At 47.3% G+C, this 136,330-nt stretch overlaps 2 protein-coding genes across 2 annotated transcripts; one reads left to right on the top strand and one right to left on the bottom strand.

The window, feature by feature from the left end:
* The first annotated feature begins 4,655 nt into the window (after positions 1-4,655).
* On the top strand, positions 4,656-27,657 carry LOC140719270 (peroxisomal membrane protein PMP34-like). Its single transcript, XM_073033778.1, has 9 exons — positions 4,656-4,822; positions 12,936-12,996; positions 17,658-17,724; positions 19,393-19,544; positions 20,776-20,892; positions 23,216-23,361; positions 24,152-24,247; positions 24,926-25,008; positions 27,290-27,657. The coding sequence occupies exons 1-9, from the start codon at positions 4,733-4,735 to the stop codon at positions 27,435-27,437; spliced, it is 960 nt and encodes a 319-aa protein (XP_072889879.1). The 5' UTR covers positions 4,656-4,732; the 3' UTR covers positions 27,438-27,657.
* A 40,529-nt stretch (positions 27,658-68,186) lies between these two features.
* Positions 68,187-135,262, bottom strand: LOC140719399 (matrix metalloproteinase-25-like). The gene is made up of 10 exons (XM_073034026.1): positions 134,728-135,262; positions 122,054-122,186; positions 118,663-118,810; positions 111,598-111,875; positions 106,347-106,523; positions 78,247-78,331; positions 77,688-77,770; positions 75,097-75,249; positions 72,481-72,738; positions 68,187-69,801 (listed from the first exon to the last, which is right to left on the bottom strand). The coding sequence occupies exons 1-10, from the start codon at positions 134,842-134,844 to the stop codon at positions 69,542-69,544; spliced, it is 1,692 nt and encodes a 563-aa protein (XP_072890127.1). The 5' UTR covers positions 134,845-135,262; the 3' UTR covers positions 68,187-69,541.
* Positions 135,263-136,330: the final 1,068 nt, after the last annotated feature.

Raw genomic sequence — 136,330 nt, 5'->3', positions numbered from 1 at the left:
AGACTGTTCTCTCGAGATAATTGAAGCCTGTCCCGACCGAGATACATCCTAACTTGTCAGGAGCACATCACTGACCAGGATGAGAAATGACCCTATTGACATTTAAAAGTTTCCTATAGGACTTGAAAGACTGGGAGGGTCTTTCCCTTCAACGGGTGAGGCCTGAACTTGCAGGTACAGTTTTAAAGTGTATTTCAAAGTAACTCAAGAAAGCACTGATCTGCTGTCTCCACTGAGGTTTCTTCAGGTTTGTAAGGGTGGTTAGGGAATAGTGAGGGAGTTAAGGGTCGGGTTAGGGTTTAAGGAAATTAGAGGACTGCCTGGAGTCCAAGCCATTTCTCCATGTTCAAAGGCTAGTGGTGAGGGTATGGTTGGATGTCAGCAAGCAGTGAAAATGGCCTTCAAGGCCTGGAGTTCGGGCCCTCATCCAGAATCCTCACTCATCGTCTTCTGCAATTCCTGGGTTGATCAGAAGTCCAGATCGAGGCCCGAAATCCGACCGCAGGTCCGGCTGGAGACCCAAAAGCCAACCAGAAGTCGAGACCCAGTGACCGGAGACTGAGCCTAAAAGGCTTTGGAAATTGCCGGGGGAAGTTGGGGCCTAGTGTCTGCTGGAGGCTGGAAGCTGAAGACAGCCTGTCCCGTGCTAGAGGACTGTGTAGGTGCGTTGGGAGTGAGAGGAGAACGGAGCTTGTTTCGCTCTGGTCGCTCGGTATGTTCTGCTTTATTTTGGTGCTCCATGCCCTTTAGCCAAGCACTGTGGGCACAGTTGGCACCAGAACGTGTGGCGACACTTGTGGGCTGCCCCAGCACCTCCTTGACTGTGTTGGTTGTTAACACAAATGACACATTTCACTGTTCGTTTCGATGTACTATACATAGAATAAATCTGAATCAGAAAGTGAAGCGTTCCCCATTTAAGAGTGATTTGCGAAGGCACTGCTCCTCTCATGAAATTATGAATAATTGTAATTCTAGAGTCATGCAGCAGGAAAACAGGCCATTCAGCCCACCAAGTCTCTGCTATCAATCGCCCACCTACACTGATCCCAATTTATTCTCCCCACATTTCCACCAACTCCCCCACCCCCGGAAGCAACTCACATAATCACAGAGAGAACATGCAAACTCCACACGGACAGCGCACGAGGTCAGGATTGAACCCGATTCCCTGAAACTGTGAGGCAGCAGCTCTACACGCCACATTTCCCCAGCCCTCAAGTTTTTTCTCGTGGTCACCCACCTTCTTCTGCCAAGTTTTAATTGGTAGATGTCACAGTTCATTTTAGCCAGTTTCATCGGAGGATCAGAGGTAGAGAGGGTCAGCAACTTTAAATTCCTTGGCGTTATCATCTCAGAGAACCTGTCCTGGGCCCAGCACGTAAGTACAATTTCAAAGAAAGCACTGCAGTTCCTCCACTTCCTTAGGAGTTTGCGAAGATTCAACATGACATCTAAAACTTTGTCAAACTTCTATAGATGTGTAGAGGCGAGTATAGTGACTGGAAGCATTGAAATACCAATGCCCTTGAATGGAAATTCCTACAAACAGTAGAGATATGGCCTGCTGAAGGGTTCCGGCCCGAAACGTCAACAGTACTCTTTTCCTGGGTGCTGCCTGGTCTGTTGAGTTCCTCCAGCATTTTGTGTGTGTTGTTTTGGATTTCCAGCATCTGCAGGTTTTCTCTTGTTAGAGATACGGCCCAGTCCCTCATGGGTAAAGCCCTCCCCACTACTGAGCACATCTACACAGAACGTTGTCGCAGGAAAGCAGCATCCATCATCAGGGACCCCCACCACCCAGGTCACGTTTGCTGCCATCAGGAAGAAGGCATGGGAGCCTCAGGACTTGCATCACCAGGTTCAGGAACAGTTATTACCCCTCAACCATCAGGGTCTTGAAGCAAAGGAGATAACTTCACTTGTCCCATCACTGACCTGTGCCCACAACCAATGGGCTCACTTTCAAGGACTCTTCATCTCATGGTCTTGATATTTTGGCTTATTTATTTATTATTATTTATTTCTTTGTGTATTTGCACAGTTTGTTGTCTTTTGCCCACCGGTCGAATGTCCAAGTTAGTGCAGTCTTTCACTGATTGTGTCATGGTTAATGTTTCTGTTATTGAGTATGCCCACAAGAAAATTAATCTCAGCGTTGTAATATGTACTTTGATACTAAATTTCTTTGAACTTTAAACTACTTTGAAGTTATTTCTGACAACTTGATGCATTTAAATTTTGCAGCAGGGAGAGAAAAAGTTGAAATTATTCCTGTGTTGTTATTCTTTTGTGTTTTTCTTGAATGCAACACAGTGTCCCTGTTCCCACAGCTCAGCTGGATAAAGGGAATGTCGAGTTCAGCTTGGAGTTACAGTGGAGCCTTTATTCTAGCTGTTCCCGTCCCCAAGTATAACACTGTTAATTGTGTTTCAGAAATTCGTCTTCCCCTTGCCTCTTAATCAAAGAGAAATTCGATCTGACTTGTAATGTGGCTAAATAATGTTAATTTTATAGAACTGTTTTTATTTCTTCAGTTCTATATGAAGCTGCTGACGGCAAAGTACCCCAATGACCTCCTCCTCCTAGGGATGTGGGGGGTGACTGGAGTATCCACAGCAAACCCACTGGAGCAGGAGCAGCAGACAGAATGGATCAGGCCGACTCCGAGAAAGGGTTTTATTTCTTGATATCACGGAGAGCCCAGACTCCGAAAGCGGAGCTCCACAGCTCTGCTCAACAATGGATTTCGCTCTTATTTATACCCCAGGCGTATGTGACAAGAAGCCCTTAAATCTGAAAAAGGAGGGAACTTCAACTACAACCGGTCAGAACAGCGAAGTTGCGCTGTATGTCCTTGAGCGGTTATACATTCTCTTACTTGTTAGTTCTCAGGACAGTATGTCAGGCTTTTCCAAGTGCAGACGTGATGATTCTTAGAACAAGGAAGCACAGACATAGCGATATCCCCATCCCGTCTACAAAGCACATTTCAGTCACACAGTGTACATTATTCAAAGACTAGAATCCTCTAACGTTCGTCACACGTTTTACTATTTTTCTTCCCGATAGAGTCGATGTGGAGAGGACGTTTCCTATGCCGGGGGGGAAGTCTAGGCCCAGAGGGCACTGCCTCAGAACAGAGGGATATCCATTTAGAACAGAGATGAGGGAGAATTTCTTTAGCCAGAAATCTGTGGAATCCGTTGCCACAGGCGGCTGTGGAAGCCAAGTCAGTGGGTCTATTTAAGGTTGATAGGTTAGCCGGGGCATGAAGGGATACGGGGAGAAGGCAGGAGACGGGCTGAGGGGGAAATGGATCAGCCGTGACGAAATGGCGGGGCAGACTCGATGGGCCTAATTCTGCTGCTATAGCTCATCTCACAGGGAGAATATGGAGACTGCTTGCAGGTGAAGATTGAAGCTGGAGCTCTAGAACTGTGAGACGGTAGCACTATCCGCTGTGACACTGCTGGCTCCTTGTAAGAGCTGCCCATTTAGCCCCGGCGTCTTGCACTTTCCCCTGAGATTGGAAATCACTTGCCCGCAGCAACGAATCTATCCAGTGGAGTTCTGCAGGTTACCCTCCCCACCCCTATGTCCAGCCTCCCTGCTGTTCTGACCACGGAACAGGACCAAACCTCATGACTACACGTTCCCTCTCACTCAAAGGCGATGACTCTCCATTCATACTACCGTACCTTCACCCCTCCAGCTGAGCCGATCTAACCGGCCGCTATCCACCTGCATCGGGTTACCTTTCACCGGCTAAACACACCTAAACGGATGCCCTGCCTCCCTCCTCAAGCGTGCTGCTGTCGCCGAGGACAGCGGGATTTGTGGCCCTCACCGCCTTCTAAAACGCTGACAACACCCGAGATCGCAGATGGTGTAACCATACGGCTCTTGAAGCTGTGGGATAACTACACTTGACCCATCACTGAACTGTAACCACAACATATGCACTCGCATTCAAGGACTCATGGTCTCGATATTTACTTACTCCTTTCTTTCCTAATGTACTTGCAGAATGCATTGTCTTTTGCACAATGGCTGTTTGTCCATCCTGTTGGGCGTCACCTTCCACTGATTTGATTTATGGCTCTTAGATTTGATGAATACGACCTAAAGCAAACGAATCTCAGGATAATATATGGCGGCATATACGTCCTTTGATAATAAATTAACTTTGAACTTTGGAATCTGCAGGAATAAAACGAGATGCTGGAGGAACTCAGCTGGTCAGGCGATCTCCAGCTCTTTTCTTGCACAGGAGGTAGAGCCGCTGCCGGTTTGATCCCGACCTCCGGTGCCGTCCGTGTGGAGTTTGCGCGTTCACCTCTAACCTGTGTATATATATGTGTGTGTATGAGGAGCTGTTGGGACTACGGGAGAGGTTACAGGAGAATCGGACTGATGGGATTGTTCTGAAAGCTGGCACAGACTCAATGGGCCGAATGTGCTCCAGTAGGATGCAGTCAGAATGGAGATGATTGAACTCTCCCCTCTCACCTCTCCCGCCGGACCATTGAGTGACGTTTAGTTGACCAATTAGAGGCACTCGGAAATAGAATTCGCTGAATGTTCCACAGTCAGGGGCGTGGCTTTGTTCCTTAGCCAATTGGGAGCGAAGGCTTGTGTTGCAATTTCGGGGCGCGGCCAATTAGGCGTTTGTTGATGACAGTGTCGAGTTGGGTGCGGGCGGAGAGGTTCTGGGGAGCGATACCGGGTGATGAGCGAGAAGATGCGAGAGGGTACCGGGCCACCGGTGGCCCACGTGCTAAATTACGAGAGCTTAGTGCACGCCGTGGCCGGGGCTGCGGTAAGTTCGCCGGGTCCCCGGAACATATGCCCGCCTCTTCCCCCTTTAACCCGTCCCGATCTCCTTCGCCACCAGCTTGGCGTGAGTTAGACGGGGGCTGAATGTTTTGTTAACGTAAGCGACAGATTCCTGGGGAAAGGCAGTAATGTGTTGAAGTGGTGCAGAGCGTAGAACAGTACGGCAGGGTACGGGTGTTTCGTTGTGCCGACCTTGTAATCTACGAGCAATCTAAACTCTTTCCTCCTACGCAACCCATAACCCTCATTATGTCTTCTGAGAATCTCCTGTCTCTAATGTATTAAACTCTGCCACCGCCCCGGTAGTGCGTTCCAGGAACTTGCCACTCTCTGTGTAACAACAAAAAACTACCTCTGACATCCGCCCTAAACTTTGTCCTACTCACTTAGAAAGGATGTCCTGTAGTATTAGCCGTTGCTGCCCTGCGGAATATTCATTGGGAAGGCATGGGTTGTCCACTCTGTCTCCCATAAACTATACTCTATCAAAAGTCCTCCCATTCTCTGTCGCCCCAGCTCGCTCAATCTTTCCTCATAAAATGTATTCTGTAATCCAGGTAAATCTCTGCACCTTCTCTGAAGCGGCCACCTCCTTCCCATAATGAGGTGACCAGAAATGAACCCAGTACTCCAAGTGTGTTCTACCCAGAGTTTTATGGAGCTGCAACATCAGCTCCTGTTCTTGACTAATGGAGGTCAACTCATCACAACACCACTAGCTGTCTGCAACCTGATTATCCCTCCTTCCCCTTCCACTGCCTCAGCTAAAGTCGTGGGGCCCCAGAGCAGATCCTCAGAGAACACCGCTGGTCACTGACCTCTAGGCAGATTACATCCATTATCACCTTCCTTCTGTGGGCAAGACAATTCCAAATCATGGGGTTCCCCCGTGCCTCATGACTCGGACTCACTGTATGAGCTTTTCATAGGGAGCCTTGTCAAAGGCCTTACTAAAATCCATGAATGCTGATCACAGAACACTACAGCACAGAAACAGGCCTTTTGGCCCTTCTTGGCTGTGCCAAACCATTTTCCTGCCTAGTCCCACTGACCTGCACCTGGACCATATCCCTCCAAACCCCTCTCATCCATGTACCTGTCCAAGTTTTTCTTAAGTGTCAAAAGTGAGCCTGCATTCACCACTTCATCTGGCAGCTCATTCCACACTCCCACCACTCTGTGTGAAGAAGCACCCCCACCCCCCATGTTCCCTTTAAACTTTTCCCCCTTCACCCTTAACCCATGACCTCTGGGGGGTTTTTTCTCCCTGGCCTCAGTGGGGGAAAAAGTCCTTCAAGTTGTTTTGTCAGTTCCTGGGGAAAAGGTCCATCAGGCCCGTGAGGCACAACCTGCCCCTCAGAGGGGGCACCCCTAAGCAGGCATTCTTCTCCAAATGCTCATAAATCCTGTCCTGAAGAATCATCTCCGTCCGTTTACCCATGACTGATGTATAATTCCAGAGATTATCCCTGTTACTTCAACAAAGGGACAATATTTGCCATCCTCCGATCCTCTGGTACCAGCAACCTCTTCTCTTGCTTTCCGTAGTCCAGCCCCAGGGACTCGTCTAGTCTGATGTTTTTCAGAAGCTCCAGTGCTGCCTCTTTCTGAACCTCAACGTGCACCAGTAAGGGCTGACCTCAGAGCCGTGTACAGCCAATGGGGCAGGTAGTGAGGACCTCCTCCCCATTATTAGGGGTCTAAGGGAGCGCAGAGGGGCTGAATAACTTTATCAAAGAGGGTGGAAGTTGTCTGACCTCGCTGCCCTGACGAGTGATGAAGGCAAGGACTGGCAACATCTATGGGGGGGGAGTGGCATTTAAGGTGAGAGGGGGCAAGTTCACAGGAGATATGGTTGGCAAATGTTTTGCTCAGAGAGCGGTGGTATTGAGCATGTACTGCCTGGAGCGGTGGAAGAGGACGATACATTAGGAACTTTAGAGAGATGTTTAGAAAGGCACGTGGAGGTGATAAAAATGGAAGGATGTGGACACAGCACTGTGTAGGCAGCAGGGTAGTTTAGTTGGCCATTTGATTACTAATTTAATTGGGCGGCACAGAATTTGTGGGCCGAAGGACCTGCTCTTGTGCAGCTCTGTTCTAAGTTCTATCTGAGCATTTGCAAAGCACCTGAAGCATTCTTGGACTGCAGGAGGCTTGTTTCTGGGCAGGCTGCTGGATAATGGGATTTCTGTAGGTGAGGTGGCTGGCATGGATTTGGTGGGCCGAAGGGCCTCTGTCCCAGCTGTATGGTTACAAAGTGGACGGTTATTTTGTAGAACGTGCACAGCTGTCCGGTTATTGGCTGCTGTTATTTTGGTTCAGTTATTGGTCTGTAATTCACAGACAAAGCAGATCCTGCTGGTCTAGTTGCCATATTATCTGGTCCTACCCTATCACAGATATTCCCTTTGTCCCACTCATCACCCTATCTTCCCCCCACCATCTTCTCTATCAGCTTGTTTTCTCTCTTTCCAGGCCTGAAGGAGCTTCTTGGATCTGAAACGTTAGTTTTATCTCTGTCTCCGCAGATGCTGCCCGACCTGCTGAGCATTTTCTGGTTTGGCTCAGGTTTCCAGCATCTGCGTCTTTTTTTTTGTTGTTATTTTTATTTTTGGGGGCTGTTTAGGAGTGAGTTGAGTAGTTCCTTGTCTCGGAGGATGGTGTGCCTGTGGAATTTTTCTACCCTGCAGGACTCGGTCAGTGACCCAGCAGAGACGGGTGGATATTTGGGGATTAAAGGACCTGAGTGATGTGGAGCCGTCATTTCCAGTTATCCTGAACAGTGAGGGAGGCCACGGTGTTGTACTCCAGGTATCGTCGGAGCTGTGGGTCCGTCAGCCTCGGGATCAGGCTGACGAAAGAATATTCAACACAGAACAAACCAACCTTGGCCGGAAGCTGCCCAGTCCCCAGCCTGGGTGGTGTATTGTGCTGGTTAACTCTAGCGTAGGGCTCTGGAAATGCTGCTGTAGGCATCAGGGCAATCGATTCTACCCAGTGCTTTCCCACAGGGAGCAAACTCCCACTGTGTCCGTGTGTGTGTATACATACATGCACGAGACGTAAGATAGCAGTTAGCCAGTTCACTGTAGAGAGGTCCCCTTCCTTTTAAAACGGTGAGGAAACCTAAGAGGGAGGCGGCCTTGGCTTAAGACTCTGATACAGAAATATGAAAGAATAGAAGGAGAGGAAAACCATTTGGCCCTTCAAACCCACTCCACTTTCCAGCACAGTTATGGCTGCCTCACGTTGTTGGCAGTTAGAGTTATGACTGGACTGAGTTACAGAACTGAACTCTGTACTCGATGTTCTCTGGACTCTACTGTTCCAGTGAGGTGGAAGGATAAGGCTTGGATGATGAAGGAAGTTGGTTGATTTGGTTAAGAAGCAACGGGAAGGTTTAGAAAGCAAAAAAAAAAAATCAAGAAGCCTTTTGAAGATTATAAAGAAGCCAGAGGGAAAACTCAAGGGAATTGGGTGAGCCAGGAGGGGCCGGGAAGGGTCCTAGTAGGATTAAAGAGAATCCCAGGGCGTAACTCAAGAGGAGGAGGATAACTACGGAGAAGGTAGGGCCGCTCACAGATAAAGGAGAGGCGTGTGTGCTTGGAGGGAAGTGGAAGAGGGCCCTGAATGAGTACTTTGCATTAGTATTTATCAAGGAGAGGGATGTGGAGGAAGGTGCGATCAGTGTGGAGTGTACTAATTTTGAGATAAAGAGGGAGTGTAGCGTCTCTTAAGAACATTGAGGTGGACAAAACCCCAGGGCCTGATGGGATATACCTGAGGTTAGAAACACAGAAAACCTATAGCACAATACCGGCCCTTCGGCCCACAATGCTGTGCTGACCATGTCCTCACCTTAGAAATTACCTAGGGTTACCCATAGCTCTCTATTTTTCTGAGCTCCATGTACCTGTCCAGGAGTTTCTTAAAAGACCCTATCGTATCCGCCTCCACCACCGTTGCCGGCAGCCCATTCCATGCACTCACCACTCTCTGCGTAAGAAACCTAACCCTGACATCTCCTCTGTATCTACTTCCAAGCATCTTAAAACTATGCCCTCTCGTGCTAGTCATTTCAGCCCTGGGAAAAAGCCTCTGGCTATCCACACGATCAATGCCTCTCATCATCTTATACACCTCTATCAGGTCACCTCTCATCCTCTGACGCTCCAAGGAGAAAAGGCCAAGTTCACTCAACCTATTCTCATAAGGTATGCTTCCCAATCCAGGCAACATCCTTGTAAATCTCCTCTGCACCCTCTCTATGGTTTCCACATCCTTCCTGTAGCGAGGCGACCAGAACTGAGCACAGTACTCCAAGTGGGGTCTGACCAGGGTCCTATATAGCTGCAACATTACCTCTCGGTTATTGAGAGAGGCCAGAGATGAGATTGCTGGGGCCTTGACCAAGATCTTTGTGTCCTCTGCAGCCACGTGTGAGGTCCCAGAGGACTAGTGAGTAGCCGTTGTTCCATTGTTTAAGAGGGGGAATAGGGGCAATCCTGGAAATGATTGTTCAGTGAATCGCACACATCTGTGGTAAGAAAGTTACTGGAAATGGGCTTTATGGGCATTTGGGAAACAGTCAACATGGCTTTGTGCAGGGCAAGTTGTGTCTTACTAGCTGAGTGTTTCAAGGAGCTGCCAACGGTGATTGATGAAGGTAGAGCTGTGGATGTTGTCTACATGGATTTCAGTAAGGTATTTAACAAGGTCCATCATGGGAGGCTCATCCAGGACATGAAGTTTAATTGTCATTCAACCATACACATGAATACAGCCGAGCAAAATGGTGACCCTCTGGGGTCAAGGTGCAAAATGCATTGCCAACAGTCACACGCAGCACCTATAGTTGCCACAGCAGAAAGACATACACAGTCAGCGAAGAATAAACACGACCCTGAGAATCATGGCCTGTAGATTGATGGTGCATGGAATGTTGACCTGGAGCCATGTTTCTGCAAGTTCAAGCACGCAGCAGTTCCCCATCTCAGGTTGGTAGATCCGCAGATACTCCCTATCCTCGTTATATGCGGGGGTACGTTCCTTGCGGTCTACGCATAATGTGAATAATTATTTAAATGGAGAAAATAGGGATGTGTTCCAGAGGGCTTCCTAAATATGTCTTACCTGTAATTTATTCACATCTTCATACCAATACGACACAAAAGAAGTACCACAAGGCAACATTCGTATTATATTTAATCAATTTAAGGTAATATTCAACGTAATAAATCATAGAAAGTTAACATACTAGGGTGTGCAGTACTCACCAGCAGTGGCAGGTTGTGTTCGCTCCGAGAGATGAGTGGTTGTTGTGGTGTCGGGATCACAGCAAGGGGTGAAGGAAGTCTCACAGAACCCTTAGATCTGCCTGTGGCAGGAGACGACACCGGTTTGAATAAAGTGGTGAGGGTTGTTTGCTTGGCAGCATTTTGTTTTTCAGCATAAATTTGCTTGCAGGGAAGAAGGGTTGACGGCAGGGAACGACGGAAATGCCGACTCCGTTCTAAACTTGGGTCCGTGTCCGTCGCCATTTGTGCCAAGTGTTCCGACTTCCACCATTCCCTCACCGTTGGGGAAACTCCCGGGATTTTCAAAATCGTCTGTTGCTTGCAGCATCTGAGAGATAGTTCACCGTAAAATAAATACGTCTTGAATGTGGCTCACACCTTGGTCGAGTGGCTGAATCAGCGACGTTGTGTTAGGCGGCAGGAAACGCACTGTTATGGTAGGATGAATGCTGTCCAAACGTTTAGGATGGGCTGGCGCATTGTCAAGCAACAAAAGAACTTCAAAGGAAAGATTCTGTTCCCAGCAGTAGCGTCCCAGAGCTGTGTTACCTTTACCTGATGCCGCGCTGTTGATAATTTCCAACTTTTTTTTCCAGTGTTAAAGCAGTTCTCTGCCGCTCGGCTTATGGCCCAGGACATGAGATCAGACGCTCTGGAGGCATAGTTAAATATTTCAAGCACAAAATCACTGCACCAACAAAAGTTGCACATCCACAGCTTGCGAAAACCAATGCGAGATTGGCGGGAGTGAGATGGTGAGGCGCGTGCACCTGACTTGTACTGGCAGGAAAGCGGTGCATCCCATCCCAACAGTGAGACTGTGAGGCGTGCGCTCGTGATTTATATTGGCGGGACAGCAGAGATCCTCACATAACTGAGAGTTTTGGACGCATATAAGGAGACGTTGGTAGAAATAGGTTCCTCGCATAACTGTGAATCCACATTGTCTGAAGACGCATGTAACGAGGAGAGGGTGTAAACGTAACCCAGCTTGGTCTTCCACCAAGTGGACACTAGAGGGCAGCGCAGACAGGCGGGTCCAGTCCCCGACCCAGCATGGAATCTAGCTCTCTCCCACAGTCTCCGCCATCTCCTCCATTGAGCGGCTGCTGCAAGCAACCCCGCGGCACAAGATCCTGGCCTGCGCGGCTCCCCTGCCGTCGGTCTCGGTTATCAAAGTCCAACGTGATCTAGCAATCACAAGAACAGCGTGGAAGACAATCATCTGCACCGATTGTGTGGACTGCGCACCGCCCCTGACGTTTTCCTCCTTGGGATCCACACTCTGATCACTTGGAGTCACAATTGGCCTGGCCATGAAGACAGCGGGTAGTGGTCGAAGGGGTTTATTCGGGCCGGAGGTCTGTGACTAGTGGTGTTCTGTCGGGATCACACCAGGACCTGTTGTTTGTGTTGTACGTATAAATGGTGTGGATGAGACTGCAGGTTAGCGAGTTCGCTGATCCAAAGATTGGTGGCATTGATAGTGTAAAAGCCTACAAAAGGATACAGTGGGCTGGAGAAAAGTTGCAGATGAGAGTGGAGAAATCTCAGACGGTGTTTAACCAAACTAACTGTGAGATGTGGTGCTTTGGGAGAACAAATGTAAAGTGACAGGGTACGATTAATGGGAGGAACAGTGACGATGTCAAGAGGGATCTTGGGGTCCAAGCCCACACTTCCCTGAAAGTGACTACACAGGTTGATAGGCTGGTGAAGAAGGTACATGTGGCCTTGCCTGTATCAGTTTGGGAAGTTGTGTCGAAGTTTAGTTAGGCTGCAACTGGCGTATTGCATACAGTTCTGGTCCCACCCCTTCATAGGAAGGATGGTGGAGGCTTTGGAGAGGGTGCAGAAGAAACTTGCCAGGATGCCGCCTGGTTTAGAGGCCACGTGCTGTAGGGGTAAAGACAAACTTGAGTTCTTTTCTCTGGAGTGGCGGAGGCCGCAGGAAGACCTGATGGAAGTTTACAAGATCGAGAGGCAGTCAGTGCCTTCAACTTTCAAAGTAAAAATTATCAGCATGTCACCGGATACACCCTGAGATTCTTTTTCTGTGGGCATACCTAGCCAATCTATAGAACAGTAACTGTAAACAGGATCTGTAAACTGTAAGCATCAGGTAAACGAACTGTACAACAACAGATAATAAATAAATAGCAATAAAAATGAGTGATAAATTGGCTCTATAAGTATATCTTATCCCCAGTGTCGAAATGTCTAATACATGAGTTGAAGGTGAGAGGAATTAAACTCACAGGAGATGTGTGGGGTGAGTTATTTTTAACGCAGTGGTGGGTGTCTGGAATGCATTGGTGGGGGAATGGTGGAGGAAAATACAATGGAGACTCTTGGACAAGAGTCTTGCACAAGAATGTTCAGATAATGGAGGGATATGGACTGGGTGGTTAGAAAGGATTAGTTTAGTTGGGCATTTAATTACTAGTTTGGCACAACATGGTGGGCCAGGGGGCCTGTTCCTGTGATGTACCGTTCTATGTTCTCTGTCCCACAGCCATTTTCCTGCTCTCTCCCCGGACCCCTCCATGCCTTTAGTGTTGTGTTGTAGGTCCAGGTCCCCAATGTGACCCTTGAACCCAGTGATTCAAGCTAAATCTGCATTCTAGAGGCTGTTTGACCCCACGCCCGTAGTAAAAATTCACACAAAGCAAGAGGAGCTGAGGCACTGTGCCTCAGTATCAGCACGTGAATATTTGCCCCCTTCATAGATAGTGCTCCTGGCTGTGCACCCCCAGTGCTGGCCCCCCACACTCACTGTCCCTCTCTTCTCTCTAGGGGGGTTTGACCGCGATGACCGTATTTTACCCGCTGGACACCGCGCGCTTGAGGCTTCAAGGTAAGATTTGGCTTTGGGTTTTCCTCCACGCATGCCCTGTGCTCCCCCTTCAGGTGCTCGGAGGGACTGCAACACGGACCGAAGTCTAACCCTGTCCACACACACAATTGCTGAAAAAACTCCGGCCGCCGGTCGGGCAGCGTCCATGGGAATGAATAATCAGCTGACGTTTTGGGCCTGAAATCAGAACTGGCTTAGCTTCAGTCCTGAAGAAGGGTCTCGGCCCAAATCGTCGATTGTTTCTTCACTTCCATAGGAACCTGCGGAGTTCCTCGAGTATTTTGTGTGTGTGTGTGTGTGTTACTCTGGGTCTTCAGCATCTGCAGACTTCCTCGTGTTTATGATTTCCTCTCTGCACAGTTGCTGCTGAACGTTTCTAGCATTTTCTATTTTGATTTAAGCAAATGCAGATTTTTGCTTCACATCATGACCGGTATTCTACTCACAAGGAAACATTGAACAGACGGCATGGCTCGGGAGAAGAGACTAAGGATTTGCATATTGCAATTAGGGACAGGTATGCTACCGTTTTTAAAAAAAAAAGGTATGCATTTGAGTAATGTCTTGAACAAACTCAGAAGAAACAGGCCCTTCGGCCCCACACCACCATACTACTCCATCTACACTTCTCGCTGCCTCAGTAAAGCAGCCAACATAATTTTTTAATTTGGTTATACATCACGGTTACAGACCCTATGCTCCAACAAGCCTGTGCTGTCCAACTTCACCCATGTGACCCACGGTGGTGAGCTGGGGGAAGTGTCCCTACCAAAGGAGGTGCAAGGCGTTCCTTCCCTCCGCTAGCCTGGAGGTCACCCTTGGGCGAGGTGTAGCACCTGCTTAGCCCCAGATCAGGGTCACGTGAAGCCATCGGAGAAGGTGGTGGACGGTCGTATGAGCAGCCGGTGCAGATCACAAGTTCTGGTTATGCGACCACTGACGCCAGACGGACAATCTCTGAAGAGTATTGATAATGGCTGGGGTCACCTGTCTTGTGAAGAAGGCGATGGCAAACCATTTCTGTAGGTAAATTTGTCAAGAACAATCCTGGTTAAAGACTGTGATCGCCCACGTTAATGGACACAGCACATAATGAGGATGATATCCAATTAATCGGCGTGTTGTTGGAATGTGGGAGGTAACGGAGCACCCGGGAGAAACGTGGGCACCGGGAGAACATAACAAACTCCTTGCGGACAGTGGCGGTTTTGAACCTGAGTCGCGGTCACTGTTGGTATAACTGTGCTCCCACGCCACCTCATAATCAACGACATATAACCGCTCTGCATGTGACCACAAGAAACCGCAGAGGGTTATGGACGCAGCTCGGCACATCGTGGAAACCAGCCTCCCCTCCGTGGACCCGGTCTGCACTTCTCGCTACCCCAGTAAAACGGCCAGCATCATCCAAGACCCCGCCCACCCTGGACATATTCTCTTCTCCCTTCGCCCGTCGGGCAGAAGATACAAAAGCCTGAAAGTGCGTATCGTCAGGCTCAGGGACCGTGTCAACCCACTGCTGTAATTCAGGTTGAATTGTCAGTCAGCCATACATGAGTACAGCCGGATGAGACAGCGTTATTCCGGGGTTGAGGTGCAAAACACAGCGCTGGCCCAGTCCTTGTGCGTATCAAATGTAACGCTTACACAAAACACACCACCGGCAGTCACACACGGAGCAGAGCACACGTGGTAACACAATCACACAATAAGAGTCTCAAAACTCACCCCCCACCCCCACACCCACCGCAGGCGACTCCGCGGCTTGAGGCCCAGTCCTTGTGCGCATCAAATGTAACGCTTACGCGACCGGCTGGTGTCTGTCTAGGGGAAAATTCGTCCACCTGCCAAACCGTGCCTCCCGTATACATGGATGCTGTGAAATACACGCTGATACAAACCCGCACACACATATCAAGCTCACACCGGGTACGGTTACAGAATACACTTTATAAATCTTACTCGAACTAAGTGATTAATAACGATACAATATATATGAAGGGAAAGAAAATAGATAGATAGATACTTTATTCATCCCCATGGGGAAATTCAACTTTTTTCCAATGTCCCATACACTTGTTGTAGCAAAACTAATTACATACAATACTTAACTCAGTAAAAAAATATGATATGCATCTAAATCACTATCTCAAAAAGTATTAATAATAGCTTTTAAAAAGTTCTTAAGTCCTGGCGGTTGAATTGTAAAGCCTAATGGCATTGGGGAGTATTGACCTCTTCATCCTGTCTGAGGAGCATTGCATCGATAGTAACCTGTCGCTGAAACTGCTTCTCTGTCTCCGGATGGTGCTATGTAGAGGATGTTCAGAGTTTTCCATAATTGACCGTAGCCTACTCAGCGCCCTTCGCTCAGCTACCGATGTTAAACTCTCCAGTACTTTGCCCACGACAGAGCCCGCCTTCCTTACCAGCTTATTAAGACGTGAGGCGTCCCTCTTCTTAATGCTTCCTCCCCAACAGGCCACCACAAAGAAGAGGGCGCTCTCCACAACTGACCTATAGAACATCTTCAGCATCTCACTACAGACATTGAATGACGCCAACCTTCTAAGGAAGTACAGTCGACTCTGTGCCTTCCTGCACAAGGCATCTGTGTTGGCAGTCCAGTCTAGCTTCTCGTCTAACTGTACTCCCAGATACTTGTAGGTCTTAACCTGCTCCACACATTCTCCATTAATGATCACTGGCTCCATATGAGGCCTAGATCTCCTAAAGTCCACCACCATCTCCTTGGTCTTGGTGATATTGAGACGCAGGTAGTTTGAGTTGCACCATATCACAAAGTCCTGTATCAGTTTCCTATACTCCTCCTCCTGTCCATTCCTGACACACCCCACTATGGCCGTGTCATCAGCGAACTTCTGCACATGGCAGGACTCCGAGTTATATTGTTATATTGGAGTTATATTGGAAATAAAGAAAAGGCACCAAAACTTATCAGAGTTCAGTCAATTAGTGCACATTATTGGAGCTCAATCATCGACCCTCCGACCACTCTTCGCTCTTCTCCGACCTCCACGACCCGCGCACCTGGGACCACCCTCGGTGATCGACCAGCCGTGCCACCCCCGTCCGGCTTCCTCCCGACTCCCAGAAAGACGGCGCGCAAACCCAGCTCCCAGACCCACAAGAGAAAGTAACATCCAACCCGGTTGGTGAGCAAATGAATGCAATCCCAGTTATCAGCAACTTTAACCCAGAGAAGCTTCGAGAGTGCTCTGCAAGAAGAGCAGTTTTACTTTTGACAAACGAGGAAGCCATTTTGATTAACGTACGCAGTACATGAACAACAAGCACGTGTAGAGTATCGATAAAGTACAATGAGCTCAAGCTAATGAATGATCCCCAGCACGATAAGAGAGACTCTTAGCCTCACAATCTACCTTGTCACAGCCCTTCGCCTTCTGCGCTTCAACAGTAACACTTCATTTTGCATTCTGTTATTGCTTTCCTTGTGATGTCTCGACGTGCTGATGTTTGGAATGGTCTATGTTGATGCAGTGCACGGCAGTACAATTAGAACCAAATTCATTTTAGCGCAGGGTGATTAAAGTGGTTGTAGTGTTGCTAGACTGTAGTAATCAGGGTTGTGCTGGTTAGTTCAGGAGCTGGATAGTGGGAGGGGAGTAGCTGGGACTGAACCTGGTGGTGGGGGGCTTGACAGTGTGCCCGCTGTAAGAGCAGACAAGCTCCACCGCAGGCTCCCACAAATTTTGGTGTGACGATAATCGGTTAATGTGTCTGCGGTGCTGGTGAGGTGGATGGGAGACGGGGGCGAGCTGCTCTCCCGATATACTGCCCAGGAATCGTTCCTGGTCTCCGGAGAGAGCACTGCGACCTCCCCCTCACCCGGCAACTCCTCGACACCGTTCAGCGGGCCTGCCGGGTTATCGTGCCCCTGCCTGTGCAGGGACCTGTGATGCCTTTTCAGCACCGGACGGTGTGACACAAGTCCGTCTCGGGGGAAGCGAGGATCTGGGAGGCACCGTCGGAGGCTGTAAGGGGAAGTTAGATGTGCAGGAGAAAGGGGTTCTGGGAGCAGGAGCAGGCCAGCCACAGCGGCTTCTCCGCCCCCACGCTGGCTCATCGGCTGCGCCAACTCTGTCAGCGCTATACAGGGACCCTTAAACGCAGGAGGTTCTGTAGGTGCTGGAAATCTTGAGCAATATGCGCTCAGAATGCTGGTGGAGGTAGGATGGGAGTAGTCATAAACGTAGGCCCAACTGGTGGGGCAGAATGGCCTGTTGCTAGGTGACTTGCCCCATACTGGGATTAGGTGGTGGAGAGGAGAATGTGGGTGGGTCATCTCCCTCCGCCCTGCCGAGGGAATGTGGGTAGGGTACCAGTGTGGGTCATCTCCCTCCGCCCTGCCGAGGGAATGTGGGTAGGGTACCAGTGTGGGTCATCTCCCTCCGCCCTGCCAAGGGAATGTGGGTAGGGTACCAGTGTGAGTCATCTCCCTCTGCCCTGCCGAGGGAATGTGGGTAGGGTACCAGTGTGGGTTATCTCCTTCCACCCTGCCGAGGGAATGTGGGTAGGGTACCAGTGTGGGTCATCTCCCTCCGCCCTGCCGAGGGAATGTGGGTAGGGTACCAGTGTGGGATTCTACCCGTCCCTGACACTGCTGCTCTTCATTACAGTGGACGAGAAGATGAAAGCGAAATCGACTCCCTTCGTCTTGGGCGAGATCATCAAGGAGGAAGGACTGTGAGTAGGGTCGCGTGCGCGCGCACTCTGAGTGGCCTCCTACCCGACGGGCAGGCAGAGGTAGACGCTGGGCGTGCTGCCCGTTCATCGGGGGGGTGGGGGGAGGGGGATTGGATTCTCCCCGAGAGGGAGTGGGCAGGGGTTCCCATTCCCCGCCCGTGTCTCACCAGGAAGGGTAGAGGAGAATGAAGATTTGCCTTGTAGCGCTGTCTTTGACCAGGGCACGTTGCACACAAAGGGGTGCAGAGGTACATTGTGGAATTTGTCGAGAGTCTGCCGCTGGGGGTCTCTGCACTAGTGCCGGAAAGCAGATACAGCAGCTCGCGGGGTGACCAGTGCGTCGGTCTTCACTGCGGGAGGTCGTGGATCTCCAATATACTGGGCTTTGTGAGCTCAGACTGAGAGAACGGTACAACTCTGGCCTCCTTGTGAAAGGAGCAATGAGTTTCCCCGGAGGGTGAGTGGGAGGTCAGCGACTGGGATGACGGGAAGGCTGCTGTCTGGGGAGAGGCTGGGTCGACACGGCTAGTCTAGTAATCGCCAGGGCAGAGGAACGAGCGGATATCTCACTGAAGCCCAGTGGCAGGCGGGAATCTTTCCGAGTGGGAGGGGGGAGTCCCAAGAAGAGGGTGGGGTGTCACCGTCCTGAACGATGATCATGGTGCTGAGTGGACAGAACCCTCTCCCGGGGGCTGGGAGTTCGGATATTCTTGTTCACCCGCCCACCCCCGACTGTGTAGGTTGCCTCCCACATTTCAAGGGATGTGAGGGTTAGTGGGGGTAACGTGCCGGTTCTTGCAGGCTGCCCCCTCAGCACATCCTCAGACTGTGCTGCTGTGGAAACCGGTTCCACAGTGTTATTTATTAGCGAGAACTAATCGGGGCAGATCAGCCATGATTTATTATCGGCTGACCGGCCTTGGGGCCTACTCCCACAGGTCCTGCTTTGTGCCTCGTTCCTCCTTTCCCATCCGGGGCTGACGGCCGGTCCCTGCCTCTCTGGGGGGGCGGGGGGGGGAGAGTGTCAGCACGTACCCTCCTTGAGCGGGGCTCGAACCTGCAAACCTCCCAGCTCTCGAGTTGGGAGCACTGGTTGTCGAAGCCTCGTAGGTGCTGGGGCCGGTTGGGGTGAGTGGGGGAGGAATTGCCGGCTTCAGGTTGAAGCCCTGCGTCAGGGCCGATGGCCGGCGTAAAGAGGAGAAAGAGAGTGAGGAGACTGGTGGGATGAAAGGTCCCGGGGAGGACTGTTGTACATTTAATATTTCAGTATAATTTGAGTAATCTCGTATATTGGTTGATTAACAATTCTTAATTTAAATAATTACAGGTTTTATGTAAAATGTCATTAATTGCGTGCGTCACCACACTACCAGGTGATGTGTGCGCCTGGCTTCAAGTAAAGATGAAGCCAGACCCGCATTCCCGGACCTCTGAAGGTACAGAGAGGGGGTGGATTTGGGAGACAGTGGCAGGTGGACGATAGATTCAGGCAGACAGAGGCAGGACGCGTGACGCAGGAGCGCAGAGGGCTCCCAGTGCGGACTCGGAAGTAAAGGAGACACGAGGGTGATTCGGTGAAGGAAGACCCCGCTGAGGGTCGGGGGGGGGGGGTCTCGCTCTCTCGCCACCAGCCTCTGAAGCGACTGACCTCCGCCTCTGCCCCCGCAGGTCGGCAGTGTACCGCGGCTGGTTCTCCGTCATCTCCAGCCTCTGCTGTTCCAACTTCGTCTACTTCTACACCTTCAACACCCTGAAGGAGACCTGGGCGAGAGGCCAGCCCCCTTCCAACAGCAAGGACCTCGTCATGGGCTTTATCTCTGGTGGGTAGGTGGTCCCGTTCAGTGTCGGTGCATCAGAATGGAACCCGCCCTCTGAAACCAAACCTCACCGTCGCCCACTCTATCGTACCAGAAACCCTCTACCCAAATTCAACATTTACTTGGGTGTCTTTAGTATGGCTGCAACGAAGGAAGAGTGAAAGTTGTATGTAATTCAAAGGATATGTTGTAGTCCTTTGATCTTTAGCATATAAAATTCATGTAATATTGGGTCGAGAAGGCCTCTTCCTCCAAGAGGGCCTCAAAGCCCAGACCAGCTGTGATAAAGCTGTTCCATCTTCCCACAGACCGTTCCCAGATGTCGCTCGTCTCAAACTGTCAGGAAGCCGTTAGCCCCCCCACCGAGCCTGTTCCACCATTCCCTTCTGTTTGTAATGTGAAGAGAGTCACCGCAGAGAGTAGGTGGTGGATGTGAAGTAGTCTTTTATCCGACGAAACAAGACCCAGCAGCATCACGTTGAGAGCCTCCCGGAGGAAGGCGCCTGCTCGACCCAATATCGCGTGACATTTTATTTGCTAAAGATCAAAGGACTACAGTGCGCCCTTTGAACTGCATATAAATTTCATACCTCCTTTGCAGCCATTCTACAGACAGCCAAATGAACGTTAAATCAACATTGCCTGGTTTTCTCATTAACTGCAGTTCACGGCTGTTCGGAACCATTGTCCAGAGCTGCATTTTGTACTTAGTCTACAATCCTTATTCAGATCTGTAAATTGGTAGCTGATGTTAGTTGCTGAGATAAATATTTTGCTGTATGTCCCAACCCCCATGACCCCCTAACAACTTAGATAATTGACTGTCTAACCTGTCTCCCACCTGTGAGGCAGGTACTTTGTGTCCCTGGAAAGGTTGCCATTGCTACCACTGCAGTGCGGGGTTCAGTCCCAACTCTGGCGCTGTCTGTGTGGAGTTCGCAAGTTCCCCTGTGACCATGTGGGTTTCCACCCATGGACTGTAGGTTGGTGAGTTCATTGGACCTTGCAAGTTGTCCCCAGCATGCGGGTGAGTGATGGGAATCTGGGAGGAGTTGATGGGGGATTAGTGTGGATGGTCAGCACAGACTCAGTGGGCTGAAGGGCCTGTTCTGCCCTGTATGATCACTCCAGCCACCCTCTCCCCTCGGACCTACCTTTGTCTTTTGGGATGTGGGGAGGTGGTCGCACTGACTTAGCCTCGGTGGACAGCTCACGGGTTCACCTTCTGTTCTAGGGGTGGTCAACGTGCTGGCCACCACTCCGCTCTGGGTGGTCAATACCCGGCTCAAGATGCAGGGAGCGGCGTTCCGCAACGAGGACATCCAGCAGACCAACTACAAAGGCATGCTGGGTACGTATCTGGGAGCGCGGCGCAGTTTCTAACGACGCCCGGGACTGGTCCGCGCCTGCCTAGGTGCGCAGTGAGTTAACTCCCTCTGTCCCTCCCTCTGGTTTTCTCCGTTTCGTGGCTGAACCTCAGGGCGGTAACTACTTCGATAATGAATGCTCTTTGAAGATCAGCAGAAAGCAGGCCGCTGCTGGAGCTCCGTGTGGCCACTAGGTGGAGGCTGTGAGCCAGCATTGCTGGGAGCCTGGTTCCTGGTGTTTCGGGCAAAGTCTTGCTGAATCCATTCCTTAATTAATTACCTTTGCAGGGATCATGCAGACACTATCATTTACCACATCCCTAACACCCCAAAGGTGTTTCAGAGGTCATCCTGGTAGGGGGATTCAGGACGTCCCTTTAGAACAGAGGAAATTTCTTTAGCCTGGTGGTCGTGAATCTGTGGAATTTATGGCCACAGAAGGCTGTGTGGGTTAAGTCGATGGGTAGGCAGAGGTTGATGGGTTCTTGGTTAATTAGGGTGGTCAAAGGTTATGGGGAGAAGGCAGGAGAATAGGGTTGAGAGGGATAATAACTTCCCCCATGATGGGATGCCAGAGCAAACTCAATGGGCCGAATGGTCTAATTCTGTACTTGTGCCTTCTGGTCATTTTCCAACAGTCCAATATCCACCCTGCTTTTCTCGTACTGTAGATACTTGTGAAAAACAAACTTTTTAATAAATTTTTACAGACATCCCACCTCGCAAAAACTCATTTCAGGGAGTAAGCACCATCAGTTTGCGGGAGAGGTGGGATGCCTGCAATAGAGTAGCTCCTTAGCAGCTGGCCAGCTAGTTTAAATAACGTTAGCTGTGCTAATGAACGACCTGTTAAACTCACCTCAACATGTCTTTTACAGTTATTTAACCCCCCCCCCCCCCCCGTGGGCAATAGAAAAGTCACTGTTGCAAACAGTGCAGCGAGCAACACTGTCATTATTTTTGACCCCTATTAGGCAGGGGTGCACTTTAGTGTAGTCTGGGGTGAAGAACATTTTATATTTTCTTTTTATTTGGAACACTCTGCCATGGTGTGTCTCCCCCCTCCCCTCCCCCTCTCTCCTATCTCCTCCCCCTTCTCCCTATTTCGAAACTTATCATTTCACTTTTGTGGAAAGCATCGTCACTTTACAGAATTTTTTTCACATGTGCCTCGAACTTTGGCACAGTCCTGTAGATGGGCTGAAGGGCGTGTTTCTCCGCTGTAGCACTCTGTGACACTTCCTGCCAGCTGGCGGAAGCGGAGGGTTTGATGGGGGGTGTCCAAGGATTCTTGGTGAAATGCCAACTAGGCCAAGTAGCCCGCGAGTTGAATATTCTGAGTATTCGTACACTTCCTGACGTACGATAAATGTCTCGGTTAAAATACTTGGGCAGCTTTTGCTTCCTCAGAAACATTGTTCTGAGAAATCGTACAGAAGATGAAAATGAAGATGAAAGTTATTTTCAATCAGGAAGAATTGAACTTCTGCTGGGAAACAGTAACCGGGGTGTGAGGCTGACTGGTGTGTGCACAGCCTAGGGGTCACTGTTCCAGGTGTCTGGACCTCACTGCCAGGCCCACTCACATCAACCGCATGCTTCTGTTCAGGGTCCCTTCCTTAATCCGTCAAAGCCAAGGTTTAGGAGACAAGCAAGGCGGCAGATGCTGGGATCTGGAGCAGCAATTTCTTTCTTTTTCTCTCTCTCTCCCCCCCTCTCGATTTCTGGGATATTGTATATAATTTGTGGGCGTCAGGGAGCCGCTGTCAATATGCGGGAGACTCCTGGGAGAGGTGGGGTGTCTGTTTTTATATTATATCCAGCTCTGACTAGACTGCCAGCTGGTGGCTTCTCTGCGACTCGGGTCAGAGGTCAGTTCCCTCCCCGAGGGTCGCAGCACTGAAGAGGGAGGGGGGATGGTGGGCGTCTTTCAGCAGTCGAGGGCTGGTCCCAAGACCCCACCCGCTCCGGGGGTAAAGGGTCCCGACCACCAGCTTCAGAGTTCAGGGAGGCACCTGTGACCCCAGCCCACGGCTGTCCTTGACTCAAAAGCTGTAACTACAGGAAGGCTACAGAAAGTTGTAAAATTAGTCAGCTCCAATTTGTGCACAAGGCTCCATAGTACCCAAGACATCTTCAAGGAGCAGTTCCTCGGGAAGACAGCGTCCATCATTAAGAACCCCCACCACCCAGGAAGGAGGTACAGAAGCCTGATTGACTCATTTATTGTTTCTATATTATCGGGTATTGCGTTGTACTGCTTGTCGCTAAGGTAACTCGTTTCATGACGTACGGGCTGTGTTACAGATGCGGTGACGCAGATCGTGCAGACGGAGGGGGTGCCAGCACTGTGGAGTAGCACTTTCCCCTCCCTCCTGCTCGTCTTCAACCCCGCCATCCAGTTCATGTTCTACGAGGGCCTGAAGCGGCAGCTGATGAAGGGGCGGACTGAGGTAGGGGGAGGCGGGGGCTGGTGGTTGGATGGGAAAAGAGGGGAGGCTGGACTAGACTGTGGAAGAGGAATGGGGAGGGGTTGGTCTTGGGTGGTGGGGCTTGGACCTGAGGTGAGGGAGGGGGCAGGTCCTGCGGGAGGGAATGGAGGGTTGTTGGTCACGGGAGAGGAGGGGAGAGGGAGAATGTGATTGGTTATGGGAGAAGGGGGGTAAGATTGAGTAGAGTCCTGCTAGGGGGAAGGGGTTAGTCCTGAGGAAGGGAATGGAGAAGTTGTTGGGCATGGGAGAAGGGGAGAGAGGGTTGGGGAGGGAGGAGGTGGTTGGTTTTGGGAGAAGGGGCTGGGGGTGAAGATTGAACCGATGGTGGAAGAGGGTAGAGTCCTGCTAGGGGGAAGGAGTCCGGGGAAGGGTTTGTCCCAGTTGCTGTTGTCTGTGGTTCATGTACTCCCAGGATATGGAATTCCAGAGGACCCGTGCGAAGGTGGTTGGGGGTGAAATTGGTCTTGACTCCCATTGGACCCTCTCAGGGTGCCTGGTTTAAGCAGAGACTGTTGGATCGGAGCTCAGAACCCAGCTACAACCTGGGGTCCGTGAGAGCCCTGGGATTGGGGGGGGGGGGTGGAATCAGGGCCCCAGAGGTCAAGGGTTGGGGGTCAAGTGTTAGAGCCTAGATGTCAGAGAGTCCTGGGTATAGGGGGCGGAGTTTGGGGTTCCAGAGATTTGAGAGAGCCCTGGGACACAGTAGATGGTTTGGGCCGTGTTTTCCAGAAGCTTCTCTTGTTTCCCCCAGCTCCTGTCTCTCGAGGTCTTCGTTATCGGAGCCATTGCCAAGGCAATTGCCACCACGTTAACGTACCCACTGCAGACTGTGCAGTCCTTACTTCGGGTAAGTTGGTCGAGGTTCGGTGGGGACGGCTGGGGTTCACTTCACGCCTCCAACTCCCTGCGCGACGCACCCCGCGGCCTCTGGTCTGCAGGATTCCCAGCCCCCAGCTGAGACGCTGGCCCCCTTCCCAGGAAGATTATCGGCAGTCACAGAATACTGGGTGTGGGCTCAGGCAACAGCCAGCTAAACTATCGCCACCGAGCACGCCAAACCTGATCAGTGACCCTTTTGTGTTGGGATTCTCTGAATCTTGTGGACTGCTCCGTTACTGCAGCGGAAGCTCCGGTGGGGCGGGGGTTGTGATGCTGCAGGGTGGGCACTCAGTCAGCCGGCGGACGGGGGCCCTGGCCTAGCTCTGTGTTAATGGGCCTGTTCTCTCTGCTCAGTCAGCCAGCAGACGGGGGCCCTGGCCTAGCTCTGTGTTAATGGGCCTGTTCTCTCTGCTCAGTCAGCCGGCGGAGGGATTGACCTGGGGGGGCGGACGGAGGCCCCGGCCTAGCTCTGTGTTAATGGGCCTGTTCTCTCTGCTCAGTCAGCCGACGGACAGGGGCCCCGGCCTAGCTCTGTGTTAATGGGCCTGTTCTCTCTGCTCAGTCAGCCGGTGGAGGGATTAACCTGGGGGGGCGGACGGAGGCCCCGGCCTAGCTCTGTGTTAATGGGCCTGTTCTCTCTGCTCAGTTCAGCCAGCGGAAGATGGAGCGAGGGAGAGGGATTCTGGGAAGCCTCCGAAGCATCATCTACCTCTTGAGTCAGAGAGTGAAGTGAGTATTGCCCCTGGTTTGGTGAGCGACTTGGCCAGGCCTCGTGATGGAAGCTACTCGGTCCATCTGCAAATGCTGGCCGGTTTAATCCGCCCCGGTAGCTCAGCACACCTGCCCCTCCCACCCCAGTTCTTCCTCTGTTAAAGCCACATATCCCCTCGGGAGTGTGCAATAGGATAAGGGTGGGTCATTTGGCCCCTCGTAATCTCCCTGCCCTTCAGTGTGTTCATGGCGGTCTGCCCAGCCCTGGGTAATTGTCTTCCTCTCCCTGTTGTCCGGGCAGGGGCTGAGGGGAATGATCTGCCCCTTTTTGGGGAGCAGCGGGGGACTGGGCCATCCGGAGTAATTTTGCACGTAGCTAGGCTGGACTCAATGGGCCGAACGGCTTCCTTGCTGGCAGCAGATACTGTGCCGTCAAGCTCACTGGGGTGAAAACAAAGTCAGTGCGGTCTTTGGAGAGGGAAACGGAGGGGTCTCGGAGAGAGGGTGGTGTAGCAGGGGCTGGAATGGATTTGGAGGGCCGAGTAGCCTCCTTTGTTGCAGTAATGACCCCATAGTTCTGGAGGTGACATCTCCCTTGCACATGAAAAACTGACCAGCTAATGGGAGAAGGGGGCTCCTAGAACACCCCCAAAATTGGGTGGGTGGGGAGGTGGGCTGGGACATTCATACCCGTGTTGACCCAGGCGTGGTGAGTGGGAGACCCCTCTCCTCTCCTCCCTCCCCCTCCTCCTGACATCCCACCTTCGCACAGGCAGTCTCCAGCCGAACGGATTCACTCTGTGCGACCAGGGTCTGCAGAGAGATCCGGGTCCAACACCCCAGCTGCTGTTCCGAAAAGCTCCCTGAGAACTGGCTGCACTTCTCGGCAATCTGTCGGTGAGCGAACAGTGCCGGCAGCTACCTCACGGTGCGGGGAAAGCCCGAAGTGATTCCAGTGCGTGGAAAACAGGGGCATCTATCGACTGGCCAACTGTCCGCCCTCGATTCCTCAGCGGAGTGTCAGGCTGTGTCGCGGACAATGCCAGCCGGCAGCAGTTACTCTGCAGTGAGCTGCCACACCCCATTACCCGTGTTCTGGAGTCCACAACGGGACAGGAGTAGGCCATTCGGCCCCTCCGCCCCAAACTTGGTCCAAAGGACCGAGAGGAGAAGGGCGTCGGGGGCGGCAGTTGTAATCCCGCCCAGAGGAGAAGAAAGACGGATGTGATGGTCGGTCGATCATCTCAGCCTCAGGGTGATCCTCGGCTCCCTCACCGATGGCCCGTCTTCTGTCACGGCAGAGAGTTCAGACCCGCTCACAACCCCTGGGCAAGAGGAGCAGCCCTGGACGGTGTTCGGGCATCGGCTGAGGAGGTGGAAGGTAATGTGGCTCCCGTCCCCAACGAGAGAGAGTCTGCCACTGCCCTGTGCCCAGCGATAATACCACTGCCACGCTCCCCACCACCTACACTCTGGGGCAGCGGGCATCTAAAAACTCAACAGACACTGCCACACAAATGCTGTGACCCCACCCTCTCCAAGGCCCTTCAACCAGCTGGTAGTGTGAATAGGTAGCACACATTCCTCTTGCCCCACTAACTGCCCATGTGTGTCAGTGTGGGTATCGGGGGAGAGTGCGGAGAATGGTAGTCACATGGACTCGGTGGTCCAATGCAGCCACTACTCTGCCGCACGACTCTGTAGGAGGAGGCAATTTGGCCCCTCAAGTCTATCCTGTGGGGGGGAAATAATTCACCAATCCCACCCGCCCAGACATTCCCCTTTCCCGTTCTCTTGTGCCTGACTCTCTCCCGTGCTTCCCTTCCTGCCCACCCTCGCCACCCCCGTTCCCTCGCACTACCAGCTGGTTGAAGGGCCTGGGGAATTGAGGTGGTGGGGTAACTGAGACCCCAGTCCGCCTGGGGTGGGTTCCAGCTCCGAGTTTTACCGGTTTCTGCTCCCACGGAGGGGAGCTGGTAAAACTCAGGCCTGGAACTGCACTCCTAACTCGCCCCTGCACTGTTGAAGGGCTGCCCTTTGAACCGGATGAGTTCAGAGGGCTGATCGGATGAAGGGGTGGAGATTAATGCTCTTGAGGATCAGGAGCAAGGATATTGCAGTGTGCGAAGGGAAGGGAATTGTCAGTGAGCTTGGGTAAAGGTAGCAGCACCCAGTAGAAATGCTCGGCCCCCGGTTCCCATTCTCCGAAACCGCCTGGCCTTTACCTCTCTACTCAGGGTTTGTGTTGCGAGCGCTGTGACTTTCCAACCACCGAGACCTGTCTCTTCCCTCTCCGCAGGAGGCAGGGTTTCCGGGGTCTCTACAAGGGCCTGGAGGCCAAGCTCCTGCAGACAGTCCTGACCTCTGCCCTGATGTTCCTCGTCTACGAGAAGATGGCGGTCTTCATTTTCCAAATCATGGGAGTGGCCCCTCGTGTGAAAAACTAGCGAGTGAACGAGCTACCTCAGGGACGCTGTCGCCTCACCACCCGTCTCCCCCCCTCGCCCTCGCCAGGAACTAGGCCGGGTGTCACATGAGAGGAAGATCAAAGGGTAAACCCGTCGGGTTCACGGACGACCCGCTTTGACAGGGAGTTGCCTTCGGTTGAGGTCAAACATGTTGGCATTTATTAAAATGAACGTTCGGCTCTGCTGCCTCGCCAGATTCCTCGCTGCCTGGACTGTGTGTGAGTTCCTTTGTGGTGAATGAAATTACTGGTCCTCTGCACTGGGAATGTCAGCTTCCTTGCTTCGGGTAATTTGGGAGATGGCTGCCCGCTGCCCAAGAGATTGGCAAGAAGGTCAACACCAGGAGATGGGCGTCTTGCCCCTCAGCAACGACGAGAGATGCTGCTGATGCCTGAAATTCCAAAACAACACGTACAAACTGTTCAGGAGCTCAGCAGGTCAGGGAGAAGGATAAACAGTTGACGTTTCGGGCCGAGACCCCATGTCTTCGTGAAGGGTCTCGGCCCGAAACGTCAACTGTTTATTCTTCTCCGTAGGTGCTCCCTAACCCGCTGAAGACCCTCCAGCGTTTTGTGTGTATTGATCTGGCCTTGCAGGCCTGCTCCCCACCAGAGGCGCAGAGCTCCAGCACAGATACATACAGGCCCTTCGGCCCATTTGTGATCTACAGCCTCCAAGTGAGCTGCCGGCGTAAACTTCCTGTGATTCAAGTCAGCCTGGCTTTTGTTCAAAATGGAGATGTAGAAGCATCATTAGTGTAACATAGCAATAAAGTGGGGTTGTGAATCTCCCTAACAGAGTCATACGGCACAGAAACAGGCCCATTGACCCAAGTGATTTAAGTCTATCTCGTTTGGCCCATATCTACCTAACACGGGGTTCCCAATCTGTGATCGGCAGAACCCCTGATTAATGGTATTGGTCCGTGGCATAAAAAGTTCTTCTACATCCTCGTTTTCCTCCTCCTCCTCCTCCACTGCCACCACCCCCCACCCCAGCTTAATGGTGCAGTACCGCCACCTTCTGCTCCGGAGTGTGCAATAGACTGGCATTCTAAATCCCTTCACCCAATCACACACACAGATATACCCTAACCTACACTTTATCCTCCCATTGTTGGCCATCCTAGCACCCTATTCCTGCTTATCCGTCATATCCTTAAAAAAAAACCTGTACCCCTTAAGAAAGCTAAAAGTACCCTGACCTGTGCCCTCGCACCCATGCCCAGTAACCCTTAGAATGTGAATTCCTGCACCCCCAATTCCATTAGATTAATTCTCATCATCTCTCTGTATCCCATACTTCCTGCAACTCAGAATTACATATTCTATTGACTGCTCTCCCTGACAATCCTCACACGATCCTGTCTGGTGTTTCCCTATCATTTTTAAAAGTTTTGAACCCCCTGCTCTGAAGGAATCTCTATCTGTTCCACCTGCCCAATTAAATATCGGCCACGGACCTGCCTCATCCGCTTCCACTGGCTGATACAGACTGATGAGTGTGAAGCAATAAAGGTCTTCACCCGAAATGTAAGCTGGCTGTTTCCCCTCGGCCCACTGAGTTCCTCAGCCAGGATTTCCCAACCTTTATTATACCACGGGGTCCGTGGACCCCAGCTTGGCAACCTCCGCTAGCGCCTCTTGTGTTGCTCCAGGTTCCACCATCTGCAGCGTCTTGTATCTCTGAAAATGAGTAAAGTTCCTCTCTAGTTTGTACCGAATCGGCCACCTCTCACCTGAACCCCGTGCCCCCTAGTGTGTGAATCGCAGACTGAGGGTGACAGGAGTGCGTGACTGCGTCTCAGTCTAACAGGGTCCTGTTGATGTGCAGACACCGGCCTCCGTAGTAACCTTGCAAGTTCTCACAGTCAGACCGGAGCCCGGAGCTCCAGCATCCTGGGCCCAGTAACGCTCACACCACTTTACACAGAGCTCGGACCGCCGTCGTTAACCGTGGACTGCACCCTCCGGGGCTGGCCACGTACTGGAACGACACCTCACTCTGGCAACCCTCAGTAAAACGCCGGAGCTGCGATCGGCACAGGGCGCACTCTTCCAGCCACAGAGCGGGCTGGTGCTCGCTGGTCTGGACCACCGCGTGTTGCTTAGAAACGTGCAAACACAGTACTGTGCAAAAATCTTAGATACATATCCAGAGCTCAGGCACCCGAGACACTTGCACAGCGCTGTGTTAATGTGGAGCGGAGAGGGAGTTTGTAAAGCTGGCGGGAGTAAAGGATGTTGGGACTGGCAAGAGTGAGCAGCGCGGGAGGGGTCCGGGACAGGTGGCAGAGAAGGAATGCCAGGGGTGGTGGGTGACATAGGTGCAGACACACCCAGCCCTGAGATACCAGGCAAAGTCATCTGATTTCAAGCAATTGGTCTATTGATCATTACAGAATGTCTCTGGTGCTTCCTGCTCCCTCCCCTCTCCCCTTTTTTCCAGCCATGATACCCCTCTCCCTACCCCCTTCCCACTCTCAGTCCACGATAGAGATCTGTATCAGAATCAGGTTTATCATCACTCACATATGATTTTTTTTTTGGGCAGCTATACAGTGCAAAGGATACAATTACTACAGTACTGTGTAAGAGTCTTGGGTACCCTATATATGTGCCTAAGGCTTTTGCACAGTACTGTGTAATCAAAGCACAGGTACTGGAAATGCTCAGCGGGTTAGAGAGAGGTGGGGAACAGGAGAGGCCGTCTCATTGAGATTACTGTTCAAGCCAACATATCTTCATCAGTACGTTCCAGTCAGAGGTGCCCCAGTCACAGGACAGCAGGAGGAGGCCGCTCAGCCCCTCAGGTTTACCCCACCAGTCAATGTGATCTGTGCTGGCTTCACCCTCAGGGCCAGAGAACTCCCAGAGAACTCCGGAGATGCACCCACCCCCAAGGAATTTATCCATTTCTCTGTTTTAATGTCCAGCCCCTTTGTCCCATGGCTCTGGACTCTCCCACTGGTGGGAACGCCCCAGCATCAGCCTCCTGCAGATCTTGCATCTTTTAATATGTTACCCCTTGCTTTCCTAAACTCCGGGGAAATCCGACCCAAACAGTCAGCAGCCAGCTTGATCTCCCCTCCACCGACCCTGGAACCAGTCTGATAAACTTCAGCTGCACCTCCATAACAAGCCTCTCGTTCCTTCGGCGGGGGAGGGGACCAGGACCGCGCACGATGCGCGAAACCCCACATAAGCAGCAGGAATCCCGACCCGTCGAGTCTCCCGTTCCGGAGTCTCCAACTTGGTCGGTTTGTAGGGCTGGTTTCGGGGGACAGCGAGGGGGAGTTACGGGTCAGTTTGAGTTCGGGGGCAGGGATGTGGGTGAGTGAGAGATCAGATCGGGGTTTAGGGACTGGGGTGCAATCGGAGTCTCGGCCTTCGCTCTGCGTTTGAAAGCCAGCAACGTGGGCATGGGAATGAAGAATTTCCGGAGTCCATTCTCCCTTCAAAGGCCAGTGAGACGTGAGGATGATGGCGGACACCGGTGGGTGTCGGGCTGCCCCGGGATGGGATGTCTGTGCAAACAGGAGGTAAGAGTGGAGACTGGGGTCCCGTCAACAGCTAGAGTGGAGGTCGCCACTGAAGCTCAGAAGTGGAGGAGCAAACGCTGGAGCCTGGAGGACAGGCCGTGCGTGTGGCTGGGAAGGAGGGTGTGATTTGCTGCTGTTAATTTATTGCTTATTGTGTGTTGTTCTCTGCTGGGCTTCGTGGGCATGTTGCGTTGGCGCCGGAGTGTGCGGTGACACGCGGCCGTTTCTCTGTGTGTTTCGATGGACGTTCTCCCTGAATCTGAGGGGTCAGTGAGAAAGAGGCTGAACTCAACTCCCATTCAAACTGCAGGATTCAACGAAAAAACACAAATGAATAAATGGTTTAAAAACGTGAAAATGAAAGAAGCCCGCCTGTGGGTTTGCCACGAGGTTGGGGAATCCGCTCCGGTGCTGGGGAGTCCCGTCCCCCCAGGTCGCCGGCCTCGCTGCTGGGCAGCAATTCAGATCAGCGGACCGCCTTTCTCCCCACCCCCGAGCTGATTCACCGTCCTCTCGCGTCTCCTTTAAACTTTACCCCTCTCACCTTAAAACTGCACCCTCTAGTTCTGGTCCTTTCTGCTGTGGGGAACTTCTCTGTGCCGCTCAGGGCTTTATAAGCAACACACACAAAATGCTGGAGGATCTCAGCAGGACCCTGGGGAAGGGTCGCCGACTGTTCTCTCTTTTGCCCGGCCTGCTGAGTTCCTCCAGTGGGTGTTGCTTGGATTTCCAGCATCTGCAGATTTTCTCTTCCAAGTGAAAATAAACCCAGTTTTATCCAGTCTCTCTTCACAACCGCCAGATATGGCACTGTTAGTCCACTCCCCTCTGCGTGCTGTATAGAATCCATCAGGAGGGATGAGGGCAGAAGAGGGGTGACTCTGCCAGGCAGCGGAGGGACTCAAGTCAAAACCTCCCAGTACATGGGCGACCGTCTTCTGCTCTGATCCGAGGTCAGTTCGCAGGCTGATCGGCATCTGTGAACAGTTTGAGCAGGCGTCGGGGGGCCAGGGTCAATCACACGGAGAGCGAAGCCATGTTCTTCAGCAACAGGCCCGACCGATCCAGCGTCCCCTTCACCATCAGGGCTGATCACCTGAGGGTATTGGGGATCTGGTTCGGAGGGGCCGAGGCGTGCAACAAGAACTGGCAGGAGCGGACTGCCAAGGTCAAACAGAAACTGGGTCTGTGGGGAGGGCGCTCCCTATCGATAACGGGCAAGAACCTGGTCATCAGGTGTGAGGTGCTCTTGGCTGCTGTACTTGGCGCAGGTGTGGCCAGTCCCCCACTCCTTCAGCTTGGAAATCACCCTAGCCGTCTTCAGATTCGTCTGGGGATCCAAGATGGAGCGGGACAGACGGACCACCATGCACGAGTCCCTGGACAACGGGGGCAAAAACGTCCCCAATGTTGCCCTCACCCTGATAGCCAGCTTCGTGTGTGGCTGCATCAGGTTGTGTGTGGATCCCAGGTACGTGGGCACCAAGTATCACTATGTGCCCAGGTTCTACCTGTCGCCCTGGCTACGAAGGATGGGTCTGGCCCTTTTCCCGTGCAACACCCCTGTCAGCTGGTCGTTGCCGCCATACCTGTCCTTCGTAGAGAAGTTCTTTCAGGTCAATGCCTTTGACCACAGGGCCATCAGGCAGTGGTCAGCACATAAGGTCCTGCAGGCACTGCAGGAGAAGGACCTGATGGACACAGTGGGGTGGTTCCCTGAGCAGACTGTCCAGTTCATCTGGCAAAATGCCTCATCGCCAGACCTCACCAACAGGCACCAAGACCTCGCCTGGCTGGCGGTGAGAGGGGCCCTCCCAGATCCCTCCTGTACACCCGGAACATCGTCTCCACACCCCTCTGCCCACGGGAGGACTGCAGTGAGGAGGAGTCGGTGACCCACTTCGTTGCACACTCTGGGTTCGCGGAGGAGGATGGAAGGGGCAGTGTCGAGGTTCATCCCCAGCAGCTGCGTGACAGAGGACTGTCTGATCTACGGGCTGTTCCCGGGGACGCACACCGAGACCAACATCCGGTGCTGCTGGCACCGGTCAAAGACGCTCTTTGGTCGGCCCGAAACTTGATGGTCTACCAGCACATGGAGATGTCCGTGAGGGAATGCTGCCGACTGGCACATTTTCGGCTGCAGGAGTACGTGCTGAGGGACGCACTCAAACTCGGTGCAGCCACCGCAAGGGCCCGGTGGGGAAGGACCACAGTCTAGGGTTCTTCTCCCGCGGGAGTTGAGGGGCAGGGTGCGGGGTGTATACCCCTCAACAAGGGTATGTAAATATGAAGTAACAGAGTGTCACCTGGGTGGCAAAAGTGTGGGAATGTAAAGACAGCAATGGAAACAGTTGTAAAGGACTGAGAGTCATTGAATGGTTTATTGTACATAATTTTATTTTTGAATAAAGTATATTTTGTTTAATAAAAAAAAAGTGTAGCCCTTCCCTGGCTTTAAAACCACTTGGGCCTCTTCTGGTCCAACCACAGCAGGGCTCGGTCTGTAGAATTGTGGTATAAAAGTCTCCAGAGGGAAGAGGAAAATGTCCCCAAGAGTGGCTTTAATCTTGACCATTACCTTTGTGTGTGTGTGTGTGTGTGTGTGTGTCAGCATCCAGCCGGAGACTTACAGGCGATGAAAACAACATTGTAGAATCCAGATGTGGCAACACCGCTGGTGCCGGGGACTGGTTAACCAGGTTCAGCGATGTTTGATGGAATAATAAACATTTATTATTCCTGGGAAGCTGGGAACCAATTCCCTGCCAATCCTTGAACTTGTTCACCCCAAAGGGAAGTTAGTTAGATCATCTCAACTCAGCAAATCCCAATTCAGCCTCGTCCAGCCAATCCCAATCGAGTTTAGTCCGGCCAGCCAATCCCAATCGAGTTTAGTCCGGCCAGCCAATCCCAATCGAGTTTAGTCCAGCCAGCCAATTCCAATCTAAGGCAGCCATTCAGTGCAGCCTAGTCAAGGCAAAATGGATCAATTACCCAACTCAATCTATCCAATCAAATCCCAGGCCTGTCCAGTCTCTCATCAATCAACTCAACCAATCCCAGCGTGCTTAAGCAAATCAATGCTGGCCCTGCCTAACAGAACAAATCCCAGTCCTACAGGAAAGATATCAATAACTCTGTTAACCCCTTCCTCACTTAAAATAATCATCATTCTGTGCCATGTCGTATGAAGTAGGTGATCCTGGATTCATGACCATGATTATTCTTGACAGATTTTCCTAAAAGGTTCATGTTACAGTCAAAGTCTGCATGTATAATACACCTCCCATATTCACCTTCTCCAGATAGCCATGAAATATAGCAAAATAGAAAAGACATCAACCCCCTCCCCACATGAAAAAGAAACAAAACTTGCAGACACCAAATGTCCACCTCTTCCTCACACAAAAGCTAACAAATCACTCACATTGAAAACAGCAGCTGGTTTATATCTATTTCAATCAATCCCAATTTTTATTCCTAAATCTTTTTTTGATTCCTTAGACTCTATTATTTTGTCATATCTGTGGAAGAATAAGCGCTCTAGAATTAACAAAGTTTATCTCCAAAAATCTAAAAAAGAGGGTGGCATGGCTTTACCTAACTTTCGTTTATATTATTGGGCAGCCAATATACGTTGTGCTACCTTTTGGTCTTTTTTCCATGGCCAACCCGAGTGCCCTAATTGGGTGGCAATGGAGTTGAGTTCCACTAAAGAATTATCTATCTCTGCACTTCTCGGCTCTGTACTCCCTAGTAGTTTGTCCAGATTAATAGTTAATCCTCTTGTCAGACACACTTTGCGTATATGGGCTCAGTTTAGGAAATTTTATGGGTTCCATGGTTTTTCCTTTTCTAGCCCTATCTTACATAATCACCTTTTTTTACCTATTACGTATGACTCAGCCTTCCATGATTGGTATAGGAAGGGCATTAGACATTTTGAAGATCTTTTTATTGATAATCGCTTCGCCTCTTTTCAACTAAATTTTCAACTCTGCTAAATTCAATCTGCCTAATGCTCATTTTTTTAGATATCTCCAAATTAGACACTTTATTACTCCTTTAATCCCTAACTTCCCTGAAATGCCTGAGAAAATGTTATGGACTTATTTCTTTCTATTAATCCACTAGGTAAAGGTTTAATATCATTTATTCGTGATAAATTAGCAGCCCTACGACATGCCCCTGTGGATAAAATTAAAATGGCATGGGAGCATGATTTAAATACCTCCTTACCCGATGAGACTTGGGACTCGATTCTCAAATCGGTTAACTCAACCTCTCTTTGTGCTCGCCATTGCCTTTTACAGTTTAAGATTGTTCATAGAGCCCATATGTCTAAATCCAAATTATCTCGGTTTTACCCTAACATCAGTCCACTTTGTGATAAATGCAAAAGGGGCGAGGCCTCTCTCATTCATATGTACTGGCTTTGTCCTAGCTTGGAGAAATTTTGGAAAGATGTCTTCACAACGTTATCGTATATTCTGAATCACCACCTAGAACCTAACCCTTTAATTGCTTTGTTCGGTTTCTGGGGTGAGACAGATTTACATCTGAGTTCGACTAAGTGTCGAATATTATCTTTTGCCTCTCTCCTGGCTAGACGTCTAATCCTCCTTAGATGGAGGGATGTTGCCCCGCCCACACATGCTCAATGGCTTAACGATATTATGGCCTGCTTAGACCTTGAAAAAATTCATTATTCAGTCCTTAATTCGGATTTAAAGTTCCATAAGGTCTGGGGACCTTTTATTGAGTACTTTCATAACCTTCCTCTTAACTAAGGTTTTTTTTTTGGTCCCTTGCTTTCAGCTTCTTTTTTTTTTGTAGTAGGCATTAATATCTTCTGTTGCTAAGTGTATTTACAGTTTTGGGGGTTTGATTGTCCTGATTTACATTCTCTATATTGTGTTGTGGTTGGTCTGGAGCTTTTTTTTTGTTGTGGGGCTTGGGGAGGATACTAATTTTACATGTCTTCAATTTGGGTGCTTTCTCAATTATCTTTCTTTGTATCATATTATTATTGTATGTTTATTTTTGCACTGTATCAATGTTCTTCATTTTGATCCGGGGTTTTTTTTATCTGTAGCTATGTAGAAAATGTATAAAAAAACTAATAAAAAAAAAAGAAAACAGCAGCTGGAACATCAAGCCCAAAACCCCCCAAATCCCTCCCTCGCAAAAAAAACGGTGACAATGACATCAAAACCTCCAACCCCGTACAGAAGTGGTTCATCATTTCCTCTTTCTGGACAGTGTCTTTACAAGATGGGTGTCAGCATCCATTCCTTGACATCAGCTCCTCCATTTCCACCACGTTTTCTCAGGGTGTGGTTTTCCATTCTAGAACATCTGCTGTGTCTTCCTTCTTCAAAGATTGAAGTTGCCCTTCCTCTATCATTGATGCTGCCATCAGCTGTCTCTCCTCCATTTTCTGGATGTTCAACCTCATCTGATCACCCCACCACCACAACTGGATAGAGTTCCCCTTGTCCTTACCCACCACGCCATGAACCTCCACGTGCACTGCAACGTTCTCCATAATTTGCTCCATCTTCAACAGGATCCTACCACTAACCACATCTTTCCTTGCTCCCACTCTTCACTTTCTGCAGGGATCACTCTCTCTGTGACTCCTTTGTCCGGTCATCCCTACCCACTGATATCCCTCCTCTCGCTGACCCCTGCAAGCGGGTCAAGTGCTGCATCTCCCCTTCACTTCCTCCCTCGCTACCATTCAGGGCCCCAAACAGACCTTCTGACTAAGGTCCTTGTGAGTCCATTGGGGTCACCTACTGCAGCCGGTGCTCCGGATGTGGCCTCCTCTACAGCAGTGGGACCTAAGAACATAAGAAATAGGAGCAGGAGCAGTCCACCTGGACGTCGAGACTTGCCCTAGATGGGGGAACCATTTCATTGAGCATCTTTGCTCCACCTGCCACAACCAACAGGATTTCCCTGTGGTCAGCCATTTTACCCATTGGATGGGTAAGTGGGTGAAAGAGGTGTGAAGGTCTATGGTCTGCGCGTGGGAAAATGGGACGAGGCAGAAAGCAGGTTGGCATGGATTAGATGGGGTTAAAGGCCAGTTTCTGTAGATCCCGATGACTCGATAATCACCAAATGCTCCAACAAACGTTTACGCACACATTGGGGAAAGTATCCTTACTGGTTGCGTCGTGGCCTGGGACAGCCCAGGGGCGCAAGAGGCTGCGGGGAGTAGCGGACACAGCCTCGCCCATCACGGGAACAGCCACCCCCATCTCCGACAGCATCTACCGAAGGCACTGCCTCAATTAAAGCTGCAGCCATTATCAAGGGCTCTTGCCAGCAAAGCCGTGCCTCTTCCCACCGCTACCACCAGGCTGGAAGTCCCACACAACAGGTCCCGGGGGAAGTCTAATGCTGAGGCAGCATTATTGTTGTGTACGTCAGTTTGAAACCAATGGGTCCATGAACTGCCCTGCACAACCGTAACTCTGCCTCGGCTGCAGAAACCTACGGGCCATCTCTTGCTCTACAATGGACTTGTCTCTGATTGGGCCTTTGGTCTTGTTTTGTCACCATTTTCAGAATCAGGTTTAACATCACCGGCATACGCCGTGAAGTTTGTTGTCTTTCCGTCGGCAGCACAACGCCATCCACGGTAATAGAGAAGGAAAAAATCTTGTCAACTACAGTAAGTGTATTAAACAGTTAAATTAAATTATTGGCATCCGTTAGTCTCGTGAGACCATGGATTTGCACCCTGGAAGGTTTCCAGGGCACAGGCCTGGGCAGGGTTGTATGGGAGACCAGCAGTTGTCCATGCTGCAAGCCTTCCCCTCTCCATGCCACTGATGTTGTCCAAGGGAAGGGCACTAGGACCCAAGCAGCTTGGCACCAGTGTCGTCGCAGAGCAATGTGTTGTTAAGTGCCTTGCTCGAGGACACAACACGCTGTCTCAGCTGAGGCTCGAACCAGTCACCTTCAGATCACTAGACCGATGCCTTATCCGCTAGGCCACGCGCCAAAACTGTTAAGTAAAACTAAATAAGTAGTGCAAAAGAAATCGGAAATAAAAAAGTAGTGAGGTAGTTTACGTGTGTCCATTGTCCAGATGGGAGAGGGGAAGAAGCTGTTTCTGAATCATGGAGTGTGTGCCTTCAAGCTCCGTTACCTCTTCCTAAGAACAGGGCACATTCTGGTTGGTGGGGGTCCTTAATGATGGACGCCGCCTTTCTGAGGCACCGCTCCTTGAAGATGTCCTGGTAAATGACTAGTAAATTTGACTGGTAAATTGTCATCTGTGCTGAAACTACAGTGAAAAGCTTTGCTTCGCATGCCACTTATTCAGATCATTTCAGCACAGCAGAGCTCTGAGGTAACAGAAGTGAAAAGCACTATCAGATTGCCTTAGAGAGATTGCATTTAGATTTAAAGGAATAGAATGGTTATAATCGCAATAATGAGTGGATGAGCAGAAAGCAATTTGTAATAAATCCACATCCTCTAGCACTATCTTGAATAATTTATGTACAATTTGTGTATTATTTATACTCTGCGTGTTATCTGCAACTTCATGCATGTAATGCTGCTATAAACACATTTGTCATTGTTTCTGTATCTAGTGGCACTTGTGGACTTGACAATAAACTCACCTGAACCCATCCCTATAGAAACATTCCTGCATCGGCCCACCAGAACTGGGAGCAGGAGTGGGCCACTCGGCCGCTCAAACCTGCCCCACTTTGGGTCACGGCTGCTCTGCCCCAGGACTCACCTCCTCTTCTGTGTCACCTTTGATTCCCCGATCTTTCTAAAAATCTCTCTGAACACTCACAGCAATCTCACCTCTACTAGCCTCTGGCATAGAGAACTCCAGAGATTCGCCACCACCCCCCCATCCCGGTGGGAAGTTCCTACCCACCCCGATTCTAAATCACTGCTCTCATAACTATGTCCCGTCGTTTGGGGTTCAAATGGGAACGTCGTATGGGAAATAAACACAAACAAGAAAAAAATCTGCAGATGCTGGAGATCCAAGCAGCACACACACTAAATGCTGGAGGAACTCGGAGGTCAGGCAGCATCGATGGAAAAGAGTAAACCGTTGATGTTTCAGGCTGAGACCCTTCATCAGGACCGGAGAAAAAAAAATGAGGAGTCAGAGTTAGAAGGTAAGGAGTGGGGAGGAAGAAACACAAGGTGGTAGGTGAAACCAGGAGGAGGGGGAGGGATGAAGTTGATTGGTGAAAGAGATACAGGGCTGGAGAAGGGTAGAAGGCCATGGAAGAAAGGGAAGGAGGAGGAACATCGAGGGAGGTGATGGGCAGGTAAGAAGATAAGGTGAGAGAGGAAAATGTGATGGAACTAGCAGTTTATGCCGAATCTGTAGAAAACAGAGTTAACCTGATGTATTAACTGGCCTGAAACATTGTTGTCTCCTCAGAAGCAGAATTTGACTTACTGTCACTGACACACTGGCATGTTGTGAAATTTGTTGCAATAAGAAATATATTGGGAATAATTAAGTTTGCAAAGAGAGAGCAGGATAGTGAGGTAGTGCCCATGGACTGTCCAGGAATGTGATGGTGGAGGGCAAGAAGCTGTTCTTACAACGTTGAGTGTGTGTCCTCAGGCTCCTCTACCTCCCCCTTGATGGTAGCAATGAGAAGAGGACAAGTCCTGTTTGGTGGGCGTCCTTAATCAGAATCAGAATCAGACTTTAATCGCCAAGTACCTATGTACATACAAGGAATTTACTTCCGGCAGATGTTGTCTCTCTGCTCATAACAATAATAATGATAAATATAAATGAAAATATAGATTATACATACAGGTAGTGCAATCCAAGTAATAGTTAGCCGACAGTTAACCGACAGTTAACTGTTCAGCAAAGTGACCGCAGTAGGGAAAAAACTTCTCCAGTGCCTATTAGTCTTAGTCTGGAGGGATCTGAAGCGCCTACCAGACGGAAGCAGATCAAACAGTCCGTGCGCAGGATGGGAGGATGATGGAAGCCATCTTTCTGAGGCATTGCCTTTTGAAGATGTCCTCGATGATGGAGCTGGCTGGGTTTACAACTTTCTGCAGCTTTTTCCGATCCTGTGCAGTGGCCCCTCCATTCCGGACAGTGATACAACCAGTCAGAATGCTCTCCACGGTACATCTGCAGAAATGTGCTGCAGTCTTTGGTGGCGTACCAAATCTCCTCAAAAGACATATATAGGAGTCTTTCACCCAGGGGAGGGGAGCTTTGAATTAAAATTGTGTCACCACTTTCAGGGAGCTGTGGATTTGTACCCCAAAGTCCCTTTGTAATTCAACACTCTTGAAGATCCCTGCCATCAACTCTGTATGTTCTACCAGAATTTGACTTCCTGCACAGGTCTGGATTAATTCCATCTGCTACCTCTCTGCCCAACTTTCCGATTAATCTACCTTCCTCTGTATCCTTAGACAACCTTCTAATCTATCTAAAGCTCCACCAGTTCTTGTGTCATCTGTAATGTTCTGTAGTCTTCATTCATAATATATGAATTACCTGACATCATCTGAGTGCAGTTGTGGGGAATCAATGGTAAACCACTAGTCGTTATGTAAGGAAGAACTTAAGGTCATAAAATTGCATAATGTAGAAACAGGCCCTTCCAGTCTCCTTCACCCATGCCGACTGTGGTCCCCACCTACACTAATCCCACAGCCCTCATCAGGTCCGTGACTTCCTGTGCCGTTCCCACTCTGAACATTCTCTCCGAGACTGCGTGAGTTTTCCTGGATGCCCCATATCCCAAAGACATCCAAAAGCTTTTGAGATGTAAATGCATCTGCCTCTGGTAACATGTTCCACTCTGTGTGGATAAACTTAGGCCTCAGGTCTTTAAAGTTCTCCCCTCTCACCTTAAACCCATGGCCTCCAATTCTAGACTCCCTGCCCTGCATTAAAAAAATCTGAATCTCTTCTCTAACTATTCCCTTTGTATTTTATAAACCTCTATAAGGTTACTCCTCAGCCTCCTAGGTTGGAGTGAGATTAAACCCAGCCTATCCAATCTTTCCTTGTGACAATAGTCCTCCATTCTAGGTGAATGGCTTCTGCACTCCCTAATGCTACCACATTCTCCCTATAGTATGTTGACCACAACTGTATAATATATTCCAAATAAGGTGTTGCCAATAACATCCCAACCATGAAGGCAAGCATACCAAATGCTCTCTTCACTCCCGTTTCCACTCATGACACTGCTTCAATTTGGAAAATGTTTCCAGGATTGAACAGCTTGCCATCTGAAGAGCATTTGATGGCTCTGGGTCTGTGTCCACTAGAATTCAGAAGAATGAGGGGTGACCTCGTTGAAACCTATCGAATGGTGAAAGACCTTGATAGAGTGGATGTGGAGAGGATGTTTCCCATGGTGGGAGAGTCTAAGACCAGAGGACACAGCCTCAGAATTGAGAGCATCCTTTCAGAATAGAGATGAAGAGGAATTTCTTCAGCCAATGTGTAGTGAATCTGTGGAATTCGTTGCCACAGGCAGCTGTGGAGACCAAGTCTTTATGTATATTTAAGGCAGAGGTTCACAGATTTTTGATTAGTCAAGGCATGAACGGATACAGACAGACAGACAGACAGACATACTTTATTGATCCCGAGGGAAATTGGGTTTCGTTACAGCCGCACCAACCAAGAATAGTGAAGAAATATAGCAAAATAAAACCATAAATAATTAAATAATAAGTTAATCATGACAAGTGGAAATTAGTCCAGGACCAGCCTATTGGCACAGGGTGTCTGACACTCTGAGGGAGGAGTTGTAAAGTTTAATGGCCACAGGTAGGAATGTAGGAATACAGGGAGAAGGCAGGAGATTGGGACCGAGAAGAAAGTTGGATCAGACATAATGAAGTGTTGTGTGTGTTTGGAATGGCTAGACCTATTAAGTAACATGTTCTTCCTTGTTTAACCTGTAATATGACATCCGGACAATTATAATGGATTGCCCTATCTGTAGCAATGGATTGGTTGTAATATAATTTTGTGGACTCTGACTCTAAAATGGCATCAGGCATGTATTCATAGCAAAGTATGGTGTCTTTTATGAGTTTGTATCGTAAAGCAAGATTTTAGTGAATGAAGTTTGCTACCTGATTCTGCCTGTGTAAGTAATCAGATTGATTTAAACCGCTGCAGGATCCTGTGATGTGTTGGATTGTTTCTGGTTTCTCTTGACATTTTCTGCATTTATCATCTTGAATTTGTTGGTCTTTTATCATGTACTTTTGGTCATTTTTGTGCTGACCACGTGGTCCTGTATAGCCACAAGGAAACCCCCTGTTTCTGGGAAGAGGTCTCCAACCCAGAGCCCGGCGTTCAACACTTCCTTGTCAGCAGCTAGTCTGTGCAGACCGTGGGAATGTTTTCCACTGGTTAACTTTTCCTTCTGTCATGGTACTTTCTTCGTTCTTGATTGTACTTTCACAAAAGTTTAGTGGTGTGTGCTTCTTATCAGAATTGTATCAGAATGAAGTGCAAAATCCTGGTTTCATTGATGAAAATTTTTATATAACTGTTGTGTAAATTTCTAATGCTTGTTATTCCTCTTCCTCCTCCTGACCTAAGTGGGTTCAAGTGAACAAAATATTTTCTAGAATTTGTCACCACAGTTCTTGTTCCTTATTATTTATTGAGATACAGCGTGGAATAGCCTCTTCTGGCCTTTCAGCCGTGCCGGCCAGCAATCCCCCAATTTAATCCTAGCCTGAAATGGGACAATGACCAATTCATGTACCAACTGGTACGTCTTTGGACCGTGGGAGAAAACCAGAGGAAATCCGGTCACAGGCAATGTTCCCTTTAATTAACAATGACCAGTGTGCGCAGAAATCTTGTGCCGTGCGTTTTTATGCCCAGTGACAACAACATGTGCGCACCGAATAATTTCTTCAATAAAAACAGTTTAAAAAGCAGTTCTAAAATCGGCAGACAAATCATCGCACACTCCACGTTGTCAACACCGTCTGCATCAGAAACCAGGAAAGGAAACGTGATCGTGTATGATTGTGAAATATACTTAACATGCCATTGAGGAAGAGGGTGACAACCCTGTGTGCGCGGTTTAAATCCCTCTGTGCGCTAGTAGCAAAAGATGGTGGTGCATGAGCATACGCACACCTTAGAGGGACGTTGGTGACAGCGAGAACGTACAAGCTCTTTACAGACAACATTACATATATTTTATAATTCATATATAGTTTGTAACCAAGTAATAGGACGATATTTTATTATTATTATTGTTATTAGTTACTTTTTTCTTTTGTATTTGTGCAGTTTGTTGTGTTTTGCACACTGGTTGCTTGTCCGTCCTGTTGGGTGCCGTCTTCCATCGATTCTATTGTGTTTCTCGGATTTACTGAGTTTGCCCGCGAGAAACCAAATCTCAGGGTTGTACATGATGACGTAGATGTACTTTGATAATAAATTTACTTTGAACTTCGAACACACATTCTAATCCAAGTCATTTATATCTACATTACAAAGGACCCAGGACCGATCTCTGTGGCTTGCTAGAGGTTAAAAGTTAGTAAACACCACTACCTCCTGACTCCTATCACCTAACGAGTTTTGGAACTAGTTTGCTGATACATTGATCCTTTGTACCTCATCCTTCTTGTCCAGCCTACCAAGTGAGACCTTGCCAAAAGCCTCCCTGAAATCCACCTAACCCATCTGCTCACCCCTCTGCCTTCCTCACTTTTCTTAGTTATCACCCAAAAAAACTCTCCAACGAGAAGGTCTGCAGATGCTGGAAATCCGAGCAACACACACAAAATGCTGGAGGAACTCAGCAGGCCGGGCAGCATCTATGGAAAAGAGTTGACATTTTGGGCCGAAACCCTTCAGCAGGACTGCAGCTGAGGAGTAGATTAACCCCACCTTTTCAATCTACTGCTCAGCTTTTTTTCTCCAGTCCTGCTGAAGGGTTTCGGCCCAAAACGCTGATTGTACTCTTTTCCATCGATGCTGCCTAGCCTGCTGAGTTCCTCCAACATTCTGAGTGTGTTATTTTAAAAAACTCAAGTCAGATTTGTGAGACAGGATCTCCCATATTGACTCCCTTTAGACCCTGTCTTTCCAAGTAGACATAAATCCTGTCCGTCAGAATCTTCTCCAACAACTTCCCTACCACTGATGTAAGGCTCACCAGCCTATAGTGTCCAGTTTTAATTCTACTACCCATCTTTGAATGGGGGGGGACAACATTAACTATTCTCCAGTCTTCTGGCGTCAGATGAGAAGACATGTTTATCCACTGCAAATATCCCATTAGTGCCTCAGATATCTGTCCCGTGTTTCCCTGGCATGCTGGGATACATCCTATCAGGCCCTAGAGATTTATCCACCCGACAGTTAATGAGTTTCACGACATATGCTGTTGACACTAAACCTAATTCTGATTCTGAAAATACTCCAGTATTTACAAAATTCTGCAGATGCTGAAAATCAAAGCAACACATACAAAACGCTGGAGGAACTCAGCAGGTCAGGCAGCATCCGTGGAAATGAATAAACAGTCGACATTTCGGGCTGAGACCCTTCTTCAATATTTCCAACACTCCTACTTCCTGATGTGCTCCAGAATATCCGAGCAGTGTTCCCTTATCACACAGCCTTCTCCCCGGAGAAGTATTCATTGAAATCTAAGGCAGGTTCAAGACATTGTGAGAGCCAACACTTTTTTAATGTCCTTTGTAGGGTTGACCATTGCATTTTATGCAAAGGTGACTAAGATTATCTGCAGCAACATTTGCAATATGTATTGGTAATGCATTGCGTACACCTACAATGTGTAGCTGCTGTATAACAATATATACAGCTGTAGAATGGTTGTCCATCATATCCAACAATGACAGGAGACCTGTGCAGGAGAGTTTTGAAAGTGGAAAAGCCTTTGCACTGGGGCAGTTCCACTCTGTCGACCTCAGCCGTGTACTCGGCTCTGCGCAGAGCTGAGGCTGAGGCTGTGGCCTGCTCCGTTTGCTCCGGGCCCCGTGTCTAAGTGTTCCGCAATGTGTACTCAGCTCTGCGCAGAGCTGAGGCTGAGGCTGTGGCCTGCTCCGTTTGCTCCGGGCCCCATGTCTAAGTGTTCCGCAATGTTTACTCGGCTCTGCGCAGAGCTGAGGCTGAGGCTGTGGCCTGCTCCGTTTGCTCCGGGCCCCATGTCTAAGTGTTCCGCAATGTTTACTTGGCTCTGCGCCGAACTGAGGCTGAGGCGGTGGCCTGTCCCCGGCTTGGTGTCAGTGGCCTCACTTTCGTTCCGAATGCTATTTGCTCACTTTTCTTGTTTGCACAATTTGTTTTTTTCTCTCTCTCTGAACACTGGGTGTTTGATGGTCTTTTCTTTAATGGGTTCTTCATTTTGTGGGTGACTGTAAAGATGTACAATGTATATATACTCTGATACTCAATATATTTTGAACTTTAGGAGTCTGGGTCCTGTAGTATGAGTAGTCGTCACAAACTGTGCGGTCTTCCTTGGATGCAGTAGATGACCACGTGGCTCCTGTGCCATGTCATGTCCACGCAGTGCTGCCATTGGATGTCACTGTTGACCTCATCTGCCCAGTCCACTGGAGCAGACTTCACGTGCTAGGACAGGCACGTCCCTGTCTCACCAGAGTATCTACCGGCTACCCTAGCCTGCTTTAGCCCACCTGTCGAAGCGATGTACTGGAGTGTGGCCACTGTCGCGTGCAAGCAGCTACTTGGAGGCACAGGAGAGAGCTGAGTGCCCGACAGGAGCCAAAGGTGAGCGAGCTGCCCCAGAATGGACACGACAAGCCCCTTCACCAGAGGTGTTACCCTTCCCTGGACACCCCATATACCCCGCTGTATAGCTACATAGTTATATTTACTTCATTAACGTAAAGAAGATTTCTAGAGGGCTTGGAAATGTTTCTCATCTTGAGGCTTGCCTTTGATTAATCAATAGCTATTATCGTATAAAGTATTCATTCTTGTTCAATGCCGTCTAATGCTGTGTGTATTGTTTTCATTCACAATGTATGAGTTACAATAACTTCTCTCACTGCAGTTCAATTATTTTTAAACTGGTTGTCTGAAGCAAAATTTGAATGTTTAGTTATGTTGAGTATATATGATGTACAGTAGTTATGCAGGGTTAAGAGGTTTTGTTGTGTAAACTATATCACAGGCAAAGGTATCTAAGATTGCTTGTCGCACTGATGTCTGTTTAACTTTCTAAACTGAGTGCAGTTAGAGTCAGGGTGGTTGTGGGCTTGGTTATAGATTCAGTATGGAAACAAGATCTTTAGCCCAAATGATCTGTACTGACCAGGATTTTCATCTTCCCATCTCTGGTCCACGTCCCTCTAAAGTGTTCCTATCCATGTGCCTGTCCAAACACCTTCTAAATGTTGTTAACATGACTGCTCTGGTGCTTTGTTCCTCGTACCGACTGAAAAGCTTGTCCCTCAGGTTCTGTGAAACCTACCTCTCCCCCCTCACTCTGAACCTATACCTCCTAAACCTGGGAAAAGGATTATGTGCGTACACCCTATCTATGACCTTCGTGATTTTCCTTCTGCCCCCCCATTCTCCTGCACTCCACTGAATGAAGTCCCAGCCCGCTCAGCCTCTGTCCATACCTCAGTTCCGGCAGCCATGGTGACGACATCCTCATAAATATCTTTCTCTCACATTCCAGCTTAACGGCATCTTTCCTACAGCATGGTGATCCAACACTGAATACAATATTTCAAATGTGGACTTGCTAACCCTAGGGAATAGGCTTTTATCTCATAACTTTAAACCATGGCTTCCCAGCCTGGGGTCCACGGAATCCTCTGTTAATGGTCGGGGTCCATGGCATAAAAAAGGTTAGGAGCCCCTGCTTTAAATGATATAAGGTCACCCCCCCCCTACATTCTCCTCTGTTTGAGGAATAAAGAGTTAATCTGGACAACTTTTCACTATATCTCAAACCCTTTAATCTCCTTCCTCCTATGGTCTACTCTCCTCTCCTACCAAATCCTTTCTTCTCCAGCCCTTGACCTTTCCCACCCACTTGGCTTCACCTATCACCTTCCAGCTAGCCTCCTTCCCCCCCCCCCCCACCTTTTTATTCAGGCACCTTCCCCCACTCCCCTTCCCTCTCAGTCCTGATGAAGGGTCTCAGCCCAAAACGTCAGCTGTTCACTCTCTTCCACAGATGCTGAGTTCCGCCAGCATTTTGTGCGCATTGCTTTGGATTCCCAGCACCTGAAGATGTTCTTGTGCTGGCAAAAGCCTGGTAAATATTTTCTGCGCCCTTTCCAGTTTAACCGCGTGGTTCCTATACCAGGGTGACCAAAGCCGCACACGGAACCCCTGATCGAGGCCTCAGTGGTGACACCTACAACTGCAACTGTCCAATTCATTGCCACAGGCTGCTGTGGAGGCCAAGTCTTCATGTGTATTTAAAGCAGAGGTTGATTGGGGTACACGGAGAAGACAAGAGATTGGGGCTGAGAGGGAAAATGGGTCAACCATGAAGGAAAGTTGGAGCGGGTCGATGGGCCAAATGGCCTAACTCTGCTCTTGTGTCTTCTGGTATAACATAATCTCCCAACTCTTGTACTCAGCGCCCTGACTAATGAAGGGCAGTGTACTAAACATCTTTTTCATCAGACTTACCTGTGATGCAGCTTTCAATGAACTAGGTACTTGGATTCCTAAGTCCGTCTGTTCCAGAACACCACCGTTCAGAGTAAGTGCGATACCGGTTCAACTTTTCAAACCACATCAGCCCACAGTTATCTCTACTGAAATCCAGTTGGCACTCCTCGGCCCACTTCCCAAGCTGATCAAGGCCCCCCCAGAATCTCTGATCACTTTCTTCACTGCCAACAACCCCTCCTAACTTCGTGTCACTTGAACCTTGCAAATCAAGCCTTGCGGATTTGTATCCAGATCATTTACGGTATATAAACAATAAACAACGAGGGTCCCGACGCTGACCCCTGCGGCAGGCCAAACTAGTCACCAGCTTCCATTGGAGGAGCAACCTTCAACCACCACCCTCTGCTTCCTACCTCCAAGGCAATTTTGAATCCATCTAACTGGACCTTTCAGATCGGTCTACCATGCAGGGTCTTGTTGAGGGCTTTGCTACAGTCCAAATAGACAACATCCGCTGCCCTAACTTAGCCCAGACTGCAGCTATATTTCATTAGGGTTTTGAGGAGATTTGGAATGTCACCCAAAGTGCATTCTGACTGGCTGCATCACCGTCTGGTTTGGGGGGAGAGGGGAGGCTACTGTACAGGATCAAAGTAAGCTGCAGAGAGTTGTAAACTCAGTCAGTTCCATCACGGGCACTGGTCTCTGTAGTTTCCGGGACATCTTCAAGAAGTGATGCCTCAAAAAGGCGACGCCCATCATTAAGGACCCCCAACATCCAGGACATGACCGCTTCTCATTGCTACCATCAGGAAGGAAGTACAGGAGCCTGAAGGGCAACACACTCAACGATTCAGGAACAGCTTCTTCCCTTCTGCCATCTGATTTCTGAATGGACGTTGAATCCATGAAGACTACCTCACTACTTTTAAAAAATTTTTTGCACCACTTACTTAATTTATATATTTTATATATCTATCTATCTATATATTATAGAGAGTGATATTGAGAGATGTTTTTCTGTATTATCATGTTTTGCATTGTACTGTTACCACAAAGTTAACAAATTTCACAACATATGCTGGTGATATGGAACCAGATTATGATCTAACTTTTTGGTTACTTCTTCAAAAAACTCCAAAAGCTCTATTAAACATGGATTCACACGCAAGTCATGCTGACTCCTGCTAAACAGACAGCTGTTTCTGAATTCCCTCCAGTAACTTCCCCACTACTGACGTCAAGCTGACTAGCCAGCAGATCCCTGGCTTGTTTTTACCACCCTTCTAAAACGATGGAACATTATCCACTTTCCAGTCTTCTGGAGCTTCGCCAGTGGCTAGTGATCACGAATGTATCTCCACAATGTCCTTCATTATTCCATCTCTAGCCTCTCTCAAAGTCTGAGGATGTTCTCGGTCAGGCTCTGGATGAAGAAACATCTTAGTGTAGAGTGGGTAGTGAACTGGTTACACTTTTGCTGACACCTATAAGTTGATTTTGTCAGTAACGTTTTGAAACCACAAAGCAGAATCCCTTGATAGTTGATTGCAAGGGAACACTAGCAGAGATGACGGCAGAACAGCAATGGCTGGACTTTCTGGGAACAATTCAGAAGCAGCAAGAAAGATACATCCCAAAGGTGAGGTATTCTAAAGGAAGGATCAGGTAACCATGGCAGACAAGGGAAGTCAAAGTCACTGTAAAAGGAAAAGAGAGGGCTATAATATAGCAAACATGTGTTGTAAGTTAAAGGACTGGGAAGCTTTTTAAAAACAAACAGGAGGCAACTAAAATATCATAGAGAAAAGATGAAATATGAAAGTAAGCTAGCCAATAATATTGAAGAAGATACAAAACGATATTTTCAGATCTATAGAGTAAAAGAGAGATGAGACTGGATATTGAACTGCTGAAAAGTGACACGAGAGAGGTAGTAAAGGAGTGGCAAAGAAATTGTGGATGAACTTAATAAGTATTTTGCATCAGTCTCCGCTGTGAGAAGCACTAGCAGTATGCCAGGGATGCAAGAATGTCAGGGGAAGAAGTGAGTTTCATTGCAATTACTGAGGAGAATGTGCTTGGGAAGCTGAAAAGTCTGAAGCTAGATCAGTCACCTGGACCATATGGTCTACATTTCAGGGATCTGAAAGAGGTAACTGAAGAGCTTTTGGAGACATTAGTAATGATTTTTCAAGAATTACTATATCTTGGAATGGTTCTGGAGGAATGGAAAATTGCAAAAGTCATTCCACTCTTTAGGAAGGAAGGGAGGCAGAAGAAATTACAGGCCAGTTAGCCTGACATCAGGAGTCTATTATGAAGGAAAAGGTTTTGGGGTGCTTGGAGGTACATAACAAAATAGACCAAAATCAGCATGGTTTCCATCAGGGTAAATCTTGTCTGAAGATCTGTTGGAATTCTTTAAAGAAATAACAGGCAGTATAGACAAAGGAATCAGTTGATGTTGTCTGCTTGGATTTTCAGAAGGCCTTTGACAAGGTGCCACACATGAAGCTGCTAAACAAGGTAAGAGCCCATGATATTACAAGAAAGATACAAGATGGATAGAAAATTGACAGACTGGCAGGAGGTAAAGAGTGGGAACAAAGGGGGCCTTTTCTGGTTGGTGGTGATCTGCAGGGGTCAGTGTTGGGACCGCTTCTTTTCATGTTATATGTCAAGGATTTGAATGAAGGAATTGATGGCTTTGTGGCCAAGTTTCTGGATGATGCAAAGATAGGTGGAGGGTCAGGTAGTTTTGAGTAAGCAGGGTGTCTGCAGAAGGACTTAGACAGATTGAGAGAATGGGCAAAGAAGTGGCAGATGGAATATAGAGTAGGGAAAGTTATGGTCATGGACTTTGAGAGAAGGAATAAAGGCATTGACTATTTTCTAAATTAGGAGAAAATTCAAAAATCAGAGCTGCAAAGGGATTTGGAAATCCTCCTGCAGGACTCCCTAAAGGTTAACTTGCAGTTTGAGTCGGTAGTAAGGAAGGCAAATGCAATATTAGCATTCATTTCAAAAGGACTAGAATATAAAAGCAAGGATATCTTGCTGAGGCTTTGTAAGGCACTGGTCAGACAGCATTTGGAGTATTGCGTGCAGTTTTGGGCCCCTTAAGAAAGAGAAGATGTGCTAGCATTTGAAAGGGGTCCGTCCAGAGGAGATTCATAAGAAAGGCCTCAGGAATGAAAGGGTTAATACATCAGAAGCATTTGATGGCTCTGGGTACTGATTGGAGTTTAGAAGAAGGAGGTGGATATCAGTGAAACCTCTCGAATATTGAAAGGCCTGAGTGGAGTGGGTGTACAGTGGGGGAGTCTAGACCAGAGGGCACAGCCTCAGAACACAGGGACATCCACTTAGAACAGAGATGAGGAAAAAGCGATTTAGTCAGAGAGTGGTGAACCTATGGCACTTGTTGCCACAGACATCTGTGGAGGCCAAGTCATTGGGTATACTTAAGGCAGAGATTGATAGATTCCTGAGTAATCAGGGCCTCAAAGGTTACAAGGAGAAGGCAGGAGAATGAAGTCAAGAGGCATAATAAATTAGTCATGATGGAATGGAGGAACAGACTCAATGGGCCAAATGGCCCAATTCTGCTCCTATCTCTTATGCTCTTAGATAATATAATCAAATTTCCACATTATTGCAATGGGTGGTGTCAAAATCACATGGGACTGATAAGAAAGAATGACTGAAAGTGGAGAAAGAGAGAGGGGAAACTAGTTCTGTCATCCACAGGAATGAACACATGTACGTATATTGATCTTTTGATTAAAAATATTATACTGTTCATATCCCAAGGATAACATGTTCTTAAGATTTATCGCATCTTAAGAATTATCTTTGATTAAACAATAACCATTGCAGTAACACACTATTACTGACGGAATCTCAAATGGTGATTCATCATCATTATGTGCCGTGTCGTATGACATCATCATTATGTGCCATGTCGTATGACATGGGCGATCACGGTCTTTCCATGGTCATGATTGTTCTTGGCAATTTTTTCTACAGAAGTGGTTTGCCATCGCCTTCTTCTGGGTAGTGTCTTCACAAGACCGGTAACCCCAGCCATTATCAATATTCTTCAGTGATTGTCTCTCTGGCTTCAGTGGTCGCATAACCAGGACTTGTGATATGCACCGGCAGCTCATACGACCGTCCACCACCTGCTCCCATGGCTACACGTGACCTTGATCCGGGGGGGCTGAGCAAGTGATACACTTTACACAAGGGTGACCTGCCGGCTAGTGGAGGGAAGGAGTCAATGCTGATTAGGAGGTGTTTAACCGTGAGATGTATTGGCTGGTTGAGAGTTGTCACAAAAACAGCCTTGCAAGACCAGGGAGTTGATTGTGGACCTCTGGAAGGGGAAGTTTGGAGAACATACCCATCCTCATTGAGGGGTCAGCAGTGGAATAGGTGAGCAGATTCAAGTTCCTGGGCATCGACATCTCAGAGGATCCATTCTTGGCCCAAGGTATTGATGCAATCGAGAAGAAGGCACACCAGTGGCTGTACTTCATTAGAAGTTTGACGAGATTTGGGATTCATCAAAGACAAGCAAATTTCTATAGATATATGACGGAGAGCATTCTGATCGATTGCATCCCAGACTGGTACAGAACCTCCAATGCACAGGGCCACAAGAGGCTGTGGGGAGGGTTGTAGGCTCTGCCAGCCCCATCACGGGCAAAACCCTCCCCGCTATCAAGGACATCTTCCAGAATGTGGCATCCATCATTATGGTCGCTCAACATCCAGTCTCACCATAAAGATTTCACCAAGCCCCCTTCACGTAAATACCATCAGGGAGGAGGTACAGGAGCCTGAGGACCCACACTCAGTGCTTTAAGAACATCTGAATGGTCCATAAACCCATGTGTGTGGCAGAGTGGCACTGGGGGCATCCATGCTGGTTTGGGAGCTGCTTCTCCCATCAGTGCTGTCCTCCAGTGTTCGCTCATCGGAAAACAAGCCGGATCGCGTTTGTCTGCAGCTGGACTGCTGCGGGCTTGTTCTTGCCAACAACGTCCCCTGACCTATCAATATGTGTCAGGGATCTGGACTATATTATTTTTTATGACTATATATTTACTGCTGTTATAATTATATGTGCTATATGTACTTTGTGCTGTGTGTGACTGTTAGTACTGTGTTTTGTACCTTGGCCCTACAGGGATGCTGTTTTGTTTGTATTCATGGTTTTCATGTTTGGTTGAATGACAACGTAAACTTGAACTTAAATTGTTGTTCACCTTTGGACTGGTTCTTTTGTAACTTAAGGTAATTTTGACATCTTGCACCATACTGCTGCTGCAAAACAACAAATTTCACAACGTACGTCAGTGATGATAACCCTGATTCTGACTATATTATTCACAGGCATCTCAGCTGTCTGCAATTCTCATGAAGTCACTTCCAATAACTGCCAAGCAAAACATCCGTTTACTACTGTATATTTCTGATCTAATCAATATGCGTGAGAACAGTGTCATTTGATAAATATTAAGGAACAACTGTTCTTTTTCCTAAAAGGACAATTTTCCATGTTAAATTAATATGTCCTATCACATCCCTTTTGTTAGCAAGGCCCCTGGGCAACAGCAAATGAAGACTACATTAGCTCTTTACACCACTTATCGCCATGGTTACGAAAGGAAACGTACTCAGATAATTCAAGAAATAAACAATGCTTTCATATTTCCCCTTTTGTTAAAGACCTCTGAATTCTAACAGCAGATATCATTTCTGATTATGGCCCTTGTCACCACTCTCAACAGCAGACCAAAGGAGGGGTCTGCCAACTCAGGTAGCAAAATCTCTTTATAAGTCCATAAGACATACAGTACAGTTCAGAAGTCTTAGGCTAGGATGCCTAAGGCTTTCGCACAGTACTCTGGTGATTTTATGTATTTTATGTAAAGTGTGTAACATGCTAAAACTGAAAAGGGTCCCAGCCCGAAACATCGACTGTTTATTCCCATCATAGATGCTGCCTGACCTGCTGAGCTCCTCCAGCACATTGTGTGTATCACTCTAGATCTCCAGCGTCTGCAGTACCTCTTGCGTCCATACTAAACCGATTCTTGTTCTACAGAAGAGCTACGTGTTCTGGAGTGTCTCTTTGTTTTGTGGCTGCCCACAAGAAGACAAATCTCAAGGTCGTTTACTGTACACATATAGTCAGATAATAAACGTACTTTGAATGGTTAATACAGATAACAAGACAGGTATAATTAAACATATCACTATTGGATATATAAATATGTTAAATAACAGTTTTGCCTTGAAGGCTTTGTGAGGGCATTCCCATCCTCTGAACTATTCCTCACAGTCTGCTTTTCCACAATTGTGGGAAAACTTTAGAACTGTGTTCTCTTAGTGGGACCTTCTGTAACTTTTAGAGCAGTCACCAGTTCCAGGATTAGATAGATAGATAGATAGATAGATACTTTATTCATCCCCAAGGGGAAATTCAATGTTCCTCCAGTATGATATCACATAAGCACAAGACAGACCAAGACTAACTGACCAAAAAAACCACATAATTATAACATACAGTTACAACAGTGCAAAGCAATACCATAATTTGATAAGAGCAGACCATGGGCACGGTAAAAAAAAAGTCTCAAAGTCCCAGATAGCCCATCATCTCACGCAGATGGCAGAAGGAAGAAACCTCCAACGTGGCAAAACTTCCCGATGCAGCCTCTGGAAGCACCCGAGCACAGCCAACTGTGAGTCCGTCCGAAAACTTCCGACAACTTCGTGCCTCCGACCAGCCCTCCGACACCGAGCACCGAGCACCATCTCTGCCGAGTGCTTCAACCCCGGCTCCGGCCACCAAGCAACAGGCAAAGCCGAGGATTCGGGGCCTTCCTCTCTGGAGATCTCTCCGATCGCTCAGTAGCAGCGTCAGCAGCACAGGCATGTCAGAAGTTTCGCCAGATGTTCCTCCGTGCTTCACACATCCGTCTCAATCAAATCAGGATTGTGCACGGCCCCTACTTACAGATAACGGATATTCCTTACTGGAGTGGCCGCTGCGCCCTGCGTCGTCGCGCCGCCATCTTGATGTTATTCTTGATGGAGATTAGATCTCCATCTGTTCTCATTGTCTGATTTTGATTCATCTTTCGTCTCATCTGCACAGCACACAGTCCATCAGCTGCGTGCGTTCACTTCAGTGCCACTTTCCAAGGTTGGACACGGTACTTCAGGAAACGCTTCCTGTTGACCTTTGGAACGTCCGAGCGGAAATGTAGTGTCAGGCAACCTGAAGGCTTCTGCCTTGACAAAAGGGCATCATTCTGCGACCCAGCTCCCTCTCGGTGGGTTGATTTGTCCACCTTGATCTGCCGTGAAGTCACAGAGTCACGCAGCATGGCAGCGGGCCACTCGGCCCACTTTGCCCATGCCAGCAGTGGGCATCCATCCATACTGGTCTCATCGTCCAGAACTTGAGCCAAAGCCCTCAAGTGATTCAAGTGCTCACGTGGACTCTTCTTGAACTCTGTCAACTACCCTCTCTCTCAGACAGTGTACTCCAGCTACTCATCCCTCTCTAGGTGAAAAACAACTCTCTCTGATCCTCTCTAAGTTCTCCTCCCTTACCCTGAATCTATACATACCTATGACAGGCAGAATAGTTTTGTATAGCCTACGCCGTCTATCTTGTTGTTCTCGTTGTTCCTCTCCGTGCCTTGTGGCGCATCGGACGGCAACCTCGCGGGCTTTTTTTAGCTTTTTTGTCTGTCTTTTTACGAGGCTGAGTTGCTGGCTCATCGCTCAACCCAACACGGGTGGAAAGCGTGCGGGGAGGCAGTCGGATTCGAACCCAGGACCACTTGCTTCAAAGCCCGGTGGGGATGCCACTACACCACCGGCCAGCTTACTAAGCCATCTATATCCCTGATGTTGTTATGTACATTAGTAATGTCACCTCTTAACCTCCAACATACCACTCATGACTGAAACACTCCATCCCAGGGAACATCCTAGTGAATCTCCTCTGCGCCCTCACCAGCATCGCCACATCCATCCTATAGAGAAGTGACTGGAACTGCTCATCATTCTCCAGCCAAGGTCTTATCAAAGTTTTATAAAGTTAGATTAAAACCTCCCTGCTCCAGTATGTTAAAGACATTTGATATGTCCCCTATGACACTCACTAGTTTTTATCGACGCACATTAGAGAGCATCCTGTCTGGATGCGTCACAGCTTGGAACGGCAACAGCGTTGCCCACAACCGCAGGAAGCAGCTGAGGAGATAATGCATCCGCTCCACGGACTCTATCGACACCGCCCTGGTGAAGCGGCCAACATTATCAAAGATATCAGTGAGAGCTGCCGTAGATTGGGAGACCGCTTCGCCGAGCACCTACACTCGGTCCAGCAGGGAGAGCGGGATTTCCCGGTGGCCACCCATTTCGATTCTACTTCCTGCTCCCATTCCGACATGTCAGCCCGTGGCCTCCCCCACTGACGTGTTGAGGTCACACTCAGGTTGGAGGAGCAATGCCTTGCATTCCGTTTGGTTAGCCTCCAACCTGGTGAACATTGATTTCTTGCACATCCAGTAATTGCCCCCACTGCTGTTCCCCATTCCAGTTTCCCCCTCTCACCTTACCTCCTTACCTGCCCATCACCTCCCTCTGCTTTTCCTCCCCCTTCCCTTTCTTCCACGGTCTCCTACCCTCTCCATATAACCATTACAGCACGGAAACTCGGCCCTTCTAGTCCATGTCGAACGCTTACTCTCACCTAGTCCCACCAACCTGCACTCAGCCCGTAACCCTCCATTCCTTTCCTGTCCATGTACCTATCCAATTTTTATTTTAGGGAATCTCCCATCAGGTTCCCCCTTCTCCAGCCCTGTATCTCTTTCACCAATCAGTATCCCAGCCCTTTACTTCACCCCCTTCCCTCTCTGCAAGTTTCACCTAACACCTGCCACCTTCCTCCCCTCCCCCTATCTTCTTACGCTGACTTTTCTCCTTTCCTTGTGGTCCTGAAGAAGAGTCTGGGCTCAAAACGTCGACTGTACTCTTTTCCGTAGATATTGCCTGGCCTCAGAGTTCTTCCAGCAATTTGTGTCCGTTGCTTATAATCAAAGACCCCGCCCACTCTGGACATTCTCTCTTTACCCCCTCCCATCGTGCAGACGATGCCAAAGCCTGAAAACATGTTCTGCAAGGCTCAAGGACATCTTTTACCCTGCTGAACGGTCCCCTTTTCAGCGGGCTGCAACCAGCACGAGATAGATCACTGGAGACGCAGTGCGAGGTTTAGAAAGAGCTCGGGTACTTACGGGACTTTTCAGGGCGCTGCAATTATAGCAATTTATTGGGCACTCGGCAGCGGCCAAAAAATGTAAGTGGAGCGGCCTTTGTAGGAGTGGACACTGCTGGAGTAGATATTGTTGGAGTGGACAATGCTGGAGCGGCCTTTGTAGGAGTGGACACTGCTGGAGTGGATATTGTTGGAGTGGACACTGCTGGAGTGGATATTGTAGGAGTGGACACTGCTGGAGTGGATATTGTTGGAGTGGACACTGCTGGAGCGGATATTGTAGGAGTGGACACTGCTGGAGTGGACACTGCTGGAGTAGATATTGTAGGAGTGGACACTGCTGGAGTAGATATTGTAGGAGTGGACACTGCTGAGTAGATATTGTAGGAGTGGACACTGCTGGAGTGGACACTGCTGGAGTGGATATTGTAGGAGTGGACACTGCTGGAGTGGATATTGTAGGAGTGGACACTGCTGGAGTAGATATTGTAGGAGTGGATAGTGTTAGATAGTCAGGATTTGGCTCAACAGGCTTAGACGAGACCAGGCTTGGCCAAGCACTGACGGAGGTTCTAAGTAAGTTTCTATTAAGTTTATTTTTGTTAGTACATAGCTGGTGCACTGAGAATGGGCCCAGAGTTAGCAGTATGTTCCTTGTGTAAGATGTGGGAACTTTGGGAGACTTTCAGTCTCTCTGATAACTCTACCTGCATGGAGCGTACCAAGCTGCAACTCCTTAGAGGCCGTGTTGAGGAACTGGAGCTGCAACTGGGTGGCCTATGGGTCACAAGGGAAAATGAGGAGGTGATCGATGGGAGCTACAGGGAGATGGTCACCCGTAAGTTACAGGAGGCAGGTACCTGGGCGACTGTCAAGAGAGGGAAAGGGAATAGGCAGCCAACACAGAGTAACCCCGTGGCCGTTCTACTTTTGAGGGAGATGACCTAATAGCGGGAAGCCTCACTGACACTGAGTCTGGTTCTGTGGCTCAGAGGGTGGATAAGAGGAGTGCAGTAGTGATATGGGATTCCATAGTTAGAGAAGCAGACAGTGGGACTTCTGGTATGGTGCAGATACAGCCAGCAGCATCATCAGCAAAGGCCTTCCAGATGGTCTTATTTCCCCCTTAAATAAGTAAATAGAAAAGTGGTTCTTGTAGCATGAAAGGGAGAAATAAAAAAAAGACAAGAGGCAAACCGCAACAAAATCCAAAGACAAGCGATAAAATTCCGACTGACAGTGAGGACACTGACGCCTGCGCTAGCAACCAAGCTGAACACGAGGGTATGGAGGCTGCTCATGCGAATATCATGGCCAAAATACAGGCGCTTCGTTTGGATACGAATAAAGAACTGAGTGATTCCGTGAGTTTTCTAAAGAAGGAGCTGGTGGATTTCAGAGCAGAAATTAACCAGAAGTTGAATGCTATTGTTGGTGATTTAAAAGAAATAACGGGCAGAGTTGAGGAGATGAAGCAAAGGGTGACAGAAGTGGAGGAATGGAAGGCCGAGGCCGGGGAGGTTCTTTCCAGTGCACTGGAACTTCAGGAGATTAATCAAGCTCGACTAACGAACCCGGAGGCGCGTTCACGCAGGAATAACATACGTATCCATGGAATTTCCGAGGGGGCGGAAGGAGACAATATACAGGAATTTCTGGAAAAATTTATTAAAACAGAGAAGCAGACAGCAGACTCTGAGGATGTGAAAGAGACACCCAAGTGGTATGTTGCCTCCCAGGTGCCAGAGTTAGGGACATCTTGGATCGGGTCCACAGCATTCTAAAGAGCAAGGGTCAACAGCCAGAAGTCATGGTACACATTGGTATCAATGACATTGGCAAGAAAAGGGCGGAGATCCAGAAGAGAGAATATAGGGATTTAGGTAGAAAGCTAAAAAGCAGGACCTTCAGGGTAGTAATCCCTGCGCCACGTGCCAGTGAGAGTAAGAATAGGATGATTTTAGCAGACGAATGTGTGGCTGAAGAATTGGTTCAGGGGGAGGGTTTCAGATTTCTGGGTCATTGGAATCTCCTCTGGGGAAGGTATGACCTGTACAAAAGGGACGGGTTACTCCTGAACTGAGGGAGACCTGTATCCTTGTGGGCAGGTTTACTAGAGCTGTTGGGGAGGGTGTAAACTAACTTGTCAGGAGGATGGGAACTGGAGTGATAGGGCTGAGGATGGGGCAGTTGGTATACAAGTTGATGCAGTGTGTAGTGAGACTGTGAGGAAGGACAGGCAGATGATGGAGCAAAATTGCAGTCAGTGGGATGAGTTAAAGTGTAACCAGAGGCCAAAATCGAAAGGGTGATGAATACAGGACTGAACGGGTTATATCTGAATGCATGCAGTATACGGAATAAGGTAGATGATCTTGTGGCACAGTTAGAGACGGTCAGGTATGATGTTTGGGCATCACTGAGTCGTAGCAGAAAGAAGATCATAGTTGGGAGCTTAACATCCAAGGACACACATTGTCTCGAAAGGATAGGCAGGAAGGCAGAGGAGGTAGAGTGCCTCTGTTGGTAAAAATTGAAATCAAAACCTTAGAAGGAGATGACATAGGATTGGAAGATGCAGAATCTTGTGAAAATGCAAGGGTAAGAAGACCTTGATGGGAGTTGTATACAGTGGCCAGGAAGTAGGCTACAAATTACAGTGGGAGATAGAAAAGGCATGCAGAAAGGACAATTTTGTGATAGTCATGGGGCGCATTTCAATAGGCAGGTAGACTGGGAAAATTGGGTTGCTGCTGGATCCCAAGAAAGGGAAATTGTAGAATGCCTACGAGATGGCTTTTTAGAGCAGTTTGTGGTTAAACCCTCTAGGGGAACAGCAATTCTGGATTGTGTGTTATGTCATGACCCAAATTTAATTAGGGAGCTTAAGGTAAAGGAACCCTGAGGAGGCAGTAGTCATAATATGATAGAATTCACCCAGAAGTCTGAGAAGCAGAAGCTAAAATCAGCTCTATTAGTATTACAGAGAATTACAGAGGCACGAGAGAGTTGATTAGAAGGGAACACTAGCAGGGATGATGGCAGAACAGCAATGGCTGGTGTTTCTGGGGGAAATATAGAAGGTGCAGGAAAGATACATCCCAAAAGTGAAGAAGTATTCTAAAGGGAGAATGAGGCAACTATGGCTGACAAGGGAAGTCAAAGACAGCATAAAAGTAAAAAGAGAGGCCATATAAAATAACAAAAATTAGTGAGAAGTTAGAGGATTGGGAAATTTTAAAAACCAATAGAAGGCAACTAAAAAAAGCCATAAAGAGAGCAAAGGTGAAATATGAAGTTAAGCCTGTAGGGTAACATAATTGGGAGAAATGTACATAATTCACAACCAGCGACACTGAGTTGGGGGTTCGCTTTAAGAAAATAGTGATGTTGTTACGTAAGGAATTTTAGTGCACGATTGTGGTTAGGTTTTGGAGTTCCATAAAGTGTGTTATGAGTTTCATTGAACATAAAATGCCTCACTTCATTTTACTTGTGGAAACCTACATTGGAGACCCCAATACTTTAGAACAATCCCAGAGTTATTGAACATGTTGGCTAATGCAGTCGCTTTGAAACTGCCGAGTTCTGGGAGCAAAAAACCATCACCTGGCTCGTACAAGCTGAGGCCCGGTTTGTTCTGCGAGAGATTTTCTCTGACTATATACCAAATTCTACTACGTGGTCCAGTTGCTCAGCAACTCCATGGCTGTAGGAGTGGTGAGACTGCTTGAACACCCAGCTGTACATGATAAATGTCGATCACTGTAAACTCACCTTTTAGAAACTTCTGGACTATCGGAGTCTGAACGCACCAAGCAGTTGCTGTCCTTGTCCGGTCTTGGCAATGCTAGGCCTTCAGAGCTGAAGGACCACATGCTGTCTTTCCTGGGAAATCACCATCCTTGTATAATTTTTAAAGTGCCTGATCCAGATTGTATAGCCTTCGCTAATGCATCTGGAAGAGTCTATAGCAAACTCGCTAAAGTGGCTGTTAGTCTACATCGAGCTAGGCAGTGATCCGTAATTGCTCCTCCTTTCTCTGCCTCAAGAAGTCGAGTCAGCAAGGGCCCCAACATAAGGACGCCTGCAGCTGCCAAGCAGGCAACCCTGTGTTTTTACCACGCTCGCTTTGGTATGAACGCTAGGAAATGCCGACCACCTTGCAGCTTCAACAATGCCAGTGTCTCAGGATATCAGAGGTCTGTGAACACCCTGGGTTCTAGCTGCCAGGGTCACCCACTGTTCATTAAGGACACCCTTTCAGGGTGACGCCTCTTGTGTGACGTGGGCACTCAAGTGAGTGTGATGCCGGCGTTAGGGGTGTCTTTCCGTTGAGGGCCTTGCTGACCGGGCCTACTGAGCAATGATGGGCCTCTCCCTAGCCGAGTGTAGACTATCAACCATTTTAGCGAAGCCTTACCTAAGAAAAGATGTGCTGGCTTTGGAGAGGGTCCAGAGGAGATTCACAAGAATGAGCCCAGGAATGAAAGTGTTAACATATGAGGAACATTTGATGGCCCTGGGCCTGTACTCGCTGGAGCTTAGAAGAATGAGGAGGGGATCTGTTGAAACCATTGAATATTGAAAGGCCTAGATAGAGAGGATGTGGAGAGATGTTTCCTACACTGGAGGAGTCTAGCACCAGAGGGCACAGCCTCAGAATAGGGAGACTTCTCAATTTGAGCAGAAATGAGGAGGAATTTCTTTAGCCAGAGGGTGGTGAAACTGTAGAATTCATTGCCAAAGATGGCTGTGCAGGCCAAGTCATTGGATATATTTAAGACAGAGGCTGATAGTTTCTTGAATAATCTAGTCATCAAAGGTTACGGGGAGAAGGCAGGAGAAAGTTTTTGAGAAGGATTTTAAATCAACTACGATGGAATGGCAGAGAGGACTCAATGGGCTGAATGGCCTAATTCTGCTCCTATGTCTTTTGGTCTTATGGTCTAATATGATGGACACTTGACCCCATAATCTACCTCATTATGACCTTATACTTTATTGTCCACCTGCACTGCATTTCCTAATGCATCATTCTGCACTTTGTAATTGCTTTACCCTGTACTACCTCAAGCATTGTTGTAATCTGATCTGCTTAAATGTTGTTTTTAACTGTACGTCACCACAGGTGACCATACTAAATCAATTTACTGATTTAATTATTCTCTTTCCCATCCAAGGAATGCCTTCTTAGTCATATTATCTACCTGGACTGACTCTTCCATGGATCTTTGGGCTTATACAGCAAGATCCTCCCATTCCTCGATACTCCTGAGGATTCATGATGCACATCCTAGCCTAGTAGTAATCAGGATCAAACTTCATATAACTTTTCCTGGCTCACTCAACTTCACTTGCCCGATCACTGAGCTGTTCCCACAATCTACGGACTCATTTTCAAGGACTCTTCATCTCATGTTCTCAATATTTATTGCTTATTTATTTACTATTATTATTTCTTTTTTCTCTCACTTTTTATATTTTTGCAGTTTGTTGTCTTTTACACACTGGTTGTCTGCCCTGTTGGGTGTGATCTTACATTGATTCTATTATGGTTATTGGAGTTATTGAGTATGCCCACGAGAAAGTAAATCTCAGGGTCGTATATGGTGATTAGAATTAGTATTATTGATAATAAATTTACTTTGAACTTCAGCAATATATCGATGACTTCAGACGACCCTCCACACTGTCAACGACTCCTCCGATCTTCATGTATTCTGTGAACCTATGGTCTTGATGTATGCTAGCAATATTGGAATCCAAGTGCAGAGGGAACACAGACTACAGTATAGAGACGGTGATGAGAGTTTATTCATAATAATCCCAAAAGAACATCAGTGACTCGGCCAAGAGATATGTGTAAATTAACATTCTCAAAACTAGGACCCCGCGATTAGCACTAATCAGGCGTCCACTTAAGTAGTGCAAGTACACCCTATCCTTGTTATATGCGTCTTCAGACTATGTGTATTCACAGTTATGCGAGGAACCTATTTCTTAACGTCTCCTTATCTGTGTCCAAAACTCACAGTTATGCGAGGAGCTCTGCTTTCCGGCCGGTACAAGTCATGTGCGCGTGCCTCACAGCCTCACTCCCGCCAGTCTCGGATTGGTTTTGGCAAGGTGTGGATGTGCGATCTTGCGCTCTTAAACTTTTGTTGGTTTTTACCTACGATGCAGTGATTTTGTGCTTGAAATATTTAACTATGCCTCCTAAGCCTCCGATTTCATGTCCTGGGCCATCAGCCGAGCGTTAGAGAACCGCTTTAACATTTGAAAAAAAAGTTGGACATTATAAACAGCACGGCATCAGGTGAAGGTAACACAGCTCTGGGACGCTACTACCGGGAACAGAATCTTGCCTTTAAAGTTCTTCTGTTGCTTGACAATGCGCCAGCCCATCCTAAACATTTGGGCAGCTTTCATCATAGTATAACAGTGCATTTCCTGCCGTCTAACACAACATCATTGATTCAACCACTCGACCAAGGTGTGATCCACATTCAAGTTTTTTTACGGTGAACTATCTCTCAGATGCTGCAAGCAACAAATGATTTTGAAAATCCCGGGAGTTTCCCAACGGTGAGGGAATGGTGGAAGTCGGAACACTTGGCACAAATGGCGACGGACACGGACCCAAGTTTAGAATGGAGTCGGCATTTCCGTCGTTCCCTGCCGTCAACCCTTCTTCCCTGCAAGCAAATTTATGCTGAAAAAGAAATTCTGCCAAGCAAACAACCCTCACCACTTTATTCAAACTAGTGTCATCTCCTGCTGCCGTTCTGTGAGTCTTCCTTCACCCCTTGGTGTGCTCAAAGTCCACCTTATCCATGTAAAGCTGCCCGACACCACAACAACCACTCATCTCCCGGAGCGAACACACCTGCCACTCTTGGTGAGTACTGTACACCCTAGTATGTTAACTTTCTATGATTTATTACATTGAATATTACCTTAAATTGATGAAATATAATATAAATGTTGCCTTGTGGTACTGCTTTTGTGTCGTATTGGTATGAAGATGTGAATAAATTACAGATAAAACATATTTAGGAAGCCCTCGGGAACGCATCCCTATTTTCTCCGTTTAAATCATTGTTCACATTATGCTATTTCAAATTATGCGTCGACTGCGAGGAACGTATCCCCTGCATATAACGAGGATAGGGTGTAGCACAGATGAAGTGGAAATTCGGGACCAAACTTCAATCAATGAAAGATTCTCAACAGTTGTGGCAGGGTTTGAATACTATCACCTCTTATAAAGTTATATTAAGCTTCACTTCCAGATGAGCTCAATGCCTTCTCTGCTCGCTTTGACCATCAGAACACGGAGGAACCATTGCAAACTCCCACATTTCCTGATGATCCCATGATTTGAGTCTCTGAGGCTGGCGTGCGATCTGTCTTTGGGAGGGTGAACCCACGAAAAGCACCCAGCCCCAATGGAGTACCTGGACCCATACTAAAGATCCATGCTGATCAACTGCCTGGTGCATTCATGAGATCTTCAACCTTTCACTTTGGCAGTGTGAGGTTTCAATTATACTGGTGCCCAGGAAGAGAGAGGCGACCTGCCCCAATACCTATCATCCAGTAGCACTTATATCCACAGTGATGAAGTGTTTTGAGAGGTTGGTGTTGAAATGTATCACCTCCTGCCCGAGGAGCAACTTGGATCAGCTCCAATTTGCCTACAGGAGCAACAGATCCACAGGAGATAGATAGATAGATAGATAGATACTTTATTCATCCCCATGGGGAAATTCAACTTTTTTTTCCAATGTCCCATACACTTGTTGTAGCAAAACTAATTACATACAATACTTAACTCAGTAAAAAATATGATATGCATCTAAATCACTGTCTCAAAAAGCATTAATAATAGCTTTTAAAAAGTTCTTAAGTCCTGGCGGTTGAATTGTAAAGCCTAATGGCATTGGGGAGTATTGACCTCTTCATCCTGTCTGAGGAGCATTGCATCGATAGTAACCTGTCGCTGAAACTGCTTCTCTGTCTCTGGATGGTGCTATGTAGAGGATGTTCAGAGTTTTCCATAATTGACCGTAGCCTACTCAGCGCCCTTCGCTCAGCTACCGATGTTAAACTCTCCAGTACTTTGCCCACGACAGAGCCCGCCTTCCTTACCAGCTTATTAAGACGTGAGGCGTCCCTCTTCTTAATGCTTCCTCCCCAACACGCCACCACAAAGAAGAGGGCGCTCTCCACAACTGACCTATAGAACATCTTCAGCATCTCACTACAGACATTGAATGACGCCAACCTTCTAAGGAAGTACAGTCGACTCTGTGCCTTCCTGCACAAGGCATCTGTGTTGGCAGTCCAGTCTAGCTTCTCGTCTAACTGTACTCCCAGATACTTGTATCATTGGCTCTGCACTCAACTCTGGAACATCTGGACAGCAAAGATGCATGCATCAATGTTTATTGACTACAGATCAGCATTCAAATTAATCAATGATCTTCAAAACCTAGGCCTCAGTACCTCCTTGTGCAATTGGATCCTCAGTTTCCTCACTTGTAGACTGCTGGGATTGCCAACAACATCTCCTCCACAACCTCCATCAGCACAGGTGCTTAATTCCCTGCTCTACTTGCTTTACACAATGACTGTGTGGCTAAGCACAGTTTCAATGCCATATTCAAGATGCTGACAACATCACTGTCGTTGGGCGAATCAAAGGTGGTGATGAATCAGCCTACAGGAGGGGGATTGGAAATCTAGTTGAGTGGAGGCACAACAACCACCTCGCACTCAATGTCAGCAAGACCAAATAGCTGATTATTGACTTCAGGAGAAGGAACTCAATGAGCCAGATCTCATCAAAGGTGGTGAGGGTTAGCAACTTTAAATTCATCAGTGTTATTATTTCAGCGGACCTGATCTGAGCAATTACGAAGAAAGCACGGCAGCCCTTCTATTTCCTTAGGAGTTTGCAGAGATTCAACATGACATGTATAACCTTGATAAACTTCTATAGATGTGTGGTGGAGAATATATTGACTGGCTGCATCACAGCCTGGTATGGAAACACCAATACCCTCGAATGGAAAATCCTACAAAATGTAGTGGACACGGCCCAGTCCATCACAGGTAAAGCCCTCCCCTCCATTGAGCACACCTACATAAAGCGTTGTCACAGGAAAGCGGCATCCACCATCAGGGACCCCCACCCCCCCGTGACACGTACTCTTCTCACTGCTGTTATCAGGAAGAAGGTCCAGGAACCTCAGGACTCACACCACCAGGTTCAGGAACAGTTACTACCCCTCACTCATCAGACTCCTGATAACTTCAAGTGAAGTTAACTTCAACTTCAAGTGAAGTTATCACTTGCCCCATCATTGAAATGGTCCCACAACCAAAGGACACTTCATCTCATGTTCTCAATATTTATTTATTTTTTCTTTTGTACTTGCATAGTTTGTTGTCTTCTGCACTCTGGATGAACAACCAATTTGGGTGGCCTCTCACTGATTCTGTTATAGTTACTATTCTATAGATTTAATGAGTATGCCCACAAGAAAGTAAATCTCAGGATTGTATACAGTGACATATGCATACTTTGATAATAAATTTACTTTGAACTTTGAAGAGTAAGCAGCATCACACCACAATTGGAAGATAAAGTTTATTTTGGAAAGTGTGAGGTATTGGACTTTGGAGGACAAAAGTCAGAGGAAAGCGTACAGTAAATGGCAACACATCTTCAAGAGACATCATCCATCATTGAAGGCCCTCACCATCCACGACTTGCCCTCTTCCCTTTACTGCCATCAAGGTGGAGGGACAGGAGCCCAAAGACCCACACCCAATGTGTTAGAAGCAGCTTCTTCCCATCTGCCAGCAGATTTCTGAATGGACATTGAACCTATGTACACCTCCTCAGTAATACCTTTAGTTGTCTTTTTACATTAGCCATTTAACGTTTTAAATTTTTGGTATTTTCCCATCAAAGGAGAGTCACAAATTTCTACAGAGGTACCGTTGAGAGCATTCTAACTGGGTGCATCAAGTATGGAGGGGCAGGATCGGAAGAAAAAGCAGAAAATTGGGGGGAAAATGCCTCCCCAGCATTGAGGACATCTTCAAAAGGTGATACCTCAAGAAGGTGGCATCAGTCATTCAGGGCTTCTCATTGTTGCCATTAGGGGCTTGAAAACACACACTGAACATTTTAGCAATGTTTTCGTTCATTCCGCCAACAGATTTCTGAATGGCCCGTGAACCCAACAACACTTTCTCACTATTCTCCTTTGGAACTATTTACTCATTTTGAAAGTTACGGTAATTTTTACGACTTGCACTGTCTGCTGCTAAAAAAACACTTCTTACGACGTATGTCAATGGATAGTAAACCTGGTTCTGACCCTGAGGAGCGTTGATGAACAGAGAGATCTTGGGTTCAAGTCTATAGCTCTCTGAAAGTGGCAACATGAGGAGACGGGGTGGAAAAGAAGGTATGGGGCATACTTGCCTTCGTTGGTATAAAAACTGGGAAGTCACATTGCAATGCATAGAACCTTGGTTAAGTCACATTTGGAGCGCTGTGTAAAGTTCTGGTCACTACATCTGAAGGCTTTGGAGAGGTTTATCAGGGTGTCACCCGGATTAGAAAGTATAAACTGAAAGTAGTTGGACAAACTTCAATTCTTTTGTCTGGAGTGTTTGACACAGATGAAAAGCAGTATTCAAGACACATAAATAGGCAGGGAATGGATAGGTGTGTAAAGCATATATGGGCAACTAGGATTAATTTAATATGGCATCTTGGTCCACTCCTGAGTTGTGACTAGCCCCCTAGTGCGATATGTCGCTACCATGTGCACAAGTTGTCTTGAACTTCTCTGTCACTCACGCACCGGGCCCTTGGACTGCGTCGAAGCAAGCACCACCTTCCGAACGTTGTTCACAATCCACCTTGGGTATCCTACGACCGGTTCTCCCCAGCGTCTTTCCTCTTCATCTCCCACCGAACCAAAGCCCCGAGACCAACCTCACAAAAAAAAACCTCCTCCCAGTTCCACCATCCTGATTGGACAACACACATTCCTCATCATCCCTTATCTCCAACGATAACCCCAACAGGCTGAAAGCAGAACAGACTGCCCTTACAGAGCTGCTAAATGAAATACCCACAGCATAACAGCAAAGGTGTGAACCAGGACATTATATATGCTTCTTAAGTGTTGGCGCGTGGCCTAGTGGGCAAGGCATCAGACTAGTAACCTGAAGGTCACTGGTTCGAGCCTCAGCTGAGGCAGTGTGTTGTGTCCTTGAGCAAGGCACTTAACAACACATTGCTCTGCGACGTCACCAGTGCCAAGCTGCATGGGTCCTAGTGCCCTTCCCTTGGACAACATCGGTGGCGTGGAGAGGGGAAGGCTTGCAGCTTGGGCAACTGCCGGTCTCCCATACAACCCTGCCCAGGCCTGCGCCCTGGAAACTCCAGGCGCAGATCCATGGTCTCTCGAGACCGATGGATGCCACCACCAAGAGATACTAAGGCTACAAGGGTAGTCATAGCCGAAGGGTAGTAGTGGGGATGAGCTCCCACTGCTAAACAAATGCTCTCCTTATTGGGTAATCAATGAGTCTTTCAATATTGGTTTCTGGCACCATCACTGTTAAAGGATCAGGGTGATTCCTGGCCTCGGGTTAGTTAGTGGTCAGCCTAGCAAGCACTTGTCTCGGGTAGTGTTCCTTGCAATTCTGCGCCTGATCGCTGACAGAAGCCAACGTTCTTAGTCAGTGGTGGAACACCTGGGGCAGGGAGAATAACCTCAACCATGCCCACCTCTCTGGTGAAACTGGGCATTGCTTGTGCCGGGACTCTGTTCCAATCATCTTCTCAGTAAAAGAACATTGGTACTGGTTTATTGTTGTCACATTTACTGAGATGCAGTGAAAAGCTTCTGCTTTGCATGCCATTCTTTTCCCATTCCTTCATTTTGCCAGCCCTACCTGTCCAATGGCTCACCTCCTTTCCAATTCAGTTGTTGAATTTGCCAAGGAGAATCAATTGGTTTCCATTGGCCAAAGATTGTGCAAAGTCAGAGGTGAATTCTTCACTCGAGTGTGTGGGTGCATCGAGTGCATGGTTGAGTCGTGAGACGTTCACTTTCCCTAAGGAGGGGCCACTGCGGCAGCAGGAATCCGACTACCAAGACCCCATTCTCTCTGCAGCAGAAGGTGACCTTGTTCTTTCAGCTGGCTTATGCTCGTCAAACTAATCCCATCATCCCACTGCCTGGATTGACCACGTACGTGCCCGTGTACACAGACAGAAGTGCAATTGGCACCAGACAGAAAAAAAAACAAGAGGTAAAGAGGAGGGGAGCAGAGAAATGCGGATAGAGAGCCGGAAGTGATTATAACCAATTTTCACAAAACACCTTGCTCAAAGTACTTCCGGCTTCTCTGTTAGACATTGGAGATGAGGCCCAAGGTGTGCACTTGTTCTGTGCCCTTTACAAGCCCTGCGACAAAGGTTTTCCAAGGGGGTGGCAGTTGGAGACAATGGGGCTCAGAGTTCAGTCCAACAGGAGGTACTGCCTGCAGAGATGGGCCACCAGAACAGCCAGTGGCAGGGCCCTGCTGAGGCTCAGGACCCTGCCTGCGTTCGGATTCTGCATGCAATTACAGCCCCTGTCCCTGGGGTCTTTAGGTGCAGGAGGGGCTTCTGGGAAGTCACAGTGCATCCAGTCACGATGCGTCGAACCGTCAGATTCAGCCTCAATTTCACCAGCTCCCATCCTCCAGTAGGTATGCCCTTTGAAGAAGTATGTGGTGCCTGAGGGGGAGAAATTAAAGATTAAAGATTGCCTTAATTTGTTGCATATACTGTACGTTGAAACACAAAATATACAATAAGGTGTGTTATTTGTGTAAACTAGCAACACAGTCCAAATATGCGCTGGGGGGAGCCTGCCAGTCTTGCCATGTTTCTGGCACCAACATAGCACACCAACAACTTACTAACCTAACCCACACGTTTTTGGACTGCGGGAGGAAACCAGAGCGCCCAGAGGAAACCCACGCGGTGACAGGGAGATGATCACCCTCAGCGCTCGTGGCCTAGGCCCGGAGCCTTTTGCAGCAACAGTGCCTGGTTCCTAGTGCGAGGTATGGTACGCTGTTTAGACAATTTAAACACTAGCCCAAATCGGAGGCGAGAGAGGATTTTGCTCGCTCTCCGTGATATTCTTTCCTCTATCCAGGGCGCCGGAGCCTATCGCTGTTCCGTTGTTTGGTCAATTCCAGACACCCCACCCTGCAAAAACTCATTTCAGGGAGGTAGCACCCCCATACCCCCCCAGTCAACCTCCAAGGGTGTATGTAATACTTTGTTTAATGATTTTGTCTAATCTGTAAACCAAGTTGGGTATATGCAGAAAATGTGACATTATGTACTTATGGAGTCGTTCTTTATTCTATTGCAACTTTAAGCAAGTCTACAGGGAGTTTGGGTTCATCAATGGAGTAGCTCCTTAGTAGCTAACCAGCTAGTTTAAATAACGTTAGCTATGCTAATGAACGAATGACACCTGTTAAACTCACCTCAACATGTCTTTTACATTTTAACCCACCGTGGGTGATAGAAAAGTCACTGTTGCAGCGAGCAACACTGTCGTTACTTTTGAGGTTGACTGTAAAGCCCGCCCACAGAGAAAACTGATATGTCTACTTAGCACGAAGAGAGACCAATCAGGATGCTCCCTCTCGCTCTTCCTCTTCCTCTCCCTCTCAAAAAAAATTGATTTCCGGGATATTGTATACATAATTTGTGGGCATCAGGGAGAGCTGCTATCAATATGCGGGAAACTCCCAGAACTTCCGGGAGAGGTAGGATGTCTGCAATTTAAACACTGGCCCAGACAGACTGAAAAGACAGGGTTTTGGGATCCGGGGCGGGTCATTATCTGCGATGGTCACTCCTCTCTCCTCAGCAGCACTGAGGCTATGGAGACTGCCCCAGCTGCTGTGCTCCGTGCCCTCTAATACGATAACTGAGGCTTTGGGCCTACTCCAGGGTTCAGATCTGAGGGCTCAATTTTGGTTCAGATTGTTGTTGTTCACTTGAATTGTTTGCATGGTTTGTGATTTTTTTTCTTGCACATCGAGTGTTGGTCTTTTATTATTATTCTTTCTTTAACCAGTTTCTTTTGGCTTCTCGCTTTGTGGCTACCTGTGAGCAAACAAACCTCAAGGTTGCATAACTCCTACATTCTCAGATAATAAACGTACTTAAAACTTTGAACTTTAACAGCGTTACGCTAACCGTTACCATGTGGTCTATTTGGCCTAATGCTCAGGGAGGGGAACAGCAGAAGTTTGGAGGTACAGGCGAACTTGATGTGGATAAGTCCACAGGACCTGTATATCCCAGCTGGTGTGGGGAACAGGGATTGTTTAGACTGAGAGAAGCGTTCAAAACTTCTACGGGCACAGGTGAGATGCCAGGTGACGGAATGTTGGCACGTATGCCATCTTTCATTCCAAGAAGGGCAGCAAGGTTAAGCCAATTAATTCCATCTAATAGCAGTGGTGGGTTGGTGGGTGGGGGGCGGTGATTATTGATAAAAGTCATGGTAGTGTAATGGCCAGCACAACGTCTTACAGTACCGGCAATCAGGGTTCAATTCCCACCGCTGTCTGTAAGGAGTTTGTACATTCTCCCCATGACTGCACGGGATTCCTCCCACAGTTCACAGGCGGACCGGTTGGTAGGCTAATTGGTCATTGTAGATTGTCCTGTGATTAAATCGGGGGTGTGCTGGGCAGTGCGGCTCGGAGGTCTGAAAGGGTCTATTCCGTGCTGAATCTCAATAAAATGAAATAAATGGCTGAAGGGGATGGGCTGGGATCGTTCAGGGAGGGTTAGCATGTTTTATTAAGGGGAGGTGACTAACTGTGCTGATGAGGGAAGTGTAGCTGACAGTAATCTCTATAGTCTTCACTAAGGCCTTTGACAAGGTCCTGCTTTCAGGGTTGATCCAGAAAGTAACATAGGAATTCAGGGCAAGATGGAAAACTGGATCGGAAATTGGCTCGAAGATGGGAGGCAGACAGCAACGTTGAAGGGCCACTTTCACAATGAAGTCAGTGAGTGGGAAAATGATATGACAAATTGATACCAAGGCTTCGGGCCTACTCCGGGCTGCTCTGCGATTTGGACGTAAGAACTCATTTTGGTTTGGAATGTCAGTGCTCACTCCAATTGCTTGCATGATTTGTGTTTGATGATAAATGTGCTCTGAGACTTTGAGGGGCTGCTTTTGCATTTGGAAGCCTGGGACGGGTGGTGGAATCGGTGCTGGAGCCTTGACAACTGTTACAATTGTAAGCAATCTGGATGTGAGGAGATGCTTATTTACGCACGCACACACACTAACACCCATCCACAAGAACACTTGTGCACACACTGACGTACAGGCTAAGGTGACACCAAGATGACCACTCACATACTGACCATTAGTGAAGCACATGATGTCGTCCAGGTGAGAGGGCACACCTCTCCAGAGACTCGTTTCCTTGGGGTAACCCAAGTCCATTCTTTGACTCTGGTCATCAAATCTCCAGAATCTGTCGTCTTTGAAGAAGTAGGTCTTGCCGTTGTGGGCCCAGACAAAGACCGCATCCACGCTGTCTACCGGCAGACCAAAGTCCCTAATGGACCGTGGATAACCGTGCTCCACCTGCGTGTTGGTGAAGACCCAATACTGAGAACCTGGGAGAGGACAGAGAACAGAGTTAGCAATGGATGACTTATTTCTCAGGTGGCCATAGTCTCCAGGACGGTTCTTACCTCCGTTGTTCTGCCTAGGTCAACCAACCCAACATTCCCAGCTGGTTGCATCACGGCCTGGCATGGAAACACCAAAGCCCAGGGATGAAAAGCCCTACAAAAAGTGATGGACACAGCCCAGCCCATCACAGGAAAAGCCCTCCCCACCACTGAGCACCTCCTCAAGGAGCACTCTCACAAGAAAGCAGCCTCCATCGTCAGGGACCCTCATCATCCAGGCCGTGCTCTCTTCTTGCCACGACCATTGGGCAGGAGGTACAAGAGCCTTAGATCCCACACCACCAGATTCAGGAACAATTATTATCCTTCAACCATCAGGCTGCGTGGACAACTTCACTCATCTCAACGCTGAACTGATTCCACAACCTATGGACTCACTTTCAAGAACTCTACAACTCAATATTATTTATTTATTATTTGCACAATTTGTCTTTTTTTTTTGCTCATGGAGTGTTTGTCAGCCTTTGTTGTCTATCATTTTCATAAATTCTGTTGTATTTTGTTATTTTCCTGTAAATGCCCACAAAAAGCAAATCTGGTGACATTTACAAGAATGTACTCTGATAACAAAGTGACTTTAAACTTGGAATTTGGATGGAATTCTGACTTGGAGCCGTTCGTGGATAATCCTGCAGATGGTGACTTTATGCCACTGGCTCCTTATCCAAGCACGTACACCAGAATGTTGAATCCTGTGGTTTCTCCATATTGAGCAGACTACGACAACAGGGGGGTAATACTAACCCACCTTATGATGGTCTGAATTCCAGCCCACGCTCCCTAATGGTGGATGAGCTGGTTAGGGAAATGAAATCTGCAACCTTCCCTGTGCTCTCACCTACACCACACACTTTGTCTCAAGGCTTCCTCCTCGTTAAGTGGTCACAGCAGACAACATCAGCCAACTCAGGGGCCAGGACATTACTACGCAGTCTTGGTAAAGGAGCCAACATAATCAAAGACCCCACCCACCCCGGATATCTCCTCTTCACCCTCACCCAGCTGGGTAGAAGGTACAAAAGCATGTACCAGCAATCTCTAGGAAGCTTGAGGTGTGGGACTATTCAATGGTTCCCTATCATGATGATAAGACGGGTTCTTGCCCTCACAATCTACCTCGTTATGGCCTAGCACCTTATTGTCTACCTGATTCCTCACTGATGTTACTGACTAAAGTGTCACAGGAAATTGAACCATTGAGACAGCGGGCGCAGCTGTCAAAGGTCCCTGTACTCGAGCGATATCTCCCCGTCTCCTGTACTCGCTGGAATTTAGAAGGATGAGGGGGGGGATCTCATTGAAATCTCTCAAATGTTGAAAGGCCTGGACAGAGTAGATGTGGAAAGGATGTTTCCCTTGATGGGGGAGTCTAAGACAAGAGGGCACAGCCTCAGGATAGAGGGGCGTCCATTTAAAACAGAGTTGCAGAGAAATTTCTTCAGCCAGAGGGTGGTGAATTTGTGGAATTTATTGCCACATGCAGCTGTGGAGGCCAAGAGGTTGGGTGTATTTAAGGCGAAGATTGATAGGTTCTTGATTGGACACGACATCAAAGGTTACTGAGAGAAGGCTGGAGAGTGGGGCTGAGGAGGGGAAAAGAGGATCAGCCATGATTGAATGGCGGAACAGACTCAATGGGCCAAATGGCCTGATTCTGCTCCTAGGTCTTATGGTCTTATAGTCCAGGCTCCATCTCCCGACGGCGAGACAGAGTTTGTTGATTCTCGAGTCGGGGGAACTCAAATAAGCAACGCTGTAACATCAAAACGGTGAGCGCCGGCCTCCCCTCTCGCTGAGGCAGGAGTGATCTCTCTCCCTCCCTCGTTAGCGGGAGAGGGAGCCTGCTGAGATGTCTAAGACAGCAGGTTTCGATGGACTCGAGATCATGATGGGTGGTGGGGGCCGGAGCAAGTGGGGGGAGAGTTGATGCTTTCACTGAAGCTTGTAGGGGGAAGGTGGGGCTTTGGGGTTCTAATGCTTTCCTGTCCTTCACTCTTCGGGGATTTTATTTTTCTCTCTGTTTCGCGGATGTCTGCAAAACCAGGCGGTTCTGTATGCGATCTCTGATATTAGATTGAACAATGACACTTTCTCCATAGCTGTAACACTTGATTCTACATTCTCTTATTGCTTTTCTCTTGTACTACCTCACTGTACTGTTGTAATGAGTTGATCTGTATAGGTGGCCTGCAAAACAAACCTCAGGACATTTGACAACAATAATAATATGATTTACTGCGCGTACGGGGATGTCGGTCTCACACCGCTTAAGTGCCTCACCTATGAAGAAGACGATCTTGTGGTCCGTAATCCTCTCGTAGACACTGTCAACCTTCTTCAAGTCCGCCGGTAACCCATGCCAGAAGTTGTTGATCTGCGCCGGATTCAGGGAAACGAGGTTGCCGGCACGTTGTATGCGCCAGAAGTAATGGTCTTCATGTGGAAGGAAAACCAGGTTAGAAGATGGAGCGGTACAATGCAAGAACAGGCCATTTGGCCCACCATGTCTCTGCCAGCCATGATACCAGTCCAACAATCCCGTGTCCTAATGAAGGCTCTCAGCCTGAACCGTCAACGGATGCTGCCTGGCCTGCTGAGTTCCTCCAGCGTTTTACGTGTGTTACTCTGGATTTCCAGCATCTGCAGAGTTCCTTGTAACGAATCCCACCTGCTTACACCCTGGCCTCAATCCCTCCATCTCTGCCAGTTCAAATGCCTCTTGAACACCTCTGTTTTATCTACTTTCACCACCAGCCCCGGCAGCACACACCCCAGGCGCCCAACACTCTGTGTAAAAATCTTATCCGGTCTTCTCTAAACTTCCCCCTCTCAACGCCCTCTAGCATATAACATTTCAGCCCTCTAGCATATAACATTTCAGCCCTCTGATTGCCTATCCAATGCAAGCCCCTCATAATCTTGTAAACTTCTATCAAATCTCCTCTCAACCCCTGCTGCTCCAGAGGGAACAATTCAGGTTTGTCCAACCGTTTCTTATAACTAATACGCTCCAATCTAGTGAACATCCCGAAGAACCTTTTTTCTCGATATCCTTCATGGGCCTTGTCTGACTTCAGCTTCTTAATGCTTGCTTTTTGACAAAATGTACTATAGCTCTCGTCGTCCAGAGTTGCTGATATAAAGTCGAGCTCCCTGTCCAGCACCCCAGCGAGCGACGACTGGGCCGCGATAACACACACAACGCGCTGGAGGAATTCAGCAGCTTAGGCAATTGACAATTTGGGCCAAAACCCTTCATCGGGACTGGAAGGGAAGAGGGAAGAAGCCAGAGTTAGAAGGTGGGGGCAGGGGAAGCCAAAGGTGAGTGGGTGGGTTCGGCATGGTTCAGATATTAAGTTGTGCCCTGTCCACGCCATCCCTATAAACGTCCTCAGAGGAGGAGGAGGAGTATCAGAGGGTACGGTTCTCCCCCCCTCTGCGACCCCTAAGCAGGTCCAACCCAGACGCTGCCCTCATGGGACGCCCCGCTCTCGAATACTCAGCCTGACAGATGGAGCCCATTGTTGGCCAGATGCTGCTGAATCACTGAATCCTAGGACACGGTTCATCCGGCGGGCCACGCCCGCAGAGCTCCCACCCAGTTACCAGTCTGCTTCTAGTTAACTCCCCCACCCCGATTCCAGCCGCCACCGGTTCCCAACACCGCTGGCAATAATCACCCAGCAACCAGCTCTAAGTAAACAGCTACTTATAATGTCAAAACCTGCAAGATTCAGGAGCAAGAGTTACCCATTCAACAGCTAAGAAATAGCCTCTCAGACGAAGCCCCTAAGTTCCACATGCTGTAGAAAGAAGTCCTCAATGCAAGCGAAGGTCATACAGAGCTCGGGGAGGAAGCATTAAGAAGAGGGACGCCTCACGTCTTAATAAGCTGGTAAGGAAGGCGGGCTCTGTCGTGGGCAAAGTACTGGAGAGTTTAACATCGGTAGCTGAGCGAAGGGCGCTGAGTAGGCTACGGTCAATTATGGAAAACTCTGAACATCCTCTACATAGCACCATCCAGAGACAGAGAAGCAGTTTCAGCGACAGGTTGCTATCGATGCAATGCTCCTCAGACAGGATGAAGAGGTCAATACTCCCCAATGCCATTAGGCTTTACAATTCTACCGCCAGGACTTAAGAACTTTTTAAAAGCTATTATTAATGCTTTTTGAGATAGTGATTTAGATGCATATCATATTTTTTACTGAGTTAAGTATTGTATGTAATTAGTTTTGCTACAACAAGTGTATGGGACATTGGAAAAAAGTTGAATTTCCCCATGGGGATGAATAAAGTATCTATCTATCTATCTATCTACTCAGACCCCCCTAGCCATTGTCCCCATCAGAATGTCCTCTCTGCTCCTAAGCTGGGGCAGAGTGCTTTGAATTGAATTGAATTCACTTTATTACTTGCATCCTTCAAATACATGAGTGGTAAAAATCTTTATCTTATGTCTCCGTTCAAATGTGGACTGTGCGATTATAATAATTTATTATTAAAATTTATAATAAATATTATGTACAACAGGATAGTCGATATAACATAGAAATACAGTTGAGTCAGCATGAATTAATCAGTCTGATGGCCTGGTGGAAGAAGCTGTCCCGGAGCCTGTTGGTCCTGGCTTTTATGCTGCGGTACCGATTCCCGGATGGTGGCAGCTGGAACAGTTTGTGGTTGGGATCTCTTGGGTTTCCAGTGATCCTTTTTACACATTTGTCTTTGTAAATGCTGTGAATAGTGGGCCCTTTTTACACACCTGCCTTTGTAAGTATCCTGAATAGTGGGAAGTTCTCATTTACAGATGCAAACATGTCCCAATTGATAAACCAGCCCCCCCCCCACCTTAGCCTATGACCTCTCACCTTTAAAAAAGAAGGATTCTCCTCGGATATTAGCAATAGCATCGAATGTTACCGTACAGCGATCAGGGGATTTGTACCCAGGCCTAAAAGCACAAAAGAGAAAACAATATTTATAAGGAAGGCAGCATCTCACCCGTCTTTCCCCCAGTCCCAACATCCAACACACCTGATTTAGTTTCCTCCCAACTTTCAACAACACCATTCAAATATTGTTCACCATTGGCACCTTCTGTACACCCACTGGCAAGGTGTTGTCGCATTAGTAATTGGCTCAGTATGAGAGGAAGCATAGATTTGGGCAGGCGATGACTGTACTCAACAGAGGAGCCAACAGTACACAGCCACCATTAAGAGTGAAGGGGGTCACAGTCAGAATCCCACCCGGGGCACCGCAGGGACCAGTGCCGGGACTCCTACAGCTCATTTTGGAGGTGACTGATCTGGACGCGAACGTAGCAGCTAGAATTTGTACTTTTTGACAGGTCAGTGAGCACTGGTAGCGGTGTAGATGGTGAGGACAGGTGTAGGCTGAAAGATGTTCTCGGTTGGTGGTACATACTTGCTACTAGGATAAGGAACTTCGGGGATTCGTGGGCTGAGGGCTGGATCGTCGTCCGGCGTATTCCCAACTGATTGCTTCTTGCCTATTGATAAAAGAGAAAGTATGAAAATATCATCCTGATTTTGGTTTCCTCTGAGAATTTCTATGTGTAAGTCCAGGGAATTAATTGTGAGCTTCAAGAAGAGGAAGTTCAGACAGACAGAATGAGCCAGGTTTACTATCACTGGTGTATGTCGTGAAACATCTTTTGCAGCAGCGGTACTTTGCAATACATAATAATAAAACTATAAATTACAATAAGAACTACGAATATGTAAAGTTTAATAGATAGTGCAATAAGAGAGGAACAAATAGTGAGCTAGTGTTCATGGGCTCATTGCCCATTTATAAATCTGATGGCAGAGGGGAAGAAGCTGTTCCTGAAACGTTGAAGGTGTATCTTGAAGGTCCTGTATCTCTTCCTTGATGGGAAGGAAGACATCATGTCCTGGGTGGTGGCAGTCCTTAATGACGGATGCTGCCTTTCTGAGGCACTTTGGAAGATGTCCAGGATGCTACAGAGGTTCATGCCCATGAGGGAGCTGACTGAGTTCAAAGCTTGTTCCGATCCTGTGCAGAGGCCCCTCCATACCAGACGGTGATGCAACCAGTTAGAATGCTCTCCACGACACATCTGTAGAAACTTGCAACTGTCGTTGGTGACGTACCAATTCTCCTCAAACTCCTAATGAAATATTGTCATAAGGAGATATGCCTCCTTTGTAATTGCATCAATATGTTCGGCCTAGGATAGATCGTCAGGGATGTTGGCACCCAGGAACGTGAAACTGTTCACCCTTTCCACTTCTGATCCCTTGATGAAGACTTGTGTATCTTCCCTGAACTTCACCTACCCAAAGTCCACAATCAATTCCTTGGTCTTACTGGCATTGAGTGCAAGGTTGTTACCACAACACCACTTGACCAGCTGATCTATCTCGCTCCTGTACACCTCCTCATCACCATCTGAAAATCTGCCAACAAGAGTTGTGTTACCGGCAAGTTTATAGGTGGTGTGTGAGCTGTACCTAGCCACACAGTCGTGAGAACAGGGCAGTGGGCTAAGCACGCATCCTTGAGATGTGAGAGAGAGAGAAAGAGCGAGATAAAAGTGTATGTGAAAGAGAATGTGTAAGTGTATGTGAGGGAGAGAAATAATGTTTGCGCACAAGGGAATGAGTGCATATGTGTGTGTGTATGAGGATATAAAGCAATATCATTGTTCTCAATCAATGTACATTATGTTGAAAACTAGAAAGTCCATGGGAAAGGTCGACAGCTAATTGAAGTGGTTAAGTTTTGTGTAGGATGAAAGAATCTCTGTAGTCTCCCGGGCAGTCACTCCCAGAATTCATGGGCTTTTCTTCTCAGTCAGCTGTCAGGCTCGGACTGAAGGCCGTTTGCTGAGTTTCTGATCCGTTGCCCGCCGAGCTTCCACAGAGTCCGCGCCCCAGCCCTGGCAACCACAGGCTGCTGAACCAACGTCTGGCAGCACACCGGGCACGATGGCAATGTTAGCGCCCAACTCTGCGGCCTGGGTGACCCAGGACAATGGCAAGAGTTAGCAACGTGTTCCTTGTCCAAGTCTCATTTGTCTTAACCGCTGACACTTGATTTGCAGCTGAACATTACACTCTCTCTGAGGTGACCTTTACACTCAATGACAGAGCACTGACAACTCCATCCCAAGCAAATGCAATTGCCTCAAAGGCACGGTTCTTCATCAAAGCTGATAACACATTAGGGATATGATGGCTTACATTCTCATTGGAAGGGTTAGATATGGCAACAGACAGCCCCGTTTTAAAGGGTAGATAGAACATAGAACATTACCGCAAAGGACAGACCATTCAGTCCATGAATTTGTGCCGATCTTGATGCCAGTTTATACTAAATAGCCTCCTCCTGTGTATCATCCAAAACCCTTCCTCATCATCATAATAATAATAATAAATACTTTATTGATCCCCAGGGGGAAATTCTTTCGTTACTGCAGCAACATTTAAAAAGTATGCAAACTTAACTAATAATAAAGTACAGAAGAATAATAACATACACAGTAATAATGTACCAATGTACATTAATATAAGAACATAAAAATAGGAGCAGGAGTCGGCCATCCGGCCCATCGAGCCTGCTCCGCCATTCAATAAGATCATGGCTGTTCTGACCATGGGCTCATCTCCACCTGCCTGCCTTTTCCCCATAACCCTTAATTCCCCTACTATGCAAAAATCTATCCAACCTTGTCTTAAATATATTTACTGAGGTAGCCTCCACTGCTTCATTGGGCAGAGAATTCCACAGATTCACCACCCTCTGGGAAAAGCACTTCCTCTTCATCTCTGTCCTAAATCCACTCCCCTGAATCTTGAGACTATGCCCCCCAGTTCTAGTCTCACCCACCGGTGGAAACAACTTTCCTGCCTCTATCTTTTCTATTCCTTTCATAATTTGATATGTTTTTATAAGTTCTAATAATGTGCAATAATAACGTATGAAATAATAAAGCAGAAACTATGGAACTATGATGTGTGTTCTCGTATTGCACAGAGATGAACTGTTGTATATGCTTATTGTATTTGGTAGGAAAGATTTTCTGTAGCGATCTGAATGAGCCTGTTCGAAAGGCTGCTCCACTGCTTACTCAGTAGCTCATGGACAGGATGTGCCAGATTGACCATAATGGATAACAGTTTGTTTAGTGACCTCCTCTCCACCACTAACCCAAAAGAGTCCGGGTTGTAGCCAAGGACGGATCCAGCCTTTTTGATGAGTTTATTCATATTCATATGTCTATCTAAATGCCTCATAAACTCCACCAACATGTCCCATAATTTTAAAAACTACCATCAGATCTCCCCTCAGCCTCCAACACTTTAGAGAGAACAACACAAGTTTGTCCAAACTTTCCCTGTACCTCACACTCTCTAACCCATACAGTATTCTCTTCCACATCCTTCCTCTAATGGGATAACCAGGACTGCAAGTCTATTCTGACAGAAGTTTTATATAACTACAGCATGACCTCTTTTCTCTTATGCTCAATGGCAGTACGAGACCAGAGAACCACGGTACTTTGTTGAAAGTTGCAGAGCAGCTAAAGAAAATGGTTAAAAGACCCACACAGTCCCAAGCTTGATAAGCAGAGGCAGAAAGAACAGGAGGACAACCAGGTCACCACGAACCTTTACAAAAGACTACTTCAGAAGAGCTGGACTATTGGGCCCAGATCTGGCCAACGTGCCATAGTAAAGTGTGAATGTTTTGGAGAGGGTGCAGAATAATCTTACTAACATGATTCGAGAGACTTCAGTGATGTGGTGAAACTGAAGAAGTTGTGGTTGTTCTATTTGAAATAGAGGAGGCTGTGAGAGGATTTGATTTAAAATCATGAATTGATGGAGTTTAAAGAGTTACACTACTGTGCAAAAGTCTCAGACATATGCAAAAAAAATCTGTAAAGCGAAGATACTTTCAAAAATAATAAGCCTATGAGATATAGGAGCAGAATTAGGCCATTTGGCCCATTATGTCTGCTCTGCCATTTCATCATACTGATCAATTCTTCCTCTCAGCCCCAATCTCCTGCCTTCTCCCCATATCCCTCCATGCCCTGACCAATCAAGAATCTGTCAACCTCTACATTAAATATACATAAAGACTTGGCCTCCACAGCCGCCTGTGGCAAAGAATTCCACAGATTCACCACTCTCCGGCTAAAGAAATTCCTCTTCATCTCCGTTCTAAAAGGATGCCCCTCTTTTCTAAGGCTGTCTTAGACTCTCCCACCATAGGAAACATCTTCTCTATATCCACTCTATCACACCATTCAACAGGTTTCAATGAGTTCACCCCTCATTCTTCTGAACTCTAATGAAACCAGGCCCAAAGCCAGCAAATGCTCTTCATATGACAAACCGTTCAATCGTGGAATTATTTTCATGAACCACCTTTGAACCTTCTCCAGTGTCAGCACATCCTGAGATTAGGGGCACAAAACCGCTCACAATACCCCAAGTGAGGCCTCACTAGTGCTTATAAAGCCTCAACGTTACTTCCTTGCTTTTATATTCTAGTCCTCTTGAAATGAATGCTAACACGACTCAACCTGCAAATTAACCTTTGGGCAATCCTGCACAAGGACTTCCAAGTCCTTTTGCACCTCAGATTTTTGAATTATCTTTCCATTTAGGAAATAAGCTACCCTTTTATTCCTTCTGCCAAAGTGCATGACCATACACTTCCCGATACTGTATTCCATCTGCCACTTCTTTGTCTACTCTCCTAATCTGTTTAAGTCCTACTGTAGCCCCTCTACTTCCTCAAAACTACATGCCCCTCCACCTCTCTTCCTATCAACTGCAAACTTTGCAACAAAGCCATCAATTCCATCATCCAAATCATTGACATATAATGTAGAAAGAATTGGTCCCAACACAGACTCCTGTGGACGCCACTAGTCACCGGCAGCCAACCAGAAAAGGCTCCCTTTTCCCCACTCTTTGCCTCCTGTCAATTGGCCACTGGTTTATTCATGCTGTAATCTTTCTTGTAATACCATTTATTAATAATAATACTACTTGTTAAATGGCCTCATGTGTGGCACCTTGTCAAAGACCTTCTGAAAATCCAAGTAAACAACATCAACAGATTCTCCTTTACCTATTCTGTTTGTTATTTCTTCGAAGAATTCCAACAGATTTGTCAGGTAAGATTTTCTTTTGAGGAAACCATGCTGATTACAGCCTACTTTATCAGGTACCCCAAAACCACATCCTTAACAACTGACTCCAACATCAACCCAACCTCTGAGGTTAGACTAACTGGCTTATACTTTCCTTTCTTCTGCCTCCCTCCCTTCTTAAAGGATAAAGTGATATATGCAGTTTTCCAGTCTTCCAGAACCATTCCAGAGTCTAGTAATTCTTGAAAGATCATTACTAATGCCTCCACAATCTCTTCAGCCACCTCCTTCAGAACTCCAGTGTGTACACTATCTGGTCCAGGTGCTTATCTACCTTTCAGATTCCCAAGAACCTTCTCCCTAGTAATGGCAACTTCTCAAATTTCTGACCCCTGATGTCTGGAACTTCTACCGTACTGCCAATGTTTTCCACAGTGAAGACTGATGCAAAATACTTATTCAGTTTGTCTGCCATTTCCTTGTCCCCCATTGCTACCCATCAGGCATCATTTTCCAGCGGTCCAATATCGACTTTCGTCACTCTTACACTTCATGTATCTGAAGAAACTTTAGGTGTCCTCTTTAATATTAATAGCTAGCTTACTTTTGTATCCCATCTTTTCCTTCTTAATGACTTTTTATTTGCCTTCTGTTGCTTTTTAAAAGCTTCCCAATCCTCTAAATTCCCACTAGAATTTTAGAGGATTATATGCCCTCTCTTTGGCTTTTATGTTGGTTTTGACTTCTCTTGTTAGCCACAACTGTGTCACCTTGCCTTTAGAATACTTCTGAATCTTTGGGATGTATATATCTTGTGCCTTCCAAATTTCAGGGTGAATTTAATCATATTATGATCACTTGGTTGTTAAGCTCCCAGCTATAATCGTCTTTTAGCCATGATTCAGTGGTGCCTACAACATCATACTTGCCAATCTGTGACTGTGCTACAAGTTTATCTAGCTTATTCCATATACTGTGCACATTCAGATAGAACACCTTCAGTCCTCTCTTGGTGCTTTTTGATTTTGTCTGCCTTTTACATTACAAGCCTTCCAGTTGACTGCAATTTTGCCAGTGTTAGGAGTCTCCCTACACATTCCCTCTGTTTGTAAACCAACTACCTCATCCCCATCATTCCGGTTCCCATGCCCCAGCCAAATTAGTTTGAACCGCACCGCCCTCCGCCCCCCGTAGAACAACTCTAGCAAACCTGCCCACAAGGATATTGGACCCGCTCGGGAGTCCAATAATTAAATGAAAAGTTTCTAAATATCAGAAAAAATTACTACAAAGAGCAGTAACAATAAACGGCATCAGTTCTCTGAGGTTCACTGTCACGCAGTTTTATAAGAAAATTGGCTGGTTGGTTGTTCCAAGCATCTTGGCCCACAAGCTCCAAGATGCATTGACCCACAACTGGACCATAACCTTCCATACCCCTCCCATCCATGTACTTACCAAAATTTCTTTTAAATATTGAAATTGAACCCACATCTCACTGGCAGCTCATCTCACACTTCACCAACCTCTATGAAGAAGTTACCCCTCAGGTTCCCATTAAATATTTCATCTTTCACCCTTAACCCATGACATCTAGTTCTAGATTCATGTAACTGCAGTGGGGAAAACCTGTTTGCAACCCCTCAATTTTGTATACCTCTGTGAAACCTCCCCTCATTCTCCTTCAGTCCAAGGAATAAAGTTCTAACCTATTCAACCTTTCCCTATAACTCAGATCCTCAACCCCAGCAACAAATTTTCTCTGCACTCTTTCAAAGGTATTGATAGCTTTCCTATAGGTTGGTGACCAGAACTGCACGCAATACTCCAAATTATCCCTCACCAACATAGCATCCCGATTGCTGCACTTTGATTTATGAAGGACGATGTGCCAAAAGCTCTCTATATGACCCAATCTACCTGTGACACCACTTTCAATGAATTATGGACCTATATTCCCAGATCCCCCTGTTCTACCACACTCCTCAATGCCCCGCGTTCATTGTGCAAGTCCTGCCCTGGTTTGTCCTTCCAAAGTGGAACAACCTCACGCTTGTCTGCATTAAATTCCATCTTTTTTTTTTTAGCCAGTCCAGATCCCACTGCAAGCTTTGAGAACCTCCCTCAAGTGTGACCTAACCAAACTTTTCTACAGCTGCAACATGACTTCCTGACTCTTACATTCAAGAGATCGAAATTCTTGTTGGGTGACAGAGGAGAAAAAGACGACTTTGAAAGGACAAAAGACGTCTTGTGGAGCCTATCAGGTGATCACTGCAGTGAGAACCAGGCTGAAGATAGGAGGCTGATACGGGAATTGAAAATGAAACTTGGACAAAGAGTCAGTGTGAGAAGGAAATGTCAATTAGTATAAAAGGGAATTCAGAAACCGGCAATGGCATCTAAATAGGGGACGTGAGGCTGCTTGGGAATAAATAAATGATCTTTGTGATAAGGCTGAAGGCAGAGCTGATATCCTGACTGGGGCAGCCACAAGTTCAGTGGCAACAACAGCTAGATCCCCTGTTGAGGGGGACTCGCCACTGACTGCCACACAACCCCCCTCAGCCCTTCGCCCCATCCGCGGGCAAGAGACAGATCACACCTTGCTTGCCTGACAAATCAAGACTCAAGATTGTTTAAATGTCATTTCCAGTACACTAGTCCAAAGGAGAACGAAATAATTGTTACTCTGGATCTGATGCAGCAGAAAAAAAACCACAATAAGATAAAGAACACAATAATAAACAGCAATAAATATAAGATAGCTTATGTAAATAGGTTGATGTAAGTCCATAAAGTAACACCAGGCGCAGGAATGTCTGTTACTAAGGTGACTCCAATAGGAAGTGATGAAGTAATGGTTGGAGATGAGTTAGTGGGTGGAGGTGTTACTGCTTGGTTTTCTTGAGTCTGGTGGTCCTGGCGTGGATGCTACACAGCCTCCACCCCAACGGGAGTGGGACAAAGAGCCTATGAGCAGGGTGGGTGAGATCCTTTGAGATGATACTGGCCCTTTTCCAGCGCCTTTTATTTCTGTCCTTGATGACAGGCAGGCTGGCGCTGGTGAGGCGGCAGTGGGGCGCCAACACCCCTCGATGGCATCCGGGGCAAAGCCGCTCGCTTGACGGGCAGCTATCACTCCCTCCACCGCCCGTGGACCGTGGCTGCGGCGGACGTCATCATCCGAGGGCTTACCGAGGCTCTCACGGGGGGCAGGTTTAAGGAGGGGCGAAACAATTCAAAGGAGACCTGAGGGGCAACTTCTTCAAGCCGAGAATGGTGAGTTTATGGAAGGAGCTGAGGGGTGAGGCTTTCACCCAGAGGGTGGTGGGTACGTGGAACGAGCTGCCAGAGGGAGTGGTGGAGGCACGTTGGTGAGGTTAAACAAACACCTGGAAGGTAGAAGGATAGGAGAAGTGTGAGCCGCGCACCTGGGACTAGCTCAGGTTGGCATGGATAAATTGGGATTTTCCTTGACGCTATTGAGAGGTGTTGGCACTATACTCATCAGGCAGGCAGAGAGCGTTCTAACACATTCCTATTGTGCGCCTTGTACACAAGGGATTGGGACATCAGGTCACTGCGGGGTGTCCTATCGCCATCACCACTGTCTGATACCTGCTCCAGTTGTCTCTATGAATCTATAGTCTATCAAGCTACAGCAGGGGGTTCCCGACCTTTTTAATGCCATGGACCAATAACATTAGGCCAGGGGTCCGTGGACCCCTGATCTCCAACGTCTCCCAAAACTGTGGTCCACCTCCAAGAAGCACAACGGGAAGCGGTCTCGATTATTCTGAACACTGGTGGTGCACAGGGTTGTGGCCTCAGCCCAGTACCCTGCTCCCTGAACACTTGTCACTGTGTGGCCAGGTTCCGCTCCAACTTCACCTGCAGCCAGATGATACCACCATAATCGGCCAAAACTCGCACAGCGATAGACCAGAGATAGAGAGTTAAGTAACATGTCGTCATGACGACAACCGTTCCCTCGTTGTCAGCAGAACAAAAGAGCTGGTCATTGACTTCACATGCTCCTGCTTACATCAGTGGTGTTGAGGTTAGGAGCTTCAAGTTCCTAGGAGTGAACTGGTCCAACCACATTGAGATCATGGTCAAGAAATCTCACTGACTCCTCTAATTCTTTAGGAGACTAAAGAAATATCCAGTCTCGATGCATAACAGCTTGATTTGGCAGCTGCTCTGTATGGAACCGCAAGAAACAGCAGCGAGTAATGGACGCAGCTCAGCTCATCACAGAAACCAGCCTCCTCTCTGTGGAACACAAGAAATAAACATTTCGGGCCGACACCGGAAAGGAAGGGGGAAGACGCCAGAATAAAAAGGTGGGCAGAGGGGAAGGAGGACAGTTAGAAGGTGATGGGTGAAACCAGGTGGGTGGGAAAGGTAAAGAGCTGGAGAGGAAGGAATCTGATAGGAGAGGAGAGTGGACCCAGGGGGAGGGAGGTGATAGGCAGGTGAGAATAGGTAAGAGGCCAGAGTAGAGAAGAGAAGAAGAGGAAAAGGGGAGGGAAAAAGCTTTTTTAACTGGAAGGAGAAATTAATGTTCTTGCCATCAGGTTGGAGGCTACAGAGTGGGAGGTGTTACCCCTCCACCCTGAGAGTGGCTTCATCATGGACCAACGTGGCAGAAGGGGAACATGAAGTGGAATTACAATGGTTGGCCAACAGGAAATTCTGCTTTTGGCAGATGGAGTGGAAGTGCTCGACAAAGCAGTCCCCAATATACGAAAGGTTTACATCAGAGTGGAGGAGGCTGCATTAGGAGCCCTGGATAGAATAGGCGACCCCAGCAGATGAGCAGGTGAAGTGTTGCTTCACTTGGAAGGACGGTTTGAGGCCCTGATTGGAGGTGAGGGAGGAGGTGAATGGGCAGGTGTAACACTTCGGCCACTTACAGAGGTAAGTGCCGGGAGGGAGATGAATGGGGAGGGATGAACGGACAAGGGAATCACAGAGAGTGTGGTCCCTCTGATAAGTGGAGGGAAGGAAGTGAGGTAAAGATTTGTTTGGTGGTAAGATCCCTTTGGAGATGGCAGAAGTTGTGGAGTATGATGTGTTGGATGGAGGCTCATTTGATGTCGTGTTAGGACAAGAGGGACTCTGTCCCTGTTAAGGTGGCAGGAAAATGGGGTCACACAGATATCTGGGAATTGGAGGAGATGCAGGTGAGGGCAGGGTCAAAGGTGGAAGGAGGGAAACTCTGTCTTTGAAGACAGAGAGCATCTGCAATGTGCTGGGTACAGATGCGGCAGAGACAAAGGAACTGAGAAAGGGGAATAGCATTTTTACAGGAGACAAAGTGGGTAAAGAGAGTAGTCAGGTAACTGTGGGAATCAGTAGGCTCATAAAAGATGTTGGTTGACAGTTTGGCTCCAGACAAAGAGATCAAGAAAGGGGAGGCAGGTGTCAGAAATGGGCCAAGTGAATTTAAGGGCAGGGTGGAAGTTGGAGGCAAAGGTGATGAAATCGCTGCGCTCGGCGTGGGTGCACGAAACAGCACTGACGCGGTCAAGGAAGGAAGGAAGAGTTCGCTGCAGCGAAGGAAGAGTTGGGGATCACTGCCCTTTATGGACCATCTACACTTCTGCCACCCCATAATCAAAGAACACCCCCCCCACCCCAGACATCCTCTCTCCTCCCCTCTCCCATTAGGCAGGGGGAGAAAAAGCCCGAAAGCACGTACTAGCAGGCTCACAGACACCTTCTTTCCTGCTCTTATAAGCCTATTGAATGGTTCCTAGGATGATACAATGGACTTTTTGCCTCACATTCTACCTCATTATGATCTCCCACCTTATTGTCTACCTGCACTGCACTTTCTCGGTAGCTGTAAACCTTATACGGTTATCTTGTTCTACCTCAATGCACAGTGTAGTGACTTGATCGGTCTGTACAAACAATACACAAGACAAGATTTTTGGTTATATGTGATAATAATAAACCAATTCCAATTTGATGGAGACTTCACTGAGACGCACAGAAGTCAAAAACAAAATATTATTCACGTGTCTGACACTGAACAGCCAAAACAAATGCTCTAAACACAGGAAACAATGGATTTGCCTAACAGGTCAGTCAGCATCTGTGGAGAAAGGAACAGAGATGATGTTTCCAGGCAACAAAACACTTTATCAGAACTGGGAAAGAGAGAAGGCTAGTTGGCTTTAAGTTTATTAGAATAGGTGAGGGAGAGCTGGACAGAACAACAGAAATACCTCTGTTTGGGTTCAGTTGTCATATGTGGCCACCCAGTTTTGGGGGCAATAAGTTGGAGGGAAAGAAAGACCCTGGAAGTTTTTCAAGCTGAGGGCTGTTAAGTTGCCAGAACGTAAAGGACGTAAAGCCTGCAGTGTGCAGACCTGTGGGACTTGTCCAGTGGGTGTTAATGGAGCGACTAACTCAGCCCGTGCCACTGGTGGATTGGCCGGTTCCGGATCAGACCGAGAACACAAAGTTATGGACTTTGAGTTCAGAGGCTGCAAGTCTCCTCAAGTTACATTGGCCCATGCTGGAGGAGGCCCCAGGCAGAAAGGCGGGAGAACTGGAAAACGGGAAGCTCCGGGTTCCCGCTGCACACGGAATGCAAACGTCCTGCAGAGTCTACCCACCTTCGGTTTGGTTTCTCTGGTGTAGAGAGTCCACATTGTGATCACTGAGTACTGTGCCCAGGACAGGAAGGGAGTCACTGGTTTACCCAGAAGGATTGTTTTGGTCCCTGGTTGGTGCAAAGAGGTATGAAGACCAGAGTGGCATCTTCTGCAGTTGCGTGGGCTTTAGAAGGAGGATGGTTGCTAGGGATGGAAGAACTGACCAGCAGGCATCAAGGGAACAATCTGTGTGAAGTGTTGAAAGGGGGAGGAAAGGGAAGTTACGTCTTGTGGTAGAACTTCGTTGACAGTGGGAGAGATGCTGATGGATCATCTGTTGGATCCTCCAAGAGGACCACAACCTCGTCGTAGGGTTTGGAGGCTTGCGTGCCTCAATGACCCGGAGAGCTATGTTGGCCGGAGTCAGAGCTTTAGGCTTTGGCTCTTGGTAGGGTCACCCATGCCAAACAGGTCAAAGGGTAGAGGTCAGACTGAGTGGTCCACTGGTCCTCCAGGTTCAGGGGTTTACTCAAGACTAACAACCCTGACAGATCAAACAGAACTGATACAGAAACAGCAATGAAGATTCCTTCTGCATCTGTGTGCAACGGTATTCCTGAGTCTCCACCCGGGACTTGCATGACTCACAGTAGGGGAAGAGGAAGCTACTGTCACGATGAGGGAAGCCTTGAACACCACCAGAGATGGAGGACCGTCACTGCTGCCCTAAACAGCAGCGGTGTAACAGACAGTAACACAGCATCTATTGGACGGTGGCTGATGGGTCGGGAGATGGAGATCAAACTTTGCTGTGTTCAGCAGGGTGAAGGAAGAGACGTAAGAATTTTAAGTGGGACCCATAAAGCTTTATTGCTTTATTAACACTCCATTTAGACCACACCTGGACTGTAGCATTCAGTTCAGGTCATCCCGTTACAGACAGGATGTGGGAAGCTTTGGAGAGGGTAGAGAAGATGTTTATCAGGATGTCGAACGGATTAGAGGGCATGTGCTAAAAGCACAGGTTGGACAAACTTGGGTCATTTTTCTCTGGAGAGACAGAGGCAGAAATTGTGAAGGATCTTCTGCTGGATCCTCCAAGAGGAGCACAGCCTTGTCTTGTTTTGCCTCAGTGACCTGGAGTGCTATGTTGGCTGGAGTCAGGGCTTTAAGCGTTGACTCTTGGTAGGGTCACCAATGCCAAACAGGTCAAAGGGTAGAGGTCAGACTAAAAGTGGTCCACCTGCGTTTATTGGAGTATAAAAGTATAAATCCTAAGACTACTATTTGCTATGCATGTACCCAATTTAGTAGGAGAATGAAATCCTAAAAATGGAGAAGACAATGGTATGTTAATGAGAGATAGCTAAGAGATGTAGATTAGAACATGATTAAGTCAATTGGTAGAAACAATGGTGGCAAGATGTACTTGTGGTACGTGTGATATGCAACTATAGACCGATTACATATGCTAATGCAACTGGACCAGGAGATTGCTATAAAGAATGCTGTGTCCGAGGATCGGTGGGCAATCAGCGACTAGCTCAATGACTGTCTCAGCTTTGATTTGCAAATTAAAGTTTAACCTTTCTTGAAGAATCTTCTGCGTCTCCTGGTCATTTGTGAGGCACGAGAAACCACAACAAAATTGGCGACCGCGGAAGGACCGGAAAGAGACCCGCGGAAAGGAAACGGCAGATTGAGGATGCTTCCCAGTCCTCTAGGGACCCCCACAAGGCTAACAGAATTAAGGGTGCACCCAAACAAAAGGTAAGCGCTTTTTGCGACAATTTGGACTAAGAATTCTGTTGGCTTTGGGGAGGTCTAGGAGTCTCAGAAGTGTGGAACCACTGCCGAAGGGTCTCTCCAGTCCAAAGAATCTGGCAGAATTGGGGGTTAACAGGAGGCTCAGAGGATTGATCAAGAACACTGCAGTGAGGGTAAGTACAAATAAGTTAATAAGAAGTTAAGAAAAATTCCACGTGGTGTTGGTAAATCCCTGTGGGTACCGCTTCGTATGAAACAAAGGGCTGAACGGGCAGGGAAAGGAAAATAGAATAGAATTAGAGTAGAAAATCCTCGTGGATACCGCCTTAAGAGATAAGGGTCTGAACAGGCAAGGTGCAAAGAGCAAGTTCTGTGGGTACCGCTCTGAATAGAGGTCTGCACAGGCAGAACAGAATAGGAAACAAGGACAGTCCAATATATAGTTTAAAGCGCTGGTAGATAGACGATAGACTAGGCATAGAATTAGAGTAAATATTATCCAGTAAACGAACTGTGAATCTCTGAAATACCTTAAAAGAGAGAATAACATGACAGGTAAAGGAACGGCAGTAGAGATTCTGAGCAAAAAATTCCCGATAAATAAATATGAGATCACAAAAACTTCTGAAAAATGGGAAAAAAGAACCAAAAACCTGGTCACAAAGTGGCCAAGAGAAGGAACGTTTGATGTAAGTTTGTGCGAAGAAATGGAGAGACTAATTAAAAATTACAAACCAAAAGATAAATCTAAGAAAAGAGGGCAAAAAAGAGAACGAGAAATGGAAGTGCTAAAACTCTTCAGAACGGAGGGAGAAAGGCTGAGGAGGACAGGTAGAATATTGATTACAAGCGAGGAAGACACTAAGGTGCTGGAGAAACTGCCTGTTAGAGAAAGAGGAAGGTACAGTGAGAAGCTGGCTTCAGATCCGTACCCGGATGTGAAAGAAACAGAAAGACCCCCTTCCTATAATGAGGAAGGAACCCCTAAGCAGTGCCCCCTGCTGACGGGAACAGTAAACATGCAGGGAGAAGTACAAGTTTGGGATAATGAGGAGGGAAAAAAAAACAATACGAGAAGGAAAAAGCGGCGATATGGAAGGAAATACAGGCAGAAAGGATAAAGATGGAACAGGTACAGAGAGAAATGGAAGAAGGGATTGAACGGATGAAATACTTGAGAGAGGAAAAGGAGTATGAGGAGTATCGGTTATACCATAGAAATAAACAGACTGGAGGAGAAAGTGGCTCATCAGGGCAGGAAGAGATGAGGCATTCAAGAAGAGGTGGAAAAAAGATAGGAGATGAGAATCTTGGAGAAACACAAGAGAGAAGGGAATCAAGCACGAGTAAGGATCATGAGGAGTCCCTGCCACAGGTGTACAGACACGGACAGGAAGAAAGAGAAGGTGACTCATTGGAGGAGCAAGAGTTAAGTGGAGAGAGAGAGGATGCGAGAATTTGTGGGGAAGAGGTAGGAGGCAGAAGCCTAGAAGAGCAGAAGGAGGCAGTAGGGGAGCGACTTGCAGAAGTAGAGAGAGAGCTAGATAAGTTACTGAGAGGGGATTGCCAGGAGAGATGCGAAAAATACTCTAGGGGCCAACCAAGTATTGAATCAAGACAGAAAGGAAGGACTCCACAGGGAGACCGAGGGAAGAAGAGGACCCCGGAGACATTTGTGTGGGAGGCAGTAAAGACATACACTGAGACAGATGGGGAGTCAGGTGAAGAGAAGAGCCAGGGCAGGTGGGAAGGAGGAGGAAGAATGATGCCGTTGTTAGTTAAAGGATCAGGACAAGTGCAGTATATCCCTTGGGGATCCCAGGACCTAGAAGGGCTGAAAAACACTCTGCCCAATCTACATGTAGGAGCAGGGAAATGGATTAGAGCCTTTGAAGAAGAAACAGCGGGACGATTATTGGCTACGGGAGATTTGAAGGCACTATTGATAAGGTTGATGGGAACCTCCAAATTTAACGAACTAATGGAAATGGCTGGCATAGTAAACTCAAATGACCCGAGAACTGATGGAGACGGGTTTGACAGAGTGAGGCAGAGGGTATGGCAGGCCCTCAGAAAGCTTTATCCACCCAAAGTGGACCCCAAAGCCTTAAAAGGGGATCCACTGGGAGACACTGAAAACCCAGCAGCCTATGTAGAAAACCAGTTGAAGAGGTGGAGACTGGAGACTGAGCAAGAGGTGGAGAATAGCTTATTTATGACCTCACTGTTCCGACATAGCATTTTGGATGCAATGCCTCCACAAGTAAAATCCAAACTGGAGGAAGTGGTTGGGCTGACGTCAATGACCCCACAAGAATTTAGAGACCACGTAGTCCATGCGGTTGAGAAATACCGGAAAGACAAACGAAGGTTGGCTGAGCAGCAGGAAGAGGTGCAAAGAAAGTTAATACAAATGCAGCTCGAAGAACTCAAAAAGAAGGAAAAAGAGAAAAACAAAAAGATGCTGCCAGCAGCCACCGGTTCGAGTACAGCCATCGAACTGGATGAAGCACCGCTATATGGAGGGACCGATCATACTGTAAGACAAGGGCTGGAAAACCCCATGCCAATAATTGTCTTTGGGGGAACATTCCCACAAATGCCCTATCAGGAACAGACTAAATTCAAACAGCCCAGACAAGACTGGAAGTCCCAAGGAGGGGGACAGAGGAGCTATGGGCAGAGGGGACCAGTGAGGAAACAGGGGGAAAGAGAGGTAGAGAGATTGTGCTGGGAATGTAATCAGCCAGGTCACATGAGAAGAGATTGTCTGTTTACACCATGACCTGTCACACACCAGCAGGAACCGATAAGAAGGGAACCAAAGTTTAGCCAAGGACCAGCCCCCACCGGCCCAAGCGGACCTGTGAACCCCTATGCGAGGTATTAGGGGTGCCCCGAGAACTCGAGTGGGAAGGGACATTACCCAATGATAACAAGGGAGGCAGATGAGGAACCCATTGTTCAGCTTATGTTAGAAGGGCAACTGACACCAATGATGATAGATACTGGAGCCACGTACACTTGCGTACAGCCACAGTATGCCCTTCACCTTCCCATGTCAGGAAAGTTTGTTAAGACGGTAGGATTCTCGGGGAAAACATAGTTGACACAGTGCACGGCTCCAGTGCGGTTGAGAATGGGAAATAAAGGAATTGTTTTGCCAGCACTAGTATTTAAAGGAACTCCGATTAATTTGTTAGGCAGAGATGCCTTGTTGAAACTGGAATTAAAATTAGAATGCACCAGAAATGGGCTGAGTGTGGAAAGAACAGGGGCTCAATTCTTAGTGCGAGAAGACAAGAAGGCTAATGTCTTTTGGATAGGAGACATCGCAGATCAGATTCAGGAAACCTGGGAAAAATGGAAAAAGGGTGTGCAAGCTATATTACCCAGGGCTGTAATGCCCAAATCTGAGCTACATTATACAGTGATTTTTGACGAGACTCAGAACAGGGAGTTAGAGGAGAGATGGCACCTGGAGGCATGTACCCAACAGCACCTGGAAGGGGAGGCTGTGATAATTGGAAAGCAAGGGGCAGCTTTACAAGTTAAGTGGAACACCTTTTTAGAAAAATGGTACAGGATACCGGAAGCTGTGCCCCACGTAACGTTGTTGGTAAATAAGGGATATCAGTCTAAAGACTTAGGACCCTTACTTAAGAGTGCTGAAACCGTAACAGTGTGGAGGAAAATCACGCCAGAGGTGTGGATATCAGAAGACAACAATTGCATTAAAATAATGGTGTGGACTTCTGGTAAGATGGCGATTGCTTAGCTGCTCCGAACTTTTGTTCCGTTACTGTCGCTATCTTTGCACTAAACGTCTCCATTTTTTAAACCTTAGTTAGGAATTTTTTCGGTATCTCTTACTTGCCTGTGAACATATCTAACTTACAATGTCTAGCAAGAGTTCTAAATCCAGGAAAAAGGAAGTTCCGGCTCTTTCAGACGAGACCCTGGCTGCGCTCGGAAAGCTCCGAGACGAAATCTTAAAGGAATTTAAAACTGCTTTCAAACAGTTGGAAGACAAACTGGATCGGATCAACGATAAAGTGGACAAACATGCCGAACACCTATCTCGCATCGATTCGACTTCTGAAGATTTAGAAAGTCGTGTTCGATACTTGGAGACTCTCTGTTCCAGCTTAGAGGAAAAATGTAACAAACTCCTTTCCAAAATGGTGGATCTCGAAAATCGCAGCAGACGCTGCAGTCTTAGAATTCTTGGATTGCCAGAGGCCACCGAACAGGGACCAACCGTGAAGTTTTTCGCCAAGTTTCTCTGTGAGATATTCGGGAAAGATTTGCTTCCAAACCCGCCTGAGCTCAAACAGGCACACAGAGGCTACGTTCCCCCCGGAATTCTGGGCTCCCGTCCGCGACCAGTAATCTTGTGTTTCCATCAATACCAGGTAAAACACAGTCTGATTGTAGAGGCACGTCGCAGGGGGTCTTTTACTTTCCAGGATACAACCATTCGCTTTGTGGAAGATTTTGCACCCCAGACCTTAAAGATGCGCACTGAGTATAAAGGCGTAATGAAAGTGCTTTTTGATCGTGGTTTTAAACCCTCTCTTCGTACTCCTGCTGATCTACGAATCAAGCTTAATACTGGAAAATACAAGTGGTTCAAATCAGTGAAGGAAGCTGAAGCATTTGTGGCAAGTCTTCCGGCTATCCAGTCATCTTCGGAATCCGATCGGACCTCCTAAAATGGTGGATAAGTACTCCTCGTAGTAAAATTACTTTTTCTGGACTCAGACTTTACTTGAATCACTCAGACGTTATTCATTGAAACTCTAAGGGCTGTTGACAATCTCTCCTGGGATTTGGTGTGTGTGTAATCTATTTTTATTCTTGTATAACTTTATCTACAGAGTCCTACAACTGACTCTAACTTGTTTTGGAGGTTCGAAGTCTTTAGTGAAGGCCTCCCTGTTTGTTGGTTCACAGTTTAATTGCTGATTTATTTTTCCTTTTTTTTAATATTTATTTATTTATTTATTTTTCTTTTCTTCACCCCTTTTTTCTAATCTCTGAATTTTTTTCTCTCCTCTCTGTAAATGGTTGATAAATACTTGTCTTGAATTTATAATTTTCCCCTTCCTCTCCTTTTTTTTTTACCTTTTTTTCCCCTTTCTCTTACTTTATTCTTCTATAATTTTTCGCAGGTAGGTTAGTTTTGGTTTTCTTCCGATTTTCTCTGTATTAAGTTTTATATTTCTGCAGAAGGTGTTCTAATCTGTAGTTATGTTTTCTAGTGCATAAACTAGTTACTATTTGCTATAGTATTTATACGGAACTGTTGTTAATGACACAGATCTGGAAGTTGTATTTGGGTTAATTTTTTTGGTAGAGCTAGCTACTTGTTTTGGTAGCCATCTAGTTTTGGGTTGTGTGGATGGGGTGGGTTTTCCAGTTCCAACATCACTCACTGTATTTATTGTTTTTCTTTATTGCTCAGGACATGTATATGTTTTGATTTTACAAATCTATGTTTACATCTCTGCTCCCAGACTGCTATTGTACTGCTTGACTTTTTATATGCCTGCTGCCTTTTATGCATTAGTAATTGATAATGGCTAGTGCACTTAAGTTCCTGAGCTGGAATGTAAAGGGATTGAATCACCCTGTTAAAAGGAGGAAGGTATTCTCACATATCAAACAACTCAAAGCTGACATTGCTTTCCTTCAAGAAACTCATATTCGTTGTTTTGATAACTCCCGGCTTCTGTCAAAGTGGGCGGGTCAGCATTTTCATTCATCCTTTGCCGCAAAAGCTAGGGGAGTCTCCATTCTTATTAACTCAAATATTCCTTTTGAACTCCATAATAAAATATCTGATACAAATGGCCGTTTTATTATTGTTTCTGGTAAACTATATAACACTAAAGTTGCACTAGCAAACCTGTATGCCCCCAACTTTGATGATGTTAACTTTTTTGAACGGTTTTTTCCCTCACTACCAGACTTAAACTCATACTCTCTTATATTGGGTGGTGACTTCAACTGTTGGTTGGATCCTAAACTGGATCGATCGTCCTCTGTTACCAGATCACCTACTAAATCTGCCTTAGCTATCCAATCGTTTCTCTCTAATTTTGGTATCTCTGATATATGGCGTTTCCTCCATCCTACGGAGAGAGATTATTCTTTTTTCTCACATGTTCACCATACCTTCACTAGAATTGACTATTTCTTACTCGATAACCAACTTATTCCATTTGCCCACTCTTGTGACTATCAGAGTATACTGATTTCTGACCATGCCCCAATTACCCTCTCTCTGAACTTTCCTGGTCTCCTTCAGAGGAATTAACACTGGCGGTTTGATTCAACTTTATTATCGGATGATGATTTTGTAAAATTTATTAAGGATCAGATAACCTTTTATTTTAACACTAATACATCACCTGAAGTGCCATCCCAGATTGTCTGGGATGCCATGAAAGCATATCTGAGGGGTCAAATAATCTCTTACACAGCAAATCTCAACAGAAGATCCCGTGCAGATCGATTAGACCTCATTAACCAGATTAAAGATTTGGATCAAATATATGCCCAAACTAAGAACCCTGAATTATACAAGAAGCGCGTTGAACTCCAAACTAAATTTAACCTTCTGTCCACTCAACCTGTCGAACGCCAACTTCTCGAAAGCAAGAGTCGCTTTTACATTCATGGGGATAAGTCTGGTAAATTCCTAGCCAATCAGCTGAGGCGTTCCAAAGCCAAACAACATATTACAAAGATCCGGAATGAGAACGGAGACTTTACATCGGATCATTTAGAAATTAATGACGCATTTAAAAATTTTTATTCTCGGCTTTATTCCTCTGAATCTCTGAATGACAATATCTCTGTTGATCAATTTTTACAGAATCTGAATATCCCCTCACTTTCATCTGATTTCAAAGCCAAACTCAATGCGCCTATATCATCAGAAGAAATATCTTTTGCAATTTCTGCACTGTCCTCAGGGAAATCTCCTGGACCTGATGGGTTCCCTGTAGAATTTTATAAGTCATTCTCTTCACTTCTTTCTCTTCAGTTACTTTCAGTATTATCTGACTCGTTTAATTACGGCAAATTGCCACCCTCTTTCAATGAGGCATCTATTATTCTTCTTTTAAAAAAGAGCAAAGACCCAACAGAGTGTTCCTCGTACAGGCCGATCTCTCTGCTCAATGTTGATGTAAAGATCTTAGCTAAAGTTTTGGCTCATAGATTAGAAACCGTTATTCCCTCCATTATCTCTGATGACCAAACAGGCTTTATTAAAAACCATCTCCCTTTTTTTAACATTCGGCGTCTATTTAATATCTTATACTCAGCTCCAACTGGGATTCCTGAATGTGTCATTTCCCTCAATGCGGAGAAAGCATTTGATTGTATAGAGTGGAACTACCTTTTTGAAGTCTTAGAAAAATTAGACCTCGGCCAAAGTTTCATCTCTTGGATCCAATTGCTGTACCTGTGTCCTACTGCTTCTGTTTTAACTACCGTAGATGCCAGATTATAAGCCGCTACTTTTTCCCCACGCTTTGAACAGCTTTGAACACTGTGGCTTTTACTACGGTGCGGCTAATGCATGGTTTTTTTTCATGCCGCCAAAAACATTTTGCCTCGTAACAGTAGACCAATAAAATTGATGAGTAGTTCACAGAGGTCCAATGAAATTGTACGATAAATCAAGCGCACTTTCACAATTAAATTATTGTAAATCAGTCATTTGTACTCACCCTCATCAACATGGAAAACACTCGAAGAAAAGCATTGTGCTGCCTTTATGGCAGTTATTTAGTTTATAATATTTTCGCTTAGTAATTCATTTGTTAGTAATTTCTAGTTAAAGTTAGAAGTGTTTTAACTATATTTGTTTTCTGTACTACATCCCGGGATGCTATGACGTCACATCCGGTTTCGCCGTGACTTGTGGGAAATACCGGTTTGCGATAAACAGGAAGGTGGGGGCGAGCGGCATTAGACCCGCGCGAGAACGCTGCTTTTAAGTTAAAGGCGATCAATAACTTTTCCTGGTAGGCTGCAGTATATATATTTTTTTACCAGTCGTTAGGAGATATTGGAATGTTGTTTGTGCACTGTTCAGTAAAAAAGTATATGCAACGTAATTTGTGTGTTACCGATACGTATGTATATTTAAAAATAGCCGTATTACAGGCACGGTTCAAAAAAAAGCATTTGCAATATGTATTTGTTTATGTTACCATACGGATTTAATTAAAAGTTAAAAAATCCTCACGTGTAATATCTTTCTGTGTAAATATCTCATATTACAACGTGGGACACCTGCGGCCTAAAATCCGGTGCGGCTTGTACAAGTACAAAATTGATTTTCTTTCTAAAATTAGAGCCTGCGGCTTTTAATTAGGTGCGCTCTGTAGTACGGAATCTATGGTAATTTTCAGAAATCCCAAGTATTTAATCTCAAACGTGGCACCCGTCAGGGATGCCCCTTAAGTCCCTTTCTCTTTGATTTGGCTATAGAACCTCTGGCGATAGCATTTCGAAACTGTCCTGAATTGACCGGAATTTGGAGAGGGGGTGTTGAGCATAAAGTTTCTCTCTATGCTGATGACTTATTACTCTTTCTCTCAAATCCGTCTACATCCTTACCTCTAATGTTTTCACTTCTTGACCAGTTTAGCCAGATCTCTGGCTATAAACTTAATTTACATAAGAGTGAACTTTTCCCAATTAATAAAGAAGCACAAGAACTAACATTTCGTGATCTCCCTTTTAAAGTAGTCCATAACCAATTTACTTATCTTGGAATTACAGTCACAAGGAAGTTTAAAGATCTCTTTCGTGAAAACTTTGCCAATCTTTCATATGCTATAAAACAGAGTCTGGTACAATGGTCACCTCTACCTATGTCTTTGGTAGGTCGTATTAATGTTGTTAAAATGTATGTTCTCCCCAAATTTTTATACTTATTTCAATCTATCCCAATTTTTATTCCTAAATCTTTTTTTGATTCCTTAGACTCTATTATTTTGTCATATCTGTGGCAGAATAAGCGCTCTAGAATTAATAAAATCCACCTCCAAAAATCTAAAAAAGAGGGTGGCATGGCTTTACCTAACTTTCGCTTATATTATTGGGCAGCTAATATACGTTGCGCTGCCTTCTGGTCTTTCTTCCACGGCCAACCCGAGTGCCCTAACTGGGTGGCAATGGAGTTGAGCTCCACTAAAGAATTATCTATCTCTGCACTTCTTGGCTCTGCACTCCCTAGTAGTCTGCCCAGATCAATAGCCAATCCTCTTGTTAGACACACTTTGCGTATATGGGCTCAGTTCAGGAAATGCTATGGTTTCCAGGAGTTTTCCGTTTCCAGCCCTGTCGCACATAATCACCTTTTTTTACTTACTACGTACGATTCAGCATTCCATGTTTGGTATAGGAAGGGCATTAGACATTTTGAAGATCTTTTCATTGATAATCGCTTCGCTTCTTTTCAGCAGCTCTCTGTTAAGTTCAACCTGCCTAACGCTCATTTTTTCAGATATCTCCAAATCCGACACTTTATTGCTCCTTTAATTCCTAACTTTCCTGAAATGCCTGCGAAAAATGCTATGGACCTATTTCTTTCCATTAATCCACTAGGTAAAGGTTTAATATCAATTATCCGAGATAAACTAGCAGCCTTACGACGGGCCCCTGTGGATAAAATTAAAATGGCCTGGGAGCAGGATTTAAATATCTCCTTATCCGAGGAGAGCTGGGACTCAGTTCTCAAATCGGTTAACTCAACCTCTCTTTGTGCTCGCCATTGCCTTTTACAGTTTAAGATTGTTCATAGAGCCCATATGTCTAAATCTAAACTATTTCGATTCTACCCTGGCATTAGTCCGCTCTGTGATAAATGCAAGAGGGGCGTGGCCTCTCTCATCCATATGTACTGGTTCTGTCCTAGCTTGGAGAAATTCTGGAAAGATGTCTTCACAACGTTATCGTGTATTCTGAATCAGCACCTAGAACCAAACCCCTTAATTGCTCTGTTCGGTTTTTGGGGCGAGACAGATTTATGTCTGGGTCCGACCAAATGCCGAATACTATCCTTTGCCTCTCTCCTGGCTAGACGCTTGATCCTCCTTAGATGGAGAGATGTTGCCCCGCCCACTCATGCGCAATGGCTTAACGACATTATGGCCTGCTTGGACCTCGAAAAAATTCATTATTCAGTTCTTAATTCGGATCTAAAGTTCCATAAGGTCTGGGGACCTTTTATCGAGTACTTTCATAACCTTCCTCTTGACTAGGGTTTTTTTTTCTTTTTTTTTCTTCTTTTCGGTCCCTTGCTTTCAGCTCCCTTTTTCTTCTGGTAGTAGGCAGTATTATCCTCTGTTGCTAAGTGTATTCACAGTCTGGGAGTTTGACTGTCCTGACTTATACTCTTTATACTGTGTGGTGGTTGGTCTGGAGTTGTTGTTGTTTTTTTCTTGTGTTGTGGGGCTTGGGGAGGACACTAAGCTTACTTTTTAAAAAAAATGGTAAGTGTAGATATGGTAGGGACAGTGAGAGAGGTCGAAATAACTCCCCAACCACACATGCCCGTGCTGGGAAAGGAAAGAGGCCAGCAGAAAGAGAAAAGGTTAGATGAGTTGCCGTCTATTCTGTGGTCACAGCATGACACGGACATAGGGAAAATAAAAACAGCTAGTCCGGTGGAAATAAGGCTGAAAAGGGGAGCAATTCCACCCAGGAGACCACAATACCCTCTAAGACCAGAAGCAGAAGAGGGAATAGCATCAACAGTGCAGGGGTTGCTTGAAATAGGAGTGCTTAAAAGAACAAACAGTCTATGCAATACCCAGTTGCTGCCGGTCTTAAAAGCAGATAAATCTAAGTGGAGATTGGTGCATGATTTGCGAGTGGTAAATGATGTGGTAGAGGACTGGCCAGCGGTAGTCCCCAACCCACACAAGCTTTTGACTAATGTTCCACCAGAAGCAAGTTACTTTTCAGTGATTGATTTGTGTTTGGCTTTCTTCAGCATTCCTCTAGCCGATCAGTGTCAGTATTTGTTTGCATTTACTTACAGAGGTGCTCAGTATACCTATACCAGAATGCCGCAAGGATTTAAACATTCACCACACGTTTTTAATCAGGTATTGAAGGCAGACCTAGAGGGCATACCATTGAAAAGTACATTGTTACAGTATGTGGATGACCTGTTGATTTGCTCCCACAGTAAGGAACAGTGTGAGCAGGACACTATAACTCTGTTAGAGAAACTAGCGCGCGGAGGACATAAAGTATCCAAAAAGAAACTGCAATTTTGCACGCAGCAAGTGGAATACTTAGGCAGGGTAATATCCAAGGGAGTGAAGGCGATAGCACCAGATCAGATTGAGGCAATAACTAAGGCCCCCAAACCCCAGACTGTAGGGCAGATGATGACGTTTTTAGGAATGGCAGGGTACAGCTCAGATTGGATAGGAGAATATGCTGAGATTGTGGCACCTTTGAGAAAGATAATGAAAGAAGCAGGACATACAAATTTGAAGAACGGCTTACAGTGGAATGGAGAGGCGGAGATAGCTTTCAATACTATTAAGCAGGAATTGCAGTCAGCACCAGCATTAGCTTTGCCTGACTACGAGAAGGTTTTTCATTTGTATGTATCCAACCGACAGGAGGGTTATGTCACAGTGGTTCTAACACAGGAGACAGGCACAGGAAAAGCAAAGCAGCCGATAGCATACTACAGTACGAGACTAGATGAGGTGGCTCAGGGGTACCCACCCTGTTATCAGGGATTGACGGCGCTGTACTATGCATATGAAAAGGCATCATCTGTAACCCTGGGCTATCCCGTAACTCTGTACACACACCACAAAGTAGCAGAATTGCTGGAAAGAGGGAAATTTGTGCTGACGCCAGCCAGGATAGCAGCGTATCAGATGCTAGTGAAATTTCCTGACATAACTATACAGAGATGCACTACCAGTAATATAGCCGATTTTGTCCCTTTAGACTATGAAGGAGAACCCCATGATTGTGTAGGGAAGACGATGGCATTTGCCAAATTGAGAGCAGATTTAGGGTCAGAACCACTAGAGAATACAGATAAAAAGGTTCTGTTCGTAGATGGCTCTTGTTATAGGGATTATGATGGAAATCACACAGGGTTCTCAGTAGTGCAGCAGGATCAGTCGAGCTATAAGATTATTAGGATGGAGCCATGTCCCCAACCGTGTTCCGCCCAACTAACGGAACTCAAAGCCCTGACAGCTGCATGTGAAATGATGGAAGGTGAGAAAGTAGATATCTATACTGATTCGGCATATGCTCATGGAGTATGCCATTTGTTCAGGGCAGTGTGGAAGCAGAGAGGTTTTTAAAAAAGTAATGGAGATCCCATACAACATTGTCAGCAAATTCTAGACTTAATAAAAGCCATAATGAAACCTAAAGCATTGGCTATAGTAAAATGCCAGGCACATAAAAAGGGAAATGATGTAATAATAACAAAGGGAAATCAAGCTGCAGACGAGGCAGCCAGAAAAGCGTCTGGGTGTACATCAGCTGTCATTGCCCCCCAGATAAGCCTAACTCCAGAACCTGGGGTAGAGGACCTAATTGAAATACAAGGTAAGGCAACTTTGGCAGAACAGACAATGTGGAGACGAAAGGGGGCCAAGCAGAACCCGGAAGGCTCGTGGAGCACGGAAGACGGTTTGTTGGTAGCGCCCACCCCTCTACTGACGTTTCTGATTTCAGAAGCGCATGGGATGGACCATTGTGCAAGGGGGGAAGTGATAAAGAAAATAAAGAAGGATGGTTTTTGGTCACCTTATTTACAGGCTTCAGTGGACTTTGTCTTGTCACAGTGCGAGGTATGCGCACAAAATAATGTTCGGAAGGGAATTACAACCCCAATAGGTCACATTCCTGTACCTGAAGGACCATTTAAACATCTAGTGATTGATTACGTAGACATGATAAAGACAGTGAGAGGGAAAAGATACATGCTGGTAGTAATTGATCGATTTAGCAGATGGGTGGAGGCGGTACCTTCAAGAGATCAAGGGGCAAAGACAGTGGTAAAATTCCTGACAAATGAAGTGATCCCAAGGTTTGGAATACCTACAGAAGTTAGCTCAGATAATGGTTCAGCTTTTATTTAGAAAGTGGTCAAACTGGTACTACAGGCGCTGAGGATAAAGCAAAGATTTGGATGTGTATACCACCCTCAGTCACAGGGCATGGTAGAGAGAATTAATGGAACCCTGAAAGCCAAACTAAACAAAATTTGTGCAGATACTAAACTTAATTGGGTCGATGCTTTACCGTTAGCATTGATGAGTTACCGCATGCAAACTAATCGAATGACATGCCTGACACCGCATGAGATGCTCACTGGGAAGCTATCATACCTGTGATAGGGGTAAGCAAAAATGTTGAATGGATAAACTATATATACTACAATCAACAGAGATTCATCAACTACACCGATGATGCACTGGAGGCCTTAGGGCAACAGCTGGATGCAACTAGCAGGGTGGTGTGGCAAAACAGACAGGTAACCGATTGGCTTTTGGCAGAAAAAGGGGGTGTGTGTGTAAATTTTGGAGAACTGCTGCACTTTCATACCGAACAATACTAGCCCAGAAGGGTCTTTCACCAGAGCAATGAATAAGTTAAAGAATCTGCGGACGGAGGTCAAACAGAATGCAGGGTTCGGACATCAGTTCTTTGATTGGTTAGAAAGTAGACTCAGAGGATGGGGAGCATGGCTGACTAAAATAGCAATAACTGTCAGTATTATATTGTTGAGCTGTGCGTTTGTGCTGTGCTGTTTTCTTCCTTGTCTCAAATCTCGTAGTGCGTGCTGCAACCAAACAATTTCCAATGCTCATGGCAATTACTGAAGCAAGCTTAGTGGAGAAAGAAACACCGAAAATGTATCGTTACAGCCTACAACATCTGCAGGATGAACAAGAGCAAAACGACAGTGTGGGAGTAGATTGTAAGGGCTGATGAGTCTTTTTCCCTGTCTCAGATACAGAGGGACAGGTTTTTGGCTCAGCGGCCCAGGGTAACAGGGAGAGAATACTTTGAGGTCTTGGCGCAGAAAATTATAGATTAACCCGAGATTTGGGAATAAGTGCTTGAGTTTATTGGGGCTTTTGTGCGCAGACTCTTAGTCTTTTCTCTGGGTCTCAAAGGGGGGATATATTGGAGTATAAAAGTATAAATCCTAAGACTACTATTTGCTATGCATGTACCCAATTTAGTAGGAGAATGAAATCCTAAAAATTTAGAAGACAATGGTATGTTAATGAGAGGTAGCTAAGAGATGCAGATTAGAACATGATTAAGTCAATTGGTAGAAACAATGGTGGCAAGATGTACGTGTGGTACGTGTGATACACAACTATAGACCAATTACATATGCTAATGCAACTGGACCAGGAGATTGCTATAAAGAATGCTGTGTCCGAGGATCGGTGGGCAATCAGCGACTAGCTCAATGACTGTCTCAGCTTTGATTTGCAAATTAAAGTTTAACCTTTCTTGAAGAATCTTCTGCGTCTCTTGGTCATTTGTGAGGCACGAGAAACCACGACACGCTCTATCAGTGAGGCCTGTCAGAAGTTTAGAGGTACATAGTAGGCAAGATAGAAAATGGATATCTTTTCCCCAGGTTTGAATGTCTAACACTAGAGGCCATGAATTTAAGGTGAGAGGAGGAAAGTTGAAAGAAGATTCGTGGGACATTTTTTCCACAAGGAATGGTGAAATGGCAGGAGAGAGATGCACGACGGACTCACTGAGATATCGGGAAGCAACACTGCATATGGAGACAGAGAAACTGAGTGACGAGAGATAGCGAGGAGAGATTTTAGATGAGGTGAGAGACTGTTGTTTAAGGTATGGAGAGAGGAGAGACTGGAGACAAACTAAGGAAATTTAGGAAGCAGGGAGGATTATTTCTGTTGCAGGAGAACACTAACCGTACAGTTGTTCAATCCCATAGATGTCATCTTGAGGTAGTTGATAATTCTGTACATCTCCGGCAGGACCCTGGTAGTAAGGCTGCATTATCGATTGTCCAGCAGAGGAGTGGCCGAGGCCAATTGCGTGTCCAAACTCGTGGATGGCAACAGCAAACAGGTCTGTACCACTTTTACCTGGGTTACAAGGACCGAGGGATACACAAATCAGACTGGAGGTTTCACCCTGAATCAGTGCAACCATCTTCATACCTTCTACATGGGGTCTACGATCCCACAAGGAATTTACTCTTTACCAAGCATCTGTTGTTATATGTTGGAAGAAATCAAATAGGTAGACAATCGTACACAGGTGGACAGGGTGGTTGAGGAGAGGTTCGGGACCCTGTCCTTCATCCGTCAGGGAATTGAGCAACACAAACTGGGATCACCACCTGTACGGTTGTTGGCGAGGCTGCACCGTGTGCACAGTTTTGGCCGCCGTCTTACAGAACAGCTGGAAAGCGTGCGATGAAGATTTATGGGAATGCTGCCCGAGTTACGAGGAGAGGTTGTGAATGTCAGAGATGGAGGGGCAAACTTATTGATGTGTATACAATCGCGAGGGGCACAGATAGGGTGAATGCGCACAGACATTCTCCCAGGGGGAGAGAAACAAAAATCTAAAGGTCCTAAGTTTAAGGTGAGTGGCGAAAAATTTAAAATGGACCTGGGCGAAACTTATTTACCCAGGTATATCATCAACCTGTAAAAGACACTTGGACAGGTAAATGGATAGGAAAGGTTTAGAGTGAACTGCAGGCCTAGATGGGAAGAATGGCCAGTATTGAAGAGTTGGGCCGAAAGGCCTGTGTCTGTGCTGTATGACTCATTGACTCCAAATGTTAAATTAAGGTATTGTCCTCCCTGCCCACTGTACATCCCATATGCCACGATGGCTACCAGTCCTGGTAGTTCCACACCCCACAGTGAATGTAACACAACCCCTGTCCAGGGAGACCTGGATGGATCCTCCCAACTCCCACTCATCCCAGAAGTGACCCACTGCCCAGAACTGGGAATGGCCGTCCTGGCTGAGCCCGAGTAGACAGACCAGGAAACTCCCCATCAGATCCGCCCTTCCTTTTCACTGAGACCAAATGCCAGTCAAATCCCGAGAAGCGGCCTCTTCAAGGGCTCAAAGAGCAGAGACAGCTTCTCATCGGCTTTGGTAGGTGGGTCCGCCTAGGCTCACGAAACTACAGCGGACAGAATGTCCGTAGCTAACTCAGAAAGTGGGAGGTCTCCCATCATGGCCCCCTTCCTCACCAGGTACCTGAACAGAATCATCACATGTCCGGACTCACGCAGGAAGCCATTTCCTGTACGCTGTGGAATTCCCGAGCAAGCTTAGGTCCCGAGCAGGGCAAGCTGGAGAACGGGCTGACCAAGGGGCAGTTAGTACAGCTGGTTGACTTCATACCCTTATACCCACATTACAGGTGGGCTTCCCAAAGTGGACACCCTCACCATTCACATCCTTCCCACAAGTCAGAGCCATCCCCTCCACCGGCTGGGGGCAGCATCACAGGAGGCGACCGTGCCCTCGCACGGCCAATGCTTGCTGTGGGAGTCGCCTGTCACTTTGAAGGCAGCTCCCCCGCCAGAGAGAAAAGAAATCTCCCGAGGGCACGCCCCGGGGGTGGGGGAGATTTACGTCACAGGTATCTGTAAGAGAGTGAGTCACAGCTTAGTGACGGACACAGACGGACCTGTCACATTCCAGGAAAATCGCAACCTCCTGCTGCAGGGAAATCAACAAACCTCCTCTGGATCTTGGTGGCAAAAGCCAGGTAGACGTCGTGGAGGCCGGCAACTGGTTTAAGACACCTGACGGAAGTACACAGCATGGTCCTGTCCAAAACTCCAGCCAAGTGCTGACTTTTGTCCACAACCCTTGCCAACTCTCCAACCCAGCCTCACGGACTTCCTCAGCAGATACCCAGGTAGATCAGTGGTAGGGAAGTCATGGAGTCATACATCACCAAAGCAAGCTCATCCATGCCTGTCCAGGCTTCATCTGACACCTCATTCCATATAAGCACCACCAGCTTCCTACTAAAGATGTTTCCTCTCTCCTTAATCCTCTGCCCTCAATCAGAGGAAAAGGTTCAGAGGGTCAGGACTGTTCAACGCTTGGGAAGGTAAGGGTTAGGTCAAAGAAAGTCAGAATGGCTTTTACTTTTCCACTGGGAGTCCCATACTGATCAATTTGATCAAATTTTTCCAAGTAGTAACAAAATACTGCATAATACTCAGCTCAGCCCAGCTGATGCTGATCCAGCTGAACACTTTTATACTAATTGCTGTCAATGACACCGGCAGAGGAAATAATGGTCCTGCAGAGTGGAAGTAGGGGAATTAGGCAGGAGGTTTAAAAGCAGGATGTAACCTCTGGTTTTCTCCTGATGCCTGCCCAGAAGAAGGCGATGGCAAACCACTTCTGTGGAAAAATTTGCCGAGGATAATCACGGTCGAAACCACGACCGCCCACGTCATATGACATGGCACATAACGATGGCTCCTGGTACCACTTGGTCGTGAGGGTATGAATAGACTAGGAAAGGTGAACATGTCTCTGGGGAGCTGCAGGAGGAGAGAGGTCAATGAATGTGTCCCTGAGGATCTGGGAGAGGTGGGAGGTCGACATATGTGTCTCTGAGGTGCTGGGGTAGGAGGGAACAGTTCAGGTTCTTGAATCATTGGGATCGCTCCTGAGGCAGGGCCCAGAGGGCCAGGTTGCACCTGAACTGGAAGGGAACCAGAGCAATGGTTGGTCTGTACAGCTGTATAAAAAAAAAATTAGAGGGAATGTTGATTTGGACAGTTGCACGGATTGGAAAGGTTTAGCAGAATTTAGGCCAAACGCAGGCAAATGTGTATCGAGATGTATGGGAAGGTTATGGGAATGGGAAATGTATAGGAAAGATTTAGCAAGATTTGGGCCAAACACAGGCAAATGGAATTAGCCTAGGTAGCAACTTGGTTAGCACAAACCTGTTCCTGTGTTATATAACTCTATATATGAATCTGCATGGCTGGTCTAAAAAGGTTAGATCCAAGGTAATTAGTTAAAGTGGACTCAAAGTTAGCTGGATACTAGTGGAGAGAGAGTAATGGCAGAGTGTTGCTTTTATACCCAGGATCAGTGCTGTAACTCAGAGACTCTTCCTGCTTGTCATACACATTAACCAGTTAGATATGGATGTCGGAGCCACCGTTAGTAGGTCTGCTGATGACATGATCTTTAGTGGTGGGGACAGGTGGAAATTATTATCGGAATTGATCACCGTGTATGTTGGGCAGGGGGAACTTAATCCAGGTCAGGAAGAGATTATACATTCTGGGCGTTCTAAAAGGGAAGGAGATATCCAATGAATGTGGAATTACTGAGGAGCAGAGGGACCTCTGATAGTGAAAGCACAGGTAGATACGATAACAAGGAAGGCCGTGCCTTCACTATCCAGGCGGAGAACGTTAAAGTAGAGAGACTGTGGTGCAACTTTGGAAAACACCGGGACACGGTGTCCAGTTCTGGTCATCACCGGAAGGGAGTGAGTACGCTGGAGAAGGTGCCGAGGAGAGACACCAGGATGTAGACTGGGATCTGGGATGGAGTGTTTCCATTCTGAGGAAAGGCTGGGTGGACTGACTTAGTTTTCATTGGAGCAGAGGAGCCTGATAGAGGTGAACACAATTATGAGTGGCGCAGAGTGCGTCGACAGAAACCTTTTCCCATGACAGAGTTGTCCAAGATGAGAGAGCGTCGGTTCGATGTGAGAAGGAGGGGGTTTAGAGGAGATCCAAGGCAGTACTGTGGTGAACTACATATACCTGTCTGGGCACACCCCCTCCCCCCCACTGACTGACTACTCCTGTGGCTCCTCCCACAGACCCCTGTATAAAGGCGATTGGAGGCACTGCTCCCCCCTCAGTCTCCAGGATGTTGTGTGATGGTCTCTTGCTGCTGACGGTGCTCTCTCTTCCAGCTAATAAAAGCCTATCTCTCGCCTCACGTCTCCGAGAGTTATTGATGGTGCATCAAGTACCTTATCTGGAATGCACTGCCTGAGCAAGTAGTGGAGGCAGAAACTCTCACAGCATTTGGACGAGCACTTGAATCCCCAAGGCACTGTAGGCTACGGACAAAATATTAGTAAATGGGATTTAATAAGTACTTGATGGTCAGCATGAGCAGGATGGGCAGAAAGGTCTGTTACTATTTCCCACAGAACACCATAGCTATATCTTTGTTTCAATTTGGGTGTTATCCTTTTGTTCCAATACCAGTAGCTTCAGCCTTGACACTTTCATTTTGCATCCTCTCACAAATCTCCCCTATGTTCTTGTCACCCGGCCACCCTGCAACGGGCAGGGTCTGTTCCCCCGCCTCTCCCATACTGATGAAGGCTGCTTGAACTGAAAAGCCGGCTCAGGTTCCCTGCGCTCCGAGACCACTTGACCAGCTGGGCACTTCCACTATCCTCCCTGATCATTTGTGACCTCTGGCATCTGGTCCAACTCTGGAGTTGCCTCGCAGAATCTCCTATCTCCTTCGGCACAATGGCGGTCAGCCGTGCCTGATGAAGCGCGTACCAGGACGATACAAAGAGGATGTGCTGGATTTTTAATCAACACAGTCCTCACTCAGAATAGAGGGGCGCCCTTTTAGAACGGAGATGAGGAGGAATTTCAGAGAATGGCGTATCTGTGCAATTCATTGCCACAGACGGCTGTGGTGGCCAAGTCTTTACGTATACCAAAGGCAGAGGTTGATAGATTCTTGATCAGTCAGGGCCTGAAGGGCTACAGGGAGGAGGAAGGAGAGTGGGGCTGAGGGGAAAAAATGTATCAGCCACGGTGGAACGGCAGAGCACACTCGATGGGCTAAATGGCCTAATTCTGCTCCTAGGTCTTAAAGTCTTCTGTAGTGAAAGGACCTGGCCACTCTGCTTCAGTTCCTAGCCCCTTCAGGTAGTTGGACCTGGTGATGAAGGAGACATCGGATTAACGGCTTACAGAAACCTATTCTACATGTAGCATGTGCTTTGGTTTCCTACAGAGTGTTTGATGGGACAACGAGGCCGGGATTCCCAACCCGGGATCCATGGACCCCTCGGATGATGGGAACCCCTGGCTTAGAGTTTTTCTGACTGGGCACTGAGGTACGGACTGCCCTCTGTGCACGTGCGCACGCTGGGACGATACTTACTGTTGTAGGTCCAGTCCTCGTCTTCGTCAAAGTGCGTATCTCCGGATATCGGATAATCCCCCGGGAAGAAGGCGTGCGCCAAGGTGCCCCCCGCTCCGTCAAACGGGTATCCGTCACCGTGCTGAGATCTCCCAAACTCAATGAGAATGTCTACATCCCCGCTCGACTGTCGGAACTCCAAAGGCGAGACATTGCTCCACACCCGGAAGGCATGGTATAGCAAATTAGTGACTGTGTTCTGATTCATGAAAGCAGCTGCCTGTGGATACTTATTGACCCTGTGGGAGAGAGGAGGAAGAGTTGGGATAGGCAATTTTAAAGGCAGGAGCAGTGACTTGGTGATGCACACACAGGACAAAGTGGCATAAATGAATTGAGAAGTAGCTGTTTTCACCCAACTAGCTGCGTTTAATTTACTCAAAATGCCAGAGGAACATAGCCGATCAAGCGGCATCTATGGATAAGAGTAAAGAATCGATATTTTGGGCCGACACCCTTCATCAGAACCAGTAAGGAAGGGGGAAGATGCCAGATGGGGAGAGGGGCAAAGAGCACAAGCCAGAAGGTGTTGTAGCCCGGGGAAAAGTACACACTCAGGACAACTTCTTTTTCGGGTTTTAATTCCTTTATCTGTTTTAGATGTTTAAGTGCCAGAAGAGGATCTTAAAACAAAACGAACGACTTTACAATCAGGTCCCGCCGTTACAATCTCCATTTAACCTTCGGTCCACACACTTGTGTATCGACCAATTGCGTATGCGGTATAAAAATACAAAGAAAATCGCACAAAACTAATACGGTAGTGGCAATTCCACTCGGCCGGTGAGGAACTTTACTCGACAGCGTCGAGTTCTTTACTCGTGAAAATCTTTCCTCACCCAGCCCAGTAGCTCTGGGGGAACTTGATTCCAACGCCCCACCAGCTTCGGCAACAGAAAGCAAAATGGTCCCCCCGCTATCCCGCGTGTGCGTAATCGCCACTTAAAGGCGCAGACAACCATTCCGGCATTACCCGGATGAGTGCCTGAGGACACTTAACGATACGGAATAAGATTCGACAGTCACCCGGTGACAGGTGAAGCCAGGTGGGTGGGGAAGGGGGGGATGAAGTAAGAAGCTGGGAGGTTCAAAGTTCATATATGTCACCATATTCAACCCTGAGATTCATTTTTTTGCAGGCATACTCAATAAATCTCAAGAACCATAATAGAATCCATGAAAGACCGTACCAACAGGGCGGACAACCAGTGTGCAAAAGACAAAAAGAAAAAAAAAATCAAAGAATAATCATTATAAATATATAAGCAATAAATGTTGAGGACGTGAGGTGAAGAGTCCTTGAAAGTGCTGGGGCAAGTGAAGTTGAATGAAGTTATTCCCATTAGTTCAAGAGTCTGATGGTTGAGGGGTAATAACTGTTCCTGAACCTGGTGGTGCGAGTCCTGAGCCTCCTGTACCTTCTTCCTGATGGCAACAGTGAGAAGAGAGCATGGCCTGGATGATGGGTGCTGCTTTCCTGTGATAGGGCTCCTTGTAGATGTGATCAATGGCGGGGAGGGCTTTACCCGTGACGGGCTGGGCCGTATCCACTACAGTTTGTAGGATTTTCTGCTCAGGTAAAGGGCTGGAGAAGAAGGAATCCAACAGGAGAGGAGAGTGGACCACGGGAGAAAGGGAAGGAGGAGGGGCACCAAGGGGAAGTTATAGGCAGGTGAGGTGAAGAGTTAAAAAGGAGGCCAGAGTGGGAAATGAAGAAAAAGGAAGGAGAAGGAGGAGGAAAGTATTACCGGAAGGAGAAATCGATGTTCATGCCATCAGGTTGGAGGCTACCTAAAGGTGTTGCTCCAATGATCTTGTGTTTAAATTTGGGCTTCTACGGAGGAGGATTGAGAGCAGATGTGAGGGAATGATGTGGTGGCAGAGCAGAGCAAGCGATGTAGAGGATCGGGAGGCGTGGATAAACCAGAAAGCAGTCAAGGTTGGGGTAGCTTTAACAGAAGAGTTGAGGTCTTGAGGGCTTTTGCCACGGTTGGCTTTGTACTGTTTCAAAGAAAAATTCTCAACTTGAGTTTGGTGAGTCGCTGCATGTCTTCCGGTTGGTGTTAAACATCACGGATACAGGCATTCTGTCAGCGCTGTCTACAGAGGCAGCCTAAGCTGGATCCATTTCCCCTCCTCTGTCCTGTATTCCTCCAAACATTTCCCGTCCGTGTAATCATCTAAATGCCGTCACTTCACCTGCCTTAACCACTTCCTCTAGCACCTCGCTCCATATTTTCACACCATCCTCTGTGTGAAGAAGTTGCCTCCTCAGGTCTATTTTAAGTCCTCTCATTCTCACCTTAAACCTACTGTCTGTGTCTAGTTTTGGCTTTCTCTAGAAAACGATTGCGTCCATCCACCACATCTACGCCCCTCATGACCATGTAGACTTCTATAAGGCCACCCATGAGTTTCCTATGCTCCAGGCCTAGCCTGTCCAGACTCTCCTTATAACTCAGTCCTAAGTTCGAACAACATCCTTGAAAATCTTCTTTGCACCCTTTTCAGTTTCTCTCCTATAACAGGGTTACCAAAACTGTGCACCGTAGTTCATATGCAGCCTCACCAGGGCCTTAGTTTTGCAGTATTCTACAGTACTGTGCCGAAGAATCAGGCTCCCTTCCATATACTTGTGCCCAAGGCCTTTGTACAGTACTGTCATCATTTTATGCTTTGCACTGTACTGCTCCTGCAAACAAAAGCAAATTTCGCGACAAGTGAGTGAAGATAAACCTGATTCTGATATGGGTCTCTGTTGTGGACTGAGAGTGGGAAGGGGGCAGGGAGAGGGGAATCACGGTTGTGAAGAGGGGCAGGAAGTAGGAAGCATCAGAGAGACATTCTGTAATGATCAATAAACCAACTGTTTGGAATCAAATGACTTCCCCTGGTCTCTCAGGGCTGGGTGTGTCTGCACCCGCACCAATTCCCCCCCCCCCACCCCACTCCACCCCCGGAATTCCCTCTCTGCCACCTGTGGCACAGCCCTCCCGAGGCACTCCACCCTCGCCATTCCCAACAGTCTTTGCTCCTACCAGATTTACAAACTCCCTCTCTGTCCCATGTTGACAAATACAGCACTGAACAAAGGTCTTAGGCACCCTGGCTATATATGTGTGCCTAAGACTTTTGCACAGTTCTGTACGTTTAGGGCTGATGATCTTGGATTCCCAGGTAGGCCCGCTTCCATGGCAACCACAGGGTGGGCGGATCTACTGAGGCCATCCTAATAAGGCCTAATGGCAGCTGTCAGTACCGCAGCAAGGACGGAGGCTGAGGGCCCAGATGTGGTGGCCATCTGTCACCATATGGTACGCCCTGACCTCTCCCTCAGGCTGTGGAGCCTGCTGCCAGAAGCCGGACTCAGTTGTAGGGGAACTGGAGAAAGCATAAGAGGATACAATGTACACAGAGGGGTAGCGGGCAGCAGACAGGCAGAATATGCTGCCTGTGAGAGCTTGTTCTGCACATCTCGAAAAAAACAGAAGAAAATCTATCAGAGCCACTCAGTCCACTGGGGCCACACTGACCGGAAAACAGCTCCCGGCTTTGTCTGGCCATTTGTGTCTGCAGCATTCTGGTCACTGAGCACAGAATGGCACAGCACAGGGAGTGGCCCTTCAGCCCATCATTGTGCCAGAATAAACTAGTCCCCTGTCTGCCTGCATACATCCCTCCAGTCTCCTGCCTGTTCACCTTCCTGACTAAATGTCTATTAAACATAGCTATTGTATCTGCCTCCACCACCTCCTCTCGCAGGCACCCACCCGTGTAACAAAACAAACTCGAACTGCACATATCCTTCAAACTCTGCCCCTCCGTCCCTAAAGCTCTGCCCTCTGGGATTTGGCATTTCCACCGTGGGAGAAAGACTATGCCTGCCCTATCATAATTTCAGACGTTTCTATCTGGTCCCTCTCCACCACTCGAGAGAAAACAATCAAAGTTTGTCCAACCTCCCCTGACAGTTAACACTCGCTAGCTCAGAAAACATCCCACTGAACCTGTACTGCACCTTCTCCTCAGACTTCACATCCTCGTGAAGTTGCTGACGACGCTGAGGATGTTCTACAAGGCTGTGGTGGCCAGTGCTATCATGTTTGCTGTTGTGTGCTGGGGCAGCAGGCTGAGGGTAGCAGACACCAACAGAATCAACAAACTCATTCATAAGGCCAGTGATGTTGTGGAGGTGGAACTGGACTCTCTGACGATGGTGTCTGAAAAGAGGATGCTGGACAATGTCTCCCATCCACTCCATAATGTACTGGTTAGGCACAGGAGTACATTCAGCCAGAGACTCATTCCACAGAGATGTAACACTGAGTGTCATAGGAAGTCATTCCTGCCTGTGGCCAACCCTGAGCCAATAGGCTGGTCCTGGACTTATTTCTACTTGGCATGATTAACTTATTATTATTTAATTATTTATGGGTTTATATTGCTATATTTCTTCACTATTCTTGGTTGGTGCAGCTGTAATGAAAACCAATTTCCCTCAGGATCAATAAAGTATGTCTGTCTGTCTGTCTTCCTGTAATGCAGTGACCAGAACTGCGCATAATACTCCAAACGTGGCGAAACGAAGCTTTATACAGCTACAACATGACTCCCCAGTTGTTGTACTCAATGCCCCAACTGATGAAGGTCAGCGTGTCACGTGGCTTCTTTACCACCCCAACCACAAGTGCCCTCAGTTGCTGCCCGCTACTCGGAAGCAGCGAAGTTGGTGCAGTATTCCCCTGGGATTCTGTTGGACAGTGATAACGCAAGTTACCTCAGGCGTTACTCTCGTCTGATGGAGGGACGGACAACATGGGAGCTGTGTCGCCTCAGTTGTAGCGAGGACTAGGCCTCAAGCCTCAGCCTTGCCTGCTATTGCAGTCCAGGTGAGAAGCGCAAAAGTGCTATAGCGTGGTGAGCTCGGCTGGGGCCTGGCAGGGCTGCTGTCCCGTGTTTGAGCAGTGGAATGACAGGCTGGATTACATGCACCTGTTATTTATTGGAGTAAATATGCTTCTTTGCTCACTATTTTGAATTAGGTTACTCGCTATTTTTGAATGTTTGCTCAATATTTTGAGTTATGTTACTCACTATTTTGAGTTGTTGCTTGCTATTGGTGAATGCTCGCTCGCTATTTTGAGTTATGTTACTCGCTATTTGTGAATGCTCGCTCGCTATTTTGAGTTATGTTACTCGCTATTTGTGAATGCTCGCTCGCTATTTTGAGTAGCAAGTGGGCCAAGCCAGTCTTGGATCCAATCCACCAAGTCACCAGGTAACTTAGTCCACCGGATTATCCAACCATGAGGGACCCAGTCAAACGCTTTCCACTTGCGTCATTCTTGCCGCCTCCCGTAAGGAGTTTCTACATTCTCCCTGTGACTGTGTGGATTTCCTCCGGATGCTCCGGTTTCCTCCCACAGTCCAAAGACGTACCGGTTGATAGGTTAGTTGGTCATTGGAAATAGTCCTGTGATTAGGAGGGCGCAGCTTGAAGGGCTACTCTCTATCTCAATAAATAACAAGTAAGTATATCAAATGCAGACAGGGGCCACCTCCCTAACCTCATCAATCATCTCCATCAGATTTGTAAGAGGTGGCCCTGACCTTTATACATCTGCCTAAGGTGCCTAATTCAAGGGGTTCAATTCGCACCTCTGTCTGTAGTCTCTGTTCTCCCTGTGACTGCCTAGATCTCCTCCAGGTGCTCTGGATTCCTCCCACATTCCCAAGTTGTATGGCCAGGGTTAATAAGTTGTGAGCACGTTATAGAGGCTGCTTCCAGCGTGTGTTGGAACTGTGTTGGGCCTGTGTTGGGACTGTGTTGGAACTGTGTTGGGACTGTGTTGGGCCTGTGTTGGAACTGTGTTGGCCACTGACTCAAATGTTTCACACTTGTTATAGTTACATGTGACAAATAAAACTGATCTTGACTTTGAGTTCCTCTTCCCATAAACAGAGACACTCGAAATTTCATAATTACTTACTGTAAGTTCAAAACACCTGGAGGTTATGTTGCAACTTTACAGAACTCTGGTGTGGCCACATCTGGAGTGTTGTCTACAGTGGTGAACTACACATACCTGTCTGGACACGCCCCCCTGCTGACTCCTCCCACAGACCCCTGTATGAAGGCGGTTGGAGGCACTGCTCCCCCCTCAGTCTCCAGGATGTTGTGGGGTTGTTTCTTGCAGCTAATGAAAGCCTGTCGTTTGCCTCCCGTCTCTGAGAGTTATTGATGGTGCATCATGTACAGTTCTGGTCGACCCACTATAGGAAGGATGTTGAGCTTTGGAGAGGGTGCAGAAGAAATGCTGCCTGGCTTAGAGGGCACGTGCTATCACGAGAGGCTGGATGAATGTGGGTAGTTTTCTCTGGAGCGTTGGAGAATAAAGAGAGATCTGATAGAGGTTTATAAGATTATGAGAGGCATAGACAGAGTGGACAGAGAGTATCTGTTTCCCAGGGTTCAAATATCTAATACCAGAGGGCATGTTTTGAAGGTGAGAGGGGGTAGGTTCACAGGGGGGGGGGTGTGAGGGGTGAGGTTTTCACTCAGAGTGGTGGGTGCCTGGAATGGAGGCAGAGGCAAATACATTAGAGGCTTCTAAGAGATGTTTGGATAGGCACACAGATGTGAGGGAAATGGAGGGATATGGACATGGTGCAGGTAAGAGGGATGAGTGTTTGGGTATTTTTAGCTGGTTCAGTACGACATTGTGGGCCGAATGGCCTGTTCCTGTGCTGTACTGTTCTATTTGCATACCAGCCTTGGTGACCCACGTATGACCTCCTAAGTCCCCACTGCTCCCCAGAGCTTTGCAAGATCTCACCATCTCTTGGCCTTACTTTCCTATCAAGAATGATAACTTCCCATTCCCCACTGGCCAGTCCTTGAGGCATTTTGAACGGGACCACCCTCGCCCAGCGCTAGGGCAGATCAGTGAACTCCACCCTAAGCCTGCTAGCGGCCCGGCCTTCCTTTCCCCTCGACACCCTTCGTTAGAAAGCTGTTGTGCCCACCTCCAGGTGAGAACCTTCTTCTCCCAGGCGCTTCCAGAGAGCGCGTACCGCCTCCTCCTCCGCCTCCTCCTCCTCATCATCTCCGAGGTGCCGATAATGTCGGGGAGCGAGCACCTCGGTTTCCGCATCATTTCCAGTGTCTTCTGATCTGTTATGGAGATTTAGAGACAGGGTGAAAGTGGAGAAAGAGTATTACGGAGAGACGGAGAGAGACAGACTGAAGCATCAGATTCCCCTGTCTGACACACTTTCCCTGCCTGGCTGAGGGAGACTTTAGCTCAAAAATGAACTGTATTTGTAATAAAATATATACACAAGCAAAATCAATGGGATAAAAAACTTTTTTTTACATTCTTAGTATCATTTGGTCAAACTATAGCCCCCCCCACACCCTTTTGTTGTTCGAGGGGCTTCCCCAACCAGCTGATCTCCTCTACGTGCGGTTACGGAAGAACTGTCGTCCTTCCCCTCCGAGTCTTTCCGCTGGCTGCACTGAGCTTCAGTGTACGTGCCAGGCAAGAGCATTCCTCTACAGCAGGGGTTCCCAACCCTTCTTATGCCATGGACCCCTACCATTAACCGAGAAGTCCGTGGACCCCAGGCTGGAACCCCTGCTCTACGTGCTGGTAGACCATCAAGTTTCGGGCCGACCAAAGAGCGTCTTTGACCGAGTTGATGATCTGCCGGCAGCACCGGATGTTGGTCTCGGTGTGCGTCCCCGGGAACAGCCCGTAGATTGGAGAGTCCTCTGTTACGCAGCTGCTGGGGATGAACCTCGACACTGCCCCTTCCATCCTCCTCCACACCTTCTCCGCGAACCCACAGTGTGCAAAGAGGTGGGTCACCGACTCCTCCTCACTGCAGTCCTCCCGTGGGCAGAGGGGTGTGGAAACGACGTTCCGGGCGTACAGGAGGGATCGGACTGGGAGGGCCCCTCTCACCGCCAGCCAGGCGAGGTCTTGGTGCCTGTTGGTGAGGTCTGGCGATGAGGCATTTTGCCAGATGAACTGGACGGTCTGCTCAGGGAACCACCCCACTGTGTCCATCACGTCCTTCTCCTGCAGTGCCTGCAGGACCTTACGTGCTGACCACTGCCTGATGACCCTGTGGTCAAAGGCGTTGACCTGGAAGAACTTCTCTACGAAGGACAGGTATGGCGGCAACGACCAGCTGACAGGGGTGTTGCGCGGGAAAGGGGCCAGACCTATCCTTCATAGCCAGGGCAACAGGTAGAACCTGGGCACATAGTGGCCCAAGTGACCGTGGAACCTGAACATTCTGCTTCTCAGCTTGACCACGAATGGGCAGTCGTGCTGGTCTCTAAAATCTACCATTCACCCCCCTCTATCCTTTCTCTAACAAATGGCCTACACATCTGGAAACTTGAATTCACATTTCACCAAGGCAGCTAGGAAATAAAGTTCAAATCATTTGAGGCTACCATAACACTAATGGGTTGTAGATAAATTATATTGATTTCACTAATGTCTGTAAGGGAAGCAAATGGAAGCAATGTGTCACCAAATCTCTGAGAATATATAACCATTGAGTTAGAGAGATAGAGACAGAGACAGATAGAGGAGGGAAAAGGAGAGACACGGATGGAGACAGAGAATGAGAGGGAGACAGATAGATAAATAGCTAGAGAGGGAAGAGAGAGAAAGAGAAATACAGAGAAATAAAGTCAGATGGAGATAGAGAAAGAGAAACACAGACAGATAGGTGGAGTGGGGAAAAGAAGAGAGGGGTAGATAGAGAGAGGGGAAGCGAGAAAATTACAGATAGACAGACCAATAGACAGAGAGAGAGAGAGATAAACAGAGGGAGACAGATAGATAGAAAGACAAATAGAGAGGGGGAGATAGAGAGAGACAGACAGATGTGAGAGAGAGAGAAGCAGATAGACAGAGAGAGAAAAAGACAGACAGAGAGGAGAGAGAAAACAGACAGAGACAAAGGGAGAACTAATGACAGAGAAAGAGGGAGAAAGGCTGTGAGGAAGCAACGGAGAGACGGGTAGAGAAATACAGAAGGGGAATGAATGTGAAGGAGGGACAGAGGTGGTGAGGTACTGAAAATGGGATTACGATAACGAGGCAGACAAAGCAATATAGGGGAACAAAAGATTCAGGATGGCAGACAGAGCGACACAGGAAGAGAAAGAAATGGAGACTCCATGCATTGATTGGATTGGTCTAAATCACCTCCGAGTAAGAAGCTTATGGACCAAGCACCTGTCACAAGTGACTGAAGGAGCAGGCAGGGCCCAGAGACTTTGCCACAGGTGGGTTCTTTGGGCTGATCTGAGCTCCTGCTCTGTTTTTCTCCCCCACATAGAACGTAGAACAGGACAGCACAGTACAGGCCAGTTGGCCCACAATATTGTGCTGACCTTTTAGCCTACTCTAAAGTGAATCTAACTCTTCCCTCCGACAAAACCCCTCCATTTTTCAGTCATCCATGTGCTTATCTAAGAATTTCTTAAATGTCCCTAATGTATCTGTCTCTACCGTCACACTAGGCAGGGCCTTCCTCAGACCCTCCACTCTGTGTAAATAACTTACCTCTGACATCCTCCCCTGTACTTCCCTCCAATCACCTTACAATGATGCCCCCTCATGTTAGCCACTGCCCTGGGAAAATGTCTCCAGCTTCCCACTTATCATTTTATTAAGCCCCTACCCGGTCACCTCTCATCTTCCTTCACTCCAGGGAAAAAAGCCCTAGGTCACTCATCCTATCCCCATAAGACATGGGATAATCCTGATAAATCTCCTCTGCACCCTCTCTACAGATTCCACATCCTTCCTATAATGAGACGACCGGAACTGAATGCAATACTCCAGATGTGGTCTAACATGCCCCTGGTGTGGACTCATGAGGATGTCAGTACCTTCCTAATGCCCCTTCTCCACCTGTTCTGGGCAGCTGGAAGCCAGGAATCCCCACTCTTGCACTGGGAAGGATCTCCTTTCTGGTGAATTGCCGGGTGTGGCCTGGCCTGCCCACTAGAGTTGCTAGAGTGGGTTTAAAGCCTCGAAGCTGGGAAATGGCCCTCAATTACCAATTTTGCCCAGAATCCAGTTTGGTTAATCTTAAAATTGCCCACCGTGGGTTGTCAATGGTTGCATAGTATACAGGAGGGCAGCTCTGCCCTGCCCCGCGGGGGACAGGGGAAGGAGAGCACAGTGTTTGAAAAGAACTTGATGTTATGGAAGGGCTTAGAGCTTCTGTTAGAGTCAATTTAGCTGACCATCTTACACTTTCCTTTTGTGTCTCCCCAGCTCTCCCCTTCCCCGTCCCATCAGTCCTCCGAAATTCCCGGCTCCTGTTCACTTTTCACCACGCGGATATTGATCCAGCCAGTGCCACCCACCACACAAGATCTCACCGATAATTCCAGTCTCCTCAATCCCAGCAAATCTCTGCATGGACTTGATGGCACTGGTCAGGCTCTCCAGGGTCTGGAGCTGGGACGTCATAGGGTCCGGGCGTGGCAGGTAACCGTAACGGGTCAGCCAGTCCTGAAAGAGGGTGACAAGAAGTGGCAATAGTTGTATCTCTGTCAGTCCCACTCATTCCCGGTCTCACACTCTCTCTCACAAAGTTCAATGTTCAAAGTACATTTATTATCAACGTATGTATAGAACTGTGCAAAAGTCTTAGGAATATAACATGCCTATAAAAAATATTCATCCTTCCCCCCACACCCCCAGAAATTTTCATGTTTTATTGTTTTACAACATTGAATCACAGTGGATTTAAACTGGCTTTTTTGACACTGACCAAAGTGAAAACAAATTTCTTCAAAATTCTTTCAAATCTCTTACTATCTTTCCTTTCAGTTAGTCCTGACGAAGGGTCTCGGCCCGAAACGTCGACAGCGCTTCTCCCTATAGATGCTGCCTGGCCTGCTGTGTTCCACCAGCATTTTGTGTGTGTGTTGTTGTTTGAATTTCCAGCATCTGCAGATTTCCTCGTGTTTGTTCTACAAAATTAGTCTGTTTATTGCAATTATTAAATACAAAATAATTGATGGCATAATTACTCACCCCCTTCAAGTCAGTATTTAGTAGATGCACCTTTGGCAGTGACTACAGCCTTGAGTCTGTGTGGATAGGTCTCTATCAGCTTTGCACATCTGGACACTGCAATTTTTTTCCCCATTCTTCTTTATAAAACTGCTCAAGCTCTCTCAGATTGCATGGGGATCATGAGTGAACAGCCCTTTTCAAGTCTAGTCACAAATTCTCAGTTGGATTGAGGTCTGGACTCTGACTTGGCCACTCCAGGATATTAACTTTGTTGTTTTTAAGTCTGTGTAGGTTTGGCTTTATGCTTGGGGTCATTGTCTTGCTGGAAAACAAATCTTCTCCCAAGTCGAAGTTCTCTTGCAGACTGCATCAGGTTTTCCTCCAGGATTTCCCTGTATTTTGCCCCATTCATCTTACCCTCTACCTTCATTCCCACAGCACGATGCAGCCACCACCATGCTTCACGGTAGGGATGGTGCGTTTTTGATGATGTGTGGTGTTTGTCTTATGCCAAACATAACGTTTAGTCTGATGGCCAAAAAGCTCAATTTTGGTGTCAGCAGACCATAGAACTTTCTTCCAGCTGACTTCAGAGTCTCCAACGTGCCTTCTGTTAAACTCTATCAGAGATTTTGTATGTTTTTTTTCCAACAGTGGCTTTCTCTTTGCCACTCTCCCATAAAGCTGGAACTGGTGAAGCACCCGGGCAACAGTTGTTGTCTGTGCAGTCTCTCCCATCTCAGCTACTGAAGCTCCTCCAGAGTTGTCATGGGTCTCTTGGTGGCCTCTTTCACTGGTCCCCTTCTTGTACCGTCACTCAGTTTTTGAGGACGGCCTGCTCCAGGCAGATTTACAGCTGTGCCGTATTCCTTCCATTTCCTGATGATTGACTTAACTGCACTCCAGTGACTTGGAAATTTTCTTGTATCTATCTCCTGACTTGTGCTTTTCAATAACCTTTTCACAGAGTTGCATGGAGTGTTCTTTTGTCTTCATGGTGTAGTTTTTGCCGGGATACCGACTCACCAGCAGTTGGACCTTCCAGATACGGGTGTATCTTTACTACAATTGATTGAAGCACCCTGACTGCACACCAACTGATCTCCATTTAACTAAATATGTGATCTCTAAAACCAATTAGCTGCACCAGTGATGTCATATTAAAGGGGGGGTGAATAATTATGTAATAAATTATTTTGTGTTTTATATTCGTAATTAATTTAGATCACTTAGTAGACATTGGTTTTCACTTTGACACTTTTTCACCAGTGTCAGAAAAAGCCAAATTAACTCCACTGTGATTCAATGTTGTAAAACAATAAAACATGAAAACTTCCGGGGTGGGGGGGGAGTGAATTTTTTTTTATTGGCACTGTATATACAGCTATGGTGCCAAAGATTTTTGCACAGTAGTGTAGTAATTTTATGTATTGCTCTGTACTGCTGTTGCAAAAAGAAACAAATTTCATGACATATGTGAGTAATAATAAACCTGATTCTGATGTGGGTCTCTATTGTGGACTGAGAGTGGGAAGTGGGCAGGGAGTGGGGAATCATGTTTGGGAAAATGGGAGGGGAGAGAGGAGGGAGTTGGAAGCACCAGAGAGATGTTCTGTAATGATCACTAAACCAATTGTTTGGAACCAAATGACCCTGCCTAGTGTCTCAGGGCTGGGTGTGTCTACACCCGTGCCACCCCCCTCCCACCGCCACTCCTTCTCTGCCACCTGTCCCATACCCCTCCCATGGCGCTCCACCCTCGCCATTCACAACTTCTTTTGCTCAAGACCTTGCCGTGCTACTGGTACCAGGTAGCCCGGTACTACCTGTCTTGGGTCGGGTTGTCAGTGACTTAACCGGCACAGCCCCTGTTGCACTTCGGTTAACCAGGGAGGAGGGTGCGTAGGCACCCAGCAGGACTGAAAACAAAACCTGTCAAAGGGCAGATGAACTCCTAGTGAGTCAACGGCCACTACTGTCTGTGTGAGGAGTGGCGCGCCACACTGTCTTTCGTTTCGCACCTTGTAAGGCATTATGAAGGCAAACTACTAGTAGTAGTAGTAATAGTTTGTTCCCGTCAAATTTACAAACTCACTCTTTGCTCCATATTGACAAATACAATAGGGTGCAAATATCTTAGGCACCCTAGCTATATACATGTGCCCAAGACTTTTCAAGTCAAGTCAATTCACTTTTATTGTCATTTCAACCATAACTGCTGGTACAGTGCATAGTAAAAATGAGACGTTTTTCAGGACCATGGTGTTACATGACACAGTACAAAAACTAGACTGAATTACGTTAAAAAAAAACACAGAGAAAGCTACACTAGACTACAGACCTACACAGGACTGTGTAAAGTGCACAAAACAGTGCAGGCATTACAATAAATAATAAACAAGACAATAGGGCAGTAAGGTGTCAGTCCAGGCTCTGGGTATTGAACAGTCTGATAGCTCGGGGGAAGAAACTGTTACATAGTCTGGTCGTGAGAGCCCGAATGCTTCGGAGAAGAGATTGTATGAGGGGTGAGTGGGGTCCTTCATAATGCTGTTTGCTTTGCGGATGCTGCGTGTAGTGTAAATGCCCGTAATGGTGGGAAGAGACCCGATGATATTCTCAGTTGACCTCACTATCCGCTGCAGGGTCTTGCGATCCGAGACGGTGCAGTTTCCGAACCAGGCAGTGATGCAGCTGCTCAGGATGCTCTTTTGCACAGTACATTGGTCACTGTGAGTGTTATACTGGTCACAGTGTGAAACTGTGGGAGTATGACTGACACTGAGTTACTCTGGCGACTGTGCGACTCGGTAAGTATTACTAGTACTAAATTACATTAGTAACTGTGTGACGGACTTCCAAGATCTCCAATGGAACCCTACTGCTAAGTACATCTTGCCCTCCACCTCTTCTCTGCTTTCCATGAGGATTGCTCTCTACCTGAGTCCCTCGTCCACTCGTCCCTCTCCACCGATCTCCCTCCTGGCACTTACCCCTGCAAGGGGGACAAATGCTGCACCTGCCCCACAACTTCACCCTTGCCACCATTCAGGGACCCAAGCAGCTCCTCCACGTGCAGTGACACTTCACCCGCGAGTCTGCCGAGTATCTGTCATGTCCGGTACTCCCGCCGTGTGTGAGGCCCGCCTACAAATTGGGGAAGCGCTTTGTGGAGCACCTTCGCTCTGTCCCTTGCGAAAGGAAGGATCTCCCAGTGGCTACCCATTTCAATTTGGCTTCCCGTTCCCTGTCTGACATGGTGGCCTCCACTACCGCCACGCTCAGGTTGGAGGAGCAAGTCCGTCTGGGTAGCCTCCAACCTGATAGTATTAACGGTGATATCTCTAACCTCAGAGATTCAAAGTACATTTATTATCAAAGTACGTATGCAGTACACTGGCCTGAGGTTCGTCTTCCTGCAGACAGCCACAGAACAGAACCTATTCAAAGAAAAGACATCAAAACCCCAACAGCAAAGAAAAAGAACGTGCAAAAAAATCATGCATAACAGCAAAAAAAAAGAGTGAAAACAAAGAATAAAAGCATCAAACCACAAATCATCAAAACAGTCCAGGCAAGTTGTTCAGTTAATGCCAGTTCTGATCATTTCTCCCCACTTCTGCCTTCTCTCTTTTTCCATTCCCTATTTGATTACCCTCTTACCCCTTCTCCTCACCTGCCCATCTCCTCCCTCTGGTTCCCCTCCTCCTACCCTTCCTTCCAAGGTCCACTCTCCTCTCCTATCAGATTCCCTCTTCCTCAGCCCTTTATTTTTACAGGGACGTGGCGGAACGAACCCAAGTGCTGGACACGGGCGCGGAGGCCAAGTCAGGAGGCGTTATGGTCATAGTGAGCGTGGGATGGGTGCCAAGGGAGAATTTACCCGGAGTCTTGGTCTTCGTAGAGAATTCAGGAACGATGCTAGACTTCGAACTGATAGTCCTAACCATGGAACGCGGTTACTCATACACAAGGCAACCAACGAACTGGCAGCTCCTTGTTGTGATCACAGGGTTTTTATACTGCATTTGCTGGTGGAAAGCAGGTGCTTGTAGTTAGTGGAACCTGGGAATGATTGGGAACTAAACAAGGCGATTGAGGCCCAATTCCTGAGGAAGATAGCCAGGTGCCAGAAGGGACCGTGACATTTAACTCTTCCACCTATCCGCTGCCATCGCCTTACTTCATTCCTCCAAACCCACCTGCCCACCTTCCCTCTCACCTGTCACCTGCCAGCTTGTACCCCTCCTCCTTCCCCCACAGTCTTATCCTCACTTCTGCCCCCTTCCTTTCTGATGAAGGACCCGGCCTGAAATATCAACTGTTCATTCCCCCCATAGATGTTGCTGGACCTGCTGATTTTCTCCGGCGTTTTGTGTGGGTAACAGTGTGAGACTGGATGTGAATGGCAGGAAGGTACAAAGTTGGCAATGAAGTTCAAGGTGAGCTGAGACCAGGATATGACAGCGACGAACTAGGTCACAATGTGATCTCACTTCCACCAACATAACCCAGCGTCGGTGACTGATGTGCAGCATTTAAGTCGAAGAAATTTAAAGGTTTCGGGTAGTTGTACTATAAATGCAGTCTTTATGTTCTTCAGATGATCTGGAATATGGGCGGAGAAGCGATGGCGTTGGAGAGCCGCTTCTTCAACTCACCTGCGGAAACAGCTTGATTTCTACCTTTAATGTCTCTTTTGTTCCCTTTCCGAGGTGGACGGGGCTCTGTCGGTGCCCTTGACCTGCAACTGCACTCAAACTGTGGTTCTTTGCGGCGATGGGACCCTGCTCTCAGGGCTCACCGGCCGGCCGATTTTCGATATCCCAAGAGGCCTGAGGTCTCCTGGCCCCGTGGATGTGCTGGCGCAGGCGAAAACAGAACATGGGGAACAGAGGATCTGCCATCGGAGGGCTCTGTACTCAGCAAATCACACTCTCTCTTTCTCTCGTTTGGTGGGGAAGAGATCGCTGGTGATTCTCGAGTCGGGGAACTCAGAAAAAGCAACGTGGCAGACTTTTAACACTGCGATCAGTAAGTTGTTTGCGTCCGTGGGTCTGCCCTCTTGCTGTGTGACACCTCCCTGCACCTTTAATAGGGAGAGAACGAGCCCGTGGCGTCCCAGATTGTCAGGTGAATGATCAGTTTTTCTGTACTGCAGATCGTGGTCTCTCTTGGGGGCTTTGTTATTGCTTGCTTGGTGGGTGGTGGGCTCCGATGCTTTTTTGTTGAAGTGGGCGAGGGTTAATACTTTGCTGCTGCTTGTGCGTGGGAGGGGCTGAGAGGGGCTTTGGGGTTCTAGCATCTTTACTGTCATTCATTCTTTGGGGTACTCTTCTGCCTGTGTGGACGTCTGCGAAGAGTAAGAATCTCAGGTTGTATCGACATCCTCTGATATTAAGTGGAACTGTTGAACTATTGAATGCTGGAAGAATTTAGCGGGTGAGCAGAAACAGCGGGGGCAGAAGGTGTAGGTTGACATTTTGGGTCAGGTCCTGTAATGACAGACCATACTTCATAGTCCACAGCTCAACCCCAGCTGTGAGGAAGCTCTGTTTCCTTCTTGATGATTGTGGTCTAGTTGTTCCCAAGATTCACACACGCACAAATTAGTTGCAAGTGGTGCAAGTTCAGCCCGTAAAAGCCCCGGAAATGTTAAAGCACTGCTGGAGCGCAATCTATTCAAGAGCTTTCCAAAATGCTGGTAATTCTAGAGCTCTTCCCATCGAAACAGCTTGGCATTGATTCTGCTCACAACATCCATCAAGTGGCCCTTCCCTCGGGAAGGCCGTGCATTAATTCAATAGCAGGAGAGAGAGGGAACCTTTCCACAGACACAGCAAACTGAACCGATTAAGATCAAGAAGGTACAAGTCAGGTGGGGTTGGACTGGGTCAATAAAATTTGATCTGTGAGAATAAAATAAGGGAGGGTCAAGGCAGGTTAAGCAGCTTGGAAGGAATCTGTGAACAACACTGATCCACTACATGGAAATAAATTCCTCTGATGTTCGGAGGGACATGTCCAAAATTGTCAGGACTTAAGACCATAAAACTATTAAAACATAGGAACAGAATCAGGCTGTTCCATCCTGGATGATTCAATATCCCTCTCAAGCCCATTCTCCTGCCTTCCTGTAACCTTTGACACCATGACTAATCCAGAACCTATCTTTAAACATACCCAGTGACGTGTCCTCCACTTCCATCTATGGCAATGAATTCCTCAGATTCAGCACCCTTTGGTTAATGAAATTCCTCCTCATCACTGTTCTAAAGGGGCGTCCTTCTATGCTGAGGTGCTGCCCTCTGGTCCTAGACTCTCCCACTATAGGAAACTCTATCAAGGCCTTTCAATATTCAATAGGTTTCAATGAGACCACCCCCCCCCCCCCCATTTCTTCTAAACTCTAGCAAGTACAAGCCCAAAGCCATCAAATGCTCCTCATACACTAACCCTTTCATTCAAAGTTCAAAGTAAATTTATTATCAAAGTACATACAGTATATATCACCATATACAACCCTAGGGTTCATTTCCTTGCTGGTATACTAACAGAATCACTGCAAGACCGCCCCAACTTGGGCGTTCAATCAAAGTACAAAAGACAACAAACTGCAAATACAAAAATAAAGAAATTTTAATAATAAATAAATAAGCCTTAAATATCAAGAACCTGAAATGAAGAGTCCTTGAAAATGGGTCGATAGGTTGAGGGAACATTTCCATAATGAGGCAAGTTAAGTCAAGTTGCTTTTATTGTCATTTCTTTTCTTTTTAAATCTTTTTATTAATTTTAAACAAACATAAGTGAAACATGAATACAAAGAGCTTGAGGGTACATAATTAATAAGTTAAGGTATAAATACAAATAGATGATAATCCATATATAATAACCTCCCAAACTCATAGTGGTTACAAAAAATGGATTAAATAAGAACCCCCCCCCCCCAAAAAAGAAAAAAAACCCTAACCGACATGGGCCATTGCATTATGTCAAATATACACAGTAGCGTCAATAACTCCGCACCTCCATCCAAATAATTAAGGATAATAAATGTAAGGTTTAGGAAAGGTCAGTTTAGCTCTTATGAAAATGTTGAATAAATGGTCTCCAAGTTTCTTCAAATTTAACTAAAGGGTCAAAGACAACACTTCTAATTTTATCTAAACTCAAACAAGAAATAGTTTGAGAAAACCACTGAAATATAGTTGGAGGATTAATTTCTTTCCAGTTCAATAGGATAGATCTTCTAGCCATTAATGTAACAAATGCAATCATCCACCAAGCTGAGGGGGATAAACAACTATTATCCACCATTGGTAAACCGAAAATTGCAGTAATAGGATGCAGTTGCAATTTGATATTCAGAACTGTTGAAATAATACCAAAAATATCTTTCCAATAATTTTGCAAGCAAGGGCAAGACCAAAACGAATGAAGCGAATTCAGAATGACATCTGTCACAGGTTGGATTAACATAAGAATAAAATCGAGCAAGTTTATCCTTGGACATGTGAGCCCTATGTACAACCTTAAATTGTATTAACGCATGTTTAGCACAAATAGAAGAAGAATTGACTAATTGTAAAATTTCCTCCCACTGCTCAGTGGGTATAAGGCAGTGAAGTTCTTTTTCCCATTCCTTCTTAATTTTTTCTGATACTCCTGGCTGTATTTTCATGATCATATTATAAATGATGGCTACTAAACCCTTCTGGCAAGGATTCAGAGCTAAACATTTTTCTGTAATGTCCATTGGACATAATTTCAGAATATTGTCATTTCAACCATAACTGCTGGTACAGCACACAGTAAAAATGAAACAACGTTCCTCCAGGACCCTGGTGCTACATGAAACAACACAAAACTACACACAACTACATTAGACTTCAGACCTACACGGGACTACATAAAGTGCACAAAACAGTGCAAGACAGTACAATAATTAATAAACAAGACAATAGGCACAGTAAAGGGCAAATTACAATATAATAATAGATGATGCAAATGTAAACAATGTTTTACCAGGAATTGAGAAAGAAATGAGCAAAAATTGCAAAGTGGAGTGAAGTTACCCCCTGTGGTTCAAGACCCTGATAGCTGAGGGGTAATAACTGTTTCTGAACCTGGTGGTGCGAGTCCTGAGGCTCCTGTACCTTCTGCCTGATGGCAGCAGCGAGAAGAGAGCATGTTGTGCGTGGTGGGTATTCTTGATGATGGATGCTGATTTCCTGTGACAACACTTCATGTAAACAATGGAGGGCTTTACCCATAATGGATTGGACTGTATCCATTACTTTTCGTATTATTTTCCATTCAAAGGCATTGGGTGCTTCCATACCAGGCTGTAATTCAGCCTGTCAATATACTCTCCAACACACACCTATAAAAGTTTGTCAAAGTTCATTCCTGGGATCATTCTAATGAAGCTCCTCTAGACCCTCTCCAATGCCAATACGTACATCATTTCTTAGATAAGGGGCCCAAACCAGTTCACAATACTCCAAGCTCAGTCTGACCATTGCCTTATAAAGCCCCAGCATCACATCCTTGCTTTTATATGCTGGTCTTCTCAAATTGAATGCGAACGTTGCATTTGCCTTCCTTACCACCGACTCAACATGCAAGCTAATCCTGCACGTCCCTTTTGGTTTTTGAATTTCCTCCCAGTTTAGAAAATAGTCCATGCCTTTACTGTATTTCTTCTTCCAAAGTGCATGACCGTACACTTCCCTGCACTGTATTCCATCTGCCACTTCTTTGCCCATTCTCCCAATCTGTCTAAGTCCTTCTGCAGACACCCTGCTTCCTCAATACTACCTACCCCTCAACCTATCTTCATATCTTCAAACACGCCCACAAAATCGCCAATTTCTTCATCTAAACCATTGACATATAATACAAAAAGAAATGGTCCCAACGTCGACCCCTGCAGGGCACCATTCATCAACAGCAGCCAACCAGAAAAGGCCCTCTTTATTCCCACTCTTTGCCCCCGCCAGTCAGCCAATCTCCTATTCATGCTCGTATCTTTCCCGTAATACGATGAACTCCTAACCTGTTATGCAGCCTCAGCTGTGAGTAATCTTGAAAGCTGAAGTGAAAATCAAATAAAATGGTAGATAACACATATAGATGGAGGTGGCTTCTTCAAACCATTTGCATTTGGGAGCAGGGTTAGGCAGGGGTATAGTGAGGTGAAGGTAGTCACAGTTAAAGTTTAAAGTGTTGGAAAGTTATCAGAGTATAGTGCCATCAGAGTGAATGGGTTTCTGCAGTTACATATATAATGTTTAAAAGTACCAAGTGGTATCAATAATATTTTTAGTGCTTTTGGCACCATAACTGTAATGATTACTTAGCATATGGTTCCTTAAGGTTGTTAAAGCCAGGGGTGGTAACGGGGACAAGCTCCCACTGCCGATTAAATGCTCCCAATGGCATGCACCTCAAATAGCCTCTGACAACCGTCCAGCTCCTGGCCTTCACGTGTGGCTTAGCTACCAAGCCCGGCGGTAGCATTTCTACTGACAGGAGAAGGGGAAAAGATGGATTACTGACACCTTACAATCAGTCACTTCAATAGGGCTCATCAACCATGGTTGGCAGCTCATCTAAGAGAAGGAAAACTCTGATCTCAAATCCCCACTGCCCTGCGGCTATACTCACTCATGGAGAAGGCTTTGGGAGTGAACCCTCAAGGCGGGGAAGGTCCGGAGCTGGAGTCCCTAAGGCAGGCCAACACTGAGTTCAACGCTGACTGGCAACTCCTGCAATACTGCTGATACTAAACTGTATCGGTCTCTGCCGTTCCTTTGGGTTCATCAGTTGCGTAGAGAGGGGGAAGCCCGCTACACGGGCAACAGCTTGCTCTCCATATCGCACTGCCCAGGCTTGTGTATCTAGACAGCTAGGACACAACATCCTTGGTCAACTCTGACCAACGGAGGCCTCACTCAGACTCAGACTTAGCATAAGGGGTGGCAGGTTGGAGGGATGGAGAATCTACAGCCAGCATTCTCCAGAAGCAAAGCCACCTGAACCTCTATAGGCAGAATATACCTGCGCTGGTGCACACTCTGGCCCTTATAATCAACATCCACAAAATAAAGGTTGGAGATATGTCTGTATTAAGGCACTCCTTCCCTTTGCTAGCCTGCAGGTCACCCTTGGGCAAGGTGTAGCACCTGCTTAGCACCCAATCAGGGTCACGAAAAGCCATGGGAGCAGGCTGTCGTCCTATGAACAGCCGGTGCACATCACAAGTCCTGGTTGACATCAGGCAGACGTTCCCTGAAGAGTATTGATAATGGCTGGGGTCACCCATCTTTGAAAGACTCTGCCCAGAAGAAGGCAATGGCAAGGCACTTCTGTTGAAAAATTTGCCAGGAGCAATCACGGCCATGGAAAGACAATGATCACCCATGTCATATGACACGGCACACAGTGACAATGATGGCAATGATTTAGCTTATGCACAGGGCTGTGTGTTTAACTTCACTTAGCAGATTCAGAGAAATAGGACACAAGATGAGATGATAACCCACATCCTCTGCTTTCAAATACTTCTGCCAGCTTCCTGGCTCGAAAGCACCTGCCTCGTGTGGTACACACTCAAATAGGTGTGTAATGAAGCCTCGTGTGGTACACACACCAGAATAGGTGTGTAATGAAGACTCATGTGGTACACACTCAAGTAGGTGTGTAATGAAGACTCATGTGGTACACACTCAAGTAGGTGTGTAATGAGGACTCGTGTGGTACACACTCAAGTAGGTGTGTAATGAGGACTCATGTGGTACACACTCAAGTAGGTGTGTAATGAGGACTCGTGTGGTACACACTCAAGTAGGTGTGTAATGAAGACTCCATGCCCGGACTGACCTGAAATCTTTCCCAGCAATTTAATTGCCTAAACACAGGGCAATTAACAACGATCAATTAAACTAACAACCAGTACGTCTGTATACTGGGGGGGGGGGGGGGGGGACCCACGTGGTCACGGGGAGAACATACAAACTCCTTACAGGCAGCGGCGGGAATTGAACCCGGGACTGTAAAGCGTTGTGCTAACCACTACACTACCATGCTAATCTGCAGCGTGACATTTAATTTCATAACCTGACGAGGCTCCTTGCGCGCTGATTTCTCATTTTCTGAGACTGCAGTAACTAAGTCTGGCGAGGAGTTCCGGCAGTCAGTGGAGTGGGAATGGGAAACAGGCGTGGCAGTATAGAAGGTCGGTGGTCTGTAGTTGCTCACACATTACATTCAACCGTAACCTACCACAAGCAGTTACCACCTGCAACCTCAACACTTTCAACCACAAACAAGAGAAACTCTGCAGATGCTGGAAATCCAAGCAACACACTCAAAATGCTGGAGGAACTCCGCAGGCCAGGCAGCGCCTTCGTGCAGAAACTTTCCGGCGGGACTCTCTCACTTCTGGACAAGCTGATAAATCTTTGAGCCGTTGTTGTGACAGTCGATCGCCCGCAGCAGAGAGCCACTAACCTCACCCAACGCCTATGGGCTGGGCACTTCAACCGACTCGTCGATGATCGTTTGGGGATTTGAAATGTCCAGAGTACAGGAACGGATGGGGACGATGTTAGTTAGAAATGGAAAGATTGCTTGCAATACAGTTTGTAGCTACAGACTCGGCAAAAGTCATCCGATCACATCCCCAACATCCATCATTCACGACCCACCTCTCCCCCTTTGAAAACTCCGACTGAATCTGTTATCACTAACATCTCAGCTCCCTATTGTGATCAGCACAATACACAAGGTTCTATCTATCGTTCTCTTTCCCTTTATCTCTCTCTCTCTCGCTCTCCGACTCTCCCTCTTTCTTTCCCTTCTCTCTCTCTCTCTCACATTCTCTTTCTCCGGCCATCGTAAGCCTGTGCCGTCTGACTGTTGAGCCCGCTACAGACACAAGCACTCGCAGCTCCCTCATTTCCAACCTCTGCCCCGCGCCGTCCCCTCCCGCCACGATCAGTGGGAACGCGCCCAAACCGCTTACCACTCCTTTGCTGATGTCCTGGGCCGCTGGCTGCTCGCTGCTGCTTAACTCAGTGAAGATCAGGGTGGTCCAGATGAGCGGGATCATCGCCGGTGCCCGGGTTACCCTCGCCAACATGTTTCCGAGACCTGCTGGGCTTTCTCCTGTTGGCAGCTTTGCCTGCTGATGTACCCCTCTTCACCTGGGACCTGCCTCGATGACCTCCCCTCCTTCCTCCACCCTCCCTTTCTCACTCACACCCTCCCGCTGTTCTGTCCTCTGTCTTACCCAGTTCCTGTTTTGATTCTGGTTAAATGCTCGCTCGCACTGAATTTCTCCGCCCACCGCCGAGGGGATCCTCTCTAACCGTCTAGATCCCGTCTGCCTGTTGAACTTCCAAGTATCTTCCATTAGCCATCTCCTATGTACTTCAGCCTTCAGCTCTCTGCATTACCCTGCCCCACCTGACTCTGATTTATAATTCACTAGCTCCGGTTCTCTTCTCTATCTATACTTCTGGGAGAGTGGTTCCAGTGTGTTAAATGAACACCCCCATGGGAGACTGAAATGTTATACCGGCAGACATCAACACACTCTCTCACACACACACACTCTCTCTCTCTCACACACACACACACTCTCTCTCTCACACACTCTCTCTCTCTCACACACACACACACTCTCTCTCACACACACACTCTCACACACACACACTCTCTCACACACACACTCTCTCTCTCTCACACACACACACACACACACACTCTCTCACACACACACACACACTCTCTCACACACACACACTCTCTCTCTCTCTCTCACACACACACACACTCACTCACACACACTCTCTCTCACTCACACACACACACTCTCTCTCACACACACACACACACACACTTGTTAATTAGTCCTGCTGAAGGGCTTCGGCCCGAACCGCCGACAGTTCACTCTTTTCCATAGATGCTGCCTGGCCTGCTGATTTCCTCCAGCATTTTGTGTGTGTTGCTCGGCTTTCCAGCTCCTGCAGACTCTCTCTTGTTTCTGGGTCAATTATTCCTTCTGTCGGACAGATTTGCTCATTGGTCTGCCGAGTAGACTCTTCTGCAGTACAGCTGTTCTCTCACACACGGCGCTCCACAAATTATACAGAAGACACCGCCTTTTCAATTATGAAAAAAAGTACTCTCAAGGTAGAAAGTGGAGAATTGGGGATAATTCCCTCAAAAGCACCCCCCCCCCCCCCGTCAAGTGAGTGGGGTGCTGTGTTGTGGGATGGACAGTGCTATCTGTTCCCCCCACGGTCCGACCCACACACTACAGCATTTGCTCCGTACTGTCTATGGAGGAGGCAAAAATGCTTTCCCCGCCCCCCCCCCACCCCACCCCACCCCACATCTCTACCTGAGCATGATCGGCCCAAAGTATAAACTCGAGCCCCGCAACGCGGTCAGATGGGAAGAGGTTGATGCAGCTCAGGTGCGCTGAATCAGGAAAGAGAAGAGGTACAGAGAGGGGACGGCCACATCCATTGCGGGCCTGTCGATTGAAATCGATCCCCGGGCTAATTCCCCCTCCCTGCACTGGGTCAGGTCATACCTGCGCAGGTACACACCCGAACTTC

Source organism: Hemitrygon akajei, chromosome 31, assembly GCF_048418815.1.
Source record: "Hemitrygon akajei chromosome 31, sHemAka1.3, whole genome shotgun sequence".
NCBI lineage: Eukaryota > Metazoa > Chordata > Chondrichthyes > Myliobatiformes > Dasyatidae > Hemitrygon > Hemitrygon akajei.
The sequence above is the reverse complement of the archived record's forward strand: the minus strand, read 5'-3'. Positions and strand labels throughout refer to the sequence as shown.

Excerpts from the sequence above, each read along its gene's own strand:
- LOC140719399 (XM_073034026.1), bottom strand. The coding sequence starts at position 134,844 with ATGTTGGCGAGGGTAACCCGGGCACCGGCGATGATCCCGCTCATCTGG. Across the intron at positions 118,811-122,053 it reads TGAGGAGACTGGAATTATCG|ATCAGAAGACACTGGAAATG; the intron begins GTGAGATCTTGT and ends TCTCCATAACAG. Across the intron at positions 111,876-118,662 it reads AAGAAGGTTCTCACCTGGAG|GGTCAATAAGTATCCACAGG; the intron begins GTGGGCACAACA and ends TCTCTCCCACAG.
- LOC140719270 (XM_073033778.1), top strand. The coding sequence starts at position 4,733 with ATGAGCGAGAAGATGCGAGAGGGTACCGGGCCACCGGTGGCCCACGTG. Across the intron at positions 4,823-12,935 it reads ACGCCGTGGCCGGGGCTGCG|GGGGGTTTGACCGCGATGAC; the intron begins GTAAGTTCGCCG and ends TCTTCTCTCTAG. Across the intron at positions 19,545-20,775 it reads CGTCATGGGCTTTATCTCTG|GGGTGGTCAACGTGCTGGCC; the intron begins GTGGGTAGGTGG and ends CTTCTGTTCTAG.